This window comes from Agelaius phoeniceus, chromosome 29 (genome assembly GCF_051311805.1).
Source record: "Agelaius phoeniceus isolate bAgePho1 chromosome 29, bAgePho1.hap1, whole genome shotgun sequence".
Lineage (NCBI taxonomy): Eukaryota > Metazoa > Chordata > Aves > Passeriformes > Icteridae > Agelaius > Agelaius phoeniceus.
The window spans coordinates 1375343-1515421 of NC_135293.1; the positions used below are offsets into that span (position 1 = coordinate 1375343).

Consider the following 140079-nt stretch of genomic DNA (forward strand, 5'->3'; position numbering starts at 1 on the left):
CGCCCGGCGGCGCGGGGGCGCGCGCGCTCGCCGCTCCCCCATTGGCGCAGCGCGGCCGCAGCGCCCCCGCCCCGCTCTGTGCGGCTCCTCACGTCCTCACCGCCCCGCCCCGCGCCCGACGGGCACCTCGCGCCGCCAATCAGCGCCCGTCCGGCGCCCGCCTCGCCCAATAGCCGCTGGGGCCGGGCCGCCGGCAGCAGAAGGCGGCGTGCGACTGGCGGAAAGCGCCTGAGTGACGGGAGCGCTCCCCGCTGCCCCGCCCGTCGGTGGGCGGACCGTCGCTCCGCGCCGCCGGCCAATCAACACCCGCGCTCGCCTTGTTATTCGGCGATCGGGCTCGCCACTGGCTGGACTCGCCGTCCGTCCCCGGCGGCGCGGCCAATGGGCGCGAGGGCGGTGCCGCGCGCGGCCAATGGACGCGGCGGGGAGGCGGGCGCAGGTGGTGGCCGCGGGGCGCTGCGCTCGCCTGGGCGCCCCCCCTTCGCTGCGCCCCCCGCGCCGCCGAGGGCCCCGCGCGCAGGTACGGCCGGACCGCGCCCCCGCCCCGACACCGGCACCGCCACCGGCCCCGGCCCGAGCGGGCCCGCACCCCGCCACCCCGCGCTGCGCCCCCCGCCGCGCCGGGCCCGCCGCCGCTCCCGGCCCCGGCCCCGTCCCCGCCGCTCCTCCCGGCGCGGCCCCGGCGCTGCCGCTCCCTTCCGGGCCCGCGGCCCCCGCGCGGCCTCCCCCGCAGGCCGGCCTGGACGGGCCCGCACCGGCCCCGCCGCGCTTTGTGTGGGTGGCACCCCCGGGAAGCGGCGGCCCCGGGGGTCCCGGTGCCCCGAGCCGGGGCTGTCCGCGGGGATTCACCGCTCGCGGGGTTCGGGCGCACACGGGGATCAGTGGCGACCCCGGGGCTCGGCTCGGGGCCGGGGGCTGGGGGCGAGCAGGAGCTGCCGCTGGCTCCGTGATTCGGTGCTGGGAAAACCGGGGGCAGGAAGGTGACAGCGGCCGGGGCTGGGCTGTTCTATCGGTGCTTCCCTCCTCCGACACTGTCAGAGTCTGGGCCCAGCCGAGGCGCTTCTCTCCCGTTTCTGTGAATTCCTCTGTGAATTCCTCGTGCGTGTGCGCGGTGTGAGCCCGGCACAGCCCCGCTGTCCCCGGGCCGGGGGAGCGGGCACAGCCCCGGACCCTCGGGAGCTGCGGGGTTTGTGTGCCCGGGCTCTGGGGACTGCCCCGGCCCCAGCCGCTCCTGAGTGCGGCAGCAGAGAGGATGGAGGGGATGGGATGGAGGGGGAACCCTTCAGGAAACCCTTCCTTGGGCTCTGCAGAGGGGACAGGAGCTCGGGAGGGCTGGAGCGGTGCCAGGGCTTGGCATGGAGCTCAGGGGAAGGTGCTGGGCACTGCCCAAGGTGCTGGGCACTGCCCGGTTCCCCAGGGAATGGTCCCGGCCCCGTCAGGATGCCCAGGGTGGGATTGTTGGGGGTCTGTGCAGGCCCGGGGGCTGCACTGGATTCTCCTGCGGGTCCCTCCCGGTTCGGGACGTTCTGGGGTTCGCCCAAAGGTGTTCTTGGCTTTCCTGAGGCTCGTGGTTTTGAAGGTGTTGAGGAGCCAGGGGTGTTGCAGAGAGGCAGCTTTGGAGCCCTGTGTACTGAAGAATGAAGGCACCAGGGAGGGTCCATTTCATCCCCGCTCCCTCTGCGTTGGGATGGAGCTGCTGCAGGGGCTGGGCTGCTGCTCTGCCCTGGGACACTGGATCTGTGCTCTGTAACTCGTTTGTGAAAGCAGGACCCTCCCAAAACTAAATTTCCTTTAACCAAAAAGAGTGAATTTTAAGGAGCTCTGTCCGTCTGAAACCTGATAGTATTTCACCCACAACATTGCTTATTTCCTGGGAACTTTTGCTTTTTTCTCGTCACTTTCCTTCTCCCGTTTCACTGAAATTCACGGAGTCAGGGAAACCTCAAGCCTAGAATCTCAAACTTACAGTTACATTTTAGCAATTACATCAAGTAACTGTTGGAGCACCCAGTAATTGCTCTGTGACAGCAAGTTCCCAGTTCTTGGGCTTCCCTGTAACAAGAGAAGGAAGTTGGGGCGGGCTGACCAACTCCTGCAGTGCCAGAAGGATCCTGAAGGAATCCTGAAGGAATCCACGGCTGTTCCTGCCTCATGAGAGGCAGGAGTTCCTCCCATGCAAAAGAGAAAAGGAGATGTAGGTGGATATAAAGTGATTCCTTGTTCCAGAGCTGATGTTCATGGATGAAACATTCACTGGAGCATCTTTTGACAGGAAAATTCTGTCTAACCCTCCGTGGTGGATTGTTCTTTTTATGCTGATTGGAAAGAGATAATTGCCTTGACTGGCCCAGTGGGACCAGAATATATATATATATATATATATATAAAATATATATATATATGGTCCTATATATAAACTTGATGTATGAAATATGTTATATATTAATATATATACAAAAGGACATAAAATATATTTTTATATATAAAAATATATAGAAGGAGTCAGTTTTGTCAGTAAGTCAGAGCACTTTGGTGTCACATTCCAAGTTTGGCTTTAGGATGAACGTGGGCCTTTATAAATAAAAATAAATGGAGATTTCGCCAGCTTTTGATGGGAAGTCAAGAGAAAAATTCACTTTCAGGGAGAATCCCACCTGTTTGCTGTAGATAATCCTGGTTGTTGGTCATGGGGAGTGCTCACCCATTCCCCTGAGCTGTGGGGACACTGCTGCTCTCACTGGGAGCTGTTCTCAACTCCTGTCAAGCACCAGGGAAAGATTCAGCAGCTAAAGTGGGAGTTCCACAGCTCTGCAGGTGGTTTAGATCACCCAAAACACAGACAGCTCCTGAAAAACTCGGAGCTATTTCCATATAAAAGGTTGTAAGAAATTTGATGTGAGTTGGGAGAACCAGTTTGGCCAGCCCTGCTGGAAGGGCTCTGTGGGGATTTCACATTTATGCAGGGTTATGTTTTATTTCCTCCTGGGATGTCCAGCAAACCGTGTCAGCATCAGGAGGCTCTGATTCGCCTCGCAAGTTTAAATCTCATTTTTAGAGCGGGCAATCCACCTGAGAGCAGAAATGATCGTGGTGAGCTGCAGCAGCCTGGGAGCAAGGGAGGGAGAGCTCTTGGCAGTCAGGAGAAACTTGGGTGCTCCTCACTGAGTTCTGGGCTGTCAGGAGGGCTCGGGACTGGTGGATTCCCCTTCCTGACTCACCCAGGCTCAGGCTCTGCTGCGGGGAAGGGTTTGCAGAGCCTGCGCTGCCCCGCGTTCCTTCACTGGAGCATCTGTTAATAGCGAAGATGGATGACAGCTCCATGTGTCACACAAGTGAGGGATTTGCTTAATGGCTTTGGATGCCACTGGGATCCTCCGGGGCCGCACGGGGCGCTGCTGGAAGGAATTATTTGTCATCTGGTGAGGAATTCGAGGGGGTTTGTCCGTTTGCAGTAGCAGCTGAAACCCTGGATGCTGCAGAATGTTGGCAGAAATCCTGTGATTTCCCACAGGCTGGGGGATATTAATGGCTTATCACTGTGGGATATGAGAAAGGTTTCTCCCTTTCCCCTGTTCTTCACTAAACTGATTGTTGCTTAATAAGATTTTCTCTTTTTAACCTTTGTTTTGGACCAAATATGTTCTGTCTTGTCACATCTTAGGGGTAGAGCCGTTTGCTACCATGGCTTAATTAAGGTGCTTATTTTCATTTATATTTTCATTTATATTTTCATTTATATTTTCATTTATATTTTCATTTATATGTTCATATTCACTCTCCTTTATAAATGAGGCTGCTCCTCAGTCGTGCTCTCACTGGATTACACAGGAGAACACTTTTGTGTTCTGCCCTTCCTTGGTCTGGGTGTGCCTCACTCCTGGCAGAAGTGACCTGAAGCTTCGTTATTTTTGTGTTTTATAAGGCTCATGAACAAGCCACAGTTCCCAGATCCCCAGAGAATACAGGATTGCCCTTTTGTTCCTAAATCTCTTAGAAATCCTGCTTTTGAATATGACCCACAAGTGAATGTTGGAGGTTGGTGGGGGACTGAGGTGATTTCTGAGGTTTTCTGATATTCCTTCACAATTTTGGACACAGCCCAGGGCAATGGAGAGGCCTTTGGTGAGGTTTTGGTGCAGATAAGAACTTTTTATGGAGTTTCCCATATTTGATCTCAGTTCTGTTGGCAGAACAAGCAGCACAGCTTTGCCTGGGTGGGGTGGGTCAAGTTTGGAGCTGCAGCTTCCAGAGAGACCTGGATAAAACAGAGCTGGGATGGATCCAAATTGTCTCATTTCACCTCAAAGCTCTGGGGTTAATTTAGGCTTTAAATTGTCACTCCTGGAGCTGCAGGTTTGGCTGAAAGGTGTGAAATGGATGCGAGCTGGGAGAAGCCTGGGGGGGAATGAGGTACCTGGGGGTACCTGGGGGTACCTGGGCAGGTGAGCCAGGAAAGGGCTGGGGTTCCTGGGGGTTACCTGGGGGTTCCTGTCCAGGTGAGCTGGGGAGGGGTTGGGGGTACCTGGGGTTCCTGGGGGTTACCTGGGCAGGTGTTCTGCAGGGCCATGCTGGGCTGGGGTTCCTGGGGGTACCTGGGGTACCTGTCCAGGTGAGCTGGGGTTCTGCAGGGCCATGCTGGACTGAGGTTCCTGGGGGTACCTGGGGGTTCATGGGGGTTCCTGTCCAGGCTCGCTGGGGTTCTGCAGGGCTGTGCCAGGCTGGGGTTCCTGGGGGTACCTGGGGATACCTGGGGGTTCCTGTCCAGGTGAGCTGGGGATCTGCAGGGCTGTGCTGGGCTGGGGTACCTGGGTGTACCTGGGGGTATCTGGGGGTACCTGTCCAGGTGAGCTGGGGATCTGCAGGGCTGTGCTGCAGGCTGAGGTTCCTGGGGGTATCTGGGGGTACCTGTCCAGGTGAGCTGGGGTTCTGCAGGGCCATGCTGGGCTGGGGTTCCTGGGGGTATCTGGGGGTACCTGGGGTTCCTGGGGGTACCTGGGGTTCCTGGGGGTATCTGGGTGTACCTGGGGTACCTGTCCAGGCTCGCTGGGGATCTGCAGGGCCATGCTGGGCTGGGGTTCCTGGGGATACCTGGGGTTCCCTGGGGTTCCTGTCCAGGCTCGCTGCAGTCCCGCAGGGCTGAGCCAGGCTCGCTGCTCCTCTGCCCGAGCTCGGGAGCATTCCCGGCATGTGCCGGCAGCTGGAAGTGGGTCAGTGTGTCACACCCAGCCCGGGCATTGCCTCGGGCACAAAACCAGCCCAGGGCTTCCTTTTGTATGGGCAGGGTGGTTAAAAACGCCTCTGACAGCCCCGTTTGTTGAGGGCTTTTGTTATAAAAATCTAAAGGAGCTTAGAGAAGTCAAGCAAGTTGCTGAGAACCCCAGGCTTTCTGTTCTGGAAGGAAAACTGGGAATTAGTCCCCACTAAGGTGTTTTCTGATGCAGGAATCACCTTTTGGGCAAAGCTCTGCAGTGATTGGGGTTCCTGCTTGCTTTGCAAGGTTCTGGTGTCCTTTCCTGTAGGAATAAAGACTGTGAGGAGCTGCCTCATTTATAAAGGAGAGTGATTGACCCTATGAAAATATAAATGAAAATAAGTACCTTAATTAAGCCACGGCAGCAAATGGCTCTACCCCTAAGTTGTGACAAATAATCGAGGCTCCTGCTTGCCTTGCAAGGTTTCTGATGTCCTTTCCTGTAGGAATAAAGACTGTGGGATAATTTATTTTAACATTTGCAGTGCCGCTGCCTTGGATTGAGGTGCCGTGGGTTAAAACTTGGAATTCCTGTTCAGATTCCACGGCTCAGTCCATGTCAAGTGCCTTTTATAACACTCGTTTAAGTTGTTTTTGAAAGACCCCTGGAGCCTCGAAGTGGAGATAATAAATGCAGCAGAGATAACTGGTGCCATGCAGCAAACTGAGCCTCCTGCAGGCCTTGGGGAGGCTGGGCCTCAGTCAGTTCACAATCAGCTTTGTGAACTGATTTGTGTGGTTTTAGGGTGAGTTTATCTCGTCTGTTCGGTCAAACTTTTGAGGTTTTGAGGTTCTGATCTGGATTTAGTCAGAAATAACCATTACATGTTATTGTTATTTATTATTGCCTCAGGCAGTAATAAACTGCTTTAAAGTCATCCCCATTTATTGCTCTTAAATGCAACCACTTTTTTTTTTCCCCTTTTAAATACAGTTTGTGACTAAATAATTTTGTTGTTAGAAAAGTGTGTGAGTAACTGTGCACTTCTACAGCAAAGAGGGTGTTTTGGGGGAAAATTTTATTTTCCCTTAATGAGCTACATATGCTGCTTGATTTCAAGTACAGGAGGATCTGGAATTGTGGAGGAGTCTCGTGGAGTGTAAAATTTGATAGAAAATAACTCTCAATTTGTCAAATCCCAAGCACTGTAGATCTTCATCCCTGTGCTGGGTGGGAATGTTGTTTCTGTTCCTCTTTCCCAAATATTTCCTCTGTTGTGTTTACTTAGCCTTTATGGAGGATATACAAGACTCAAAGCAATTTGAATGTTAAAAATGTGATGAATTGAATCTATAAATATTTCTGGGGGAAAGGTGTTTAAATCCTTGCTGTAATTGCACAGTTGTTTAAAACCGGGCCGTGCAACAGCAAACTTCAGACTTAAAAATTTACATTTTGTTTGTCTAAGTGCTGGAATCTGATTCTTGGGAATAGAGAGGAAGGAGATCATCAGTGGGGCAGCAGCAGGAACTGCTCAGAAATCCCAGCCCTTCTCCTGGAGGAAGGATTCCCAGCCTGTCAGTCCTGTAGCAAGCTCAGTCCTTGATCTCAGCTGGGTGTCTTGGACTTTTTCTGTGCTGTACAAAGGTTTCAGCCAACAGGTGCAGCATTTCAGTCACAAAAGTGCCTTGGTTCACATCAGTTTTGGAAGGGAAGCGTCTCATGTGAAAGTCATTGAAATTAAAGCTCAATTCTTTGTGTGCACCGAGATCGTCCCTCTGGAGACAAGTTTTTGTGCTTCCTCACAATGGTTGAAAATTAGAAGGTTTTCATAATATTCCAGGTTGTTACTCTCTCACAAAGAAACAGAATGGATCCAGCTGAGACAAATACCTTCACTCTTCTTTTCGGGAGCTGATGGGGGCTCTGAGTGCAGAATCCTCCTCCTCAGTATTGAGAGAAGGGTTTGTTCCCCCCTGGCCCTCACCTGCAGCCCTGCTGGGGCTGGGAGGGGCCCTCAGTGCTCTCAGAACAGTCAGATCCCTCTCTGGAACCTTCCAGGGATGCTGGCAGCTCGTTAGGGCGCTGCTTAATTGGGGCCATCTCCTGAAAATGCCGGATGAAGCTGCAGCCCCTGTCCTGCTGTGTGTCCTGGGTGATCCCAGGAGCTGGGACAGAGCTGGCCACGGCTCCTGGGATGGAGGTGGCCACGAGTCCAGGTCCTGGCAGTGCTTTCCCAGAACAATTCCATGTGGGAAGCGCTTGGGACAGAAATTCTCCCCTCCCCAAGTTTTCCCTGGGCCTGGGTGTTCCCAGCTCCTTGGGGCTGCTGGGGGAAGCTCCCACATCTCACTGAGCTCATGGAGCTGATTCCCCCCCTCTTCCCATGAGCTCTCTGGCCATTTTATTGCAATAGTTTAATTAGTTTGATTAGCTAAATGTACATTATCTGGGGCAGGTGTTGAAGTGTTCTGTAGATGGGACTGCACATGGAAAAATCTTGTGTTTTGCTGTCTCTGAACTAAAGAATTCCAGAGTGCCAGGTGATGCTGCTTGTATTGAGGCAGTAGACCTTTTAATTAATTAATTAAGCTTTGCAGGAAGTAGTTTTATCCTTTGATTAATTGATTAAGCTTTGCATGCGGTAGTTTTTGTTCTCCCTTCCTTACAGGAGCACGTATTTTCACTCTTTGCTCCGGGTTTATTGCCTAAAAAATTGGAATTTTGTGAGAGAATCTTGAGGGAAGGACGGGATAAAGCCTGGCTTTGGCTGTTTGTTTTGCCCTGGCTGTGGGTAAAGCTGCAGATCCTGGGCAGCCTCTCTGGAGCAGATGGTGCTGGCAGGGCTCCTGCTCAGGGTGGAATTCACTCCTGAGCCAGCTCCTGCCGGGGCTCCCCGCTCCCCTCGGCCCCTGCCTTTTCCAGACCCTGCCCAAAAATAACCCCAGTGTTCCCAGAAGGTTGTGGCAGGCTGTGGGGTGGTTTCTGCCCCTGTCCCATCCCCTGCAGCCCTTTCCTCCAGCTCAGCCCCCTTTTCCTGGGGGATTTGAGCAAACCTCTGGCAGATGGGTCCCCAGCTCCCCTGGCTCATCCCAGGGATTTCCTCCTTGTACTCCTGCAAGACATTTGTGCAGGAAAGCCTCCCCCTGGGCACGGATCAATCTGCTGCTTCTCCTGCAGTGCTGACCCTGGAACAGCGGGTTTTGTTCTCAAAAGGCAATTTTTGTTCCTTCTTTGGCAAGGTTGGGAATCTCCTTGGGCAGGGCCACCCTGAAGATGGAGGGGCTGCTTAAATGGCCCTTTTGTTTCCAAGCTGCAACAATTCCTGTTGGAGATGAGAAGTGAAGTATCTTGGGGTGAACAGGGTGAAATGGTGTTTTTCTCCCTCAATTTGTTTTGCTCTGGGATTTCCTGCAATACTGGGATTCATAATTTGATTTTATTCTGGGCTGGGTTCTGCATCTCTGGCTCCTGGCTTGGGAAGGGCTTTTCTGCCTGTGAGAAGCTGTGATTTTATGCATAAAATTCTTTTAAAGACTCCTTGGGGAAGGACATAAGACTTGCAGATCCTTGTTTTGAGACAAATTTGCATAAAAGTTACTGTGTAAAACTCTAATGTTTTCTGGCTTCTAAAATTTCACTCAAAACTGTTCAAGTGCCTTCGAAATAAAAAGTTTTACCCAATTAAAATGAAACCTTGGTGCTCTGGGTGTGGAGTCTGCCCACTTTAGCTGGTTTTAATTCCAGGGGCTGGGAGCACTGGCTCTCTCTGGGGCGAGTTCTGTGCCACACTCACCCATTCAAACACAGAGCTGGGAGAACTCCCTGCTTCATTTGGTGTTTTCCTAACACTGTGAGTACTTCCAGGAGCATCTGCAATGCTCCTTGGCTGCTTTGAAATCAGTTTAAACACACTTTAAATGCTTTTTTTCCACGTTAAAGCCTGGCAGGAGCTGTTTCCCTGCAGTTCATCCTCCACAGCCCAGCACTGCCATCTCGTGAGTGCTCAGGGTGTGGAGCTGCTGCAGCTCCTCCTCATGGAGAACTCCTTCCTGGGCATATTTGCAGCTGAAATGCCACTAAAACCTCTTATTTCCCTTACGGATTTCCTGCATAACCTTAAAAAAGTCCATTTTAAAAATCGGGATTTCACCCTGAACGGTTTGAGAGTTTGTTTTGGGTGTTTTGGAATTGTGTGTCTGTATTTCTTGTAAGACTTGCCTGACACTTTGTTCTGTTTATGTACGTTGCAAAGACAAAGTGTAATGAAAATACATTAAAAAAAAAGAAACCCCTTAATTTTATAATTTTTAGTGTAGTTTAGCACATGAAAAAAAACCCCAAATTTGGGAAAGCTGTTGGGTTGAACCTAAACAGAAAACGGTGAAGCATTTTGTTGGAACACTTGTGGGGTGGCAGGTTGTGCACAGTGCCAAAGCTGAAGGTGGTGAGGAGTTGTTATTTTTGTGGCACCATCCTCATGAGGCACCACTTTCTGTGCTGAACTGGGGGCAGATGTGGTTTATATTTAGCCCCTGGCCGAGCTCTCGGGTGATCCTGGTGTCAGGAGCTCCTGACTAAGTGGATTTTTGGTTGGGAGCTCCTCATGTCCGTGTCAGAGGGTCGTTCTTCCAAATCCCCCCTTGCGGGAGTCAAGGGAGGAAATGAAAAATCTCTGCAGGCTTTCTGTGGAGCTCCTTAGAGCTGGGAGTTAAAAACCAAAGGTTTAACCAGTGTCCCCTTTCCTCCCTGTGTGTCCCCTGTGCAGGACTGGAGCTATGGGGTCGGAAAACCCCAGCCCGCAGAACCCTGGCTGTAAGATCATGACCTTCCGGCCCTCGCTGGAGGAGTTCCGCGACTTCGGGAGGTTCATCGCCTTCATGGAGTCCCAGGGAGCCCACAGGGCAGGGCTGGCCAAGGTGAGGGTGGGTGAGGGCAGGGCTAGGCAAGGTGAGGGTGGGCAAGGTGAGGATGGGCAAGGTGAGGAGCTGGGCAAGGTGAGGGTGGGCAAGGTGAGGGTGGGCAAGGTGAGGGTGGGCAAGATGAGGGGATGGGCAAGGTGAGGGCTGGGCAAGGTGAGGGGATGGGCAAGGTGAGGGTGGGCAAGGTGAGGGCTGGGTGAGGGCAGGGCTGGGCAAGGTGAGGGGATGGGCAAGGTGAGGAGCTGGGCAAGGTGAGGGGATGGGCAAGGTGAGGGCTGGGCAAGGTGAGGGTGGGCAAGGTGAGGGTTGGCAAGGTGAGGAGCTGGGCAAGGTGAGGGGATGGGCAAGGTGAGGGCTGGGCAAGGTGAGGGTGGGCAAGGTGAGGGTTGGCAAGGTGAGGATGGGCAAGGTGAGGGGATGGCCAAGGTGAGGGGCTGGGCAAAGTGAGGATGGGCAAGGTGAGGGGCTGAGGGCTGGGCAAGGTGAGGGGATGGCTGGGGCAGGGATGGGCAAGGTGAGGAGCTGGGCAAGGTGAGGGAATGGCCAAGGTGAGGGTGGGCAAGGTGAGGGTGGGCAAGGTGAGGGGATGGCCAAGGTGAGGAGCTGGCAAGGTGAGGGTGGGCAAGGTGAGGGGATGGCCGGGGCAGGGCTGGGCAAGGTGAGCGCTGGCCAAGGTGAGGGGCAAGGTGAGGCAGGGCTGGGCAAGGTGAGGGGCAAGGTGAGGCAGGGCTGGGCAAGGTGAGCGCTGGCCAAGGTGAGGGGCTGGCTGACCTGAAATACTCATATTAATCCTACAAGTAAAGTAATTTCTTTACAATATCTGGAAGTCACCAACAAGCTCTATTAAAATAATCTCCCTAGCAAAGTCCTGGAAGGTAATTGCTTGTACACTTGAGTGGACAAGGAAACATTCCACAGAGAGCTCTTCATCAATAGCCAGCTCTCTTTAGAGCAGCAATAAACCCAGTAATTGACCTGTGTTTTAGAAGAAATAAGAATTATTTCATGCCTAACAGCTTTATTTCTCCACTGTGCTTTATTAAGGCCAGCTAAACACCACTCCTAACAAGTCCTTGTCAGAGCAAATGATCTCATCAGCCTGTGCTGACATGGCCCAAGTGCTGACAAGCCCCCAAACCCAGGGCTGCAGTGTCTGTGACAGTTCCATGTTTCTGTCCCTGCAGTGTCTGTGACAGTTCCATGGTTTTGTTTTCTGCAGTGTCTGTGACAGTTCCATGGTTTTGTCCCTGCAGTGTCTGTGACAGTTCCATGGTTTTGTTTTCTGCAGTGTCTGTGACAGTTCCATGTTTCTGTTCCCTGCAGTGTCTGTGACAGTTCCATGGTTTTGTCCCTGCAGTGTCTGTGACAGTTCCATGTTTCTGTCCCTGTGCAGGTGATACCCACAGCTGCAGTGTCTGTGACAGTTCCATGTTTCTGTTCCTGCAGTGTCTGTGACAGTTCCATGTTTCTGTCCCTGCAGTGTCTGTGACAGTTCCATGGTTTTGTTCTGCAGTGTCTGTGACAGTTCCATGGTTTTGTTCCCTGCAGTGTCTGTGACAGTTCCATGGTTTTGTCCCTGCAGTGTCTGTGACAGCTCCATGTTTCTGTCCATGGGCAGGTGATACCCACAGCTGCAGTGTCTGTGACAGTTCCATGTTTCTGTCCCTGCAGTGTCTGTGACAGTTCCATGTTTCTGTCCCTGCAGTGTCTGTGACAGTTCCATGTTTCTGTTCCCTGCAGTGTCTGTGACAGTTCCATGGTTTTGTCCCTGCAGTGTCTGTGACAGTTCCATGTTTCTGTCCCCATTGCAGGTGATACCCACAGCTGCAGTGTCTGTGACAGTTCCATGTTTCTGTCCCTGCAGTGTCTGTGACAGTTCCATGGTTTTGTTTTCTGCAGTGTCTGTGACAGTTCCATGGTTTTGTTCTGCAGTGTCTGTGACAGTTCCATGGTTTTGTTCTGCAGTGTCTGTGACAGCTCCATGTTTTTGTCCCTGCAGTGTCTGTGACAGTTCCATGGTTTTATTCCCTGCAGTGTCTGTGACAGTTCCATGTTTCTGTCCCTGCAGTGTCTGTGACAGTTCCATGTTTCTGTTCCCTGCAGTGTCTGTGACAGTTCCATGGTTTTGTCCCTGCAGTGTCTGTGACAGTTCCATGTTTCTGTCCATGGGCAGGTGATACCCACAGCTGCAGTGTCTGTGACAGTTCCATGTTTCTGTCCCTGCAGTGTCTGTGACAGTTCCATGTTTCTGTCCCCATTGCAGGTGATCCCCCCCAAGGAGTGGAAGCCCCGGCGCACCTACGATGACATTGATGACATGGTGATCCCAGCTCCCATCCAGCAGGTGGTCACGGGCCAGTCAGGGCTCTTCACCCAGTACAACATCCAGAAGAAGCCCATGACCGTGGGCGAGTACCGGCGCCTGGCCAACAGCGAGAAGTGCGTGCCTGCAAGGGCTCCACATGGGCGTGGGGCAGCTCCTGGGAAGGTTTCCTTTCCCTAAACTGGCTGATGAGAAAGTGCAGCCGTGTTAAATGTGGAGCATTTGGGGGGAAACTGCTTTTGTTGAGTCTCAAACCAGTTTGTGACTTGCTGGGTTTTGGTGTATCTCGGAGCTGAGAGTTGGTGTAGAGGGATTGTTCAGGGTCAGCATTTGGCTGAGGATCTTTCTGAAAAGAATGGCTTGGGACCAAAAAAGGATCCCTTGGCTCTTCTGGAAAAGGTGTTCCATGGCTGGGGTAGAAATCCAAATACTTTGGGGTGCTTGGGCTGAGACTGGTGACAGGAGTGTCTTCCACAGTGCCTGGGGACTCTGCAGGGCACTTCAGTCAGCTGGGATGTGCCAGCTGCAGTCTCATCCTGGTTCCAGAGTCTGGAGTTCTCCAGAGTTCTGGAGGACCCTGGGCTTTAATCAGGACTGAGATGATGCAGTCATGGCTTTAAGCTGAAGGAGGGTGGATTGAGATGGGATATTGGGCAGGAATTGTTCCCTGGCAGGGTGGGCAGGCACAGGGTGCCCAGAGCAGCTGGGGCTGCCCCTGGATCCTGGCAGTGCCCAAGGCCAGGTTGGACATTGGAGCTTGGAGCACCTGGGACAGTGGAAGATGTCCCTGCCCATGGCAAGGGTGGTTCTGGGTGGGATTTAAGGTCCCTTCCAAGCCAAACCATTCCAGGATAATCAGCTTTGGAGTTTCCCTGAGGTGGGATAACCTCACCTCACGTTTCCATGGGATGGGGATGTGGTGCTGCACGTCCAGCCTGCCCCAGAGGGTTTGTGCAGAGGTGGGAAAGCAGCAATTCTGTGAATTAGAGGTGAAATACACCCTCAGAGCTGCTGTGCTGGCTGCCCTCAGGACTCCTCCATCCCTGTGTTCCCTGGCAGGTACTGCACCCCTCGGCACCAGGATTTTGAGGACCTGGAGCGCAAGTACTGGAAGAATCTCACCTTTGTGTCCCCCATCTATGGGGCTGACATCAGTGGCTCCCTCTATGATGCAGTAAGTGCAGTGCTTCTCCTTCATTTATCTCAGACACTGACCTCCTTATTGCACTTTTCTCATTGAGGAGCTGTAATTCAGAATTTCATTGATGTAGCCACCCTAAAAAAAACCCCAATACCTTTGTGTTTTTCCCCTCATTACAAAAGTGGGACTAAACTTCCCCTGAGATTCAGGATAATAGTCAGTGGAAGCTGTGAAAAGCTGACTTTTAGTAGAAAAATGAAGAAAAGTGTGATTTAAACAAATTCTTCTGGAGACTGGCAAAAAATTGTCTATACTTTGGGTTTTGTTTCTTTTTTAAAGGAATAAAATGGAGATTTCTGCTGAAGCTCCTTAGAAAGCCGGAGAAAAACAGCATTTTAAGGAAATGGTGCTACATCAAAAATATTTTTTGAGTCTTAACATAAATAATTTGCATTTGGATTTTAAATTATTTACATTTGGATTTTAAATTATTTGCATTTGGATCTTTTCCTTGTAGGCAGCTCCATTAGGATACAATGCACCTGCACACTGAATTATTTTACAATTCAAATTGTTTGAGCTTTTCCATGGTGAAATTTCATCCTCTGCTTCAAGTAATTCTGTAAACGATAAAGGTTTCTCTCTTCTTACTCTTTTTAGGCAGATAATTTAAATCTCTTCCTCTGTAGTTTTCTTTTGAGTGGGAAGTGGCTTTCTTTGGAGTGTTGTCTGATTGTGTGTGAGTGCATGAGTATCTTTTTATTATCAGTGTGGTTTAATATGGGATTAATTAGAATAAGCAGAGGTATCTGAGGTGCTCAGAGCCAAGCACATCTCAGGGGTGCAGGGGCTTTGGTGCTTGGCTGGGAGTGTCACATCCTTCCCCTGCTGCCATCAGGGTGGGGACACAACCAGGCACCAGCACAGCTGTTCTCAGGTGGTTTCCTGGTTTTACCTGAAGCTCTGGCCTGAGGCAGAAGGTTCTGCCCCTTTGGAAACACTGGGGTTTCTGCCCAGGGGAAGAACATCTGAGAGGAGTGTGTTTTACCCTGAGTGTTTGCTGCGTTCATTACCAGAACAGTTAATTGCTGCTGAGGTATTGCACAGTGCAAGAGCCTCTTCAGAGTGCTGGAGCACCAAAGAAACCTTCCTGGAGGCAGAGGGGCTTCAGTCAATGCAGGTGGCACCAGCAGCAGCCCCTGAGGCCCTGCAGGGAGCTGAGGGCTGTGCCTGCCCCTGCCATTCCCAGCACAAACCATTTCTGTTGGCTTCCAGGACGTGGATGAATGGAACATTGGCAACCTGAACACCCTCCTGGACATGGTGGAACACGAGTGTGGCATCATCATCGAGGGGGTGAACACTCCCTACCTCTACTTTGGCATGTGGAAGACAACTTTTGCTTGGCATACAGAGGACATGGATCTCTACAGCATCAACTACTTGCATTTTGGGGAGCCCAAATCCTGGTAAGTGAGGGCTCCTGGACACCACTAAAATATCCTTTCCCCAGCTCTACCAAATTCCATCAGGTTTACCTAATCTCTCAATTCCCATTTTTTCTCTCCTCTTCCCTCCTACTTTACATTTAAAAGCAATTTCACTTTCTTTCATGCTGGCTTGCTCAGAGGCCTAATTCCTGACTTTCAGCAGGATTAGGGAGACTTGTTGACATCACGATTAAAACCAGATTTCAACACTTGGGGATTTTTGCAAACTAATGCACAGGAGAGCAAATGGGGATGGGAGTGTGTGGATGCTTCAGAGGCACTGTAATAGTGAAGCACTGTTGTTCCTGCTCTGTGCTCTAGGCAGGAAACATCTGTTACTTTCAGATTTCCATTATTTAAATACATAAATATGTTCACAGCTCCAGGGACAAGTTAAGTGAAAAGGTTACTTTTCCATGGTCATTTTTTGGTGTGATGGTAAAACATTTTTCAACACTGTTGATGCATAGACTGCTTGGAAATAACTTCCCACAAAAGCAGTAGATAGTTAAGGATGAAATAAAGAATGTAGGAAGTCTGGAATAAGTTACCAAGAGCCAATGTGCTTCTTTTTAAAGCAATTTAAAAGTATAAGTGCAGAGACTCAGCAACCCAGGGGAGCTTTGCTGAAGATCTCAATGTGACTAATAAATATTGACATTTGCGTGCAAATGAGAGCAGAAATGTCACAGGGAGGCTGTGCTGTCACCGTGCCCTGGCAGTGGCAGCAGCATCCTCCCACCTCTCAGGGCTATGGCTCCCTGGGGGCTCTGGGTCTTGGTGCCTGTGGCACATAAAAGCCCCCAGGAGCCAGGAGGCTGTAAATGAATGGCTCCAGTGCTCTTTTCCAGGCCTGGGAAGGGTGCAGGGAGGGGCTGACTCTCTGGAACGTCAATGGGAGTTTTTAAAACCCTTCCAGCACATCATGAAGTCTGTTTCCCAACATTCCTGGCCCTTGGGCTCGCTCTCTGAGGCAGCTGCAGGAGGATTTTGCAGAATCTCTTGTGATACCTCTGTTAAGCAAGTGGAGCTCCAGAAATGTGGTTCTGGATTATGACTGGGATGTGACTGATCCCAGGGAAAGGTTCTTCCCCCAGAGGCTGCTGGGGCACTGCCCAGGGAATGGCCCCAGCCCCAAGGCTGCCAGAGCTCCAGGAGTGTCTGGGCACTGCTCTGGGACAGGCTGGGATTGTTGGGGTGTCTGTGCAGGGCCAGGGGTTGGACACATGAGCCTGTGGGTTTCAGCTCAGAATATGATTCCGTTTGGATCCTGTCAGTTCTTCCTCCAGAATCCCTTAATTCCAACCCATTTTCCTGGTGCCATCTCCAGCAGATGGTGCCACAGCCCATGGGAAGCTCCTGGTCCCCTTTGGCCATGGAGCTCAGGGCCACCAGCAGTGTCCCAGCAGGAGCTCAGGGCCACCAGCAGTGTCCCAGCAGGACTGGGCTGCTCCAGCAGGGGTGGCAGCAGCTGGCCTGAGCTTTGGGCTGGGTTGTTCCATCCTTTCTCCAGCCATCCTGTGTTTGGGAGAGTCACTCCTCCTCTGCAGCTGCCCCAACTGGGGAAGGTGAGGGTTTTGAGGACAAGGCCGTGTTTGGAGCAGAAGCTTTTCCCTCTCAGTGGAGTTTTCATGGGTAGGGGACAGTGTGTGACACAGGATGGGATGCATTGTGACAGGATGCCACTGCTGGTTTGGCAGGGCCTCCCTGCCCTTCCCTTGAGCATCAGGCAGGAGTTTGCCACTTCCCAAGCCACTCCTTGTCCTGCACCATGACAGCTCCTCTCAAGAGTTCTCCAGCTCTTCTCTGAACAAGCACTGGCTGCAGAGAGTAAATCTGAATCCCCTTGGAGCAGATCTGGAACTTTCCAGGTACCTGAGCTGTTCTGGGAGTGACTGCAGCTGTCCCAGAGCTCAGCTGGGGGAGCTCTTGGACTGCACTGCTGGAATTGCAGTGCTGCAGCCTGGCTTTGCTCAGGGATGGCTGAAATGTTCCTTCTGCTTTGCTGGCACCACCTCTGTGGAAATTTCCCAGCTTCCTTCATCCTTTTTATAGACTCCGTGGCTCTGACAGTGATCATCTTGGAAGCACCTCAGGGAATAGCAGGAGTGTGGAGAGTTACAGAGTCTACCAGTTTGGGGTTGAGCTCTAAAATAAGAGGCAGAGTTATTGTTTGGCTGTCAGGGATATTTATTCAGCGGAACCAAGGACTCTGTATATTGGTAGTATCTGCTTCAAAATTGCTCGTTAAAAACCATAACTCTTTCTTTGTGCCTCCCATAAATTATCTGGGGCTGTGGGAAGGGTGAGGAGCCACCAGCCCTGCTGCCTTCTGAAGGGAAGGGGAGGAAGGAGCTGCTTCCCTCACAACCCTCCTTTCCAGGGGGGTTTTCCCTGTGGAAATGCTGTTCCCAGGCACAGGCTCTGCTCCTCACCTTCCCACCCTGCTGCTGCTGCAGCTGGAAATGCAGTCTGACAGCTGGAGCAGGAGGTGTGGGCACTGACCCCCGGGGCTGGCAGCAGTTGTGTAACCTCGTGTGAAGCCCCTCAGGCAGGAGCTGCCACATCCAGCCTTTCACTTGCTTTTTTCTCAAATTACACTAAAATGTCCCTCTCGCATTAGGAATTTAATTGCCACCTTTTCATAGTCTCAAACTTTTGAAATGACTGAAATGTATTTAATTCTGCAGCCCCATATTAAACCTCTGGTGGTGGGAATTTTTGCTGTATCAATTATACATATTGTGTATAATTACCTCATACACTCCTGTGTGAGACCTAAAATTGAGCATATTGTCAAACGGTGCGAGCAGAAACTGATTTTATAATGACAGAAGCAACAAAGCTGAGTGCCAGGCCTCATTCTTCATGGTTATTACGGCATTTTATTGAGGAATGGATGTGGCTCAGCCTTTGCAATTCCAAAAGAATATTTTTAGACGCTGAGGTCTTCCACCAGCGCTTCCTTTTATCTCCATAAAGATGCACAGTCCCTACCTGGAGGCTTCCTGGCTGGGGAAGTGCTGCAGGAAACTTTGAATCTGAGTCTTGTGAATTTGCCTGATACACTTTGGGAGTGTAACATTTTATTTTGTCAGTACCACCTGATTGGGTGATACAGTTATTTTTTCCTGGATATTTTGTGGTCTTGTACAGTAACAGTATTTAATTTACCTTAATGGTGGGATGTTACACTCTCCCTTCTCCCAGAAACCACAGGTGTTAAACCAGACTGACACTGAGGAAGGTAATTGATTTTTATAAAATGTCCCTTTTCCCTTATCATGATGGATGTTTAATCCCCTTTAATTAAAACAGGGAGCCAGCTTTAGCTTTTAAGTTATATCATCTCCTCTCCAAAACACTCCCTCACTGGAAGTGGATCATGCCTAATCTGTTTGACTTTGATATCACAAAGTACACTTTATGCCAGAACAGCAGTTTGTGTGGAATTAAGGACAAATTACCAAAGGAACTTTAAAATAATATGATTAGTTGGAAGCGCTGGTCACAGATACAATTACATTCCAGAAACACTTCTGGAATTCTGTCTTGTGAAAGGACTGCAAACCTGAGAGTCCATGCAGTTACCCCTAACCTTTGTTGGTTGAAATATTTTAGAATTTCTGCTTTCTTCCCTCCAGGTACCCAGTGAGGCTCCCTGCATGGGGCAAATCCAGTCAAGGAGGGCAAATCCTCCCTGTGGCTGCCCCTGGATCCCTGGCAGTGCCCAAGGCCAGGCTGGATGGGGCAGCCTGGGGCAGTGGGAGGTGTCCCTGCCATGGCAGGGGTGGCACTGGGTGGGATTGAAGGTCCCTTCCAAGCCAAACCAGCCCGGGGCTCCATGGCTCTCTTGTCACATCTACAGTTTAATTCATTTGTCGTCAGGGCCAGCTCACCTTTCCACAGGCCTGTGAGGGGAGGTTCCAGCCAGGACTGGCTGTTCCCTGGGGAGGGATTCTCAAAGGAGCCCTCTCTGGCCTTGGCTGAGAGCCCCTCTGAGCTTCTCAGCATCTCCCTGGGTTTATTGCTCACTCTGGTCTGCAAGAGCTGCAGCTTTCTTTGCTGAACTCTCGTCCTGTCCTCCCCTCACAGGACAGGAAATGTTCATCCCTGGAAAACCGCCTTGGAAAATGACCTGAAGCAGTCATGGAGCTTACCTGTTCCTTTGCAGGGTGCTGCCCCTCACCTGTCACCATCCCTGTGCTGCTGGGCTCTGCCCCTGCTCTGCCATCCCCCAGGTGTTCCACGGGCTCGGGGTGACCCCATTGCAGGCAGCTGCTGTCATGTTTGGCACAGAGCTCTGCGCCTGCAGGGCCAGCCATGGTCCCTCCATCATTTCTTGCCTCCCCTCAGGGGGCTCTGCCCAGGCTGCTGGGATCCCTGCAGGGTCAGGTGTCACTGCCAGTGCTGCTTGTTGGGGTCTCTTGCACCCTGGAGATGCTGAGATTCCTTAGGCTGCGTTAGCTGGACTCACAGCTGGGATTCACAGCTGATGCTCCACACGAGGATTTTTATTTTTCTGAGTTTTGCTTTTCCTGTTTCTTGGTGTTAGGCTGCAGAATCTTCTCCTGAATTCCCTTTCTTCCCTCAATCCCCAAGTCTGCATCATCTTCCATGGGAAGTGTGTGAGATGTCCTTGCTCCTAAAAGTGTTCCAGGCCTGGCAGCAGAGGTTTGGAGGCTTTTTGGGTGGAGTGGGGAGAAAGGAGAAGCAGGCAAGGCCATTTGGCTGTGATGGCAGCTCCTCACAGCTCCCAGATTTCCTTCCTGCCTCTGCTGTCCCATGTAATCTGTTTTACAGCTCTGCTGTTTTGGATGGAGAAAGAGCAGAATTTATGGTGATGGTTGATTTATAGATTAACTGCAACACCATTTGCTCTCAGGCAGATTTGGCAGAGCAAGACCCTTTTCTGTTGATAAAAGGCAGAGAGAAAAGAACAGGGATATTCATTAAAAGGGATAAAAGGAAAGTGAGATAAAGTATGGCCAGGCAGAACAGCTTTTCACTCTCCTGACTTTTCTAAAATGAAGGTGAAATCTGCTTTGCTTTCTGCCCCAAGAATCCGTGTGCATGTGGGTTTGCTGGAGATGCATGGGAGGAGGGAGGTGTTGGGATGCAGAGCTGTATCCCCCTGTAATTCCCTGATAACTGGGAGCAGGGAGTCATTAATCCAGCCCTGCAAGCTGCAGTCATTAGTTAATCAACACAAAGCACTCCCAGCCCTCTCCCCAGCCCTTCCTCCTGGAGGTGGTGCTGTGGGAGAAGGGTGAGGGGGACAGTGCTCGCTGCTGGTTTGCTTTCAGAATCCACGGGGTCACCACGTTGTGCAGGACCTGAATGAGCTCTGCCTTGGATTATCTTCCCAATCAGGTGCTGCTGCTGGAATAGTGGAGATTTCTCTTTTTAATAGACTCAAGTTTTTGTGGTCTTTCATTAGGCTGTTGTAGACAGATTATTAAAAGGTCATTTTTGTGCTGCAGAGGAGGCACAGGATTTGGGGAGTTAGGACTCAAGTATTGCCTTTCTTCATTCACCCTCATCTAACTGAGAGAAAATGCCAGAAAATGAAGGTCAAACCAGGCTGGGGGATTGATGGAATCAGCTGTGGGACTTGTGTGAGGAGGCACAGATGGATTGATCTCAGCCTCAGCACCCCTTTCTCTCAGCTCCCTGCTGTTTGTGCTTCCCCTCCAGAGCATCTTTGGTTTTTATTTTCACCCAAACCCCCTGCAAAAGGCATGGAATTATTCTGTGCTTTGCTGCCATTTCACTTTTCAGTCCGTGCATTTTATGTCCATCTGTACTGAGCCTGTTCTGTTGGTTGAAATTAGAAATCTTTGAGGCTGAGGTTCATCTGTGGTACCTGGCCCAGCAGAGAGGAGACCCTTCCCACCTGTGCTCCCTCCTGGCACTTTGCAGGATGATGTTAGCAGGAGGAGGTGCTGATCTGGGGTCCCAGCAGCATCCTGAGGTGGTCCCTGCTGTGGCTGCAGCCCAGGAGCCCCAGCTGGACTGAGAGAAGCAGCTCTTTGATCCAGGAGGGCTCCAACCATTCCTGCCTTCTGAAAGTGTCTGCTCCGAGCTCAGGCCTGCTTTGAAATGAAGATCTATGGAAGTCTGACAGGATCACAGATTGGTTTAATAACAGAGGCTTTTGAGCAGAGCACTGGGGCTGGAGGGGAGGGAGATGTGCTTCCATGCTCCATCTCACTCCTTCAGCCTGATCTGCCTCCCCGTGGGACAATGAGCTTGCAGATTCCAGCTTGGCACAGAGCTGGGAGCAGGGCTTGGGAGGGCTGGGAGGGAGCAGGAGTGCTGCTGCAGAGCTTTGTCTTTATTCACATTTTGTTAACACATTGGCAGAAATCAGCGGGGATTTTTTTTTTTTTTTTCCTTTACTCAGCGGGGAAAATTGTCGAGGGGTGATGCCAAGTGCAGCACAAGTGAGGTTTAAAATAAGAGGAGCCTGTAGTAATGACAGCACTTAAATAGCACTCGGTGCTGTCTGAGAGCTGAGCACTCGTTAACCCCTTAATGTTCCAAGGAATAAATGTGCTGGGTTTGCATCCACTTCATTTCCAGCTGCCCAATCAGCCGCACAAAGGGGATCAAACAGGAGAAATAAAGGAAACTTTCCAAACTGTGTCAGTGATCTTTATCAAATCTCAGCTACAACACTTGTGGCTTTGATGCTGACAAGAACACAGCTCTCACTTCAAAGCAGTTGTAGCTGGGAACGGTGCAGTTTGATGGATGAGGAGCATTAAACCTTTGGAATGCTGGATTTTTTTCTCCTCAGAAAAGAAAAGAGTGTGTGTGTGTGTGTGTGTGTGTAGAGGCATTGCACCTCTAGCACAAGGGGTTTCCTAATCTAAGAATATCTTTCATTACTCAGGAGCAAATTTCTTTTGTTCTGCTGGAGGCAATTATCCTGGTGTTTTTTCAGGAATTCGTGGTGCTGGGCCCGGTGAGGGAGGCAGCTCACACAGGTCACTTGGTACAAGGCACAGATAGCTCTGATCTCCCCTGGTTGCCTTTTTTCTCCTTGTTCCTGGAGCTGAAATGAGCTATTATTTCAGAATACAGGCTCTTTGAAGCATAATCTTTGCTTTTCTTTCTGTTTGTATGGTATGCACTACAAAAACAACCAGTAATTAATAATCTGATTGCCAGTTTAGGGAAATAAATCTGATGTGAACAGGTTCTTCCAAACAAATAATGGGGAATGGCAAGGGGATGAATATTGTAGTCATTCATCTCTGTTGAATTGTGTACTAATTATCTTCTTGGCTAAACTGAATGAGTAAATGACTTCATAATGTTTTTCCCCAAACACCTTTTCTTAGTAAAATGGCTCCTTCATGCTGCTCATTCACTGCAGGCAGAGAGGCAGGCCCTGGGTTATTTTTACATGTGGAGGGAGAGACTCCAATGTGCTCTGCAATTTTGTGCTTTGTGCCTGGCACTTGTGCTGTGGAGCTGACTGGACTGGGGCACTGAGAGTCTTTCCAAGAGCAGATGGTTGTTCACATTAAATTCTCTGCTTTAAAAAAAAAAAAAATGTATTTGAAAATTGCATTTGGAGTTCTGGAAAAATCTCCTCTTTGTGTTCCTTGAGTCGGGGGTGAGTGAATCACACTGGAAGTAGCCCATTGTGCTAATCTTGGAGCTCAGTTGTACCTCTTGAAAATTCATATTGCTTTAAAATCTGCATTTTAAAAAGCTCCTGTCTAATGTCACTTCTTGAAACTAATGGCTCTTTAATCCTATTTCTAGCTCAAGGCAGCTCTAAGGGTTGGAGAGTCTTTCAGAAGTACATGATTGGCACAAGTTAGGCTTGGCTCTAATCTTCCAGTGCTCAATCTCCAGGGATTTGATCCCAGCTTCAGAGTAACCTGAGATATTCTGCCCATCCTCACTGGAAAACAAATGGAGACTTTGCAGTTACAACTTCAGTTTCTCTGGGGAAGGAGGAAGTTTTTCATCCTGCTGTTCTGTTGGCAGCAAAATCGCTGCCATTTCTTCCCATTGTGGGTCATGAGCAAGTTCTGTGTGTGGGAAGGGACTGTCTGCAGTGAAATGGGCCCTGTGGGTGAGGGCTGGGAGTGTTTGGTGGTGCCCAGGCCCTTCCTGAGCAGGTTTGCCCTGATTTTCTCCCTGTGCTGCTTGCCCAAGGGTTGCATTGAGCAGCTGTGGGAGGCAGGTGGGTTTGGTGTGTTTTGGAGTTGGGATTTGGTCCTGTTTACTCCTAATTATGGCTTTTGGAGTTGATGCTCCCCAGCCTGTGTGTTTATCTCTCACTCTGGGTGTATTTCAATAAAAATGTCATTATTTGAAATCATTGACACTGCTAGTTAAAGACACTGAATTCCATCATCCATTGTGCTGTGGAATGATCCATTCAAGATAAAACTGCAGGCACTTGATAAAGGCTCTGTCCTAGGAGCAGGGAGCTCTCTGGTCCCTCTGTGATCCTATCTGCAGGCAGGGTTTGCATTGCTGATGGCAGGAGCCACAGCAGAAGGGGGCACAGAAGGAGGCCAGGGATTCTCCTTTCCTAACCAGGATCTTGAGAAGGGAAATGGGAGATTTCCAGCCCATTCAGCGCGGGCCAACCTCAGATTTGATGTGAGGGGAAGAGGAAAGGGAGTTGATTTCAATATTTTAACAAATTGTTGGGAGAGAGGGGTGAAGGGAGGTTAATTTTGGAGGAGGGTAAAGGTGAGGAAAAGAGAGGTGACCGTGGAAGGGAGGTGACAATGCTACCAACAAAGGAACAACCTGTTCTTCTTGAAATACCTTTTTTTTCTTTTCTCATACAGGCAAACCAGCTTAAAAATAGTGTTGCACAGCAGGATCCCTGTGGGTCCCTTCCAGCTCAGGATATTCTGGGAGATTCTAGCATGGAAACCCCCACTTCTACCCTGAGCTTTGCTCTGACACAGTGAGGAGATGTCGTTTAATGTTTTACCTTGTAGAAAAATGAGGCCTCAGGAGCAGGATCTGAACTTTGCAGGGAGGGACCACCCTGTGCTAATGCTGGTTCTTAATGCTTCTGTTGGGTGATAAATATTCCTGATAGACCAAGGGGTTTCCTTTGGAGGCTTTGCTGCTGTTGTGGGGGCTAAAGATGTTGGAAGTCAGGGTTCAGATTCTGTGTTTATGGGCACCCTTTGCCTTACAGGGGCTGAAATAGCAGCTTTTCATTCTGCCTGTCGTGGCTGAGAGCAGGTTGGCATTTGAATCTTGAAGGGTCAGTGTTCTTGGCACAATTAAATCTGCTTTGAAGACAGATAACTCACCCCAGCTTGACACATTGGCCTGGACATTTTAAATGTGCTGCTCCTGTTGTGTTTGTGTTCCTTATTCCATAATTATGGTGTGTTAAACTGTGTGGGGCCTGCTTGGGCAGACCTTGTGCAGACACTGTGAAATTGAGTTTCTTACCTTCTCCCAGGAATGGCACTGGAGTGACATTTCCAGAGTCTTGTGTTCAAACCTCCCCCTGCCCATGGAGCCCAGGCTCCCAGAGAGTGGGGTGTGGGATTTGGTGAACTAATAATCACTGTTTAATTGCTCTGTGTTGGTGCAAGAGAGTGTAAATGAGGTGTGGAACAAGGTGGAACTGGCCAAAGCTCTGGGGGTGACAGCTGGAGTGGGAAAAGGTCTTGGAAGCTTTGGGCGAAGGGACAGGATGGTCTGGTCCTCTGCCAAAGGTAGGGATGGCTTCAGGTGAGAAAAATTCCTCTCAAACAAGGAGAAAACAGCTGTGAGCCTTTGCTATGGATGGAGTTTTAGGGTTTTGGCCACTGGAAGCCAAAACTGAGCTTGGCTCCCTTTGAGGAAGCAGCAGGCAGGGGAGAACCTGGGACTGGGAGGTCCCTGAGCAGCACCTGGTGCTGGAAGCTGCCCAAGTGAATTCCCTGTTTCATCATTCCTTGGTGGCCCCAAAGGCATCCCTGTATCCCAGGATGGCCTGAATGCTCCTTTTTACTGACACACTTGTTTAATTCTTAATTCACAAGACATTTGCTTATTTATTCTCATTGTTCCTGATAATAATTCTAAACCATTAGAGGGGAAAATTGTATTCAGAAATGCTGTTTCACACTTTATTTGTTTGATGATTTAGAGCGATAGAAAATAGCACATTTGCTGGCTTTTATAGTCTGATAATTATCCACATCCATCAAGCCCCATTCCAAGGGAATAAACAAAACACCAAGAAAATTACTCTATTAATGATATCCTATGATGGCAAATAGGACAGACCTCTCTTTAGTGTTAAGGAGAGGAGAACTGTCCAGTTCAACTCACGTTGGGAAGGAATTCCTCTCTGGGAGGGTGGGCAGGCCCTGGCACAGGGTGCCCAGAGCAGCTGGGGCTGCCCCTGGATCCCTGGAATGCCCAAGGCCAGGCTGGACAGGGCTGGGAGCACCTGGGACAGTGGGAGGTGTCCCTGCCATGGCAGGGGTGGAAATGGATATTTAAGATATCTTCCAAGCCAAACCATTTTGGGATTCCGTATTACCAAAAGCAAGCCACCACTCCAGGAAGATCTTTTTCTGACTCATTTATAGCTTTGGGGCAAAACCTTTTGGACTTGTGATTCTGACTCAAGGACTCAGAAAATTGCGTGGAAGTGGAGTTCAGAAAAGCTGGATTTCGGTTTCATGAAATAAGTTTGGGAGCTGAGTGTCTTTCCCAGAGAACAGCAAGTTCTAGATGTGTACAAGTGGTACTTGATCCACTTCAGGGATTTTCTGTTGTTTTGGTGGAAAGTAGAAAAAGGTAATTTAAAAGGCTCAGTATATTACTTTCAGGTTGTTGACTTGGGGGTAAGATGACATTTGAGTCACAGAACTATAACTTTTTTTATCTCAAGCTGCTTTTTCTTTCCCCATTGTGTAAATCTCCTGTTCCCTGGCAGAGCAGCAGCACATTTTTCCTGCTGCAATCCCCAAAGTGCTGAGTGGCAGGGTTTTGGGTGAAGCCTGGCCCTTTGTCTTGGTCACTCTGGGCAAGGCTGGCCCTTGGAATCGGGCTGGATTTGTGATTTATCTCCAGCCACTGCTGCTTTGGCCATCAGTGCCCCTTGTGCTGGGGACAGCTGAGCCAGAGGGGCACATCCAGCCCAGTGTTCCCAGCACTGGGGGCTCCTGAAGTCGTGCCTGAAGAAAAGGAAATGATTGGATGTTTTTTACCTGTGGCTTGCCTGTGGAATTGAGGCTTTGCAGCTGAGCTGAGCTGTGGGGATGGTGGCAAACTGAGAGGCACAGGAGTGCTGGCTCTCACAGAGAGCAGGGGGCATCAGTGGCACCCAGAGCCAGCCCTGCCGGGTGCTCGTGGCTCAGGGACTGCACCCCTTGGGTTGCAGCAGTTTTTAATCTTTCCATTGTTGTTCTGCCTTGGAATCAATCATTTTGTGTGTAGATGCAGCTCAATCTGTGCCATACGTGCAGGAGCCTTCTGTTTCTCTTTCTGGTTTTAAATAGCAGCCCAAATTCTGTCTTTATTGCCTATCTTTATGTAAATCAGTCAGATTTGTGAGCATAACTTAAAGCAGAATTTGACCTAATTTTAATTCTCTTCTGCAGTTAATATTTTGAATTCCTAAGAATAAAGGCAGAGGGATGTGTAGGCTCTGCTTCCTAAAGACTGGCCCAAAGAAAAAAGTTAATTTCTAAAATCGGAGTCAGCTATTACCATTCTGTGCTGGGGTATTTTGATTTGTATATTATTACATATAGTTCTTTTTTGTAAGCTGGAAATTCCTCCTCTCTGGCTGGTTTCTGTCCAAGCAAGTCTTTTTTCTTTGTCTCTCCATGGGCTGTTCTCTGAAGCCTTGCTTGGCTTTTTGCAGGCTGCAGTTTCAGATAACACAATAACCATGTTCCAATGTATTAAACTTTTAACATCCTCAAGATTCAATTAATCTTATCTTTACAACTCCCAATTACAGGCACTAATTAAGTGAAGGTTGCATTGTAGACTGGGGATATTACATTAATCATCAGCAGCCTTGTAGCCATAAATTAGTTCTTTCCCAATCCTTCAGCATTTTTCCCAGAAGGAATGGAATGTCTCATTTCCCTGTTTTAAGGGACATTAATCCCACAAAGGAGCTTTGGATCGGGATTAGTTTTATCACATTTATGTAAGTGATGAATGGTCTTTGTAAAATAAAAGCCACAAGCTTTGTCCCAGACAAATGAAATTGAATTGTTTGATAATTATGCAATTTAAGGCACTGTCAAACTTTGGTCAGGGAATGTTGGGAGTCCATTGCTGCATTTATTATTTTACAAGATTAGGTGCTGCATCGTGTTTTACCTTAAATTTTTTCCAAGCCATCAGTTCAAATCAGCTTAGTGCCTAAACCCTGCAGGGCCCCGTGTGGAATTTGTGTGCTGCCATCCCCCTGCCAGCCCAGCCCAGGTGTGTTTGAGTTCCTGGCACAGGTTGGGCCTTGAGCTGCTTCTCCCAGTCGTGGTTTTACACTGGAAAATGCAGAATTTGTCTGGCTGAAACCCCCCCAAATTCAGGTGCATTCTGAGCCCCCAGCCCAGGAGGGGCAGTGCTGGGCACCTGTTGCTGAGCCCCCTCCTGCAATTTCCTGATCCCAGTGAGGGGTAATGAGAAGGATGGGTTTGACATCTTTATTGGAAATAGCAAAAATAATGCATTTTTTATTATTCACTTTGAAGAGAAGTTATAGCTGGCAATAAATGCCATTCCCACAAATGTAAATTCTCAGAATTCTCTGTCACAAAAAGCAGGGAGAGCCATATTTAATTTGCTGCAGAATGCAACCAACGATTTACAAATTTCCATTGGCAATATTATTGTGTGTCATCATGTTAAACACATTGAAATGTGTCCTGGCATTCAGCTCCCTTCTTATAACCTGAAGACATAAATCTTTGTCACCTGGGCTTTGCTCCTGAGAATGTTGTGAACCTCAAAGCACTAAGAGAACCAAGAGCTTTTGGGAAGAAAAAGCCATTTGAAACTTCCCTGGTGTTTGTACGTGCTGGGCACACCCAGCCCTGTGGCTGGGACCTGAGGGACAGTTGATTGTTTTTCCAGAATTACATTCAATTATTTGCACTCTTGAAAAAATTCCAGTCAAATTCTTTTGCACTTTACTGACCCAAAATCTAAGAATGCTGGCTTTAGGAAGTGTAGAAGTTGTTCCCTACACCCTTTAATGATGTTTTCATCAGCAGACCCTGCATTTTCAGGGTCACCTCATCAAGAAAATTATTGAATACTTGAATTCCATTATTTCCCATCAGACAGTAAAATCCAGCAGGGACATAAGGATTGAGCCATGACTGCTTGAGCTGAAGAATATTCACTTTTTTGAATAAAATGAAAGCTATTTGCACAGAAAAAGGCTTATTCTTTTCCAAAGCACACAGACCCTCCTTCACACCTTTTCAGCCCATCTGTTTCTTGCTTATTAATATTTAGCACAGTTTTATTTTGCAGATATTTTTCCCATGGAGAACACACCTGCTGTTCCCTGCACTCAGTTATTCCTGGGGTTTCCAGTGCTGCATCATCACTTTGTCTTCTCCATTTTCCTTTTACCTTACCTGATGCTGTTTGAGAAGGTGCCAGGAAAACACACATTTCATGTAACATGTCTGAGGACTTTTATTAAATGCTGTTTTTTCCATTTTTCCATGGATTGTGTGTTACCGATGCCTTTCAGACACACAGAATTTTGGTTTGATTGCAGCCATTGTGTGCTGTGCTCAGGGTTATTGCCCCACTTGTTCCTAGCCTTGTCCTCTCCCTGTTTTTACATGAAAAATGCCTTGGTTCCATCACATATAATGATATTTTGGTTTCTGTTCTCCCAGGTATGCCATTCCCCCGGAGCACGGCAAGAGGCTGGAACGCCTGGCAAAAGGTGAGCCTGGCTTTGGGCTGGGCTCAGCAAGGACTGGCACTGACTGGACCTGCTGGGGACTTCAGGGGCTGCTTGAGGAACCTGCTGAGCTGGGGGAGCAGCTTCAGAGCCAGAGAACTTGACAGGGAATTTTAATTTTCCTTCAGCTCTTCCCTCCAAGCCTCGGTCTCCTGGCATGGCCTGACCTGACTTGAGCTAAACTAAACTCAACTAAACTAAACTAAACCAAACCTGACCTGAACTAAAATTCCTTAAAAACCTTTGGATTTTGAGGCATTAAGACCAAACCCTCCCATGTCTGGGCAGTGGGTTTAATCCACAAGGGTTTGGGTTGGAAAGGACTCCAAAAATCCTTTCACTGCACCTTCCACTGGACCAGGAATGCTCCCAGGGATGGGGCAGCCACAGCCTGTTCCAGAGCCTCACCACACCACAATAGACATTTTCTGGCTGATACTGAACCTAAATTTCCCTTCTTCCAGTTTGTAGCCATTGCTCCTTCACCCTATAAACACATTTTGCATTTGGTTGTTTTATTTTAGCCTCATCTTCCTTTATTTTTCAGTGCCATAGAGTTCCTATTAAAAAGGAAGAAAAAATGAAAGCGAGGGGAAAAGAAAAGGAAAATGGGAGTGGAGGGGAGGGAGAGTTACTTTGAGCTGTGGCAAACTCCCACCTCTCAAGCTTCAGGGAAGATGTCTGGCTGCAGAAGTGGATATGTTTTAATTTGTTGGTGTTGTTTCTATTTTTGTTCACTTGCAAATGTTCAAGGAGCTGCCCAGCTAAAAAAAAGCTGCTGGCTCAGAATAATTAACTCCAAATTTCTGTGGTTCATCTCCAGTGAGGGAAGTGGGGTGGTTTTAATGTGGTGGTGAAGGCAGGAGCAGGCAGGGAAATCTGGAAGGTTCTACTCTGATGCAAAAGAAAAGTTCTAATGCTGATTTCCCAGAAAACAGACAAATTCCTGTACTGCTTTTTCCTGCTGAGCACACTCCAGGGTGTCCAGGGGAGCAGCTGATTGTGTGGGGTAAATGCAGAATAACTGGGGATGAGTGTCCTGGGGCTTGGTGCTGTTCTCCTGGGCACTGAGCTCCCTGATCCCTAAATACAAATAACACTGGAAATGGCTGCTCAGAAATGTTGCATTTCAAAGCTACAGCTCAGTCATTTGCCAGGTTTTAATAGATGAAAAAAGTAATTTTTATAAGAAGTCAATCAATCAGATGACTTGTGTTCTGCAGACTCTGAAATACCACTCCAAGTCTGACAGGAGCAATAATAAGTTTCTTGCTGTTTGTAACTAATTTTTACGGATGATCAATTTTGAGGCATGGAGATGGTTTGTGCTGTAAAACCAGGAGCAAATTATCAATGATCTGGTCTTTATTTTAGTTTCCTGTCTCTACAAGATGGGTGGGTGATGATTTAACTCTGCCAAGAGCCAAAATTGCTGCCTGGCCATTCTCCTGTCCTGTGCATCAGTGGGGAGAAGTTTACTATGGAGAAATGAGTGTGCAATTAATATGGAAAATGAATAGCTGAGCTGTAAATGGGCTCACTGGGAGAGCCATGGAGCCCATGGAGAGAATGTTAATGTGTTGCCATGTTATTGGTGCTAATCACTTAAAATGTGCTTCTTTATTAGTGGCTTTAATGAGAGCCACTTAAACTGTGCATTAAAAAGAGGAACTGCAGAGAGGGACGACAGACTGGGTAGCAGACAGTCATAATTTGAATTGAAATGCTTTTAGTACAAAAATATAAGTAAACCTGGAATCCAGTAATCCTTTTGACTTTCTGAAACCCCTTCCATTATGTCTCATCAATTAGTTTTGGTTCCAGAGCTTGGGTTATTTGTTTTCCTAAACTGTGATGGGTTTGAGTTCCTACAAGCACAATTTGTTATGGAATCAGCCACTTGGAGGGAAGGACATAGTGAGGAAAATTGGGTTACATTGGCTGAGCTGCCATTGAGGGGTTTGGGCAGTGTTTACTAATTAATTATTTGTGATTAGTGGCAGAATTTATAACTCAGTAGCAGAATTTAAGGCTTGGGGGTGTTGAGGTGCTGACTGGGCCAGGTCCTGGTGCCTCTGCCACTTGTTGGTGACCACTGTGAACGTGTCCCTCGTGCCACTGCCTGGCATGGAGCCCTTTAGATATCATTTTCTCCCTTTAGATAGTGATATGTAGGGCAGGTTGATGTGGAATCCAGCAGGCTGTGTTGTTTTCCCAAGGACAGCCCTGTAGTGATGCTCCTCCTTTGAATGTCTCCACAGGATTCTTCCCAGGAAGCTCTCAGGGATGTGATGCTTTCCTCCGTCACAAGATGACCCTCATTTCTCCCTCCATCCTGAAGAAATATGGGATTCCCTTTGACAGGGTAGGTCCTGCAGGCTGGCCCTGCACAGCTCCTCTCTCCTGAGGAGTCCACCCAGGGAATTGGCTTTATTTCCAAGGGCATTGCTGTGCTGAGGGCAGCCTGGGGTTCAAACCAGCTCTGCTGCAAAAAGGAGAGTTTGGGTTTTGGCTGAGACACTGAGGAGAGGAAAAGCTGTCACTGAACAAACTCTGGCAGTTAGGGAGCCTCTCATATAGAGAGGGGCGAGCTGATAAGGATGGTCTGGCTCATCAAGGGGCAGCAAAACCCCCAGTGGTGATTCAGAAACACTTTTTGATTTTCTTGTGGATCCAGTGTGATCCAAAGTGGAGCTGGCTGTGCTGGTTCCCTGTTGTGTAAGTGTTCATGCTGCTCTAAGCCTGGAAGGATCCCTGCAGCTCTTAAGCCCTGATTTGAAAAGCAGGGTCATGTTTATTTGGTATGATCGTTTTAATGTGCTTATTCTTAAAGTCTTGTGGCAAGAAGTAAATCTCCTCAGCCAGGGATGGTTACAGGGATTTGTATCTGTGCAGAATCACTCAAACTGCTGCTGCTGCTGCTGCTGGCTGCTCCCAGCACACGGAGCCAGAGCTGCCTGTGGACGGGGGAAGTGTCACAGAGGCCTGCTCCAAACTCCTCTCATGGAATCATGGAGTGGGAAGGGACCTTAAATCCCAAACATGGGCAGGGACACCTTCCACTGTCCCAAGCTCCAAGCCCTGTCCTGAAACACTGGAGGCTGTTATTCACAAACAGGGAACAAGTGCCATTTTTCCTGAGGAACAGAGATAGGATCCCTGCATCCAAATCCTTGGCAGATTTCAATGAAGTTGAAATAGGCAGCATTTATAAATCTCTATAATGCTGTTCTGGAAAAAAAAAAAGAAACAGATCAATACTAGGGCTTTTTAATAATTAAAAATGTGTATTTCTGTAATCTCCTATTGATTTCTCCATTTATTCCTCAAGAGCTTGCAGAAGTCAGTAAATTTGGGGCTTTCTTCATGAGTGGCAGTTTGTGCTGGCTTTCCTTCAATAGTTATTACTTTTCTGCATGGCCTATCCATCATCTGGAGTGTTTTCTAATTTATTGTGGGATAATGTTGACAGCAGTGCCATGGATGATGTGGGCTTGAAATGGAGACATCAGGATGTGCATTCACTGACAGGAACATCATCTGTCCATCTCCTGGAGCCAGCAGAGTGGCACTGCTGGGGTTTGTGGAGGGGATGGATGCAGGCTGGACTTCAGCACCTCCTCCTCCTCCTGAAATCCTGCAGGAGCTTCTTGTGTATCACAGCAGCTTTTATTCCCTCTTTCTTGAATTATTCTTCTAATGTTAATGACATCTGCAAGTTCAGATGTCGGCCCAGCCGAGGGGGGAGCGTTTGAACTCCTGTGTGTTTCCATTTTGCATTTGGCCCCATCCTTGTGTTTGGAAGTGCACTCCCCTGGGGTCTCTGTGGGCTCAGAGCTGCTGGGGTGTGGGCTGTGGCTGTGGGAAGGAATCCAAGCAGAATTCTTGGCCTGTGACAGCTGTGAGAGCTCTGTCAGCACTGCTGGTTGGAAGGACAGGGAAGGTCAAGCTCTGCCTCTTCCATGCCCCGTGGAGGGGAGGTGCTGCACTGATCTTTTGGAATGTTGCAGCCTGAATGTTCCTTTGTAACTGGAGCCTGCAGGTGTAAATAGTTCAGGTCATGTAACCCCTTCCATCCACTGTTCTGAGTTTTTCCCTTAAGAGAAATCCTTGAGTATTCCTGCAGTTCACCAGGCTCAGCCAGGAGCTGCCTGCCAACCCTCCAGTGGGAAGAGATTTCATCTGTGGGGCTTTTTAATGGGTCTCTGTTCTCAAACTGCTGCATTAAGTGACCCTGTGGGGTGTCTCCTCCTTTTTCCTTTGTTTTGCAGATCACCCAGGAAGCTGGGGAGTTCATGATCACATTTCCCTACGGGTACCATGCTGGCTTCAACCACGGCTTCAACTGCGCCGAGTCCACCAACTTTGCCACCCTGCGCTGGATCGACTACGGCAAGATGGCAACACAGGTGGGCAGCTGGCAGGGACAGCTGGGGCAGTGCTGGCACACACAGCCATGCCACCTGCTTGTCCTCATTCCCGAGGAGAGCACAGAAAGTGCCTCTGCTTTGGGATGGGCTCTCTCACTGTCCCACGCCGCTGGTTTTGCCTCTCGATAATTTGTTTTCTCAGAACTCACAGAATTCACAGAACTCACAGAACTCACAGAAATCACAGAACTCACAGAACTCACAGAACTCACAGAATTCACAGAATTCATAGAATCACTGGGTTGGAAGAGACCCTAAAGATCATTGAGTCCAACCCAGCCCCAACACCTCAACTAAACCCTGGCACCCAGTGCCACATCCAGGCTTTGTTAAACACACCCAGGGATGGTCACTCCACCACCTCAGGAAAACCATTCCAGAACTTTATCACCCTTCCTGTAAAACACTTTTTCCCAATATCCAACCTATTTGGTTTTCCCAATATCCAACCTGTATTTCCCTTGGTGCAGCTCAAGTCTGTGTGCTCTGGTTCTGTCAGTTCCTGGAGAAAGAGCCCAGCCCCAGCTGAGCACAGGCACCTTTCAGGGAGCTGTAGAGAGTGATAAGCTCACCCCTGAGTCTCCTTTTCTCCAGGCTGAGCACCCCCAGCTCCATTTTATTCTAAGGGTGTAGGAATGGCTTTCTCAAGTGCTGCATTCAGGTTCTTAACAGGTTGTTTTGGGACTGGTAAAGTGGAATTAGTTTTCTGGTGCATCCAAGCTGTGTTTCACAGTGAATAAGGTGACTGATGTAACTGAGCACAACTCATTAGGTACACACTGGAGGGGAAGGAATAAGCTGGAAATACTTTTAAGCTTTAATAACACTATGGTAATAACACTGAAAATACCTGAATTCCTTTAATCTGTGCACTCAGTTAAGTTTGGAGGGTTATGATTGTGTGGTTATTTCTCATTAGGGCAGGTTCCTGGTGTACTTTGGTTTGTGACAGCTCTCCTGGTTTGAAATCTGCAGAATAACTGACCAGCAAAGCTCATTCAGTAGAATCTGGGAAGTTTTGCCATGGGCAGGAACACCTTCCACTATCCCAGGTTGCTCCAAGCCCTGTCCATCCTGGCCTTGGACACTTCCAGGGATGGGTCAGACATTTGGATTTGTTCTGGAGTTAAAGGGATGGTAAGAAAACCCTTAAACTGTAAGAGACCTCAAATCAGTGGCAGGTGTCTGAAACTCAAAAATAGCCAAGCAGTCTTGGTTTAAAAATGTAAAAAATGATGTTTGTCTGCTGTGACCTTGTAAAGCAGGTTTCTGTGTAGTGAGTGGTCATGGTATTACACCCCAGAAAATGGGGTTTATCATGGAAATTCAGACAGACCCTTAACTACAACAGAGCCAGCAGGCACCACTCGAATATTAAAAGCAATTTTGGGTTCAGCCATGTGTTCACAAACAAGTGACATTTGGGAAGTGCAGTTTTAGATGGAGCCTCCATGCTTACATTGTTAGGCAGCGTAGCGTGAAATTACTGAACAAGCAGCAGCAGGGCAGGAGCAGATCTGGGGACACAAAGTGGAAGTGTGGAAGGAGATGCCCGATTTATTCCCCCTGCACTCCGTGGCACTTGTCTGTTCTGAGCTTCCTGCTTCATACTGCTCCAAAGCAGGGTTAATTAACCTGGGGTGCCAGGCTGGGGGTGCCAGCTGAGGGGGGACTCTGTTACACTGTGGGGGCAAAGCTTTGCTGAAATCTCATTTGAGGTGAAGCAGGGAGTGATCAGCTGAGGGTGTGCACTGGGAGCTGCCTGCACCTCTGTGGGCAGAGAATTCCTGGAGAGGAGGAAATTCCTCCCTGGGGGGGTGGGCAGGCCCTGGCACAGGTACCCAGAGCAGCTGGGGCTGCCCCTGCATCCCTGGCAGTGCCCAGGGCCAGGTTGGACACTCCAGGACAGTGGAAGGAGTCTCTGCCATGGCAGGAGTGGGATGAGATGGGATTTTAATGGATGAGAGGGATTTATCCCTCCCTACCTACCCCATTCCTGAGTATATGTGATTTTTAGTTAACTACTGCAGCTTTCCTCTATTTCAGAAATGGCTTCATTGATTTCTATGCTCCCAGGCACAATTAGATTGTCCTTGCTCACATGCAGACAGGTTTGGGGTTTTTTCCTTACCATGTACTCATTTAAAGAAGATCTTGGGAAGTCTGAGCTGGGCAAAGCTTTACAGGCCCCTGCTGTTCCTGCAGTGACCCAGGTGGTGATTCCCTCCTTTCCTTGGGCTGCCAGCACAGCTCTCTTGTCCTGCCTGCCTTCAGGAGAATGGGGACAAGGCCAGGTTCATAATTAGCCAGTTGTAATGTTCTCCTGGACATTATCCTGGGGAGGAGATTTGGGTTGTGCTCTGCTGAGAGCTGTGTGGCAGTGGTGCAGTGCAGGGGAGGAAGGTAATGGTTCACCTCGGAGAGCAGAGCTGTGCTAATTGCCTGCCAGATGGGTGCAATGTTCTGCATCCCACAGAGAACCTGTAAAAAATACAGAATAACCAGCCTGGAGTGTAAAGATCAGCTGCTGAGACACTGGTCCTGCTCTAATTGTAGAACAAGTGTCAGGATTAGAAAAAAAAAATAAAATAGCAATGGCTGCAGAGTAGTGTGGGAAACTAACAGTGGGTAAATCCACTTGTGTCTGTAAATGAGTAACCAGGAGGGGCAGATCCTTAGAAATTCCAGTGGAATTTGGTTTGGTGAATAGCAAGTGAATAATCTGAGCTGTCCTGTTTGGTTCAAAGCTTTTTGAGAATGTGGAGTCTTTCTCTCTGTGGGTTTTTAGTTAGAACAGGTGCTTTTGCCCCTTGGGTCTGATTTTCTGATCCTCCTGCTAATTGCTCCTCCAGCCCCAGTGCTGAGAGTGGTTTGTGACAGACAAATTGCACAAATTGTCCTTTGTGATGTGCAGAAATCCTCAGGACTGGTTCTCTGTGCTCTCAGCCAGTGTCAGGTCCAGAGGAAGGGTCTGGATCCTTCACAGCCTTGAGGGTGCCCCAGTGGGAGGTGGGTGTCCCCATCCAGCTGGACAGGGAAATAACAGATTTGAGCTGTTGTGCTGATGGAAATGTCTCCATCTGGCCTGGAGGAGCCTGGTGCTGCAGCTGAGTCCTCACAGCCAAGGTGACTCTGAGGCCAAGCTCAGCTTTCCTCCTGCACCTGATCCTGGGGTAAAGCTGAGCACCAGATCCTTGTTTAGGGATGGGAGAGATCTGCAGTGATCCTGGGGTAAAGCTGAGCCCAGATCCTTGTTCAGGAATGGAGAAACCCCCAGTGATCCTGGGGTAAAGCTGAGCCCAGATCCTTGTTCAGGGATGGGAGAGATCTGCAGTGATCCTGGGGTAAGGCTGAGCCCAGATCCTTGTTCAGGGATGGGAGAGACCTGCAGTGATCCTGGGGTAAAGCTGAGCAGCAGATCCTTGTTCAGAAATGGAGAGATCTGCAGTGATCCTGGGGTAAAGCTGAGCCCAGATCCTTGTTCAGAGATGGGAGAGACCTGCAGTGATCCTGAGCAAAAGCTGAGCCCAGATCCTTGTTTGGGGATGGAGAAACCCCCAGTGATCCTGGGGTAAAGCTGAGCCCAGATCCTTGTTTGGGGATGGGAGAGACCTGCAGTGATCCTGGGCAAAAGCTGAGCCTAAATTCTTGTTCAGAAATGGAGAGACCCCCAGTGATCCTGGGCAAAAGCTGAGCAGCAGATCCTTGTTCAGGGATGGAGAGACCCCCAGTGATCCTGGGGTAAAGCTGAGCCCAGATCCTTGTTCAGGGATGGGAGAGATCTGCAGTGATCCTGGGGTAAAGCTGAGCCCAGATCCTTGTTCAGGGATGGGAGAGATCTGCAGTGATCCTGGGGTAAAGCTGGGCACCAGATCCTTGTTCAGGGATGGGAGAGATCTGCAGTGATCCTGGGGTAAAGCTGAGCCTAAATTCTTGTTCAAAAATGGAGAAATCTGCAGTGATCCTGGGCAAAAGCTGAGCCTAAATTCTTGTTCAAAAATGGAGAGATCTGCAGTGATCCTGGGCAAAAGCTGAGCCTAAATTCTTGTTCAGAAATGGAGAGACCTGCAGTGATCCTGGGATTAAAGCTGAGCCCAGATCCTTGTTCAGGAATGGAGAGACCCCCAGTGATCCTGGGGTAAAGCTGAGCCTAAATTCTTGTTCAGAAATGGAGAGACCCTCAGTGATCCTGGGCTAAAGCTGAGCCCAGATCCTTGTTCAGAGATGGGAGAGACCCCCAGTGATCCTGGGCAAAAGCTGAGCCCAGATCCTTGTTCAGGAATGGAGAGACCCTCAGTGATCCTGGGATTAAAGCTGAGCCCAGATCCTTGTTCAGGGATGGAGAGACCCCCAGTGGTCCTGGGGCTGCCAGGGCTGCTCCCATGTCCCAGGGCTCCTCCCAGGGGTCTCCTGTGGATTCATCCCATTCCAGACCCCCAGAGCTGTGGCAGGGAATGCTCCTGGCAGCTGCAGTCCTGTTTGGTGTCACTGTCACAGTGCAGCAAAAGGAGACAGGGGAAGGGAGTTCAGAGGGGTTCTCACAGCCTTGGAGATCCTGGCACAATGTTTCAGAGTCAGCTGTAATCCAAATATTTGCTTTGGACTTCAGCATTCCTGGTTCAGCTGAGGAGGGATGGGTTTATTTGTGTATACTACAGTTAATGTTTGCCTGCATAGGCAGAGCTTAGGAATTAGGGAGAAATATTTCCCTTTGTTCTCTGTACTTGGAGTTCCTCAGCCATTTGTCTTCCATTTGTCATATTTTTTTTTTTCTGTTTAGTTGTTGAAAAAAGCTGCTGAGTGAAAGGCAGGAAATTATAATTTTCATTCCTTACCATCTTTTTTATGAAATTTCTTTTTATTTTGCACCACGAGCCTGCAGTTCCTGCCTGGCTTTTTGTTTCTGAAAACCCTTGGATGGCACCACCAGAGGATTTTAACAGCTGTGTCTTTGCCCAAACAACCTTTTTAAAGCAGGGGCTTCAGGAAAGTGCCCTCCCTGCAGTCACAGTGGCCTGTGAGCCTCCTGCTATTCACAGACCCTTTCAGAGTTTTAGCAGAAATTCAAATCCCACCTCAGCTTTTCTATTTCTTTGGCAAACTGGACTGAAAATAAATGGATGGGAGTGCAACAATCCCTGCACTCTCCTTTCAATTAAGTGCAGCCACTCCTGGAGAAGGTCTGGGTTCCTGCTGGCTGCCACTTTCACACCTTCCTTTATCTCCTGTTTACTCCAGAAAAACTGCTGGAATTCTCTCTCTCAACATAAAATAGGGTCAGGCTGCCCCTCCTGCCCAGGTCCTGCATTTTGGGCTTGAAATAAACAGCTCTCACTTCATCCCAGGATCCTTTACATGGCTTGTTGCTTCTAAACCTTCAGCTCATTTCTTTTTTCTGTACTGTATATGTAATATAGAAATAATCTCAAATTTACACTTGGAATATCTGTGATTTAATGTTGTCTAGCATATCATTTTCCAGCTGAAATTGAAGCTTTCTTCTTACTATTCACATTTTGGTAGATATTTTTTTTTCCCTTCAATATGTCTGTATTTCCCAAGAAAATAAAACTTGTGAGGTTTTTGCAGAAGCCTGTTTGGTAATACTGCAAAATTGGTCCCAAAATAAGGCAAATCAGAGCTGTATTTTTGCATTACTTTGTGTCTATGCTTCAACTGAGTCTAATTAGACCTTTTAAGCTTAGAACACATAAAAAATCTATTATGAAATAGCATTTCCATAGTTTATTTTTGTCAGACGTTCAAAATTGCTCTTTTACTCTAATTAGACCTTTTAAGCTTAGAATACATTAAAGAAATCTATTATGGAATAACATTTCCATGGTTTATTTCCATCAGACAGATTCAAAATTGCTCTTGAACAAATTCTTCCACCTTTCTTCATACTTATTTTCTTGTATTATTTGTAAACACCCCTAATGCTCTTGATTCTGTGCAAGAAAAAGGAACTTTTACAGCTTTTTTTTTTATGCTGAGGTGGAAAGGGGATGGTTATTTTTTTGGAAACTGTCTGGAAGCTTTGTTTTATCAACACTTTTCCAAGCTCCTCTCCTGCAGTTCTGGCTGGGAGGTTCTGGGCACGATTTTTGTTAATGAAAAACCAAAGTGGGGTTCTGTGAGCAGAATCAATCCTGGATTTGCTGGGATTTCCAGGATTCCAGTGCTGGGGGTGCTGCTGGGTGGGGTGACTGAATGGCCCTGGGGGGCTCAGTGCCACCAGCTCCTTCTGGGTCTTGGCATGGGTTATTTATTGATTTATTTTATTTTTTATCCCAGCTCTGGGATAACGTTTTTTTTATTTATTATTTTATATTTTTAATATGATATTTTTTATTTTATTGATTTATTTTATTTTTTATCCCAGCTCTAGGAAAATGTTTTTTTAAATTTATTATTTATTATTTTATATTTTTAATATGAGAATATTTTTTTATTTTATTGATTTATTTTATTTTTTATCCCAGCTCTAGGAAAATGTTTTTTTTAATTTATTATTTATTATTTTATATTTTTAATATGAGAATATTTTTTATTTTATTGATTTATTTTTTTTTATCCCAGTTTTGGGATAGTGTTTTTTATTTATTTATTATTTATTATTTTATATTTTTAATATAAGAATTTTTTATTTTATTGATTTATTTTATTTTTTATCCCAGCTCTGGGATAGTGTTTTTTTTTTAATTTATTATTTATTATTTTATATTTTTAATATGAGAATATTTTTTTATTTTATTGATTTATTTTATTTTTTATCCCAGCTCATTGATTTATTTTATTTTTTATCCCAGCTCTGGTATAATGTTTTTTTTTATTTATTATTTATTATTTTATATTTTTAATATAATAATATTTTTTTATTTTATTGATTTATTTTATTTTTTATCCCAGCTCTGGGATAGTGGTTTTTTAAATTTATTATTTATTATTTTATATTTTTAATATGAGAATATTTTTTATTTTATTGATTTATTTTATTTTTTATCCCAGCTCATTGATTTATTTTATTTTTTATCCCAGCTCTGGGATAATGTTTTTTAAAAATTTATTATTTATTATTTCATATTTTTAACATGAGAATTTTTTTTTATTTTATTGATTTTTTTTTTATCCCAGTTTTGGGATAGTGTTTTTTATTTATTTATTATTTATTATTTTATATTTTTAATATAATAATATTTTTTATTTTATGGATTTTTTTTTTTATCCCAGCTCATTGATTTATTTCATTTTTTATCCCACCTCTGGGATAATGTTTTTTAAAAATTTATTATTTATTATTTTATATTTTTAATATAATAATATTTTTTTATTTTATTGATTTATTTTATTTTTTATCCCAGCTCTGGGATAATACTCCCAGAGCATTCCTGTGCCCCACAAATGCTGTGTCTGAGGGGAGGGGGTGGCTGTGCCCCCAGCCCCTCTCCTGCACCCCAGGGATGCTCAGGGAGCTGTGGGGCAGGCAGGGAAGCAAAGCAGGCAGGAATGGTGCCCTGCAGCCAGGACAGGGGGGAGTCCATGGCAATTTTTCCTAATGGTTTTGTTTGTGAGGCTCTGGAAAGGTTTCCAGTGGGTTTGCTAATGAGCTGGGTTGTTGTTGATACCGCTAATTACTCTGCAAACGGGGGGTCAGGGCTCATCTTCCTTCTCACCAGCTTCCAACCACCAGCATTAAACCCACAAACTGCACTTTGGGCTTTTCCTCCTCCTCCTCCTCCGAGCTGGATCCTCATTCACTCTCAGAATCGCTGCCATTCATCTTTCAGGAGCCCTCTTGGGCTGCCTCAGTACGAGGAGAAGGAACCTGGAGCCTCAGCCTGGGTTTTTTGGTGTCCTCTTGGATCCCAGCAGCTCACCTGTGATATGGGAACAAGCTGCATTGCTGCTTCTGGTGAAAGCCCTGGCTTCCTGGGGGCTTGTTTCTCCCAAAAGCTGAGATTTCTCCCAAAAGTTGAAATTCTGTGCTGGGAGTGCCCAGGGAGAAGCTGGGAGGTGTTGTCTGTGTTCCTCTGCTGCCTTTTCCCAGAACCACCCCTCCTTCCCAGGAAGTTGCTTTTAGGCTCCATTTATATTGAAAAGCAGGTAGAAAAGCTTTAAGCAAAGATCTTGGTCTGGCATTTCAAAGCTGAAAGAGCTTCAATTTCGAGCATGTTGGGTTTTGTGATGGATGAATTTCCATTTAGGGAAAGTGGGAGGCTCAGCTGAGTCTTACCAACTGCTTTCATCTGAATATGAAGGGTTTTCTCCGTGAAAACCAGTGGTGCCACTTAAAAGATGTCATTTTGGTGACTATTTCTGCATAAGGAAAAGGATTATTTTCCATTAACCTTTCCTATGTGGTGGAACTGCTGAGGTTCAGTTCAGTGTTAATAGTTGGGAATTGAAGGAAATATCCTCCCAAAAACTGTTGCTGAAGGTTGAAGTTGAATGAGTCTGCACTTTTCCATAAATCGTTTGATTTTATGACTTCAAGGAGACAGTCATTTTATTTGACTGTTATTTTATAGAGACTTATTTGTGTTTTTATGTTTAAAAATATTGCAAATAAGATAATGGCTGTACATTCCATAGCCACAAATTCCCCCCTATCAGTCTTGGAGTTAGAATTGATGGGGCAGGGCTCCTGGTGTGGTCACATGTTTTACCACAGGCTCCAAATTACAGTTGCAGATAATAAAATAATGAGGAAAGGAAGAATGTTGAGGTTTTAGGCTGGAAAAAGGTTTAATTGTGCATTTCCTTACAGTATTTTTCCATGTGCTTATAGTTAATAAAGCCATTAACTTATGGAAAAGGAGAGGTGAGGCTGGGAAAAGCCTTCAGAGGGTGGAAAAAGTGAAGTTCCTGCAGATTTGGTGAATATGGAAACTCCTCTCTTGTTGCTCTTTTGGGTCTCAGCTCCCCTGTAACCAAGGGCACAGAACTGACCCTAAAGCTGTTGATTTTTGTTTGGTTTTTTCCACTCCCATTTTCAGGACTTGCAGAGGGTCCTTGGAGATGCCAGTTGTGAATATTCTGTTGTTTTTGTGAATATTCTGTTGTTCATTCCTCTGTTTGATCTGCGGCTCTGCCAGCCCTGCCGCTCCCAGGGCTGAGGGATGGAGGGGAGAGGGGAAGGTGCTGGGTGGGATCTCAGAGTTCCTGGAATTTCTCACCTGCCATTTGGACCAAATGTTTGTGCTGCCCTTCAGTCCTGTGCTTTGGGTGATCACATCACCCCAAAATCCTTCTCAGGGCTGTTGATCCATAGGAATTCTGTGAATTCCCAGACTGGAGCTTTGTGGTTCAGTTTTGTCTCATGTAAAGGAAATGAGGTTTCAGATCTCTCCTCAGTGCTGGTGTTTTAGTGTAGACATGTTAGGGTTTTTTTTTCTTTTTTGTTTGGTTTCTTTTTCTATAAAGTTTAATAATAGTGGAATAGAAAAGTGTTAGAATTGGAGGGAATTTGGGAGGATATATTCAGCAGAAATTGGGATGGGGAGGGACAGAGATGGGCGTGTAGGCATAATGTCTTTTAGGAAATACATGTGTTTATGGCCACAGTGAAACACTTTGAATGAAATACAGCTCTATGTGTGTGGAAGGGGGGAAGGCAGGGTGTGGGACTGAAACAACCTTGCTGCTTTTGTGCTGCTGGAATGGAGCAGAGCAGGGAATCGATGGCAAAAGCCATTCCTCACCCTTCTGTAGCCTCACCCTCCTCCTGGCCTCCCCCATTCTCCCTCTCCAGCTCTCTCACACACACAGAACATTCCCTTTCCCAGCTGTGTTGGAAGCATCAGCAGGATCCCAGTGCTGTCTGAGGGGAGGCTATGGAACAATGTCCTGGCCATGCTGGGGATGTGGCTGTGACACAACTGCAGCAGCTGAGGAAACAGCGCTGCACGCTCCAGAAGGAGCCCCAGAGGAGGAGGGCTTTGTAAATTATTCATGCTGGCTGCTGTGAAAGCAATGGAATTAAATTAAAATTGAAATATAAACATCCATCATGGTAGATTTGTGGACAAAAAGGAGCTTGGCTGCTGGGGGGTGTGGAGGCCACAGTGCCAGGGCTGAGTCCAGCCCAGCAGCGTCCCCAGAGCTCAGCCTGGGCTTCTCCAGCACTGCCCAGGGGCTGGGGGAGCCTCTGGGGCTGCTGGGGGCTGGAAACTGCTCTGCAGACCCTGGCCCTGAGTGCCTTGGGCTGTGCTGGCAGATTTGAAGGTGTGGGGGTGTCTGTGCTGCACCCCTTGGGTCCAGCTCAGCATCGCCTAAGGCAGAGCTCCCCTTTGAAGCCATTTTTCAGCCTCTGAGGAGGTTAATCCCCAGAGCTGGGCTGGGGATGCTCTTTTGTGTTCCTCTTTTAGCTCTGCACAGGTGCTTTTAAACTTTCTGAAGGAAAATCTGCTCAATCCCTCAGGCCAGCACTGGTGGAGGTGCTGTGGGAAGCTCCTGCCTGGGCTGGGGTTGGAAGCTTGGGTGCCATCTGTGTTCCTGCCATGCTGTGGCCAAATTGCATTTCCAGCCTCTCTGGCCTCAGCTGTTTTTCATTAAATGGAGTTTTCCTGAAAGTGCCTGTCCATAAATGCTCCTTCCCACTCAGCACACTGGGGTTACCAGCACTGCCCCAGCCCCTGCACAGTGAGAAACAGGAGCTGGAGGATGTGGGATGGTGGAGAACTGTGCAGAAGAAATCTTCTCTCTCCCTCTCTCAGTGAATTCTCAACTATGGCCATAAATATTTAGTGCTGGTGGTGAAGAGGGAAGGGAGAAAGGGGAGAAGCAGGTTTAATTTCAGACACTTCTGCCAAAAGCATGGATAGAATGGTATTGAAAAGATATGAAGGAAAGGTGGAAAAAACCCCAAACCAATCCTGCAAAGTGGCTCCAATTACCTCAGCCCCAGCTTGGAGTTGAAAAGCAATTTAGTGCAAGCAAAGCTTTGCACCTTAGAGCAGAACCCCCAGGAGAGCTGTGGCTGCAGCCCCCAGAGGCACCTGGGGGTTCCTGGGTCCTTTTCCATCCTCTGCCTTCTTCTGATGGAGTTTCTAAAGGCTGAGTCTTTGAGACTGACATCAGTGCCCAGGGTGAGAATCCCTTTGCTGCACTCAATCTGTTGATCCATCACAGCAAAGGGATTCATCCAAGGAAAACCACCTGTGAGTCCTCTCTGTGCAATGGCAGGGGTGTAACTCCAGGTTAGTTTTAATGAGCATATGCCAGCTGAAATGAATAAAGCACATTTTCTCCCACTTAATGCTTTGGATGCAGGTTATAGTTACTGCAGGGTTTTTATTTCTTCCCTTTTGTGCAGGATTGCTGTGCCATGTCAGGATGTATCATTATGAGGTTTAACTGCCCTGTGCTCTAGGTCAGGCTTTGGTTCCTGTAAGGCTTTTCTGAGTTATGAAGTTGGTACCAATAATATCTTTTCAGCCTGGAAAACTCTGCCAGAGAGAGGCTGATGGAGGGAAATGGGCTCGAGGGCAGGCTCTGACCTGGGCTGCACCAGACACAGTGATTGTGTCCAATGCCTGCAGCACAGAACTCGAGCACTGCCACTCCCAGGAGGCTTTGGCTTGTTGGGGGGCTTAAAAGGGAGAACAAAATCCTTGGGAAAGAGTTTTCCACTAGCCTTGGAGGGTGCTGGAGTGGCAGCTGGTGTTCCAGGAGCAGGCAGCGTGGGGAGAGCTGGTTTTCCTCTGGCAAATGCCATTTCCTGTCACCGTGTGGGCTCTCTTGCAGTGCACGTGCCGCAAGGACATGGTGAAGATCTCCATGGACGTGTTTGTCAGGGTGCTGCAGCCAGAACGCTACGAGCTCTGGAAGCAGGGCAAGGACAGTGCAGTGCTGGACCACATGAAGCCCACGGCCCTGAGCAGCCCCGAGCTGGACGCCTGGAACGAGACCAAGGCAGAGCTGAAGGCAAAGCTGCTCCGCAGGTAAGGCCAGAGAGGGGCTGAGCCCTGCCTGGAGTTCAAGTGCTCCGCTTGTAAATGCTGCACTTCTCCACTGGAGATGGTTCAAACTCTTTTATTTTCTGCCTTTGTTCTTTTCATACAGTTCCTCGTGCCGTTTGTCTGGGGGAATGTGTCCCTCGTGGTGCTGTTTCCTTCCCATGTTATAAAAGCACATGCTTTTCAAAGTGGGACACTTTGTGCTTCCTCACATCTCATCTCTTATCCTGGAAGACAAAAAAAAAAATCTATAGTGAACATTTAGAGCTTCACTGATCAGAAAGCAGGAGTTTAAAAAAGCCCATCGGTTGCAAAGGGGATTTTATGCATGCCTTTCTGTGCTTCCTTTGATCTTTGTATTAATTTTCTACAAGTCTGTGATTTTTGTGTGTTACAGCATGCTTGAATTGAAAATTTGGCATGCTAACCTTTTCCTGTTGGAATCTTGCTTTATAGGATAGGAGATGAGGAAGAGGACAACAAACACCGGTATGTGACTTCCCTCAGCAACATCAACCCCTTCATTCTTTTTCCTGGCAATTCCTTAAATAACAGCCCTGGGACTCTTTTCCTCATTTTGTGAAAGCCCCCAGGAAATCTTCAAGCCTTGAGGCTCCTCAGGTTTCATCTTGGTTTGGATTTCTGTGATCTCCATCACTGGAGAACCTCAACTGCCTCATGGCTCCTGTGGTTCTCCCTCTTGGGCTGCTCTCCTGGGCTGGCAGGGGTGTGTGCTGTACCTGGGGGTGGGGTAAGGCAAATCCTCACTGGTGGAAGTGCTGCTGCTGTTTTGAGACTGTTCAGGTTCCTGATGTAGCTGGTGTGCACCCTGGAAGGTACTGTATGAACACCAAGGATTATTTTCCCTCCCTGAGCCTATTACCCAGCAGAGAAGCCTCTGTCTCAGCCTGAGCCTATTGCAAAAGATCCAGGTGCTTTTTTTGCTTATCAGTTCAGCGTTTCCTGGATTATTGCAGCATTATCCTGAAGCAGTTTTGAAGCTGTTCAATACTCCTTAGCTGTACTTTCTCCTGTGCTTATGTCTTTCCAAGACATGGTTTTACTTGAAGCCTGACTTTTCTCAGCAGGATGGAGGGATGGGATTCACCTCTGCCCAAACCTTCACAGTTGTAGCTACTTAATTTAAGTCACTTTGTGGTCTGTTCTTCAAAGAGTACAAACGGTGCTTTTTTGTCAGTCCTCTTGGAAAAATGGAGCTTTTAAACTCTGCAGAGAGGTGTTATTTCTTCTCTAAGGTCAGTCAGACTTGGTTACCTTAAAAAACCCAACTTTGTTTACTTTATGGCTTCAGCAAGAGACTGTTTTAGTCCAGTTCCCATTTCATTTCTGGTGTGTGAATTTGTCAGACACAGAACAGCTTCACTTCTGGAAGTGCTCAGCCTTCAGCCTGCAGTTCTGGAAGCACTTTCTTTAAATGCTGAGCTTTCTGCCTCTCTCCCCCACAACCCCTGAGTGAGAAGAGCACTGCAAAACAGATCTTTTTTTTTCCTCTCCTGTGAGTACAAAGCTCTGTGCTGTAATTTTTGCCTGGCACTTCCACACACCACAGGAGTAAAACACACTTTGCTAAAACCAGCCTGCAACGCTCGACTCAACTCCTCCTTCGGCTACAGAACATTCCAGCTGCAGTGGCAAAGTCTTACAGCTTTATCTTCACCTCCCACCCTGCCCTCCCCTCCCAGGGAAGGTGGTGTGTTCGTTCTTGCAGTATGGCTGAAGAGCAGAGCTGGTCCCCCTGGGCTCAGCCCCTGTTCCTGCTGGTGGCTGTCCTGCAGGTGTGAAGGCACCAGCTCCTCTTGGAGGGCCACCATCTGCTCAGAGTCTGGCAATTAGAGGTCCCCGTGCATATGGATCAACTTGCTTTTCTATTCATCATTCAGCTCAGGTTGAAGTTTTTTTCTCCCTTCTTTGTCAGTTTAAAGGCTGATTAAGGGCTCTTAAGTCTGTTGTGCTCCAAATGTAATTAGCAGCTGAGTTTTCTGGGCTCTGAGGATCAGGAGCTGCTTTTTAGCTTTTCTAGACTTTGGGACTGATGAGTAAAGTGTGTTTTAGTCTTTGTCACACGATGATGGATGTGAGGCCATAAGGAAAATGCAGCTTTCAACCAAAGAAGAAGTGCCTACATGCTGAAAATGGGGAAAAATCACAAGTTTCTGAATCAGTCCTTTTGGAAGAGGAAAGCTTGTTAGATTTAAACCTGAAATTCAAGTAGCAATTCTGCAGATTTTGTAAAGCCCTGTGCTGGGGCTGGCTGGGATGGAGTGACTGGGGTTTGGGGCTCTGAAGTTTTGGCTGTTGCTTGCACAGTGTCAAGGCTTTATCCTGTCCCCCTCTGGCCCAGAGGGACCCTGGGGGTGGGTGGGAGCTGGGGAGGGGACCCAGCTGGCCCTGAGTGGCCAAGGGGAAATTCTGTGCCATAAAATGTTATGGGGAGCAATAAAAACTGGGGGAGAGGAGGAAGGAGGGCTTTGGCTTCTCAGGTGCCTTTTTTGGGGACTGGCTGGGCATTGCTCTGCCTGGGGAGGTGGTGAGTGGATTTCCTGGGCTTCTTTCCTCCTTAATTCTTTTATTCACCTACTAAACTGCATTTGTCTTGACTTTCAAGTTTCTGGCTCTTGTTCTTCCAGTTTTCCCTCCCTGTCCCTCTTGAGCAGTGGGGAGTGTCTGTCAGGGTACAGTTCCCAGCCCAAAAATCTTGTCCTGGCTTCTGAATTTCCATTTTTCTTTGCATTGTGGCTCATTGTGTAATCTTTGCCTTAGTGGCATTGGCTTTAAAAAGAATGAACAGCATTGCTGTTGCCTCGTTAGTATTTGTCTGTTCTTATTAACATGCATATTTTTTAGTTAGATTTCTTCAAGAACTTGGACCTTCTGAATTTACTGCTGAAAAATCATAGACTGCCTATTGATTGTGCTGTGAGCATTCATTATAGTGTGTTTTTGGGAACTGGCAGTGCTGGGTAATGTCTCAGAGCTGGAAGATGATGTTTTGCAGACTTCCAGCAGTTTGCCAAAGGGAGGCACGGACAGAATGAAAAGAAATAATGGAATGGAGGCAGAGGATGAAAGAGAGATTTAAACAAGTTTTCATCTGTATTTTGAAATACAAGCAAAATAGATTGAAAACACAATTAAAATCACTTTAACTGCAGCTTGTGAGCTTACATTAGTAATGGTAGGAAAAAGCTCTTCAGGAAACCCAGACAATTAATGGCTGCTGTGAATGGATCTTAAATGTTGTGTTATGCAAGGTTCATCTGCTCCTTTTCAGATATCTCTTTTGCCCTGTAGCTATTTTAGCTACCTTGTGTTTTCTCTCCAAAGAAGATCCTTTTGTTTTTTATTCAGCTTTTTAAGTCAGTGCTGGTTTGCTATTTTGAAGGCTGTTCTTTTATGTCAAATCACACTTCTGTACTTTCAGGTCTCACAGAAAAAGGAGTCAACCCAGAAGACACAAAACAGAGGATCAGAAGTCTCTTGGGGATGTCATGGCTATTGAAACTGCCTTGGAAGATGTGAAAGTAAAAGAGGAGCTGAAAAGAGGGCCAGATCTGGAGGAAGAGGAGAGAAGCAAAGGGATGGAGGGAGAAGGTGAGGCCAGAGCAGTGAGGGGCTGGGGTGAGCTCTGAAACACCTCTGTGAATAACTTGTCTGCTGCTGTTGATTTCTGTTGAAATATCAGCAGAGTTTTCCCCAATATTAAAAACTCACTGAAATATGTCATCACTCACAGCAGCAATTGATTTTTCCCTCCCTTTAAGGATTCAATCCAAATAGCTTTTTTGGCAGGGCTTGAAAATTCTATAGGCTCAAACTATTACAGGATTGTAAAAAATATATATTATGTGAGGAATATTTTAAATTATTTCATAGAGAAACAAATAGATGTAGTTTTATGTCCTGCTCTGAAAAAGAATGATTTGTGCAGTGCCTTGTGCAATTCATCTTTCCTCTTCCCCTCCCTTGTTGCCATTTTTCAGAGGCTGAATCCAGAGAGCTCAGTTTGGGTGGGATCCCCAGCTGCTGCACGAGTCCCACTTGGGTTTCTTCAAGTTTAGCTGGGGCAGGGAAGCTTTGCAGCTTCCTCTGCATGAAATATAAAACCTTTGCTGAAAATAAAACCAGGCCACGACAACTCCCAGTCCTTTGGGATTCCTTCTGCACATCCAGTCCCCTTTGTGCAGGGGGCTCTTTCTGTGCTACCCTGTTCTTGGCTGTGTAGAAAAGGTTGGAGTTCTTGCTGGGAAAAAGCTGCTTTTCCCCCCCTGATGTGTGGAGAAGTGGTTTTTATGTCTGTGACACACTCACTCCCTCTTCGAGGCTTCTCCAGCACTGCTTACAGGGAGTTAATTTACATCTATTGTATATATCCATTATTTGTTTAGCATTTGGAGAAACTGATGCTGCAAACTGTTTAGAGAGCCTCAATAAGGATCATAAAGGAAATCTGTGGAAGCTCTGGGAAGAGGATTGAGGGCTTTGTTCAGTCTCTCAGCTAGACAGTGTATTTTCTCTTTTCATGGGAAATAAGGAGTTGGAAAACCATTGTTGCACAGTGCAGATACTTAATTTCTATTGCCCTAAGCTTGGGAGCATCAGCAGTGTGTTAAATTGTCTGCTCTTAGCTCTTGTACAAGTTTAACACTTGATGCTTGTAATAAATGGCCCAAAAATGCTGATTTTTCTTCAGAGACGAGAGATAAGTGACAAGGACAGATCTGAGATCATTAGAATGGCCAAGGAATAATAAAAACTCTGTTCTAGCTGAATGGCTTCCAAATCATACACTTCCACTACTTCTGAAGAGCTCTGTGACTGTTGGCTCAGGAGGGAGAAGCTGATTTTCAGCACCATTGCAGAAGTGCCACTGGAGCAAACTCCAGCTTGGTGTGGCTGCTTGCAAATGTTCAGCTTTCCCACTGCAATACAGCAATTAAATCCCAATGGCTTCTCTAGTTTTCCACATCCTGCTGTCTGCATTGCCTCTCACCAGTGTCTTAGGGTTTCATCTTGAAGAAGAAAACAGCATCTGTTTGGATGGCCCTGCTTGTGGTAACGCTGCTCCCACCCCCTCCTGCACTTCCTTTCTTTATTGCCCTGGTTTTAATTTGACTTCATTTTCTATTACACCAGAAGACATGACCTTGAGAAGGAGAAAGAATGAGATTTCAAAGCAGTCATGGTTCCAAAGTAGGTCTGGTGCTTTGTGTTGGTTATTTTGACAAGCTGAGTATTTATAACTCGAGGTTTTCAGGATTTCTGACCCAGATCCCTTATGGTGTTTACTTTTGGTTTTTATGACTCAGCTTTATATTCATAATTTATTATGTTGCTATTAATATATTTAGAATTTTAGCAGGTTGTCTTGGGACGTTAGGAAGGAGAGTGTTGAGGCTTTGCCCTTGTCTGGGGGTGCTGAGGAACAGAAATCCCCCTGTGAGGCAGCAGGGGAACTGCAAACCTGGGTGCCACCTCCAGGCCTGGGGGCTCCAAACCTCCCTGGCAGCTCCTTCCAGCCCTCCCCAGCCTTTCCAGGGAGGAATTCCTGCAGGTGTCCAGCCTGACCCTCCCCTGGTGCAGTGTGAGGCTGTTCCCTCTTGTCCTGGTGTCCCCTGGGAGCAGAGCCTGTTGTGCCCTGGCTGTCCCCTCCTGTCAGGAGCTGTGCAGAGCCACAAGATCCCCCTGAGCCTCCTTTCCTCCAGGCTGAGCCCCTTCCCAGCTCCCTCAGCTGCTCCCCAGTTTCCTGAGCTCTGTTGAGGATTCAGATTGTCCCTGTGCAGGCAGCATTGCCACTCATGTTCCTTGTGTCACCTTGTGTCACCTGCAGTTCCTCATGTCCCACCCACAGCTGCCATCCTGCAGTGCAAGGACAGGAAAGACATTCCTCTCTGAACCTGCCTGTGCATGTGTGCCTTCAGATCCTTTTCCTTCCTGGAAGTGCTCAGGATAGCCAGATAGGCTCTTGGAATTTTTCCTCCCTTTTTCCTGGCTTCTGATTCCATAGATTCACTTGCAAGCTGGTTTGTTCATCTTAATGCAAAAACTTTCAAGCACAGTTCTCAGTGCCAGCTGCTGTCAAATTACCCTTTAGAAGTCAATAAAGCTGGTGAATGGCATTTGTGGTGCTGTTGGGGAGAGAATTCTTGGAGTGTATAGAGAGTAAATATGATCTGGTTTTGTGCAACTGGGGAGAAATCCAATTTGCCTTTCATTCAATATGTTTGTTTCTCTAAGGAAATTCAATATTCCTTTCTCTGTGATAGAACAAACCAGTTTATCTGAGGGACTGCCTACATGAGTACAACTATAATTATTTGAGCTGGACTTGTTCCCATTTTTATAAGTTAGTGTAAATTGTAAATAAAGTGATCAGACTTCTGTGGAATGCTGGGGTTAAGGCGATCCCTAGGGGATTTCAGCAGGGATTTTGGCACTTTTTCCTGTTGTGGGATTATTCACCCTTCTTCATGCAGAAACCTCTATTGTGTGATGGTTATTCTGGTTTTCCATTCATGGGTTGGGCTGGTCAGGTTTGGTGTAGCCTGAAGTGGAGGGGTCTGGATGGGTTGGGGTTGGTGAAATTTCTTCCCTGGGGTGAGCAGGCTGTCCCTGATCATCCCAACCTGGAGACTCCCCCTCAGTGGAGAGCAGGAATTTTAATCCCTGCTGTAAAATGGGAGTGTGTGAATCCCTTCACAGGGAAGAGAGGTGGGGAAGACTTTTACAGGGCAATTCTGCCTCTGGTGACAATGCTGAGATGTTTATCTGCTCAAGAAGTGTTGTCACATCCATGAGGGCTGTGCAGATAAACTGAGTGACAGTGAGCTGGGAGAAACAAGGACATGGGTGTGAGTAAAGGATATCTCAGGATCCAGCTGAGCTCCGTGCTGCACCTGATTTATGCTTTAAAAGCGTTTTTTAAAAGAGCTTGATAGCAGAAATCTTTGGGTAATAATGATTCAGGTATCTTGTTTTCAGTTCTTCATTTCCTGGGGCTGTTGGGTGCATTGACACGCAGTAATACCCAGATAAGAGCTGTGCTTGCAAACACAGGGAGCAGCAAACTACTGATATAGAATGGGGGTCTCCAAACTCTTTTGATTGCACCTCCTTATCAGCAAAAAAAAAAAGAATCTAAGCACACCTCCTGATGTATGTCTTTATTTATGTACACATTTATTCAAATATAGCACAGGAATACACATGTACACGTGTATTTCTATGCTAATGTGAATATACAGAAAAACAGAGATTAGAAAAGGAAGGCATAAAGATAAAAAATACTCTTTAAAATATTTATTTTATTAATGGTACAAAAATATTTCATTCCTGCACCCCGGTGGATGGTTTTGTGCCTCTGACTTTGGAGGACAAAAAACCTGAAGCACAGAGTCATGGCTAATGTGACATATTACAGGGTTTTTGGCACACTGTCCAGTTTCCTAGGGATTTAGATATTTTCCCTCTAGGAAACGTTGCTTTTAGCAGCCTTTGTGTTCCAGTCAGGAATTTAATAGTCCATAGAAATGACACAAGTATTTTCTTTCTGAAGTGGCTTCTCTAGGTCATTGCTGAGGCACAGCTGGGTGCATGCAGCTTTCAGAGCACCCGTTGGAAAGCAGCAATTCCATGGTGGAATGTGCTAGCCCAGAGTGGAGCTATGAGAAGGGAAAGCAGCAATTCCATGGTGGAATGTGCTAGCCCAGAGTGGAGCTATGAGAAGGGAAAGCAGCAATTCCATGGTGGAATGTGCTAGCCCAGAGTGGAGCTATGAGAAGGGAAAGCAGCAATTCCATGGTGGAATGTGCTAGCCCAGCACAGAGCTCTGGGAAGGGAAAGCAGTAATTTCATGGTGGAATGTGCTAGCCCAGAGTGGAGCTCTGGGAAGGGAAAGCAGTAATTCCATGATGGAACGTGCTGAATTCCGTGACGGAGCTCTGGGAAGGAGAGAAAGCAGTAATTCCATGGTGGAACTTGCTAGCCCAGAGTGGAGCTCTGAGGAGGGAAAGAAATGCTGAATTCCATGATGGAACATGCTAGCCCAGCACAGGGCTCTGGGAAGGGAGGGCAGTGCTGCATTCCCAGAATTTGGGGGCTCAGTGTCGCCTTTCTCTCCACAGGGGAGTGCAAGGCCAAGGCGCGGCCCCCGAAGGCCAAGGGCGAGCGCAAGAAGAAGCAGCTGTTCCCCCCTCAGCCCCCGGGGCCTGTCCCAGGGCCCGTCCCGGCCCCCCAGCCGCCCCCCGAGGCCGGGCCGGGCCCAGCACGGCCCCCAGGACCCTCCCCAGCCCCGGGCCCGGAGCAGGCCCGGCCCGCGGCCCCCCTGAACGTGGTGCAGCCCTCGGAGGTGCCGGCCGAGGAGGACGACTTCAGGCCGCGGCCCATCATCCCCATGCTGTACGTGGTGCCCCGCAGCAAGAAGGTGGTGTTTGACAAGGAGCACATGTCCTGCCAGCAGGCCTTCGAGCAGTTTGCCACGCAGAAGGGGCTGGGCTGGCGCCAGCAGGGCCCCGGCAAGGAGCAGGACGGCGCCGAGGCCGAGCGCGCCGAGCTCGCCGCCGAGGTCAGTTCTTGTGGCAGGGAGGAATGATCAGTCTGACTCCATGGATTCACTTGCAAGCTGGTTTGTTCATCTTAATGAGCAAAAACTTTCAAGCACAGATCTCAGTGCCAGCTGCTGTCAAATTACCCTTTAGAAGTCAATAAAGCTGGTGAATGGCATTTGAGGTGCTGTTTGGGGAGAGAATTCTTGAAGTGTATATTCATGTTCTTGAAGGCTGATTTATTATTTTATGATACTATATTATAGTAAAGAATACTATACTAAAGAATACAGAAAGGATACTTACACAATGCTGACAAGATAATAATGAAAACTTGTGACTCCTTCCAGAGCCCCGACACAGCTTGGCCATGATTGCCCAATAAGTCAAAACAATTCACATGAAACCACTGAAACAATCACCTGTTGGTAAACAATGTCCAATGACATTCCAAAGCAGCAAAACACAGGAGAAGCAATGAGATAATTATTGTTTTCCTTTTTCTCTGAGGCTTCTCAGCTTCCCAGGAGAGAAATCCTGGGTGAAAGGATTTTTCCAGAAAATGTGACTGTGACAGTCAGTGGCTCGCAGGCTGCGGTGGCCGGTGTGAGGACAGCCCCAAGGCCAGGCTGGGTGCAAGCACCACCTGGTCTAGGGGTCTACAGCCCCGTGGCAGGGTTGGAACTGGATGGTCTTTTGTGTCCCTGCCAACCCAAACCAGTCTGGGACTCCATGAGTCATGATTTCCGTGGAGTTCCCAACTGTGTATGTGGTTGAGCAGACTTTTCACAAGCTGATGGAATTGGCAGCTTGCAGATGTTCTGAGGCTGTCCTGATTTGAAGAAAACTCTGTAGTTTACCCAACTTCTTAAGAGTTGGTGTTGGCTTTTATCTGCTCCAGGAATTGGCTCGGAAGGCTTCAGTGGTTCAGCCAAAAGGCAGAGAAAAGTTTTCCGTGTGAATCCGAGAACTCTCTTTGACAGGGGCTCTGACTCTCTTGTCCTGTTCCCTCCTTTGGGGTGCCCATCCAGCTTGTTGTGCTTCCTTCCAGGCTGCTTCTGCCTTCTCCAAGATGAAGATGGAGATCAAGAAGAGCCGTCGGCACCCTCTGGGCAAGCCCCCGACGCGCTCGCCGCTGTCCGTGGTCAAGCAGGAGACCTCGAGTGACGAGGGTGAGTGAGCAGCCCCAGGGACCTGGGCAGGTCCTGTCTGAGCCAGGGAATTGCTGCAGCCTCTTGACAAAACTGGGTGGCCTGAAACTCTGTGTTACATGTAGCTGGTAGGAAATGCAGCGTGTTCCCGTTTTGATAACCCAGCTGGAAACAAAACTCCTCCGTGGGAGGTGTCACTTCTCACCTCCCACCCTTTTTTCACTCAAGAAAAATATTTTGCTGGCTGCAGAATGAGGCAGCATTTTGGGCAAAGGGAAAAAAAGAGTTTGCAGAAAATAATAACTTAAAAGGCAAAGCTCTGTCTTGGATATTGCAGTGGATTGAGAGCTAGTCCTTGGAGGCAGTGGAGGTCAGATCTGCTCCCATGTGTGTGAAGAAAACCAATTCTAACCTTTTGCTTGTCTCCTAATTCACATCAGTGTTGGGGTCCAGCTTTCCTTGGCAGATGCAGGAATAAGAATTAAAATGTTTTTCAGTGTTTAACTGATTCTTCTTTCCCCACATTCCAGTCTCCAACAGTGTGGACCAAGGGGAAAGAAAAGATTCTTACCTCTCACACTGTTTTGTGGTGTATTCCCCACTTTGAGGCCTTTTCCACATTACTCAGAATATGGACAATGCCCCAGGAAGGAGCTTTTGTGTGCTGGTCAGTGGGTGTAGCTGGCAGTCTCTGCTCACAGCTCCTCATTCCAAAGGACATTATCTTTCCCATTCACCCTCCTTCAGGAGTGCAGCCATTGATTTTAGAGCCTTTTCCTGCCTTTCCCTCCTGCAGGAAAGACTTCTCCTGAGCTCACAGAGCTCCTTTCCTCACCAAGGAGGATGCATTTGATGCCTTCCAAGTGTGTAACATGGAGTTAAGTGTGCAGAGGCAGCTGAGACTTGTTATCTTGTTTTGGTGTGAGACCTTGGAACCAGCTCAGAGCTGGAGGATCCTCATTAGGCAGATTCTTCTCACTACTTTGACTTGTTGGATGCTGTTTGGGGACTTGGCTGGTGGAGCAGGAGCAGCTCTTGTGGAAGCTGGCATTTCTTGGGGAGTGATTTCCAGCTCTGCTGGGCAAAATCTGATCAAACAGATTCTTCCCTCCCCAGCAGGGAATAGAGGCAGCTCTCTGCACCCCAGGCTTTTCCAGGGAATGATGTGCAGGATGAGCTGCAGGCTGCAGCAGGAACAGTGAGCATGTAAATTAAGGCAATGCACATTTTACACAAAGATTCAGCCCAGACAAGTTGTTTGCAATGTGGGAGCCATCCTGAATGCCTTGTGTCCCCCTGGATCCATCCTAGGAGGAGCCAAGGTGACAGCACACGACAGCCATTCCCTTTCTTCTCTCCATCTGTCACTCTGGATTAGGCTGCTGCTCTCACTGATTTCACTGGTGTCATAAATCCTGCTCTGTCACCTGATGTGCCTCGACTGAAATTTGAAGAAATGTGGGTTTTGATTCATGTCTTGTAAATAAACACTTTTTAGAGGGTAACCCTCATATGAAATGTGACAGAGCCACACACCCAGCACTCATCATCTCAAAAAAGGGATTAATAAAACACAATAAAATTTCCACATTGTCTGACAAATATGTTATGGGCAACATTTAAAATCTGAGATGTAAACTCAGCCATTAACATTTTACTCCAAATTCCTTTTATCCTTTCTGGTAACCCAAGAGTCAGAAAATCTTCAAAGGGAGGGAGAACTGAGGAGGAGACTTAGACTTGTAGAGCAGAACATAAACTGCTTATTTCCAGTAATTAACAGTGAAGCAGTGAACAATTTGGTTTAATGTGCTGAGCTCTGGGGATAATGTTCTTCCAAGATGGTTTTGAGTTCCCTGTTCTTTTGGAAACTTTGCAGATTGGTGATGCAGGGAGTGATTTACACTCAGCCTTGTGTGGAAAATGTCTTTAACACTTAGAGTGACTCAAAGCTCCTTCATTAGGAAGGGTAAAGAACTCAGACCCCCAGACTGCCACAGATGGATTCGGCAGTGGTTTAATCATGAAATGCCAAGGACCTTTGAAAGGTTTATAAAATAAAGAATTAGCAAACTAATTAGCAGGAGCAGTTGCTGGCAGAGCTGTGGCAGAGCTCTGGGTGGTGGGGAGTGCAGTGGGAGGTGCAGTGCTGTGGGAATGGCTGTGCAGAGCACTGAGCCCAGGCACCCCCAGGCAGGGTTGGTGAGTGCAGGGCAGCTCTGGGATGCACCTGGGGAGAGCTGGGCCAGCCTGGAGTGGGAACTGGGAGCTGGGAACTGGGAACTGGGAGCTGGGAACTGGGAACTGGGAGCTGGGAGTTGGGAACTGGGAACTGGGAGCTGAGAACTGGGAACTGGGAACTGGGAACTGGGAGTTGGGAACTGAGAACTGGGAGCTGAGAACTGGGAACTGGGAGCTGGGAACTGGGAACTGGGAGCTGAGAACTGGGAGCTGGGAGCTGGGAACTGGGAACTGGGAGCTGGGAACTGGGAACTGGGAGCTGAGAACTGGGAACTGGGAACTGGGAACTGGGAGCTGAGAACTGGGAGCTGGGAACTGGGAGCTGGGAACTGGGAACTGGGAGCTGGCCTGGCCCAGCAGCACCAGTTCCATCCCCAGAGCACACAGCTCCCTGCTGGAGACAGGAAAGGGGCATTTCCTTGCACTGGCATCATGTGTTTGGAACTTAAGAAAGTTCAAATGAAATCTTCATGAAAAGGATGGTGGAGGTTTCCCAGCTGGGAAGGGGAGGGAGTTGCAAAGGCAGTAAATGGCAGTAAATCTCCATTCTCTCCTTCCTCGTGGCCAGTTCCTTCAGGTCACTGCTGCCCCTGTCTTGTGTCCTGTCCATTTAAGGAAGTGTTTGGGGCATAGGCATATGGGAGGCCATGGAGGAGTTGAATGTTTTTGTTTATTGCACTTCTTGTGTTGTTGAGACCTGAGCTGTTTAACTCACCCTTGCTCCTTTTGCCTCTTCTCACCATAAACTCTTTTGTCTTTACTTACTGCTCATTGTTTTGGGATTTCTCTTTTTCCTTTTCATTCTAGAAATGTTTCCATTTTCTGGAGAGGAAGATATGAGTGATCCAGAGGCTTTGAAATCTTTACTTTCCTTCCAGTGGAAGAACAAAGCACTTAATTTCCCAGCTGAAAGGAAGTTCAATGCAGCTGCTGCCCTGAGTGAGCCATACTGTGCTGTCTGCACCCTCTTCTACCCCTATAACCAGGTAATTCCTCATCACTGAGTCAGGGAATCATTAAGGTTGGAAATGGATCTAGGATCAAGTCCAGCTGTTAATCCCCCACCACTGTGCTCACCCTAAAGCCACGTCCCCCCCTCTGTATCCATGGGTTTTGTATCCATGGTTTTTTTGGGATGGTGACCCCAGTTCTCTGGGCAGCCTGTGCCATTGCCTGACCACACCTTCCATGAAGAGATTTCCCCATATATCTCACCTAAACCTCTGCCACTGCTCAGATGGCTGAGTTAGGATGCAGACATTTCTGATACAGACAAACCCACACAAATTTGCACACCAAAGAAATGTGTTTGGATTTGGCAGTGGCTGGAGCCTTTTTTTGTTATCTTTCCTGGCTTCTCTGCCTTGCTCAGTGTTCATTTTGAAATCACACTGAAAGAGCTTTGCAAACACTGTTCCATGCAGAGAAAAGTCACACCAGGCTCCTGATTCCATACGGGCCCGAGTTGCTGAATTTATGCAAACAAGCCACAAAATAAAAATTTACTGAGTAAGCACATCCATCACCTTTTTTTGGAAACTACCAATATGCTTTGGGAGATGTTATAAGCAGAAAGGCAAAATTCATCAGATGAATTAGTTATTTGTGCAGTTGTGCATTGATTTGTTCTCACATAGAGCCAAATCTGGCTTTGTGTGTCCACCAGGAATTCGTGCCTTAGATACTTGTAGCTGTGTTGGAAGCTTTTCCTGAGGAAAGCAGAACCCACCTCCCCTTTCAATAAAATCTCTTGATTTATTATACAGACTGAAAAGAAAATATCTGTTCTGATTGCTGGCTGTTGTGAGGAAAGCTGGGTGCAGCTGAGCTGGTTTTATCCATTGCTATTAACTCTGTCAGCTACCAGAAACCTTGAAATGTCCTTCAGGAGAACTTCTTGCAGGAAAAGTAGGGAAGGATGCCAAGGGGATGGGAGAGAGGGAGGGAAAGCCTTGCTTTTAGTAATATTTTCCTTTTTATTTTTCCTTGGTGTTTTCAGCTGCAATTTAGGAATTTAGATTTTTGCAGAAGAAAACCAGGAGAAGCTGCTCGTTATTCTAATGCTTCTTTGAGCTTCCACAACAAATTACAGATCCCAGTTGATGCCTGAGGGGGACAAGCAAGGGGGGAATCAGGATTTTAGGCTGCTTGTTGGCTGTTTGGTGTCAGGTGTTGGTGACCTCTGTGCAAGGGGAGTGCTCAGAGTGGACAGTGAGCACCATGGCCAGGAAGAGGAGGTTCCAGTGATGGGCTTTTCTCTGCAGTCCTCACAGGTGGAGAAGGAAGCTGCCCCGAGCTCCACAGGGGAGCCATCCTCATTTGTGCACCTTTCCAAGTGTGGGCAGAAGACCAAGCCCCTGATCCCAGAGATGTGCTTTACCTCAAGTGGAGAAAACACCGAGCCCCTTCCTTCAAACTCCTACATTGGAGAGGATGGAACCAGTCCCTTGATATCCTGTGCCAAATGCTGCCTGCAGGTTCATGCCAGTGAGTGTTTCACCTTCCCCAAAGCCTTTGGCTCCCCAGAAACCAGGAGTTTGTGTTGCTGTATTTGAGTTCCTTCTTGTCAGGTTTGTATCCTGTCACTTCCATTTTTATCTTTCTTGGTACAAGGATATCAGGAATCCCAGAAAGGTTTGGGTTGGAAGGAGCTTAAAGCTCATCCAGTTCCCATCCCCTGCCATGGGCAGGGAACCTTTCTCTCAAAGCACATCTGTGTATTCAAGTCCATCTTGGCAGCCACTGATCTTAAAAATACACACCAATATTCTTTTTACTGCTTATTTTGTTGGTTGATTCTTCTCTGTCTCAGAGAAAAGATTCTTTCTTTTGATACCTTTCATTTTTTGTAATAAAGCAGAACTCAAAGGCTTTATTGCACTCTTTTCTCTCACATATTTTGTTCCAATATTGTTCTGCTGGGGGAGGCTATATTGTTCCTGCATGCAGCAGAGATTATGGAGTAGTTTGAGATATATTTTATTAGTGTCTGTGATAGTGTTTGTAGTAATGGCACTTGATTACAAAAGGGAACATATGTCTGTTTGCTTCCCTGATAGTTATGTCTAAAAGAAGATCTGATTAATCCTGGTGGAGTGTACCTTCAGTGGAGATTGTACAGCATCCAGTTAACATTTGTGACGAATTACTGTTCAGCTGTTTGATCTTGACAGATGGGGAATCTTATTTGACTTGCATCAGCTGGAATTACTTTTGTTGTTCCAATTTTAGAGCCTGCAGGTCCCCGTGCAGCTCAGCAGGGCTGGGGAACTGGAAGCAACTTTGGTTTCTGTGCTGAATCCCTGATTATGGTCATTTCTGGCTAATCAGGCCATGGGATTCAGAGTGGGTGTGAGGAGGAAGATTTCATCCTGCCTTCACCATTCAGTGCTCCTGCATCTTGTCCATCCTTAGGCCTGCAATAGTCCAGTCTATCAGAATGGTTTCTGTGGCCAAATTCTATTTAAGGACAGAGGGCTGTGGGCAAGATGATGTTAATCTGCAGGCTCAGACCTGAGATCCATCTGTTTCTAGAGAAGCTCAGCTTTATATTTTGGCTGTACTCTCCCCTTGAGGGTAGGACAGGACAGGTGTTAAATCTGATGGAAGCTCCAGTGCCTGGTTGTTTCCTTGTGCTCTGTGACATCCCTTTGACTTTGCTGCAGAGAATCCATTTGCTTTTATTGCAGGATTGCAGTGGTGAGGTGTATTTTGGCTGGCTGTAAAAGCAGCTGGCAGCCTGTGTGTTCTTGGGAAGTGCCCTCTCAAACTGTGCTGGGTTCCAGCAGCCAGGCCCTGTGGAGAGGGGAAGGTTTGGGAAGGTTTCTGGGCTTTTGAGGCACTGACAAAAGCTATAAAAAGAGCATATTTTTCTTGGATTATCCCTATGGGACAACCTGGGGCTCAGTAAATGGGACTGTTCTGCCCTCACAGAATCACTGAGGCTGGAAAAGTCCTTTAAGGCCATCAAGGCCAAACGTCAGCCCAGCAGCACCACCCTGCCTGCCAGCAGCCATGTCCCCAGGTGCCACATCCATGGATGTTTTTAACCCTTCCAGAGATGGTGATTCCACCTCTGCCCTGGGCAGGCTGTTCCAACCCTTTCCATGAAGATATTTTTCCTAATTTTCAATCTAAACCTCCCTTGGTGCAGCTTGAGGCTGTGCTCAGGGTCTGGCTCTCCCTCAGCTCAGTTTTGGACTGAACACCCCTGTCCCTGTTCTAGGCCTGGGTGGAATTTGCTGCCCTGATTTGCCATATGATGAAAAGAGACCTCAGATGTGGAGAGCAGCTGCAGATCCATAGTATTGACTTTTTTTGACATGCTGTTTATCTGGTTAAGTGGATGATATTTATAAATCAGGCTGTGGTGGCAATCCCAGTGCTTTCTGAATGTCTTCTTTTAAGTTTAATTCAGTAATTTGAGACTGTTGTTCCCAGCTGAAATTTTCTGTTCAGTTTGTTAGGATAGGTGAAGGCTGGATGAGATTTTGTTAGGAGGGATAGAGCCTGGGTGGAATGAGCTGTGTGTTAGTTGAGATGTTTATCTTCAATTTTCTACTCACTTTACAAGCTTGCAGGAATCACAAATCTACTTTTCCAAAACTGTACTTGTGTCTTTTCCCCATTGTTTTTGGTGACAAACCTCAGTGCCTTTTATAGAATTTTAAGGACTTTTTTTTGTTCTTATTTCCCTGTCTTTATAATGGGCATAATACCACTGTACTATTTTGGTGGTGTTGTAGGAGGATTTGGTGTTTGCATGTTACAGTAATTGATGCTCTGTAAAATGAGATGGTTTTCACACTTCCTATAACCATAAATTAAATACTGGTAACCATGTGGAATGCAGGTATTTAATTTCCTTACAGTATTATTTGCCTTGTCCTTCCTCATAACACCACTCAGCAAAAGTAACTGCTTCAAAGTTCAACTGCTTCAACTGCTTCAACCTTGCTAAAATTCATGGGTGTTTCCATGTGTGAGTGCACTCCAGCAGTGGTGGCATCACCTTGGAGCCCAGTTCCTGCCTAAAGAAACAAAATCTTACTATTGTAGTCCTTAGAAAAGTGAAAAACAAACGTGAGGGTTACCTGTGTGGGGGGGTTTGGTTTGTTCTTTTCAGACCTGCTGGTCCCAATTCCTATTTTGTTGGAATACAGTTCCTCGAACGCTCTCAGAGTTGCTTCTGAACTGAAAAGTCATGGAGTGGAACTGAGAAGTGAAACTGAGTGGAACAGAGGCGTTGTGGAAGGGCTGCTCTGACAGGCTGTGGCTCTGTTTGTTGCAGGCTGTTACGGGATACGCCCGGAGCTGGTGAACGAGGGCTGGTCCTGCTCGCGATGCTCGGCCGGCGCCTGGGCAGCGGTAAGGACTGGCACAGCACCCTGGCACTGCTGGCATCACCCTCCCACTGCTCCACACTCATGGCTGGGGCAGGATTCACATTGCCCTGGACATCCCAGGTGGGAGATGGGCACTGCTAAGGACTGGCACAGCACCCTGGCACTGCTGGCATCACCCACTGCTCCACACACATGGCTGGGGGAGAATTCACATTGCCTTTGACATCCCAGGTGGGAGATGGGCAGTGCTAAGGACTGGCACAGCACCCTGGCATCACCCACTGCTCCAAACACACATGGCTGGGGGAGGATTCACATTGCCTTTGACGTCCCAGGTGGGAGATGGGCACTGCTAAGGACTGGCACAGCACCCTGGCACTGCTGGCATCACCCACCCACTGCTCCACACACACAGGGGGGGAGGATTCACATTGCCTTGGACATCCCAGGTGGGAGATGGGCAGTGCTAAGGACTGGCACAGCACCCTGGCACTGCTGGCATCACCCACCCACTGCTCCACACACACAGGGGGGAGGATTCACATTGCCTTTGACGTCCCAGGTGGGAGATGGGCAGTGCTAAGGACTGGCACAGCACCCTGGCATCACCCACCCACTGCTCCACACACACAGGGGGGAGAATTCACATTGCCTTTGACGTCCCAGGTGGGGTGTGGTCACTTTCTGGGGAGGATGAAGAGCCTGGCAGAGCTTTTGGGCCCGTTCTGAAGGAGTTGTGTTCCCGCAGGAATGTTGCCTGTGCAATCTCAGGGGAGGAGCTCTCCAGATGACCACTGATGGCCGGTGAGTGCTGGTTCTGAGGGTGTTTTCCTTCCATGCTGCACCTGATCTCCTTGTCTCGTGAATTTGGTCTTAATGCTCAGTGTAGCAGCAAATTTTGGGGTTCTGGAGGGAACTGCTCCTCGCTGACTTGGCAGGATGAGCCCGAGGGACTGTACTGCCCTACACTGCACCAGGCTACTTGACAGCAGAACTTCTGAACTCCTGCTGAATGTGGTTGTTGCTCAGAGAAAAGTCTTGTCAGAGAATGTTCAGCATTGTGCAGTATCAGGTGTAGGGGAAGGTTGATCTCTGTTGTTCCAGAGACATTTACTTTGTGCCACCCTGATTAACAGTCAATTGGGAGCATTGCCACGGCTGCCAACCCCTGGAAATGTGCCTCGGTGCTGAGGGAGGCAGGGAAATGTTAACTGCCCTCCTGAGCATTTCATTCAGATGGTGGCAGGCCCTGATTTGTGTCCTCACTCTGCTCCCCAGGTGGGTCCATGTGATCTGTGCCATCGCTGTCCCCGAGGCGCGTTTCCTCAATGTCATAGAGCGTCACCCTGTGGACATCAGCGCCATCCCCGAGCAGAGGTGGAAACTGGTGGGTGCCTTTTCCTGGGGACAGTGGTTGGGAACAGGAGCCAAAGGGAAAAGCTGTAACTAGACAGGAAATCATTGTGTGGGTTCGTCAAGCAGCTGAGATTGGAGGCGATCTCGCTCTCATTTCCAAACAAAAGCTGCATTTGTGTCTGCTGAGCCCTGTCAGTGCTTTGACACAAAACCAGCTCTGATTTCCAGATGTGCCTTTACTCTCTAGGAGTGTGCTGTACCCTGGGCAGAGCCTGGGACTCCTTCCCACCTGCAATCAGGTGTAAAGTGCCTAAAAGCTCCATTTACTCCAAGTGCTGCACAGCAGGAGTGCAGAGGGACATGGTGACAAGAGAGAAGCTGAATTGTTCATCTCTAATTCACCTTTCCTTGCAACATTTCTTTCTTTCTATCAAGAAACCTCTTGTAGAAATGAATAAACATTTCTGTGACCCCGACTGCAAGGCAAGACTGCAAGGATTTTAATACCAGCCCAGCTCCAAGTTGTTATTTAGCTGTGTGGCCTCATCCGAGGGATTAGTAATGGACGATTCATTAGCTCAGAGCAATTTATCTTAATGTTAGTTAATGCTCCATCACTATAGTGTGTTATTGCAAAATAAATTGTGCTTTTGCTGCTTTTTTTGGTACAGAAGTCAGCTGGGTGACACAGTGTGGGATGGGGAAGGTGCTGGAGCAGTGATAGATGGGTTAGTGCTGATGGATTCGTTAACAGAGCTGCTACTTAGTGCAGCCAGCCCGGGTGAGAGATTAGGAGGAACCTATCCCTGCTTCCAGAGTTATTTCTCTGTTGTGCAAATGGGTTTTGTACACAAATGTGAATGTAAAAAGCATCCATTATTCAGCAGGAGTGATGGGGCAGCGCAGTGCCAGGGTGATAAATCTTGCAGCCGTGGCTCTTTATGGATCAGCTGACACTTCCAACGTGCATCCTCTTCATTACCAGCACTTGTAACGCTGAACTTAAAATCCTTTTACACAACACTCACTTGTATTGCTTAATGGAGCCTCACAAGGAAACATGACTTAATTCTTTAACCCTTCCTTGGCTGCCTGGCAGTGCTGCAGAGCCAGGGCAGTGTCTGTGTGTGTCTGGCTCTGCTGCTTTGCTCTGCTCCAAAGCAGAGCCTGTGCCTGCCAGAGCCTCTGCACGGACCCACTGCACTCATTTCTCCTTCATTCCTCAATTAAAACTGCAAAGTTTCATAGAATCCCAGAATATCTTGAGTTGGGAGGGTCCCCAAAGGCCATCAGTCCAGTTCCTGGCCCTGCACAGACACCCCAACAATCCACCCTGAGAGAGTTGTCCAAATGCTGCTGGAGCTCTGGAAAGAAATTTTGTTTGATTTCTTCTGTTGTATTCGATTTGCACCTTGTGGTTTCTTCCTTTCTCAGGGAACCTGGAGAATTTTTACATGAAGTGCCTTGATTTACACAGGCCAGTGTTGGAATTTACAGGCACATATTCCTTATGCTGCTGTTAGTCAGAGCCTGGCTTGCAGCTCAAATGTCAAAGCCTGGCTTTAAGCCCTTCACTGGGAAAGTTTTAGAGTTTTCAATTAGGTAAGGATTAAACAATTAATTTGGATGGCAGAATACAGAGGCAGTGGTGCTGTGGGGTGTGAGGTACAAAGGGAGTGTAAATTGGACAAGATTGTGTGCAGAGACTCATGAGCCATGGTGGGCAGGTTTAGGATTCTTCATGGGAATTTCCAGGTGATTCCTGGAGCATGTGGGGAGTCACTGGAGGAGCTGGGGGCTGAGAGCTTTGGAGGTGAGCAGCTGCAGTTAGGAAGATAAACTGAGGGAGACTGAAAGGTGATGGCATTGGAGCTCCTGACTTTGGCAATGATGGACGTGGTGCAGTACTTGATAAAATTGGAAAGATGACCTTTGTGGCTGGAAAAGCTGGAACAGGAGAGAAGGAATGATGTGAAGGGTGAGGATAGTTGATGTAAATAGATGAGGGTAGTGGAGGAGAGAGGGGGCAGGGGTTATCCATGGTTATAATTTGATTTTTTAATATGTTTGTATTGTTTTAAGTTCCTGTGATGAGGGCTGAGGTGCCAAGGAGTGGCAGTGATCTGGTGAAAGGTATAACCTGTTCTCTAAGCATGGACCAAGCACAGACTTTTCAGTCCATTTGTGGGTATGGCACCATTTTCAGAACTGCAGTTTCCTGCTCCCAGATTGATGGCACATTACAGGCCTGTGCACGTAAATTATTTATGACGTGGAAATTTGGAATAATTAGCTGTCATTCCTCAGTGGAGTAAATGAATTGCAGTGTTCATCATGCAGCAGACAGCCCATTTCTTACTCTCAGCAGTGACCTGACTCTGGTGTGCATTTATTCTGAAGATTTCTCTTCTGTGCTTTGGACTCTTTTCCCTCCCACAGAAAATGCTTTTAAATCTCCTTGTGCAGCTTTCCCACAGCACTTGGCACTGGTGTTTCTGTCCATCCCATCTCCCACACTTCCAGATCTGCATTTTCATACGATCCCAGACTGGTTTGGGTTGGAAGGGGCCTTAAATCCCACCCAGAGCCACCCCTGCCATGGTCAGGGACCCTTTCCAGTGTCCCAGGCTGCTGCCAGCCCTGTCCAGCCTGGCCTTGGGCACTGCCAGGGATGTGGGCACCCTGTGCCAGTGTTTTACCACCCTCACAGCCAAGAACTGTCACTTGCTCCATCACTCCTTACACATCAAGCTCACTGTCACTCACATTTATCTGTTGATCATATTTGCTCTGAACATCCCTTTGCTGCAGCTCTTGTGCCTGTCACAGGGAGTTTGTGTGGGCACTGGGTGTGTGCTAATCCTGGCTTGGCAGATCCCTGTTGGCATCAGGAGGGGCAGATTCCTCCTGCCCTGGCAGGGTTAATGCTCCCTGAGCCCCCTGTGTGTCAGCAGCTGTCCCTGCTGCTGGGACAGGGGGATATGGACAGGTTAATAATGGCACCAGTGCCATTGACTCCCCTCAGTCCTGCTGTGCACTTTCCTGCTGCTTATCAGCTCTGGAACATGGTTTGCAGAGTGATAAAGGCTCAGCTTATTAAAGGCTAAACCCACGTTCTGGCAGCACTCAGGCTCTGGCTTTGAATTTCCTGGCTTTTGTTCGTTTGTGTAAAAAGGCCAAATTAATCTTTGGTGTAAACAAACTGCCTTCAGTTAATTCATGGGACTTATTTCATAGAAATGTGGGGCAGAGCCCAGGCAGGGAGGGGGTGTTGCACAGGAATAAGGAAGAACAAATCTTCTGTTCTTTGGCATCTTTTGCTTTCAAGGAAGAGAATTGTTCCTGGAGAAGGAATCCCAGAATCCCAGAATGATTCCAGTTGGATGGGACCTCGAAGGCTTTGGAGTTCCACCCCCTGCCATGATCAGGGACACCTTTTGTTCATTTTAATCATGAAGGGCACATTTGTCTCCTATGTTTGGTATTAATTTTGCCCTGATTTGCCTTGTGCCAGCCTCAGATAAGGTAAAGAAGCTGCCCCACCCCTGGAAGTGTCCAAGGCCAGTGCATGGACTGGATGATTGGGATGAGCTTTAGGGTCCTTCAGCCCAAACCACTCTGGGATTTGCTGATCAGGGACAGATTCCTGGAAACATTAAAAACTGAGTGGTGTTTCCAAGTGGATCCCTGGGAACATTATGCAAGAATCCATTCTTTAGACTGGGATTCCCAAAATCTCCTTTTCTGTATTTCTGAGGGGCTGGAAACAAGAAATGGTGCTGTTATAGGGAGTGAGGAAATTTGTCTTGTTCCCACTACAGCTCCTGCTCACTGTCAGTGCCATCAGGCTCAGGATTTTTAGCTTTGAGAAAATGTAATTTCTTTTTAAAGCAGTCCCACATCTTACATCGATTTACCTCATAACTGGATCTGCTTTGCAGAAAATGAGTGTGAAAATGTCTCTGAGATTTCAGACCTTTTCCCTGATAATTCTGTTTTTTTTTCCCTACAATGTTTTTATTTCTTTTGTTTGCAAAACTGACTGAATTATCTACAGTGGCTCATCTGACATGGATGCCAATAAAATATTTATGGTTGATGTGCTTATGCATCTAAAATAAACACACAGTATTTTTGTTCCATTATATGATTTTATATTCCATGAGATCTGATCAATACAATGTCCCATTAAATATAATCGAGCAAATTGCCACCCAGTTACTGTGCTCTGTTCCTTCAGAAAAATGGAAATGTTATTTTCCAGCAGTGCACCTGTGAGCATCCAGCTGCTGTTGGAGTTAATGAAGTGAAGGTGCACTGTTTGTGTGAGGAGGATGAGGGTGCAGCAGTTCTCTGGTGCCACTGGTGGGTGTTTGCCCAGTCCAGTCTGTCTGTGCCCAGTGTGGCTCTGCAGGGCTGTGGGAGTGGTGAGGCAGGGAATGACAGTGGCTGCTGGACATTGCCTTGGAGGGATCCTGAGTGGGTGACACAGACAGTCCTGGCACAGAGCATCACTGTGGCACTGCTGCCAGGGGCTCTGTGCCCTGTGCCACTCCTGTGGGGGCTGTGGGGTCTCTGCAGGGCTCCAGGCTCTGCTCCTGGAGAGATCTGAGCTCTGGCTGTGCTCCCTTGCAGAGGTGTGACCCCAGCTGTGTTCCCTTGCAGAGGTGATTCCAGCTGTGCTCCCTTACAGAGGTGATTCCAGCTGTGCTCCCTTGCAGAGGTGATTCCAGCTGTGTTCCCTTGCAGAGGTGACCCCAGCTGTGTTCCCTTGCAGAGCTGGCTGTGACCCCAGCTGTGTTCCCTTGCAGAGGTGACTCCAGCTGTGTCCCCTTGCAGAGCTGGGTGTGATTACAGCTGTGTTCCCTTGCAGAGCTGGGTGTGATTCCAGCTGTGTTCCCCTGCAGAGGTGACCCCAGCTGTGTTCCCTTGCAGAGGGGTGACCCCAGCTGTGCTCCCTTACAGAGGTGATTACAGCTGTGTTCCCTTGCAGAGGTGACCCCAGCTGTGCTCCCTTGCAGAGGTGATTCCAGCTGTGTTCCCTTGCAGAGGTGACCCCAGCTGTGTCCCCTTGCAGAGCTGGCTGTGACCCCAGCTGTGTTCCCTTGCAGAGGTGTGTGTACTGCAGGAAGAGGATGAAGAAGGTGTCTGGGGCCTGTGTGCAGTGCTCCTACGAGCACTGCTCCACGTCCTTCCACGTGACGTGCGCGCACGCGGCCGGCGTGCCCATGGAGCCCGACGACTGGCCCTACGTGGTGTCCATCACCTGCTTCAAGCACAAAGCAGCAAACCAGAACGTAGGTTTTGGGCTGGGGGATTTGGGGTTTTGTTGGTTTTTTTGGTTTCTGGGGTTTTTTAAAAATAGTTTCTCCCCCACCTGTATTGGCTCCAAGTGTTTTGTGTTTTTAATGCAGAAGGATTGTCCAGGAAGCCGTTGTTGGGGATGGCTTTCATCTGCAAGAGGGCTGGTTTGGATGGGGTATTGAGAAGTATTCCTGGCTGTGAAGAGGGTAGAACAGTGGCACAGAGAGCTGGGGCTGCCCCTGCATCCCTGGCAGTGCCCAAGGCCAGGCTGGATGGGGCTTGGAGCAGCCTGGGAGTGTGGGAGGTGTCCCTGCCATGGCAGGGGTGGCACTGGGTGGGACTGAAGGTCCCTTCCAACCCATACCATTCTGTGATTCCATGGAATTTTGGACCCAGCTTTTGGAGCTGTGTCTGGCAGCTGTTCCTGTGTCCCTGCAGGTCCCGTTCCGCAGGGAGGTGGCCCTGGGGCAGACAGTGATCACCAAGAACAGGAATGGGCTCTACTATCGCTGCAGGGTCATCGGCACCAGCACCCAGACCTTCTACGAGGTCAACTTCGACGACGGCTCCTACAGCGACAACGTCTACCCCGAGAGCATCATTGTAAGGCACTGCTGGGACACTGCTGTGGCACAGGCACCACAGACTGAGCTGTGCCTTGGGCTGGAACAGCAAAGCAAAGCTTAACTTTTTCATTTTAATTTTTAAGTTGCTGCTCACCTAGAAAAATCTCATCCCGCTCTTCGTGACAGATCTTGTTTCTGACATTATCTCATTTATTTTTTGGTTGCTTTACAAAGATGTGATCTTGCTGAATGCAGATGACTTCACAGAAAGCAGTGTTTGTTCTAAATTTCATCCTATTTGTTTTGTGGTTGAATAATCTTATTTTTCAACTGACAAGTGTGATTCATGGGGGAAGCAGATTGTTCGTAAGCACTTCTGGTTCAAAACAGGGAATTCACTTAATAGAGGGAATGTCTAGAAGAGGCTGATTTGTCAGCTCATGCATTGCCTTCCTGATTGTGCCACTGATTCACTGAGTTGCCCTGCTTGTTTTTGAGATACAGGAGATGTGATGCTGTGGGATTTGTAATGAGAAATGTCCATGAACTGGGTGCTGGCAGCAGAAGGAGCTGCCAGAGTCAATTGCTGCTCTCTCAGGCTGGTTTTGTTTGAGATGCCCACAATTAATCACAAGTGCAGAAATACATCCCATTGCTCATTACCATGTGATTTTAGCACACCTCTGGCCCCTGAGCTCTGCTGGAGCTGTGTCTCTGACCCCTCTCTCTCTGTCCTCAGAGCAGGGACTGCATCCAGATGGGGCCCCCTCCGGAGGGGGAGCTGGTGCAGCTGCAGTGGACGGACGGGATCATCTACAAGGCCAAGTTCATTGCAGCCCAGATCAGTCAGATTTACCAGGTGAGTGCCAGAGGCATCCCTGGGCTCTGCTCCAGGATGGGAGAGCTTGAGCCTGCACCAGAGATGGGCTGCAGGAGCTGGGCAGAGCAGGAGGAGGATTTGGGAGCAGATGATTTATTCCCTCTGAGTTTGTCCAGCCTGAACTTGACACCCCTATTAAACTGTGCTCTGTGTCCTTCTGCTTTATGCAGAAAAGTGTATTAAAGTCTTGGGCAAAGGAAATAAGAATCCCTTAAAAACTTTTAATAGTTTTAACATTTTGCTGTGCACGTTTCCATGAATAAACATCCCTGGAACATCTGATGCATAATTCATGATATAATCAGTGCTTAGCAGAAAGGGTTTCATGGGAGGGGTTTTTTGTACCTGGCTGACTATTTCTGCTGGTTGAAATACAAATGTACTTTAGTAGCTGGAGTTGTTTCCTTGTGACCTGTAAAAATGCTTTGTTTAAGATGAAAGAAATTCTTATTACCATATTGGCCTGAATAGAGGGCTGCTTTTATCATAAGTGAAAAGCTGCTTTTTTCAGGGTATGAATCAAAAATCAGCAGAAATGTGAGGTGCTGGGCCAGCTGCAGTACAGATATTTTGGGATCCATGGAGCACTGAATGAATCCACTTGGATAAGACAGAGGTGCCTGAACAGCACTGAAAGCAGCACTTTTTGGGCTCAGCATCCTCCCCATGGTTTGGGAGTGCTCATTCCACAGAGACACCCACGGGAGCTGGCCCCTGATGCTTCCTGGGTGTGCCTGGGGGGCCCAGCTGTGCCACAGGCTGGGACTGGGCTGTTCAAACGTGGCTCTGAGTTCACCTTCTGCCCCCCTGCAGGTGGAGTTTGAAGATGGCTCTCAGCTGATGGTGAAGCGTGGGGATATTTATACCTTGGAGGAAGAGCTTCCCAAGAGAGTCAAGTCTCGCCTGGTGGGTACCAAAATAGCAAACAAGAAACCAGCTGCAGCTTGCAGAACCCCTTCACATTTTCTTCATGTATTTTTTAGACATTAGGTGAATGCAGCCTCCAGTTTCTGTGGCTGTAAAATTGCTTTTCATTCCCAAAATACACAGAGTGGAAGGAATCCTGGCCACGGATGCTTGAGAATCACAGAAATGATTTCCCCTTGCATGTGTTCAGCTCAGAGTTTTATTTTCTCTGGTTAAAAGATTATGTTCAGATCATTTTACACCATATGAATTCAGTTATATGGAGTCATCCTGTCCAAGGGTGAGGTGAGCTGGGCTGCAGCTCAGGGCTTTCTGGAGAACTGATTATCTCCCTGGGACCAAACCCCCTTTTCTCACCAAACTGGAGATTTAGAGTGTGGCTCTTACCTATAAATCTTTTAATCTACAAGATCAGGCTGTCTTTGAGTGCATACAGTGGAATTACTGAGCCTAGGAAAGATGAGGGCTTTATTTCTTAGCTTTTCTTTTTATATTCCAGACTTGCTGGGTGTTTTCAGACCCTTTAAAGCCATTCCATTTAACCAGGTGATGGGGCTGGGGAGTGCCCAGGTTGTTCCCAGCCCAGGGGGACCGTGGGTCTCTCCCTGTGCTCCTGCTGTGCCCCTAATGGCTGTTTTGTGTCTCCTGCAGTCCCTCAGCACCGGGGCCCCTCAGGAAGATGTGTTCTCGGGAGATGAAGTGAGAGCAGCCAAGCGTCCCCGGCTGGGGAATCCCAGGAATCCTGAGGAATATGGACAAACCCCAGACTACCTGGCCTTTATGGAGAGCCTGTTGCAGACACAGTACCAGCCTGGGACTCAGAGCAACATGTTTTAACCAGGATTCATCCAAAATATTCAATTAACCCTTTTTGAGTTAGTGGAAAAACAAATAGGAAACTGTGGAATGGAAGACCAGCCCTGTGCAATAGCCTGCTGTGAATTTCTTTCATCTCCTCTTGGTTTGGACTGCAGGAAATCCCTGTCTGGCTGCTACCTCGACCTTGCCAGGAGTTGCTGACCAAGAGCTGGGGAGCTTGGAAACCCTTCAGCTTTTCACATGGAGACTTTGGAAGAGTTTCTACAGATGGAGCTTTGTGACTGGTTCTTTTTTTATGAGGAAAGGGTTAAAATTTAACAAAAGGACTTTTTCAAATCTGTCAAACTTTTGTCTTTCAAGGTGCTATTACATTGACTACTGAAGCAGCCTTTGGAATCGTGTTTTCTGTACATAGACGTCACCTTTGTGAAGTTTTCTATGAATGAGCATTATTAAAAAAAAAAAAGCAAGCAAAAATAGGAAAATGAAAGTTTCCACAAAACATTTTTCTAGATTATGGCTTTAAAACAGAAAATAAATTAAATCCTCCCCCCTCACCCCCAAATGAATTGTGACTGATGTTACAGCGGGGAGAGGGAGAGCAAGAGCAGATGTCCTGGAATGTTCTGGGTTCTTCTTTTGTAAAGAAACACTATCTTTGTAAGCTGGGGAAGGTGGGGCAGCAATGTTCCCCTGGGCTGTTCCTGCCATTGGCTCTCTGCACGCCCTGGGATGGGCCCTGGCATCGCTGCCACGTCCCCAGGGAGGGGCTTAGGGAAGACGTGACCAGGTTTGGGTCATTCCTCTCACCTTCCTTCCCCATCTTTGCCATCACAGTTGCTTTCTAGTTCAGGATCAGCATGGCTTTGAGTTCCAGTGTGCCACCCTGGTTTGGCAAGTGTTCTGTTGCTGCTTGTGTTAGCTCCCCACGAGCCAGAGGCTCCCCGGCAGCGCTTCTCCCTCAGCACTTCTCCTTTCTCTTTCCTTTGTCTCTTTATTTTTTAATTTTAATTTTTTTTGTTTTTGTTTTTTGAGTTGTGCTCCTTACAGTGTGAGAATCATTCCATGACAGAAGCTTGGGAGGTGTTTGTATGTTTTTCTTTTATCCTATTAAAGAAGAAATTCCTCAAACATCTGATTGTCGTGACATCCTTTCCTTAAGCCAAGACTGAGCCTGTGAGTTCCTCCTGGGGAAGAGGAGTGCAAGCCCTGCCTTGACTGGACTCAGCTCACTGAGGATTGAAGGAGCATTAAAGGCAGAGCCCAGCCCTGAAGTGTTGAGGGGGCAGCTCCCACCTGGACGTTTGGAAATGCCCTGGGCTGAAGAGCTGCTGTGGAGCAGTGCTTGGCAAAGAGCCTGCTCCAAACCCTGCTGGAGCCACTGGAAAATCTTCCCCTCTCTTTGGAGGAGCTCAGTCAGTTCAGAGGAGAGAAGGAGGCAGTGCTGGTCCCGAGCTGGAGGGGCCATGGCAGAGCTGGGAAGGTTCAGGTGCAGGGGGGAGAGCAGAGCAGAGGGCACCCAGACCCTCCCCTCTCCCCACAGCCCAGCCTGGAATGCTGCCCTGCAATCTCTTCCACTTAATTCCCTGAAATTACTGGATGGAGAGAGACAATATTCTTGTTTTTATTATTATTTTTAAGCCCCTTTGCAAGGTGGTTGTCGTTCTGGGGAGAGGCTGTTAAGCAAAGCTCTGGCTGGATCTTTAAGGGAATAAGTGGGAAGGATTTGTGGGCTAGCAGATGGTAGATTAGCATCTTAAGAGACTCCATGGGTATTAAACTGTCCTAGTGAAAGAGTGGAGATAGAATAAAGCGATTTAATTCCTTTTTTACTTTGGTTTTGTTCTCCCTGGAGGATTGGAGGTCCCATCCTTTCCCCTGCCTCTGCTACGGGTCCTTTTCCTGTGCCTGGCTGCGCCTGCGTGGTTGTGAGACCCTGCAAACAGGGCTCTGCTTTTGGGTTCTTTTATTTCTGAGTTTCTGACGTTTTCAGTGGATGTCTCCACGAATAAAACCAAACTGAGACTAATAAAAGTTTAAAAATTGGCAAGGTTCTCCCGAGCCTGGGTTGTTCCTCCCACAGAGCTGTCTCCTGTCGGTTGAAATGTGATTAAATAGAAAACTTGCTGTATAAAAGACTAAGAATGTTGCCAGGCCACGAGAGAAATATTTAAAACAATTGAAAGAGAAATTTAACCAGCAGAGGAATTTTTTTGGAGGTGGGAGGGAAGGGTGGGATGGGATGAGTGGTTGTGAGCGACGGGGAATTTCCTCTGCATGCTGGAGTCCTGCAGTAGCTGTATCCATGTGTAGTACCTTTCCCAAATGCTATTTATATTGTAAAAACACAAGTGTGTTCCCTCACCCCATATTCAGATGCTGAGTTATGTTGAAACATGAACCTGGAACTGTCGAATGCCCTTCCTTGGTGCAAGGATTTTCTCTCTTTTTGTTGGTTTTTAAAATCCCTCATTTTGGTTTAGGAATGACTTGTGCAGATTCAGGGTAGTGGCCACACTGATGGCCCCTGGGCATCAGCCTGTTGAAAAGGAAATAGGAAATGCACATTCCTACCCCTTCCTCCAGTGAAATATATTTGTGTCTGATTATGTGCTATAAAAATAATGATTTTTTTTTTCCTTTCTCCCCCTAGATTAAGGCTGTGATGTATTTTTTGCCTATTTTTTTTTTCTCTGCCTCTAGGTTCAAAATGAATTAAAAGCTGTTGAGCATTTCAGAATGACACTTTTTGGGGGGTTGAAGTCTCTTCATTTCTAAGTTTGAAGTCTTGTGCAGCAGGAGGTCGCTGAACCTCCTCAAACAGCATCTTCCTGAAACTCCATTTAAACACCTTTAATTTCCCCTCCAGAGCTTTCAGGTCATCTCTTGTTCCCAAGGATGACTGTGCTGGCACAGGCACACAAAAAAAGGCAGTTTTGGCACAATCCTGAGACTCAAATGAGCTGGAGCTGTTGACACAGAATTATTTGGCAGCTTTGGTAGCAGAAGAAGAGAAGTCCTTGGGTTACTTGCTCACCAATAGAAAATCAGTGGGAGTTATTTATTCTGCTTGAAAGCAGCAAAACAATTAAATTTTTGGTTTCCAGCAGGGGAAATGTAAAGGTCGCTGTGCAAATGCTGTTTGGAATTGCACAGTGACCACAGTTTAACCACTTTTCCTGTGGAACAAACAGGATTTTGGCTCTGCTTCAGCACAGTTCACTTTGGCTCAACCTCTCCAGCCCAGCCTTGCCATTTCAGATGCCAGCTGCTGATATCCCCTAGCAAACGAGCCAGCCTGTCCCTGAAACAGGAGTGATCCCCTCCCCTGTGCCCCAGATCAGCGTTTAAAAATAAAGAAATGGCCAGATCCTCTGCTCATCTGCTTCATTTAACAGAGCCATCGCTGGAAAATGCAGCAAATTGTCTTTGATCAGGAGGGAATGGTCAGTGCCCCTGGTCCAGGCCAAGATGCTGCTGCAGGGATTCATCTGCCTGGCCCAAGAGATGGATTGGAGCTGATTCGGGTGCAGGAGGGTCCCTGGGCAGTTTTCTCTTTGGAGAAGGGCCCAAGAGATGGATTGGAGCTGATTCAGGTCCAGGAGGGTCCCAGTTTTCTCTTTGGAGAAGGGCTCTGTGCAGGTGTGATTTGCTCCTGGCTCTGCTTTGGAGCTGAGGTTTCCTTCCCTTTGTCACCTGAACAGCTCAGAGCCTCTTGGAGCTGTGGTGTGCCTGGATGATCTGGGATTCAGCTGAAACATGGAATTAACACTGCAATCCAGGAGCTTTGTGGCCTGGCTTGGGTGATTAGTGTGAGATTTTTGTCAGCACAAAGTGAAAAATCTGCCTGAGCACCACAGTGTGAGATCCCTCGGCTCAGGGATGGGTCTGGGCTCCAGGAGCAATTTATCATCACAATTTTCACTAATTCAGCTTAGAGACAATTGGCTGCTTGTTAAACACTGCAATTTCTCTCACTTCTGTGATACTCCCAAACCAAGGGCTTGGTCCATTTTGTCCACATGCATTTCCTTGCAGTTTTTCTCAGAAGTGAGAGATGTCCTCGGGATTTTTCTGGCTGCAGGTGTTTGTGCTCAGTCCTGAGGTTCTCCCAAGAGTTTCTCCTGAAATCCTGGGGCTCAGTCTGGGTGTGAGGGCAGAGGGAGCTCGGCTGGGAGCTGCTGTGGCACAGGGGTGGCACAGGGGTGACACAGGGGTGACACAGGGGTGGCACAGGGGTGACAACACCTCTGGCACCACACCTGGGCCCTGCCAGCCTGGGAACAGGGATCAGCCCGTCCTGGGAGCTGCCGTGTCCTGCTGCAGCTTCCCAGCACTGATGGACCTTTCCCTTTTCCCTCTTCTCTTTTCCCTTTTCCCTGTTCTCTTTTCCCTTTTCCATTTTCCCTTTCCCCTTTTCCCTTTTTCCCTTTTCCCCCTTTTCCCTGTTCCCTTTTTCCCCTTTTCCCTGTTCCCTGTTCCATTTTCCTTGTTTCCTTTTTCCTTTCCCCTTTTCCATGTTCCCGTTTTCCTTTCCCCCTTTCCATTTTCCCTTTTCCCTGTTCCCTTTCCCCTTTTCCCTTTCTCCTTTTCCCTTTCCCTGTCCCCTTTTCCCTTCTCCCTTTCCCCTTTTCCCTTTCCCCTTTTCCCTTTCCCCTTTTCCCTTTCCCCTTTTCCCTTTCTCCTTTTCCCTTTTCCCTTTTCCATTTCCCTTTCCCCTTTTCCCTTTCTCCTTTTCCCTTCCCCTTTTCCCTTTCCCCTCCTCCCTTTCTCCTTTTCCCTTTTCCCTTTTCCCTTTTCCCTTTCCCTTTTCCCTTTCCCATTTTCCCTTTCCCTTTTTCCCTTTTCCTTGTTCCTTTCCCTGCAGTGCACCCTCTCTGTGCCACCCTTCCCAGCTCCATGGTTATAATCTGGTTTTCTCCTTCCATCCTCCTCCTTATTTTGATGTCAGTGCTCAGTGGGGGAAGTTTTCCCTTTTGTACAACTTTGCTTTCAATGTAACAGCTCTGCTTTCCTGCAGAAAAATTGCAAATAGGCTCTCCCAGCTGCTTTGTTCCTACTCCCTGCTCCTTTCTTTCCTCAGGATTTGTGTTGGGAGAGGAGGAAGAAAATTCCTTCCACGAGCAGGCTGCCAGTTCAAGGAGCTCCTGGTGTTTCCCTTGGGGCTCCCTCCAGTCCAGAGCAAGGAAAACAAATTCAAACCAAGCTGGTGGAACCCACCAGAATATTTCACATTAATTTTGGTGATTTATTAAGTCCAGAGTAGATCGGGGAAATTTATGGCATTGTGTTTTTGTGTTGTGCATAATTTGGGGTAAGATTAATTCCTGTGTGATAAAGGAATAAAAAACCACAGTGAAGTCAGGCTTGTGCCCTGGAAATGGTTTCCAGGCTCTGCTAGAACACAGTGAAACAAGATAATGGGAAAAATAATGGGAAATGTGGTTTGCTGTGTAATCACTGGCCTCTGGAGATTTTATTTTGGTGACTCAGCAGACACAGAAATGAAATCTTGAGGCATTTGGCCACTGCCAAGGTCGTGGCTGTTGCTCTTACAGCAGGATTTGAAGTTTCACAATAAATTTGGGGCAAAAAGAAAGAGAATTCCAAGGTGTTCCTGGCACCCTTGGCACTGAGAGCTGCCCTGGAGCTTCTCTGGGAGGGATGCTCAGCTCCATCCCTGCTCTGCTCCATCCTTCTCTGCTCCATCCCTGCTCTGCTCCATCCCTGCTCTGCTCCATCCTGCTGTGCTCCATCCCTGCTCTGCTCCATCCTGCTCTGCTCCATCCTTCTCTGCTCTGTCCTGCTCTGCTCCATCTTGTTCTGCTCCATCTTATTCTGTTCCATCCTTCTCTGCTCCATCCCTGCTCTGCTCCATCCTTCTCTGCTCTGTCCTGCTCTGCTCCATCCTATTCTGCTCCATTTTGCTCTGCTCCATCCCTGCTCTGTTCCATCCTGCTCTGCTCCATTTTGCTCTGTTCCATCCTGCTCTGCTCCCTCTTGCTCTGCTCCATCCGTGCTCTGCTCTATCCTGCTCTGTTCCATTTTGCTCTGCTCCATCCTGCTGTGCTCCATCCCTGCTTTGTTCCATCCTGCTCTGTTCCATCCTATTCTGCTCCATCCTGCTCTGTTCCATCTTGCTCTGTTCCATTTTGCTCTGCTCCATCTTATTCTGTTCCATCCTGCTCTGCTCCATCCTTCTCTGCTCCCTCCTGCTCTGTTCCATCTTGCTCTGCTCCATTTTGCTCTGCTCCATCTTGTTCTGTTCCATCCTATTCTACTCCATTTTGCTCTGCTCCATCCTATTCTGTTCCATCCTATTCTGTTCCATCCTGCTCTGCTCCATTTTGCTCTGTTCCATCTTATTCTGTTCCATCCCTGCTCTGCTCCATCTTATTCTGCTCCATCCTTCTCTGTTCCATCCCTGCTCTGTTCCATCCCTGCTTTTCTCCATCCTGCTCTGCTCCATTTTGCTTTGTTCCATTTTGCTCTGTTCCATCCTGCCCTGCTCCATCCCTGCTCTGTTCCATCCTTCTCTGCTCTGTCCTGCTCTGCTCCATCCTGCTCTGCTCCATCCTCTTCTGTTCCATCCTGCTCTGCTCCATCCCTGCTCTGCTCCATCCCTGCTCTGCTCCATCCTGCTCTGCTCTGCTCCATTTTTCTCTGTTCCATCCTGCCCTGCTCCATCCTATTCTGCTCCATTTTGCTCTGCTCCATCTTTTTCTGCTCCCTCCTGCTCTGCTCCCTCCTGCTCTGTTCCATCCCTCCCTGGGCAGGTGGGAGGGGGAACCAGCCCAGGGCTCCAGCAGGGACCCCCCAGCTCTGCCCCCTTCCCTGCGAGGAGCAGCCAAAAGCTGAGATCTGATAACAGAGCCTGCTTGGAGCAGCTGTCTGCTGACAAGTATAATAAACTGTATTAATGGTGTCATTATTATTCCCTAATTAAAAGCTAATAACTAAGAGTTAATTGCCTTTAAAAGATGAAGCAGTGCCATGGCAGGGATTTATCTCTGTTTTTCTTTGCTCGCCTGGCTGTGCTGATATTTTCAGGCTAATTAATTGAATCAAATCTTACTGAAAACTAATAATCTCCCTGTGTCGATTCAGCCAATTGAATTAAAAGGTATTTGCTGTGTGCTGGGCTCAAACAACCCCCTCAGATATTTATAAATATTTCTCTGTGTGTGTGTGTGTTGTCACCTGGGGTCACAGGGTCAGCAGGACACAGTGGGAAAAGCTTCAGGAGGGGAGAAGTTTCTGCTCATGTTCAGAGCAGGGACATTTTTGATTTTGGGGTGCAGGTGCAGCTACAGAACCACGTGAGAAACCCCCCAAAAAGTGACCCCTCTGCAGCTCCCGTGGTGCCAGCTGAAGGGAACCAAATGTTCTCTTTGGAAGTTCACTTTATCGCTGCTCATCTTCAGTGCAGAGAAAATTTTATTAAAGTTCCCCAAAGAGCAAATTGTAAATTCATTAGGGCCCGTTTTGGACTGCACCTTCTCTCATTTTGGGTAAAAAGGAGATTAGAAGTCATCTGGGCTCCGTGATAATTAAAAAGAAGATGCTCAAACATAATTCTTAATTAAACAGCAATGAGATAAGAACTTGTGTAGTCTGCTTTTGGTGTGTTGGAAAGATGCAGAGGTTCCCATTGTAATTATGTGATTTATGATCTTCCACACAAAGATGTAATTAGTTTTTTCTCCCCCCTTTTTAAAATTTAAACATTATTTAGATAAAAAATTGTGCAGCAATTTGAATCTGCTTTTCCTGAAGGAATAGTAATTTGGTTTGATTTATCTTTAGGTTTCAACCTAAAAAATTTATTTGGAGCTAAAAGGGGATACCCTAAAATCAGACCCCTCCTGCAAGTCCAAGAGCTCTGAGGGCACCTCCAGCATCTCCTCCCCAGCCTCTGAAAATATCCCATGGGCCAAACCTGCAGGGCCCACGGTGGGTTTATTATTTTATTTTATTTTATTTTATTTTATTTTATTTTATTTTATTTTATTTTATTTTATTTTATTTTATATTTTATTTTTATTATTTTATTATTTTATTTTATTTTATTTTATTTTAATTAATTTAATTTAATTTAATTTTGTTTTATTTATTTTTAAAATTTTTTTTGTAGTTTTCATTGCATTTCTGGCTGTGTGACCTTGGCTGAGGGAAAGGTTTGCACCTCTCCCTGCTCTGCTCTGGAGGGGTGGAGGTGGATGTGGTTATCCCACATTTTGGACAGCCCCATCCCTCTCCTGAGCCTCAGCAGGAGAATTCCAGGATGGTTTGGGTTGGAAAGAACCTAAAACTCATCTCACGGACAGACACCTGGAGCCCCATCAGTCTGAGCCTTAGCAGGGTGATTGCTGTCCTAAAAAATATAAAAAAAATATAAAATACATCTGTGGATTAATAGGTGTATAAATATAAAAATACAAATATACTAAAATACTAAATATAAAGTTACATCTATGGATTAATAGGTGTATTAATATAAAAATACAAATATACTAAAATACTAAATATAAAATTACATCTATGTATGAATAGGTGTATAAATATAAAAATACAAATATACTAAAAATATGAGATATAAAAATAAAAATCCATGGCATCCCCAGGCTGCCATTCTGCCGGTTCTTGCCCTGGGAAGTTTTTGGCTCTCCCAGGCCTGGCATGGGAGTGGGTCCTGACTCACTGGTGCTCAGCAATTTCCTGAACCTCACCTTCCACAGCTCAGGCACAGCGTTGTACATTTAAATAGAAGAGATTTTTTCTTTTTTTTTAATCATTTGGACACAATTTTTCTTTCCCTGGGGGGTTTCTTATCCTCAGTAAGCCCGGGCTAAAGCCCTTGTGTAACCCCTTAATCTGGGGCTGCCATCTGCACCCTGTGTGCCCGCTGTGGGCACAGGGCCAGCCCTGGCTCCTGAACCCCAATTTCTGCCCCCATGGCTGGGAGGAGCTGGGATTTGGGGTTTGGGGAGGTAAAGGCACAGTGGGGTTGGGATTTGGGGCTTTGATTGCAGAGGGATCCCGTGGGGGTCAGCAGGCAATGGGAAAACCTGGGGGGTTAAAGGGTGGATGCATCAAATGGATGGACAGAGTGTGGTTATCAAACTTTATCACACTTTATCACACTTTATCACACTTTATCACACTCTATCACACTTATCACACTTATCACACTTTATCACACAGCAGGGTCACTGCTGCTCTGCTTCAGCCACTGGGCACTCCATCCTGCCAGGGATTGGCACAGGGACAGGGACAGGGACAGGGATTGGGGCAGGGACAGGGACAGGGACAGGGACAGGGACAGGGACAGGGACAGGGACAGGGACACCTCCCACTGTCCCGGGATGCTCCATATCCCATCCAGCCCGGCCTTGGGCACTGCCAGGGATGCAGGGATGCTCTGGGCACCTGTGCCAGGCCCTGCCCACCCTCCCAGCCAGGAATTGTCACAATTGTGGGGCTGCTGCAGTGACTGAACTCTCGGTTTCCTCCCTGGGAAATGTGGGAGCAGGCTCCCTGTACCCCCTTCCCAGAGGATGAACTTGGAGCAATAGTCAGACAATTTTCTCAGCACCTCTGAGGGTATTTACTTTTTCCATTTCAGTTCTACATCTGTTCACTTGCCGACTTGGAATTTGCAACCATCTTATTTAGGAGAAGGAATTGATTTCTCGCTCTGTTACTGCTGCTCTTGCTATAATTAAAGCATATTGCAACGTGAGGAATTTCTCCTGGCCTGGGAACTGCTTTGCCACTTGGGTAATTCTGTAAACCAAGAAAAGCTTTTCCTTTTCCTCTGGAATGTAAATTACAGCTACAGCTGCTTTAAAGCCTTTGTTCTGCTGCAGGGGGCTGGGGGCTCTTGGTTCAGGGCTGTGCAGGGGCCTGGGGGCTTTTGCAAATCAATCCCTCAGGGATTTGGCATCCAGGCTGCTGCAAACTCCAGCTCAGGCACAGACTGGCCCTGCCCAGGGTGTGAATGGGAGCTGGAGCAGCCCTGGGATGGGCTTTGCTGCTCTGAGCTTTGTGGGCAGCACTGGGATGGGGCTGGGGCAGGGCTGGGGCTGGCACAGAATTGATCAAAGTGGGAGCAGGATCCCCTCAGGGATGGGATCAGCGCTGGCTCTGGGTCCTGCCAGGATGGTCCTGCTTGGAGCCAGCACTGAGCCATGCCCTGCACATCCCAGCAGGAAAAGCTGAGCTGCAGGGATGGGTTTGGCTCTGCTCTCAGGCTCCTTCTCATCTCTCATAAAATAAAAGGGGGCTCTGAGATCCCTGGTGAAACCTGTCCATGCCTTAACCCTGCTCCTGTGTGGGGAACTGGGTCTGTGTGGCTCTGCAGCCCCTGCCCTGTGAAATATTCCCTGCAATGATTTCCTCCTTCCCTCCCTGCTCACACCTCTGATAAAATCTCTGTCAAAGCTGCCTTTGGAGCTTGTGTGACAGAGAGAGGGAAAAATCCCTGGGATCAATAAGGAACAATAACCCTGCCTCCCTCCCTGCTGCAAAGGGGCATTAATGAGCCATCACTTCGAGTTTAATTAAAACCAAAGTCAGCCCCGTGCCAGGTCTGGCACAGCAAAGCCAGAGAGACTGAGCTCAGAGCAGGAATTCCTCTTTCATTTGCCCTTTGCACCTGGGATGGGGACCAGGGTGCAATCCCAGAGCCTGGAATAATTGCTGTTTTCATTTATTTTATCATTTTTTTACCTTTTATTAATCCCTCCATCACGCTGCCGCATTCAAAAACTGCAGCTGGGATGTGATTCCAGCAGCTGCTCCTGGGGCTGCTCCCTGGGAGCCTCAATCCTGGTGGGCACTGCCAGGGTCCCAGGGAATGGCCCCGAGGCTGCCAGAGCTCCAGGAGCTCTCAGGGATGCCCAGGCTGGGATTGCTGGGGTCTGTGCAGGGACAGGGGCTGCTCTGATGATCCCTTCCAATTCAAGATATTCCATGATCCTGTGAAAAGATTTCATCCAGTATTTGCCTCCCTAACTGGCTTCCTGTGGAGTTGGTTGGGAATTTTTGAAAGATTCCCTTAGCTCCCAGCTGCTGTTCCAATTCTCTCTGCCACTCACCTTCCTGTGCTCCTTGTGGAATTTATTTCAGTTCCGTGAGGGGTTTGCATTTCAGCCTGGGGGATGGAATGCCAGCTCAGAAAAGGATGGGAGCAGAATGAGAGCCTGGAGAGCAGTGCTGGGGATGGTTATTGGCACAGAGAGACAGGAATGGCAGAGCTGGGAGCACAGGGGGAGGCTGAGAAACAGAGCTCAGAAGAAGAATCAGTTTTTCCTTCCTACTCTTCAGTGATAACATGAAGAGAGCAACAGGAATCCCTCCCTGATGAGAGAGGCTGAGGTGCCTGTCCTGTGGCTCACGGCCAAGCTCTGGGGCCACTTGTGCTACAAATTCCCTTTGAGTCCAGACCATGAAGGCAAAACTCCTTGCTGTTCCCAGACTGCCTGGAGGGCCACGAGCTCTGGGTGTAAACCAGGAGATTCCTGGCTTTTATTCCTGTCCCTTTTTTCCTGTGCCATTGGGTTTGATGTGTGCTTGGCTCCCTCCCCTCCATCTCTCACATTTTGGAGGTGGTGCCATTCCCTGGGCTCTCAGCTCACCTGATGCTGATCGTGGCTCTCTTATTTAATTTTTAATTAATTTTTTGTTCATTTCTTTAAGCTGGAGTCAAGCTGCTGCTGCTGGTGTCAGTGTAGGGAAGGAGAGGGGGAGCTATGGAAGGGAGGGAAGGATCCCAGCTCAACTCTTCCATCAGTGCCACCCCTGCCATGGCAGGGAAACCTTCCCAAATCTCCCCAGATGAGCAATTTCCTTCTCTGCAGCCACGTTTGGCTTTTACAGGTGCCTGTTTTCAGCAGGATGGGTTTGGGAGGCTCTCCCACACACACAGGGCTGCAGCACGTTCAGACAATCTTCCTTTAATACAAAGTCAATATATCTACATACACCGTGGTATGAAAACCACTTACTGTTTCAGTTTGAAATAACAGTGTGAAAGCAACAGCACTTTGCTCTCATACAAAGAAAAAAACCTCCCCCCTCCCCCCAACTTGTCCAGTAAGATTTTGCTGCAACATACTTAGAAATTTTGGGCAACTTTCACACAAATAAGTAAAATCTCGAAGAAGCCTTTCAGTCGGTTCTGGTTTTGTTTTGTTTTTTTTTTTTTTTCTTTTTCGTTTTTTCAGTTAAAGACAGGAAATGGGTTGTGTGGGGGGCTCTGGGCAGCACTTGATGGCCATGATTACCCCTTCTAGAAAAATAAAAAAAAACAAAAGGAGAGGGCAGAGGTGAGCAGAGTTTGGGGCAGGGTGGCTTTTCTCAGATATTCTGAGCTCTGTGTGCAGCTGCAGGAAAACTCCTGGAGCCACAGCCAGCACAGAGAGAGGCCAGGCTGGGTCTGCAACACACCTGGGATGGTGAAACACCTGATGGGTGTCAAAGCTCCAAATTCACACCTCTGTCTCCAGTCAGCAAAAGCCACTGGTGGTGTTGAATGTCCCAGTTCAGCCCTGGCCCTGCATGGCCATGGCTGGAGAGGAATTGGCACCACCACCAGCCCTGCACCTGCTGCTCCCCCCCTTCCAGGGACCTGGGATATGTCTGTGATTGAAAACAAGAGAACCCAGAAAAAAAAAATAAAATTACTAATAAAAAAAAAAAAAAAAATCCAGAAAGGACATTTTGTTCTTACATGAGCAAGTTAAACCTTTTAAATGGTAGAAAAGCAATATGTAGAAGTAGCAATTTGCACTGCATTTTTATATATCACAGCCATTACACGTAACATTTCTACAGTGAAAAAATAGACTGTCTTTGAACATAATATGAACAAATAAGCAAATTTTTTCTTTTAAATTCATTGACTGATATTCTTTGTCTTTAAAAAAAAAAAAAAGGAAAAAATACACTATTTAAAAAAAAGGTAATGTCACTTGTTACAGTTACATCGATACTTTAAAGAAAGCCACTCACAGTATTTGCCATTGGATGCACCTTCCTGGATCTTTCCCAGTTCTTTTACAGCTGGGGCATGTTGGGGACAGTGGGAGATGTGCAAGGAGTGCCTGGTGCTGGGCCAGTCCTGAGAGGAGCTCCCGAGAGCTGCTGAGTTCAGAGGCGTTGAGGGGCTGGCACCAGGTACCAGCTGGATTTGGGCAATCAATTGCTGCAGGTGCTTGTGGGGCTCCTGGCAGGGAGATGCTGCTGGCAGGAGCAGGGGGCAGCAGTGGGCTGTGGGTGTGCAAAGAGCCTGGGGAAGGGGCTGCCTGCTTCCCACCCTGCTCCAAGGGAAGCCTGATGTGCTGGGAGGGGGCCCAGGCCCAGCAGCCAGAGACCCCAGCCCAAGCAAGGGAGGGGTTACCCCCCACAGCCAGCTCTGGGGGTTGTGACTCGCTCTTTTATCCTTTTAAATACCCTAAAAAATAAATTTTGGAATTAGAAGAAATGAGGAATGTTCCAAGTATTCAAAATGTGAGCTATAAAACCTCTGGCGTGGCAGGGGCATCCCGTGGATGTTTGCAAGGTGCCTGCAAGCCCAGAATCATCCCAATGCTGATACTGAGGTTATTAAGACTCCAGCTAGAAGAACTCCTGACCCTAAGTCTGCCTAAGTGTTGAGATTTAGCTCCTTTTCTTTCACAGAACACCTTCAATTCTGCAAGTGACTTCCTTTAAAGACTGCCAACTACATTAGTAAATAAACTGAACTCTAATGATGTAACCAAAGTCGGTTTTTCCTTCCCTTCTCCAGCAGAAACGGTTCCCAAGGTGTGTTGTAGCTTTTGGATCAGTTTCCCCATGTCCATCCATCCATCCATCCTCCCCAGGGAACACCTCCTGAGGTTCCAGAGCAGGTGTGAGCAGCCCTCCTGGGCTGCCCCTGCGAGGGCCAGGTCACAAGGTGGAGATGCCCAAGGGGTGTTCCTTCCAATCCTCCCCCCTGCTCCCGATGCACTGTCCAGATGAAAAGGTTCTTCTTCTGAGTCAGTTTTGTAAGTTCAAGCGCTCCTCCTGGGTCAGAAGAGGCCTTCCAGGACTGAAGTGGTTGGTAGAGTCTGCACAACGATGGCTTTTTATGTTGCATAGTGATCAAAACTTCCCAGATATTCCAGAGCTGCCTGGTAACAGAACTGGTATTCATCCTGCCAACAGCAAAGAGAAGCAGCCTCAGAGGTTGGGAATGGCTCCTCAGGATCCCTGTCCTGCTTTCCACACAGCACAAAGCTGAGCAGGAACCTCTGTGATTCTCAAAGAGCTGAAAACTCCTGGGGGAGGGAAGTTCCAGCTCTCCCTTTATGCCTGTGCCTCTCAGATATTGAACATCCCCCTCTCCTGTCAGCTCCACAGCCAGATTCTTGTGCTTGGCTAAGAATAGAGCCTCCAGACTGGCATGGAATCTTTAAGGGAATTTCTAACAATAGGAATCTATATTTATTTTAAAATTCATTTTGTACTTCTTAGGTGAAGTCAGCAGTACAGCCTGGGCTTGCTGAGTGACCTCAGGTGAGGGTTTGGTAATGGTCAGAAAGGCCAGGCTGGACAGGGCTTGGAGCAGCCAGTGAAGGGAGTGAAAAGAGAGGGGCTGGAGGCTCCTCCCAACCCAACCCAACCCATTTCATGATCCCTGGGACAGGTGGGACCCCCCCTCACCTCTGTTTGCACCATTGCAGGTCGTTGTGTTCGCAGCATCTTCACTGTCTGGAAAATATCTACAACCCCCTCGTAGCGCATCCGCTCCAGGACGATGCTCAGGGTGATGAACACTCCGGTCCTGCCCACGCCAGCACTGCAGGAAAGGGAGGAAATCATCAGAGAACTGTGTGCTGCAATGTCCAAATGTTCCTGTCAATGCTGCTTGGGGTGGGGCTGCGCCCTGTGAATGTGTTGGAAGTGGAGAGCCTGGGTCAGTCCTCCAGGAGAGACACCCAGAAATAACCCAAGTGCCACAGTGTGACCCAAAAAATGTTTGGGTAGGGAAACATTTTCCTTTGAGGAAGGGAAATTTAAGAAGTTAAGAGCTTTAGGTAGTGGTAAACAGCGTTCAGTGGGAAAATGATTCATAATATGTAATATTGGGCTTTTGAAAATGAGTAATTCTAATAAGAATGGATCATCCTGTCCTGCCTGTGGGTAAGGAGGTACAATTCTTGCTAGCAGCAAACAGGCTAGCAGTGCTGGAGGTGTAAATTGGGCTGAGACTGGTAAAAAATACTTCTAATTCTGCAGGTCAAATGTTGTAGATATTCTATAGATATGCTATATGTCACACTGTGGCTCCCATCTCCTTCAGAGACATTTCATCTCTCTAAATATAAAGAGTCAAAAGCCTTGAGAGCAGTGCCAGGGCTGAAGGGAGATGAGTTTGGCTGGCAGAGGCAAATGTTTGGCACCAACACCCGCAAGAAATCTCCCTGCAAGGATGGGGTGGAAATGGAGGATATCTGGATTTCAATTCCTTCTGCTCTCCCACATCCCATCTGGGTGAGGTGTGTGCAGGTGCCTACCTGCAGTGGACAGAGATGGGGCCATCCTGGCCAAACTGCTCCTTGGTCTTGTGCACCTGCCCAATGAAGTCGATGAAACCTTCTCCTGATTTTGGCACACCTTGTTCTGGCCAGTCAGTGAACTGGAACTGACGGACAGTTCGTGACTGACCATCCTGGGGGACAAAACAGGAATAGTTCAACACCTGTGTTTGTGACAACACACACAAAAGGCAAAAAAAAAAACCCTATTTTTGCTGTTAGTTTGTTAAAGGGCATGAAAAGTTGTGGCAGCTCAGTGTTGTAGTCAAGTGCACACGTATTTATTACCCAGCCCCATCATGATGAAGCTGCTTGTGTTGCAGCTGACATTCCTGGAGTCAGGCTGTCAGCACAGATCCATATCCTGGCAGGTGCTGAAAGCTCTGACCACTGCAGACAGCACAGATGGAGTCTTCAGCAAAGGAACGTTCAAGGTGAGGTGTTGGCCCCTCTAATCAATCTTCACAAAGAATTGCCACAGTGTCAGAATTACAGCTGACAGGAAGATAAATCTTGTTCTATGAGGACTGATGAGGCATCCTCCTCCTCAACCTTGCAAATTGAATTATCAGGTTCTGGAATACTTTGGCAACCTCAAAGGCTGTGCTGTGAGAGGGAGGGTTATGTTTGCTACAGAAATTTGAGAAAGTATTGAAATGTTCCTTCAGATGAGAAACCTGACATTGAATCGAAGATTATTGGAGTGAATTTGTCCCTTTGAACATGACTGACAGTGGCTCCTCTCCAAGCCATAGAAGTGCTCATTTTCTGAAGGGTGCAGAAAAACCTTTGCAAGATTTTTATCAGCTTTTGTGGGCAAATGCTTTCTGCTTTCACCTCAAATAAGCTGCAGCTAAACCCCAAAGCCAGGCACCTCTCTAACAAAGCAAGTGAGAGAGGTTTGAAACTACTTTCAATTTGTAAGAACAAATATTCCAGTCCAATCTGTGTATGTGTGCTCTGTTCCTCTTGGGCACATGGACTCCAAACCTCCCTGGGCAGCCCCTTCCACTACCTGACCACACCTTCCATGAAGAAATTCCTGCTGATGTCCAACCTGAACCTCCCCTGGCACAGCCTGAGGCTGTTTCATCTTGTCCTGTGAGCAGAGCACCTTGTTCTGTGCAGGGGCTGGACTCGATGATCCTTGTGGGTCCCTTCCTACCAGGACATCCCATGAGCTCTCCTCCACTGATAACCCCAGAGAAAGTGTGGCCACCTCAGCCAAGCCCACCAAACCCTTCTGCCAGCCCCTTTCCACCCAGTTTGAACTGCCCCACGCCAGCACCTACCCTGGCATCTGTGACCTTGAACTCCCTCAGGATGTACTGGGGCATGTTGTACTCAGCCATGGGGTCCACCACGAAGTACTGGTACCGTGCTGAGCGCTCTGCAGGCCAGTACTGATGGCACTTCTCCTGCCAGGGCAAACAGGTCCTGTTAGCCCCTGTCCCTTGCTGCAGGATCCCCTGCCCTGCCCTCCAGGATCCCTCCCAGCCCCACTTACCCGCCCCATCTCACGCAGCTTGGTCAGCATCACCACGATGGTGGAGTTGTTTTCCCAGAGCATCCTCCAGAAGTCCTCGGTGGTCTCTGCCAGCGGCCCCTGCGTGGCTATGTAGGCTCTCTGCTGCCTGGGGAGCCCAAAGCAAGGAGGGGTCAGGGGGGTGAGCACTGCATGGGCAGCAGCTTTGGGGAATGCAGGGAAAGGCTGGAGAGTGGGAGAGCACATGGAAGTGCTGGGGAAGGACTAGAACTGCACGGGGTGTAAAGGGGTTGGGATGTCTTTGGTGCCAGTGGTCAAAAAAAAAAAAAAAAAAAGAGCCAATGGTGAAGTTCTCCTTAAATATCACTTCCAAGGGGTAAATCCAACCTCCAGGCTGGATTAATCCCAGTGCCACAGTCATGGCCAGCACTGCTGGTCCTGGACAGGAGGAAAACCTGCACATGCAGTTGCTTTGGTTCCTCCAAACCCACCCATGGAGGGCTGCAGCTCCCAGGGCTGGAGTTTCCTGCGGGGATTGCAATGCCCCCAAATCACAGAGGTAACAAAAAACCCAATCCATACTTAGAAACCTCCCAACAGCCAAATCCACCCTGGGCTGACCCTCTGTGCTCAGGACCTGCAGCTGAGAAGGGGCTGCGCTGCTTTAGAGGATCATTTAATAAAAATGTAATAATTTAATAATTTAGCCATCACAGAGGCAATTTAAGACCACCACAGGGGAAAATCTCCTCAGCAGGCTGGATTTGGGTGTGGGGTGGAATTTAGCCCTGGCTCCTGTGATGGGGCAGGTGATGGGGCAGGTGATGGGCAGCAGAGGTGATGGCCAGCAGGGGCTGCCCGTGCAGGTGATGGGGCAGGTGATGGGCAGTACAGGGGATGGGGCAGGTGATGGGCAGCAGAGGGAATGTTAGGATGATGCAGGTGATGGGCAGCAGAGGTGATGGGGCAGGTGATGGGCAGCAGAGGTGATGGGGCAGGTGATGGGCAGCAGAGGTGATGGGCAGTACAGGGGATGGGGCAGGTGATGGGCAGCAGAGGTGATGGGCAGCACAGATGATGGCCGTGCAGGTGATGGGGCAGGTGATGGCCAGCAGGGGCTGCCCGTGCAGGTGATGGGGCAGGTGATGGGCAGTACAGGGGATGGGGCAGATGATGGGCAGCAGAAGTGATGGGCAGCACAGATGATGGCCGTGCAGGTGATGGGGCAGGTGATGGGCAGTACAGGGGATGGTGCAGGTGATGGCCAGCAGAGGTGATGGCCGTGCAGGTGATGGGGCAGGTGATGGGCAGCAGAGGTGATGGGCAGCACAGATGATGGCCGTGCAGGTGATGGGGCAGGTGATGGCCAGCAGGGGCTGCCCGTGCAGAGGCAGCCGGGGCTCGGGGCTCGGGGCTCGGGGCGGGGCGGGGCCGTACCTGTAGCCATCGATGAAGCTGGCGTTGATGTAGTCGGAGCCCTCGACGCCGCGGATGGGCTGCAGGCACACCCGCGTGGTCTCGTAGGGCATGATGTTCACCAGGCGGTTCTTGAACTTGTTGCAGGGCAGGTTGGCGCTGATGAAGCGCGAGGTGTGGGCCTTGGAGTTGGCCAGGCGCTGCAGGCAGGGGACACCGAGCTGGAGGCTGCTCCTGACCCCCTGCCAGCCCCTTAACCTGTCCTACCCCTCTGGGTGCCCTCCTGGGGTTTGTTTTTGGGGCTGGGGCACAGAGACCATGGCCTTTCCCTTAGCAAAACTTTCAGAAAACAGCACTACTACTAACAAAGTTAAAAACCTCTCCAATTTAAGAGGGAGCAAATCCATTCTGGATCTGGAGTGAGCAGGGAAGCAGCCTGCGGTGCCAGGCAGGCTTTTCCAGGGAACTGCATACCCAGCAATGTAAGTACCTCCCACATGGAAGCAGCAAGGTGCCACCAGCCTGCCGAAGGCTCCCTGCGACCACCAAGCCCTGGGCAGGCCCAGCCTCACCTTGAACTCCAGCTCCATGCCCGTGACGTGCTCCCTGGCCTCGATCTGTGCCAGTTTCTGGATGTAGCTGTAGAGGTTCCGAGCCGGGACCTCGGTGTTGCCGCAGGCCACGGCCTCCAGCAAGGCATCGTGGATGAAGCTGTACTGGTCCTCTGTCTGCACCATGTAGTTGCGCTGGGACCTCATGAGGGTGACGTGCCCGTAGATGTCCACGGTCTTCTCGTGCTTGATCCTCTCCAGCATGGCGTCGATCACGATGAAGCAGCCGGTGCGCCCCACGCCCGCGCTGGGGACAGGGCACAGGATTGGCCTTCACTGGGCAGTGCCTGCCGCCCCTGCACGCTGCTCTGTGTCCCCTGCACGCTGCTCTGTGTCCCCTGCACGCTGCTCTGTCCCCTCTCTACACTGTCCTGTCCCCCCTGCACACCCCTCCATCCCCTCTCCACACTCCTCTGTCCTGTCCCCTCTCCACATTGCTCCATTCCCCCCTCCACACTGCTCCATTCCCCCTCCAAACCCCTCTCTCCCCTCTCCACACTGCTCCATTCTCCTCTCCAAACCCCTCTCTCCCCTCTCCACACTGCTCCATTCCCCCTCCAAACCCCTCTCTCCCCTCTCCACACTGCTCCATTCCCCTCTCCAAACCCCTCTCTCCCCTCTCCACACTGCTCCATTCCCCTCTCCAAACCCCTCTCTCCCCTCTCCACACTGCTCCATTCCCCCTCCACACCTCTCTGTCCCCTCTCCACACTGCTCCATTCCCCCTCCACACCTTTCTGTCCCCTCTCCACACTGCTCTGTCCTGTCCCCTCTCCACACTGCTCCATTCCCCCTCCACACCTCTCTGTCCTGTCCCCCCTCCACTGTGACACCCCGGGCCAGGCACAGCTGTAGCAGCCCCCCCTGAGGGCTGGCAGGATCTAAAAACCCCTGTTTAATCTCTCAGATCTCTGCAGCTGAAAAAGCACCGATGTTGTAAAGAGTAACATGCGTCACCTCTCTCCCTCAATGTTTTTGTGCATCAGGTAACATCAGACCTGTGTGTAATGGCATTTGTGCCTCAGCAGGGCTCTGTGCTCTCTTGTGCCACTGCTAATAAAGGGTTTCCTTTTACCATTCCAGTGCTGTCCCTTTTTTCCTCGAGCCCCCTTGATCTCTGTTAATTAGACTGCCTAACACCTGAACCAAGCAGGTGACTGGAGCTTTGGCAAGAATTTAGCAGCTGATCTGGGAGCTGGTTGTGAGCTGACAGCTCTTTATTCATTTTCTGAGGTGCACAATAATTGCCATCTGCAAGGGTAGTGATAAGTTGCCCACTCACAAAGACTGTTTAAATGGCATCCTCCAGCAGAGGCAGGATTAGCTTCCCCAGCAGCCTGCACAATTCAGATCTTCCCCCAGTGCCCAGGAACCTGCAGGCTCCTCCACACCCTCCTGAGGAACACAGGGATTTATCTGCATTGAGGCCTCAAGGATTCCTCACTGGGTTGTAAATTGAATTAGGGAATGTTACCTGCCTTCAGCCTGGCATTATCAGGAAGGCTGCAGCACTCAGAAACCCTCTGTCAATCACTGTCAGCCCTGCCTTGGGCAGCTGAGGCAGCTCTGCCTCCCAAACACCTCCAACACCCTCTGAGGTCACACCTGATCCTCTCCTCCTTTCTAACTGTGGCCACAGACAGCCCCACCACACAGAACCAGACCCTGGTACAGCACCAGGCATTTCCTTTTGCTTAACAAGACCATCAAATCCCAGAATGGTTTGGTTGCAAAGGGACCCTAAAGCTCATCCAGTCCCACCCCCTGCCATGGCCAGGGACACTTTCCACTAGAGCAGGTTACCCCAAGCCCTGTCCAGCCTGGCCTGGAGCACTTGATCCAAGTGATTTGGCCCAAATAGTAATCCAGTGGTCTTAGGAGCCACTCATCTTGGTGCAAGTCCAAGTGAAAGTAATGGACCTCTCACTAGTCCTGAACACATTCATACTCTTAACCCTAGTAACCCTCTCCACCCCCATCCTATTCCCTCTTCTATCCAACAACCTCAGAAACACTCCTAGCACAATCACAAACACAGTCAAAACTTCCTTCTTCATCAGCCTCATCCCAATAACAATCTACATCCACTCCGGAACAGAAAGCCTCACCTCCTTCTGGGAGTGAAAGTTCATTCTAAACTTCAAAATCCCCATCATCCTGTTCCCCATCATCCTGTTCCTCATCATCTCAGGAAACGCTGAGCTCAATGGAATGCCCAGGTTCCCTTCTCATCTGCTGCCTGGGGATGCACCTGTGGCCCAGAGCTGTCCCTGTCCCCAGGTAAAGCCACCCCCTCCCTCGCAGTGGCCCCGTGCCAGGGGAGGGCAGCAGTACCTGCAGTGCACCACGATGGGCCCGGCGTCCGGGGGGTTGCAGGTTTTGACCCGTCTGAGGAAGGCCAGGAAGGGCGTGGGGTACTCGGGCACGCCGTGGTCGGGCCAGGCCGTGAACTGGAACTGCCGCACCTCGCGCTTCTCGCTGGAGCCGTTCTGCAGCACAGCATGGCACAGGGTCAGGGACAGCAGCACAGCATGGCACAGGGTCAGGACAGCAGCACAGCATGGCACGGGGTCAGGGACAGCAGTACAGCATGGCACAGGGTCAGGGACAGGGACAGCAGCACAGCACAGGGTCAGGACAGCAGCACAGCATGGCACGGGGTCAGGGACAGCAGCACAGCATGGCACGGGGTCAGGGACAGCAGCACAGCATGGCACAGCGTCAGGACAGCAGCACAGCATGGCACAGGGTCAGGGACAGCAGCACAGGCACAGCACGGGGTCAGGGACAGCAGCACAGCATGGCACAGGGTCAGGGACAGCAGCACAGCATGGCACGGGGTCAGGGACAGCAGCACAGCACAACACAGGGTCAGGACAGCAGCACAGCACAACACAGGGTCAGGGACAGCAAAACCAAACTGCCTGGGCTGGGTGTGCACTGAGCACAGCACAGGCACAGGGTCAGGGACAGCAAAACCAAAGTGCCTGGGCTGGGAGTGCCCTGAGCCACAGCCCTGGCTGTGCTCCCCCACTGCATACAGGGAAGGGTGGGAGGTGCTTCAGAAGGACTCCGCTTATTAATAATGTCTGTAATGCTTGTCGTTATTTTAATTTTATTAAAGTCGAATCATGGGATGGTTTGAGGGGGATGTTAAAGCTCATCCAGTGCCACCCCGTGAATGGCCCTTATTTGTTGATAATGTACAGATGTAAGCTTGCCTTGTAGAGGGAGGACCCTGGTTACTCATTCTCCTACTTAAATATAGGTTGTTAATGGGGAGGGAGTTATAAAGTTCTGATATTTTTGTAGTGTAGAGCTTTAACGCACTCTTTGTTGATGGGCCCACAGTATAATTGGGGAATCAACATTTATCCACTCATAGAGATTGTATTCTTTTTTAAAGGAGCTATACTCCTTTGAAATAGCCCTTAAATCACTTCATTAAGGGCTATTTTTGTGGGTTCGTGGGTTTTCCTTGGACAAGAATTAAGAGCGAACTTAGATTCGTTTCACAGGCAGCCAGCTATCACCCAGCTCGGTAGGGAATAATGGCACATTCACTGGATGGTGAAGGGGACATTAAAGCTCATCCAGTGCCACCCCTCCCATGCAGAGGGTGTGCCTCCCTCCTTGTTAGGAGGGAAATCCAGAGCTCTTGGGGGTGGGAATGAAGGTTTGGAACTGCCATGAGCCAAAGTGGGTGACATCAAAGATTTATTGATCTTTTGGAATGTTGCAGCCTGAGACCCCTTTGTAACTGGAGCCTGCAGGTGTAAATAGTTCAGGTTATGTGACCCCTTCCCCTCCACTGTTCTGAGTTTTTCCCCTAAGAGAAACCCTTGAGTATTCCTGCAGTTCACCAGGAGTGTTCCAGCCCCTCTCCAGGGAGAAGAGGAGCAGGAGGCAGCTCACCTTGTGCAGGGAGAAGGTCCTGACGCAGAAGGTGGCCAGCTCAATGGTGTCCAGCAAGGTCACCTGGATCATTCCGTAGGTGTCTGTGCCTCGGCCTGGCCAGTACTGGTCACACTTTATCTGCAAGGCAGGAGGGATGGCTCAGTGCTGGGCAAACCCTTCACTGGGAGGGGATGCTCATTTCCAAACCGCCCTGGTACAGGGGAAGCTGGTGGCAAAGGCAAGGGAGGTGCAAGGAGTGTCTCTGCACAGCACCAGGACAGGGACAAACCCATCAGAAAAAGCTCCTACTGACTAAGCACAGACTTTGATGCTACACCAATCCCACAGACAACAGACTGGAATGATCCTGAAGATTAGAGGGAATGTACTGGGGCTTGTTAAACAAGAGAAGTGAATGTGAAACTTGCCACATGATTAACTCCAAGACAGACATGCAGTGGGATCCAGCAGCCCCTTCTCCTGGAGTTGCCAAGGAGGCTGCAGCTTTCCAGGGTGAATGGTTTGTTTTTTTGAAAGCAATGAATCACTGAACTTTCAGGGTGCTGGCAGAGCAGGCAGAAATCCCCCCCTGGCTGCACATCAAAGGGATTTGCTGTTCCCTCGACTCTCCCCTCCAATCCCCCTGGATTATGACTAACCAGTCATCCCTCTCATGCATCTTACCCGTGATTTCTCCTCCAGCTTAGTCATCATGACAATGGTGGCTGAGCGCTGCTCCCACACCATCCTCCAGAAGTCCCCAAAGGTCTCTGGCAGGGGCCCCTGGGTGGCAATGTAGGCGTTCTGCTTCCGGTACCCGTCGATGTAGTTGGCATTGATGTAATCACTGCCCACAATTCCTGTGTCAAATCAGCAAAAATCAGGCATCTGCAAGGACTTCACACAGCTGGAAGCACGAGGAGATTTTTGCAGGGTTGCTGTTAGAGAGAAGCTCACTGCAGAAACATCAGAGCCTTGGTGGGTTAGGATGACCCAAGCTCCTGGCAAGGCTTTCTAAGCTCAAGCTCCTGTACTGCAGAGAGACAGTAACTCCTTGCAAAAGGTATTAAAGAGACCAAATATCAGGCCTTGAAACTGTGGTGTTTTTACTCATGTGTTCAACAGAAGCAAAGTCCTGGAGCAGGGCTCCTGCTGCATCAGTGTCCATAGGACAAACCCGAGTCCTTGTCCCAGCCTGCCCCGAGCCCAGGCAGCAAATGCACCTGGTCAATGACTGTGTGGCCCATAGTCTAATGCCAGGCATTGAGCTACAGCTGGACAGAGTAAAGAATAAAGCCAGGCTTGATTTAGCCAATGAAGGCTTTGAAATTACAGGCTTTGACTTGCTGTAAATTGCCCGCTGTCATTTTTAAGAGTGTTTTTTTTCCCTACTCGCATGAGTTACAGGCTATTGAGCTCCAGCTGCTCGCCTGGGTCCCTGCTTGAGGGTTTGGGATGAGCAGGAGGCACTGCCAGAGTGAAGAGGTTGATTGGGACATGGCAGGAGAAAGCTGCTCTGAAGTTAAAACGCCCCTGGCAGGCGGCGCTGCCCAGGTTCAGCTCCAGAGCCGGCGCCTGGCACGGAGCACTCGGGGCTGCTTTGGCTGCTCCCGAGCACAGCGAGTGCCTGGCAAGGCTGGCAGGATCTGCAAACCCATGATTAACTCGGTGCAGAGCCCTTCACTCCTGTCTGCAGGGGAGCCAAGGCTGGGAGCAGCACCAGCGGGGATTGGGCTGCAGCAATGGGGGCTGCTCCTGGCCAGGGGTGAGCCCAGAGCAACCTCCCTGTCCTCAAGGGCACTCGGGAACTTCAGCTGCTGGGAAATGGCTTTTGATGAAATTTCTGCAGGGTTCCCTACCCTTGCTGCTTCCCAGCCTGAAATTTCAGGAGGGAGAGAAGGTGGCTGCCATGGCAGGAGCATGTTTAAGGCTGAGCTTCCAGAATTAATCTCCTCTGCAGCCCCCTAGGGTCCACTCTGTCATTTGAAATGGTGGCGTGAGCTCCTGCAAGGTTTCACTGTGTGACAGCCTCAGCTTCAGAGAAGTCACAGAATTAAAGCCACTGCTTCTTCCTGACCAAGCAGGCAGTCTGCATCCTCGACAAATCCAGATTTCAAACAAAGAAAAAGCAACAAAACTATAATTCCTCCAGCTCCTTTCATCTTCCAGCCCTGAACATAAAATAGAGCCTGGTAGGAAGGAGCACAGGAGCCAAGACATGTCAGAACCTCTCACATGCTTGAAAATTCAACCTTGGCCCATCATCCTTGCACTGTTGGTCCCTCACAGAGCCCTGGGCAGAGCTGGAACTGCTGCCTGCATCCAGCCCCAGATCCAAGACCAGCCCAAGTGTCCTTCACTCCCTCGCTTGTGCTCTTCTCCCCTCCCTTGAATGACAAAGCAACTTTTTAAAGCCTCTGCTTTCCTTGGCTCATACAATATTAATCTCGGAATTAAACCAAGGCAGAACACAGTCAGCTTCACAAGGAGAAACATTTAAAGCCCTCTAATAGCAGACCAGAGCAATCCAGATTTGTGCAGGTTTTTGGCAAATCACCCTGCTCCGCTGCTGCCTCAGCTCTCCCCCTTCCCCGTGCCCCTCAGAGCTACCGTGGCACAGGGAGATTATTTTAGCAATTCCCTGGTCTCAAAGGCTTTGGAATTAACCTCTCCATTCACCAGGCAGTTACCAGGACATCCCACATCCTCTCTGCTCTGATGATCAGCTCTTGGCAACGCAAGACTGGCCTCGAAGGCTTTATCCACCCGGCACAGCCACATCCTGAGCCCATGAAACTCCAGCATTATCTTGGCAGCAGCAACCCAAGCAGGTGCCCTGTTCAACTCCATCTCAAGCCCCTCTTATCCTGGCGTGCACTGGAGCAGCTCTGTCAAGAGCCACGAGTTGTGAAATTTAATGTAAATTTTCTGACTGCACCATTGCTCACATAAGCAGCTCAGGAAACAATTTATGACCTGCCAGGCCTGCTCTAACCCCTTCTTATCCCCAGCCTTTTAGGGGCCAGGGCTGCAGCAGGGGCCTCATATCAAGTGATCTTTGTGCCTCTACAACTCAGTGGCCACATCTCTGCTGCTCCTGCTGCCTCTCACATTTGTACAACCAGCCCTGGGCTTGCTTCCACTCCTCCCTGAGCAGCCCTGCTCTGTGTTCCCACCACCCTGCTCTGCTCCCTCTAAAGCACTATGTGGTCTGAATGCTTCCTGTTAGTCAGAGATGCATCAAACAGGCATCTCCAAGCAAAGGGAAGGCAGTTTCTTGATAAACCAGCCCTTGATATGAGGGATTGCAGCTCCAGGGGAATATGTCAGTCACCAGAATTTAACAAATGCCTGGTTTACAGAGGTATCTCCTGCTTGCCAAACTCCCAGGGAGACGTAAAGAGAAGAATATAAATAGAGATGAGAGAAGAGCGTGTGTTCCCTGCAGGAATGCACCCAGCCCTGCCTGGAGCAGGGGGTGCTCCCTGCCTACCTTCGATGGGCAGCAGGATGACCCGGGAGTGGTCGTAGGCGATCACGTTGGCGTAGCGGTTCTTGGGCTTGTTCACCTCCAGGTTGGAGTGCTCCCAGGTGAACTGCTGGCCAGGGTCGATGGACTGCAGGGATTGGGAGAGGAAATGGGAGAGCCAGTGAGGAGAAAAGCAGCAAATGCAGTTCTGAGCTCTTGCTCCACGTGGCTCTGCAGGTCGCACTGAGGAGCACAGCAATCACAATTTGCCAGAACCCAGCTTTGCTGTGGGAAAGCCCCAGCCCCTTGGTCCCATCTCCCTTGGCCCCAGGTGGAATATCTGAGGTCATTCCCCCTCTGGACTCAGCACCAAAGGTTTCCAGTGCAAATGGGGAGGAAGCCCCACAGGAACCTGGCAGGGACAAGAGTGCATCCCCCAGCACAAAACAGGGGTAGGGACCCCAGCCCTAGGACACTCAATCAACATGGATTTTTCCTAGAAGGGATGAAGGAATAAACAATGAAATGCACTGGAGAGAAAAATCCCCTCTGCCTGTCCTAGTGATTTATGCCAGGTTTGGTGGTCGGGTTTTTTTCCCTCTCTAAAGTCCAGCTGTCCCAGATATGGAAATTAGGTTAATTACGTTTACCTCTAAATCCTCAGCCAGAGAATTAAATAAAACAAGGGCTTAATTCCTTCATCATTTTGCAGAGCCCTTGGGGTTTGCCTCAATTGGAGGCTTGGCAGGAACGTGCAGAGCTGTGTTTGCTGCTGCTTGCTCTCCCTCTGACTGCCACCCTTTGGGGACGGGGTCCCAGATCCCAGACCCACCCCTCTGAGCCAGCCCCTGCTACCCTCCCTGGCTGTGCCCAACCCCCGGGCACAGCTGCTACAAAACCATCCACAAAACAGAGCTCAGAGCTCGCTCTGGCTGTGGAGAATTCCTAACTAATGGGTATTTATACTATTGTAATGTGTCTGTTTGCTCTCCATCCCTCTAATCATGCCTCGCCTTCACTTCATTAGCGATGTTTGTTCAGCTCTGGCTCTCCCTCTGGAGGAGGCTGGGCTGGCTCAGAGCCAGGGCACTCGGGATGTGGCATTATGCAGATCAGCCTCTGGAATCTGGATGGAGCACAGAACGAGCTGCTGCTGCCCCTGAGACCCAGCGTGGGAGGAGAGACCCAGGCAGAGCAGAATGGGCCTTCTCCAAGGCCTGACCCTGCTCCAGGTGCCCGGGGATCAGGGAGTCAGGGCAGGGAGAAGCATCCCTTGGTTTGGAAAACATCCCCAGGCTCCCTGCCTGCAAACAGACACGGGCAGTCCAGACTCACCATTAGCCTAAAAATGCCAGGGCATTTGATGTCTTTCAGCAACAAAACCAGGAGCAGAGAGAGGCTTTTTACACGGGCATGGAATGATAGCACAAGGGGCTTTAAACTGACAGAGGTTTTAGGTTGGGTATTAGGAGAAATTCCTGCCTGTGAGGTGGGGAGGCCCTGAGCAGCTGTGGCTGCCCTTGGATCCCTGGCAGTGCCCAAGGCCAGGCTGGACAGGGCTTGGGGCACCCTGGGACAGTGGAAGGTCCCTGCTGATGGCAGGGGTGGCCCTGGATGGGCTTTTAGGTGCTTCCAACCCAGACCAGTCTGGGATTGGTCATTACCTTTTCCCTGTCACTACCAGGATAGGGAAAACGTGCCTAAACCCCTCAGAAAAGACAAGCAAGCACAAATCATCCTGTTTTCCCATCTTTAGCTCCATGGCTGCTGATGGCATCAGCTGTGGAGCACTCCCTGCTCATCTCACCCAAGCTCAGCTGTAAAAATTGGGTGTCACAGTCCTTCACTCGGTCTCCTGTGTCCAGCAGCAAGTCATGGGCACCCCAAGGGCAGCTCCATCCCTTCCAGGACTGCATCCCTTCTCTGAGGGAGCTCAGCCTCTGCTGAGCCAACAGGAGCAGCTCATGGACCAACCTCTTTCTTTTTATGAGCTAGAATTGAACCCAGCAAAGCTCTCAGCAAGTACTTAATTTTCAATACATAAATAGCTTTTAAATTTCAGCTAACCAGGTCTTTAAAATGAAGCTGTTCATTTGGATGAAGGCCTGTCTGAATTCCCTAATTCCTGGCTCTGCAAACCCATGCACAGCACTCACTCTTGCTCATACCTCATACTCTTGGGATAATTTCAGGTTATCATTAGCTTTGAGATGCTCTGTGTGTTCAGCCAGCTCGGAAACGGGGATGGGTGGGTGGCTGAGCATACCTAAAAGACAAGACAGCAGGAAAAGGATCTCATTTAATAATGACTAAAATTCACAACCGTTGCGCATTTTATAAGAAAGAAGGAACAAGAAAAGAAAATAAATTACAATGTAAGATCTGCAATGAAAGTAGGGAGGTTAGAAGAGAAGAATTCAGGGCTCGAAATTGTGTCCTTGGAAGTAAAAAAATAAAAATCAAGGAAATTAAAAAAAAATAAAACCACAGTAAAATGAGAGTGTTCCCGTGATGGCCCCATTTTCAATGTGGAAATCAGAGCAAAACAAAAAGGAAAATCCGAAGAGCAGATGCGTGTTAGCGATTCCAAAGTGGACTTGGAATGAGCAAACGCTGCCAGAGGAACCCACGCAGCAAATGGCACAGCACCCGCCAGGATCAGGAACCAGCTCCAACAGAAAGGGAGGCAGGGGCAGATCCAGCCAACCATGGAGATGTGGGCAGGAGATGGGAATATGCAGATGGGGGGAAGCAGGGGAGGCTTTTCAGGAACTGGACTTGATGATCTTGAAGGTCTTTTCCGACCTCAGGGATTCTCTGGGTTGCTTTTTGCGCAGCGCCGCCTCTGGAAGTTCTCGGTCTGCTCATGGGCACTGAGCTCTGACCTCCAGCATTCCCAGAGAGCAGCCAGGCCTGGAAGCACCCAGCAGGCTCCTGCTCCCACTCCTGGCTGCTGGGGGATGTTCCCTCTGCAGCACAGCCCTCCCTGCCACTGCTGTGGGCTGGGCTGTACAGCCCCATCCAGCTGGGATGGACGGGCAGCAGATCCTGCTCAGGCACGGGGATTGGGCCTGATGCTCCTGAGATGGTTCAGCTGCTGCCCCTGCAATGCCCCCAGCACTTGGGTGTGCTGCTGTTGAGGCAGCCAGAGCTGCCAGGGAACTCACTGGGGCCATACTGGGAGGTCCCACTGGGTCGGACTGGTCCAACTGGGGCACATCTCAGCCATGGCTGACTCAGTTCTCAGCCTGGGATTTGCACATCCTGCTCTGAAAGGGGCAGCTGGAGCTCTGGGAAGAGCAGAGACCCTTCCCTGCCCACAGTCCCTCAAAGGCTTTGCTGCAAACCCACAGGAAAGGAAAAGCTCTCCGTGCTTTGCTCATCTGCATCAGATTATGTTTTTCCAAAGGCTTCCCATGCTGTCTGCCAGCCTCCCCAGAGGCCTGGAGAGCAGCATTGTGAGAAGCCCTGGGCAGTGCCCCCGATGAGAAGGACAGGAGTGGAGAAGAGATGGAAGCCAGGGAGAATTTCGAGCCCCGTGGGTGTTGGTGGGTGACAAAGCAGCGGCGTGGCAGCAGCATGGTCAGATACTCTGAAAACTCAGCACAGAGATGGCAAAGCAAGCATGACATCCTCAGTTTTACAGTGACTTGGGAGAGGTGCTGCTTCCCCCAGGCCTGGGCACGGGGTGAGTCTGCCAAATCTGGACAGGTTTCTCCTAAGCTCACCACACATCTATTTTCAGCACGAGGAAATAGGGCTGAAAATAGATGAAGAGGGGAAATAGACCAAAAAAAGCTCACAAAAATAACCCTGAACTATCCTGGGGGCTGTGCTGGCTCCATCCCAGCCTGCTGGGATCAGGGCAGGAAACCTCTCTTGGCTCATGGAGGAAAAACTCCCATTTAGTCTCTTGTTGTCCTGTCCCATCACACCTGGAGGAGGTTATTTCTCCACCTGCATGGAGGGGGGCTGCCATCCACCCCAGCACCAGCTGCAGGCTGGGCTGGTGGGAGGAGCTGCTCCTCTCTCAGTGTGGGATGGGGAGGCCACCCTGGCTGGGATGTTCCACATCAGACCAAACCAGTTTAACACCACCAACACTCCATGGATGTGTATGTTAAAAGGAGAAAATAAACAATCTGAAACCCCAGTTGTAACAAGGAAGAAAAACCCCAGATCCTCCTTGGCTCAGAAGTCATGGAGCAACATGAGCAAGAAGCTCTGAGCCTGTGGGCTGCATGGGAAAGGCCAACTGTGCCAATCTGGAATGAGGACTCACCTTGCCCTTGAAGGAATTTCACAGATTTCCTTCATAAAACCCCAGGAAAAGCCCAGAGTGTGACCCCAGCAGCTCTGCCCTTTGCTGGGATCATCCTGCTCCCCCTCCAGCCCTCCCTGCTCAGAGCCTGGCTGGGAGCACGTGGCAACTCGCCTTGTTCTGCTGCTGCTAAGGACAGAAACTCCTCATGGGATTGTTTCCCAGGGCTCTTTGGAATAAAAGAACCTCTGAAGCAATAAACACTGCCCTGGTCTAAATGCCAAGTGCACGGGGTTTGCAGTAGGATCCTGAGTTTGCCATGGGATGAGGCAGGAGTGGCACTGCCTCAGCTCTTCTCTCCTTTAATGCAGGAACTCATCTGGGGTGTGAGGGGCTGAGTTCAGCCAGGAAAATACCCACATCCCCTCTGTTACAATGAGAGGACAATGGTGACATATTCCATACCAAAGAGACCAATATTTGGGTGTAGCTACCCAGGGAGATTTCCCAGCCCTTGCATCTCCCAGCACAAGCAGCATCTGTGACTCTTCACATTTGTCAGCTGAAACCTCACATCCTTCCCTGCCCAGTATTAAAAAAAAAAAAATCCAAGCCCACACCACCCAGCAAGGCTGGGATCTTGGCTCCTAATGGGATGAAATCTTTTCGAGCCAGTCTCATCTAACATTTCAATCACTTGAATCTCTCTAATCTTATCACAAAAGACTTGATTCTCTGTGCACCAGCCAAGACATCACCCTGACATCTGCCAGAGCCCATTATCCTGCAAAGTCACCGTGGCTGGAGGAACTCCTGTGAAATCTGGGGTGGCCTCTGCTCCCTGTGCTGCTGGAACAGCTCAGTGCCAAGGAGCAGGCACCTGCCACAGCTGGGAAATCACTTTTTTCCCCCCATGAATGAAAAGGTGCCTGCATGGCTCTTTCAGAGGGGGATCAGCAGCTGCAGCTCCAGTTTCCCTTTCCCTGCATTGCAAACACCAAAGCACAACCCCCCCCCCAGTGACACCAGGGCACAAAAAACAGGGGACACTGAGGACACTGAGCCAAGCAGCAGCCACGGAACATCTGCCACAGGGGGAAAGGCAGCCCTGGATCCTCCTGGGACAGCGAGGGCTGGACGAGACCCCAGCTGCTCCCCGTGTCCTCCAAAGGGCTCTGAGGGGAAACTGTAAAACTGGAAGCACAGTTCAGACACACAGATGGCACAGAAAAGGGATGAGATGGGCAAACACCGCAGGAACACGGAGAAAAATCAAAAAATAGTAACAGGAACGGAACAAGAATTGGAAAGGAAAGTGATAGAAGAGGAAAATAATAATGGGAGGGGGGAAAATGAAACCAACAGGAACAAAAACACACAGGAACTAACTTTCCAAGTCAAACTCAGGGTCACTGAGAGGGCTGCTCAGACCAGAATCTGCAGAAAACAGTAAAAAATAAATAAATAAAAGATACACTTTTGTAAAAATTTCATGCTAATTAAAAAAAAAACCAAAAAACAAAAACCAACATAAATCTAAAGAGGAAAAGAAAGGTATTTTTGTGCTGATTAGGACAGGATATCTAAGGTGTGCTATGCTGTCCCCTCTCTGAGCTGCACATTCCCATTCCCATGTCCCTCCTCTGTTCCACTGCTGGGGACACAATGGAGATTCTGCCTGGGGTCTGGAGAAGAACCTACAGGCCCCTTCTGAACCACAATTTATTGAATTTAAATGCCTTTAACTCAGAGAGCACCTGTGGATTCTTCCCCTGCAAACTGCACCACAACCACCAACACATTCCAAGCTCATTTTTCCATCCATTCCCATTTTCACCCAACGTTTCCAAAATTCTGTGGGAGGCAGGTGACCAACTCCCCCAAATCCTTTAAAACCTTTTAGTGTTTAACAAATGATAGAGCAGAGTAACACCAGGTAGGTCAACTCTGGCCAGAGAGACTTGGAAAGGAAAGCATCTCCTAAAGGCAGACTGGACACAGGCAGTGTCTTTTGGGATCTGCAGAGCCTTAATGCAGGTCTTGATGTCTCAGGTACCCTTTATAAACCTCCCAGAGCCAGAATTCAGAGGTACAGGATGTCCAAAGCAGTGGGGTCAACACAAGACTGACTCCATCCATCCCATTACCTGCTGACTCTGCTGTCCTGTGGCACACAGAGAAACCCCCAGTGAGGGAAACCCATGAACCAGCACTTCCAGCTGCCTCTTGGCACCAAGCTGGAAGGCCACAGCTTTTTACTTTTATCTCAGCACAGTCTTTTCATCTGAGGCAGTGCAGCTCCTTCTCTTGGGTCTCTCCCACCTCCCTCCACCTGGAGCAGCCACAGGATGCTCCCAAAGGAAGCACCAGACAAGGGCAAAAAACCCAAACCAAGCCAGACAAAGTGCTGAGCTGCAGCTGGGAGCACTCAGAAGGTCTCCAACACCTGCAGACTCTGCTGCAAGAGCTGCTCTAAGAGCTGATTTAGGGACCTACCTGTGCTGGACCTGCAGTGAACCTGCTGCCATCCCTCAGCTCAGCACTGCTCCTGAGCCTGGGCTGATCCCCACAGTGCTTCCTATCTCATTTTGATAAGAGCCCCTCAGCTCAGCCCTGCTCTCTGTCCCTCCTGCCAGCCCCACTCTAAGGAAACTGGACAATGCTAAGGACAGGACTGGGATGGGAAGGGGAAACAGGAGCTACAGAAACATTACCAACGAGCACACAGCAAAGAAAAAAAAAATACAAACAAACTGAAAACAACAGCCAGCCCCCAAAAAGCACAATAAATTCCCTTCCAAAGCCTTGAGCACCAGGAACTTGGAGGCAGAGGTGTGGCCAGGCACTGGGTCAGCATGGCCACGTGTCCATCTGGGTGAGGACTCGCCAGGGGTGCTGCAGAGGTGCCATGCAGGCAGCTGGGACATGCATGGACATGGGGACACGTGTGTGCAGGAGGGAGGTGCCCAGAGCTCAGCACTGTGGCACAGGCTGGCCCAGCCCTGGCAGTGCCCAGGGCCAGGCTGGACAAAGCTGGGAGCAGCCTGGGGTGGAACTGAGTGGCCTTGAAGGTGCTCCCAAAGCCCAACCAGCCTGGGGTTCCATCACAGCATCTGCACCAAGTGAGGAGAAGCTGCCTCACCTGCACCAACCAGCTCCTTTCCCCTTGCACAGCCCCTGGCTCCCAGCAGCAGTGGTTTGGCAGCAGAAACACCAGCTCCAGGTGTGGCTGGAGCACTGGGTGCTGGGCAGGCTGCCACACTGCATCTCTCCACCCAGGAGCTCCCAGCTGGGGCGCAGGGCAGCACTGGCACAGCCACTGCACTCGGAGCTCAGCCCAGAAGGCACCAATTTCTCTGGAAATCCAGGAAAACCCTTCTTCTGCCTTGCCAGCACCGGGCACAGCCTGTGCAAGGTCCTTGAGGATGCCAGCAAAGGTGGCTCTCAGCATCCCCACTGAGCACAGACAGGGCTGGGGCTCCCTCACTGTGCCCTAGGGCAGCTCTGGCTCTCCAGGCAGTGCCCAAAGGCAGCTCTGGCTCTCCTGGCTGTGCCCAAGGGCAGCTCTGGCTCTCCAGGCAGTGCCCAAGGGCAGCTCTGGCTCTCCTGGCTGTGCCCTAAGGCAGCTCTGGCTCTCCAGGCTGTGCCCAAGGGCAACTCTGGCTCTCCAGGCTGTGCCCAAGGGCAGCTCTGGCTCTCCAGGCTGTGCTCTAAGGCAGCTCTGGCTCTCCAGGCTGTGCTCTAAGGCAGCTCTGGCTCTCCTGGCTGTGCTCTAAGGCAGCTCTGGCTCTCCTGGCTGTGCCCTAAGGCAGCTCTGGCTCTCCTGGCTGTGCCCAAGGGCAGCTCTGGCTCTCCAGGCTGTGCCCAAAGGCAGCTCTGGCTCTCCAGGCTGTGCCCAAAGGCAGCTCTGGCTCTCCAGGCTGTGCCCAAAGGCAGCTCTGGCTCTCCAGGCTGTGCCCAAGGGCAGCTCTGGCTCTCCAGGCAGTGCCCAAAGGCAGCTCTGGCTCTCCAGGCTGTGCCCTAGGGCAGCTCTGGCTCTCCTGGCAATGCCCAAGGGCAGCTCTGGCTCTCCAGGCTGTGCCCAAAGGCAGCTCTGGCTCTCCCTGGCTGTGCCCAAAGGCAGCTCTGGCTCTCCAGGCAATGCCCAAGGGCAGCTCTGGCTCTCCAGGCTGTGCCCAAGGGCAGCTCTGGCTCTCCAGGCAGTGCCCAAGGGCAGCTCTGGCTCTCCAGGCTGTGCCCTAGGGCAGCTCTGGCTCTCCTGGCTGTGCCCAAGGGCAGCTCTGGCTCTCCTGGCTGTGCCTCAGCAGCTGCAGGCAGGCAGGGAGGGCTCAGGGAAGGGCCAGGTGCCCTCTCCTGCCTCCCCAGCAGGACAGGCTGGTCAGCAGCAGGTTACCTGGAGTCTGGAAGTTGATTCTCCTCATCTCCACGGGGTCCTTGGGGTGGTGGGGGGCAATCTCAGCGTTGTTCAAGAGGCACTTGGTCCGTGGCTCTGAATCTTTCCGTTTGCTTCGCAACAAAGCCAAAAAAAGAAACAAAAGAGACCAGAAAGAAAAAGCAGCTTAGCTTCTGGGCCTTGTGGTCTCAGCTATTTCTCAGCTACTCATGTTCAGGCACGAGCAAAGCTCCCACAGAAAAGCAAAGGTGCAGCCAAGGGTGTAAAGTACATAAAACATCAGAAAAGGGATGAGGTTTGGAAGGCTTGCCAATGCTATGTTTTAGGGGTTGACAATGGCCTGGGAGCCCCTCAGCAGCTTTCAGGTAAGTCTGGAAATTCCCCCCCTTCTCCCAGCAGCAGCACAAACTGGCAGCCAGGAGCAGCTGAGGTGCTGTGAACTCATACCTCACCCTCCCTGCTCAGAGCAGCCCCCACTGAACTCTGCAGAGCAAAAAATGTTCCAATCTGGCCAAGCCATTTCCAGCCTGAGAGCACCAGAGCCAGCAGAATCGTTTGGAAAAGTACAGAATCTCCTGGCCATGACCTTGGGTTTTGAGCTCTGATATTGCTGTTGGCTTGTTCAGGAGCTCTCAGAGCTGCCCTGCTGCAGGCAGAGAAGTCAGAGCAGCAGTTTTCAATCTTCTGTGAACTGCAGAACCCTAAAAATGTGGGTTCAACAAACAGTGTAGACACATCCTCTCCCAGCACAGCTGTGCCTGCTGAGATCCACCTCTCCTTGCCAGGCACCAGAGCCTGCTCCAACCCGCCAGCTGAGCTGCACATGGAAGTGCTTCCTAATATATTTCCCTCCAAATGGCTTAGGTTAGCTTAGGCAGCTGAAAAAGTCTTTGCTGACCTGGCTCATTCTCCTTGAAGAGAATTTAGAAGCAAAGCCCAGTGCTGACCTAAAGATGTGATAACTCCTAGCAGAGAAGCAGTGATGAGCTGCTGCTGGGAGCTGAAGCTCTCCAGAGGGCAGAGAATTTGGCCCCAAACCCCGAGGTGGGAAAGGTGGTCCCAGCCCTTCCAGCAAGGGGCTGTGGAGCTGCTCACCTCTCCTGTTCAAGCCTCCAATCATCTGCCTGCAGCAGCAATGGCAATCACTTAGGCAGACAGGAGGTTATTCAGGACATTTTTAGCTGTCTCTTGATGTCATTAATAGCCAGAAGAAGTGGTCTGAGCCCTGCCAGCTCTGCATGGGGCAGCATTTTGGAATGACACCACTTTGCAGTTTGGGTTTATTTTTGCTGCAGTTCTGAAACTGCTGTTAACAGTTCATGGACTGAACCCATCAGTTACTTTCAGTGAAAGCTCTTCCAGACTTGGAAATGCTTGGGAAAAAGCCTCATTTCTGCAGTCATAAACAGACTCTGTCAGAAGCCCTTGGCTGAGGGGACAGAGCAGCTTCTGCCACAGGACAAGGCCAGCCCAGCTGTGAGAATCCTGCTTGCACTGTGCCACTGGCTCAGGGACAGCCCGTGTGGAGCAGCCAGACAGGCAGAAACCCACTTTCACCTCTGACTGCCACACAAATGAGAGCTTCTCTGCTCCATTAACCCAGCACTTTATGAGCCATTTACTGTCACTGCTGCTCAACCTGAGAAAGGGCCGTTTCATTTAGGAATGGACAAACAGGAGAAAGCTGGGCTTGCTTTGCTTTTTCTGCCCCAATTCAAACATGGTCCCAGCTAGTCTGACATGGGGTTTCTGTGAGGACAGATCTAGAGGTGGGAACTGCACCAACAAAGCCCCAACACCACACAGCAAACACTGCTTAACACACAGCAAGCAAGAACCCGAATAAATGGCAAATCTGGTGCTCTTACCTGTCTGGTTTGCTGTCCAGGAAAGCAGTAAGTGGAGAGAAGACAAGAAAAATGCTCAGGTTAGAAAGGACTTGCAGAGCTAGGGGGAAGCATTTGCTCAGCTCTAACCCTGGCAGCAGAGGCGGGAGCAGCAAAGACCACCCAGCCACAGGGACACCAAGCAGGAGCCCTGAGCCCTGGCCCAGAGCAGCCTCCCATGCTGGGGTGCAGAGGGCACCCTCCTGTGCATGAGGGAACACACAGGTCAGAGATGGAGCAGGGCTGGGAGAGCAGGGCTGAGCAGAGCCACCTCTGCTGGCCATTGCCACCTTTACTGACTTTGCTCAGCCCCTGCTGCCCCCTTCCCTTGCCCTGTGTGTGCTCAGGGACCCCCATGAGCTGCTCAGAAAGCCAAGGGAAAGGGAGACAAAAAGGGGTTTTCCCTTCTCTCTCCTGAAGAATCACACCCTGCTCCTGTCTCCCAGCTCCAGCAGAAAACCAGGCTGAGAGCAGTGGAGGTCTCTGCTGCCCCCCAGCTCAGGGGTGCCTCCCCAGTGCCCACAGGGAGCAGCAAGGCTGGGTCCTGACACACTCACTGCCCAAGGGAGTGTCTGTGGGACAAGCACAGCTTTCCTGGGAGGGCCATGGGGCACCATCTGCGGCAGCAAATCCCTGCTAATCCCTCCTGTGCTGGGCAGACTCTCCCATCCCAGCATTTGTGCCTCAGGGAAGGATTTCCCCTCAGGAGCAGGACAGAAATCCCCTTTAGGTCCCTGGGGACACTCAGAACCATCTGAGGTGTGAGCAGCTCTTACTTTTTGTAGAGCAGGATGGCGATGACGATGCAGATGATGAAGACCACGGCCAGGACGGGCCCAATGACCCAGATGAGCCCCTCCTCACCATCAATGATGGGCTGGGGGTCAGGGTTGTCCAGCTGGATGGGGTCAGAGAAGGGACTGGCAGCATAGGTCTGCAAGACAGGGAACAGGGTGGAACACAGCTCAGAGGTGGGATGGGACTGAAGAGAGCCAAGCACAGGATATTCCACAGGAGGAATTGCTGGAGAGGATGTGAGCTCTCTGCAGCACAACCCAAGTGCTGCCAGGGAAAATGCCCTCTTCAGCCCAGAGAAAATGCCCTGTTCCTGGGCATCCACATGAGGGGTATCTTCCAATGCTCCAGTGAGACAGAGCACAGAGGGATCACACTCACGTGAGGCTGCAGCCTGCCCTGTGTCTGTCATTCCTGCTGCTTCTGTTCCAGCACAGCCCTGAGCCCTCACCCCTGCCACAAACACACAGACACTTTCCCCAAGCTCTCACGTAACCATCTGGATTTTGACAGTCAGAGGGGATTACAGAGCAAGAGGGAAGGGATTAAAACAAGAATTAACGCTTGGTCTGGTGACTGAAAAAAAACCAACCCTGACAAATAAATACAAAGTAGTGAAACACTGTGTGTGTCCTCTGCTGCCTCTGCACCGAGCTGGGTTCTTGAGGAGGATCAGAGGCACATCCAAACCCTTCAGAGTCCTGACAAAGGATGAATTCCCATCCTACACAGGAACTAACAGCACAGAGAACTGGCACAGCTTTGGGAGAGCAGCCAGGGACAGGACAAGAACAGGGGCTCTGGCTCCTTGAACTCCATCAGCTCTGAGCAGGCTGGAATGCTGCTCCACACTGAGGAGCTGCTGTGGATCCAGGCCACTGGGAGTGAGTCTGCAGCACCTTGTTCTAAAGCAGAAATTACCTCAAGCTGCAGTAATCCGATTGAGAAACCCATTCAGGAGCATGTCAGCCTAATCCTTTAATATCAAATACACAAGTAAATATTTACAGGGGAAAAAAACCTCTGAAAACCCTTAATTTCCAATAGCTCTCTGCTACAATTCCACAGGGGGATTTAAAAACAACAAAGTATTAGGCTGTTTCCTATTGTGTGTGAGGGAGGAGGCAGGTAAATATTAAAATAGTTGTTTTCTAAAGCCAAGTACAGCCCCAGTGAAAACAGCAGAGATGCTGAATTGGTAGAGAGGACTTGTAGTTTTCCATAAAAAAATGGAAACCTCTGTGCTTGAAGAGGAACTTAGCAATGCCCAGAGTGTGACATGCTCTAGGAGCAGGATGTCTGGGGCCATTGCTCTGAGGAGTTAAAGAACAGCCTTTAAAGGAAACTACTGTTTGAAAAGGGGTTTGACCCAGGGCTCTCTGAACTCTTGTGCTGTCCTGAGGGGACAGCTCACTGTTCCCCCCCATTCTGGACTCCAGTCTGGAGCCAAGTGTGCAAGGTCTGCCCACAACAACTGGGACAATCACAGCTCCTCTTGTCCTTGGTGCTTGGAAGACACAAATGCAGGCACAAGCACAAGCAGCTCATCGAGCACAAGAGCCACAGCTGGAAAGAAAACCCCTCCAGGATGCCAGGAGGGCAGCAGGGCTGGGGCAGGGAGCAGAAGGGCCGGGGGAAGCAGGCGGCACTTACGGCCTCGGGTTCCTGCAGCACGGCCAGGATGAAGAGCACGTATTTCTGGCCTGGCTCCAGGGCTCTGTTCTCAAAGTTGTCGTAGTGTTTCATGTCCCCCAGGATGAAGTGGGAGGGCAGGGAGCGGAAGCGGGCGGCGATGTAGGGCCGGGGGAAGTCCAGCTGCCGCGAGTGCCGCAGGCTCCGGCGCCGCAGCCGCGCGATGTCCTGCACCAGCTGCGGGGGCACAGAGCACCTGAGAGCCTGCACGGGAGCAGCAGGGAGAGCCAAAGCCCCCTCCCAGCCTGGCTGCTCCCTGGCTGCCCTGATGAGGAGCACAGATACCCCAAACCCTCCTCCCAGCCTGGCTGCTCCCTGGCTGCCCTGATGAGGAGCACAGGTATTCCCAGCCTGGCTGCCCTGAATGAGGAGCACAGGTACCCCAAACCCCCTCCCAGCCTGGCTGCCCTGAATGAGGAGCACAGATACCCCAAACCCCCCTCCCAGCCTGGCTGCTCCCTGGCTGCCCTGATGAGGAGCACAGGTACCCCAAACCCCCTCCCAGCCTGGCTGCACTGAGTGAGGAGCACAGGTACTCCCAGCCTGGCTGCCCTGAATGAGGAGCACAGGTACCCCAAACCCTCCTCCCAGCCTGGCTGCCCTGAATGAGGAGCACAGGTACCCCAAATCCCCCTCCCAGCCTGCCTGCCCTGATGAGGAGCACAGGTACCTCAATCCTCCCTCCCAGCCTGGCTGCCCTGAGTGAGGAGCACAGGTACCCCAAACCCCCCTCCCAGCCTGGCTGCTCCCTGGCTGCCCTGATGAGGAGCACAGATACCCCAAACCCTCCTCCCAGCCTGGCTGCCCTGATGAGGAGCACAGGTACCCCAAATCCCCCTCACAGCCTGGCTGCCCTGAATGAGGAGCACAGGTACCCCAAACCCTCCTCCCAGCCTGGCTGCCCTGATGAGGAGCACAGGTACCCCAAACCCCCCTCCCAGCCTGGCTGCACTGATGAGGAGCACAGGTACCCCAAACCCCCCTCCCAGCCCTCAGGTCCCCATCCCATTCCCGCTGTTCTCTCTCCCCCCTGAGCTGAGTCCAGCTTCAGCCACACTCACCTCCTCCAGGTCCATCTCCTCAGGGCTGCCCAGGGGGTTGAGGAACTGTCCCCCCCGGGACTTCCTCAGAGGCACCACCACAATGTAGAAAGCTCTAAATGTTGGGAATGACAAGAAAAAACGGAAGGAATTAGCCATGGAAGAAGGGAGAGCACACACACTGATGTGAGTTTGCCCAAACTGCCCCACTGGCTGGAGCCCCTTATTCTGCATTCAGCACAGCTGTTGTTCCTGGAAAGAGCTGGACTCAGTGGCAGCCCCACATCTCCTTGTGCACTCCCTGCACACTTCTTTGGCTTTCCCTGCTAGTTGTGGAAGTGCCTCCAAAAGGCAACAGTCAGGAAGGCTGGAAATGCAGGAATCACCCTCCTGCTATTGCCCCTGGGGCTCTGTGGTGCTCTCCAGCCATCAGGGCTGACCCCCAAAACACAAACTCAGCCCTCCACCCCTTGCAGTTAAACAGAAACCTACTGGACAGGCACAGAGCTCTTCACATCGGGGAGAATCACCACCACGTTGCCATCAGCATCAGGCTTGTGGGTCACCTCTGGCTTCTTGGACAACATGTCAGCAGCAGTCCAGGCTGCAACGTTCTGCTGCAGCCCCCCCATGCTGTTGCCCTGGTTCATCAGCACGAAGTTGTAGAAGGTGCGGGGCCTCAGGTGTGTGATGAGTTTCTTGGTGGTCCGGCCGTCCACGTCGACGTGCAGCCCGTTGTACTGGATCTGTGGGAGAGGAGGAGGTTCTTCCCTGAGCAAGGCTGGTGCTGCTCCAGCTCCTTCCTCCCCATCCCTTCCATGTGCAGGGAACACAGAGCACCCAGCCCTGCAGAGCTGGGGCACACACGGGGGGAAAAAACTCCTGCCCTCCACTTGCCTTGTATGGGGTAGGAGAGTTGTAATTCTCAGGGAACTCCCAGCTCAAAAGGACAGATGTCTTTGTCACCATCTTCACCTTGAAGTTTTTGGGTAAAACTGCAGAGAAAAAAGTGAGGAGGAAGGGGAGAAAGGAGAAGAAAAGGCAGCAGAGGGAAGGAAGAGCAGGAAAGAGAAGGAAGAGAATGTCAAGTGCTGGAAGAGGGCCCTGCCAGGCTGGGTCTGGCTGCGGCTGCAGGAACTGAAGGGATTGCTCCCTCCTCCACTGTGCTTGAGTTTTGCCAAGGTCCATCTCCCAGTGCTCCCTGTCCCCATGCCTAACCCCAGCAGGGCACGTGGCTTTGCCCCCACACTCTGGGCCTGGGTGGCTGCTGCAGGAACGAGGTGCTGCCTGGCTGAGCATGCTCAGGTGAAGAAAAACCCATCCCAGGTCATGGCTTGAGGGTTTGGTTTTTTTTCTTTTTTTTTTTTTTTTTAGTTTTTGCTCTTTTCTTTTGGCTGCTTGCAAAAGCTGAAGAAAATGCTCTTCCCACCTGTACAGCGACTGGCCCCCCCCTTCAGGTGCCAGTGACAGGAGGTGTCCGGACTTAACTTAGAAGAAAGCGGTAAAAGGGACTTACCTGGCCCAAGGCAGAGAGGAGCGGAGGGACTGAGTGTGACACCAGAGTGCTTTGCATTTACTCACGAGCCTGGCTGAGCCCGGCCTGACCTCTCCAGCTCTCTTGCCTCACCAGCCCCGGATACAAGGGGAGAGAGGGAGGAGAAACCGGTGAGTCCTACCTTGGTCCAGCTGGAACGTCCGATACTGGACGGTCGGGCTGTAGGGCCCGGGGCCTTTACTGGTGTGAGCACGGATTTTAACGTCATAGGCGGTGTTGGGTTTGAGGCCGTTGAGGGTGTACGAGTTCTCTGGGGAGGGGGGCAGCTCTTTTTCCAGCAGGTTCCCGGGAGAACCGGCTTCCCGGTAGGCCACGGTGTATTTGACGATGGCGCCGTTCCTCTCGGCCAGCACGGGGGGCAGCCAGCCGAACTGCACCGACATGGATGTGACATTGCTGGCCTCCAGGATCTGGGGGTACCCCTTGGGGATGTCCTCGGGGGTGCTGAGTTCCTGCACGGCTTCCTCCCCGAAGCCAGCCCGGCTTTTCACGGCCAGCTTGAAGACGTAGGTGGCGCCCTTGTGGATGCTGGTGGCGATGTACTTATCCTCCAGAGCTGAGAACTCCAGCGTGGCCAGGGGGGCCACGTCCTTGCGGCCAAACTGCAGCCGGTAGCCCAGCACCTGGCCCTCGGCGCCCAGCGGGGGCTCCCACTTCACCAGCAGAGTGTTCTCCTCTGTCTGGTGCACAGACAGGATGGGCTTTCCTGGGACTGGGAGAGAAGAGAGACACAGGAGCTGCAGGGACTCTTCAGCTGCAGCAATGTTCCAGCTGGGCTCCACGGAACCCCAAACTGCTGCCACCCTGCACAGCTGGATGGGCCCTAAACAGTTTGGGAAATGAGGAGCACTGCCAACATGTCAGCTGTGAGCTGCTGACACATTCCTGAATTTACTTTCTTCCCTTTGTTCAGGATGGAAAGATGTACACACAGCTCCTCCCCATCCCTGGACCACTCATCCTCCACCACTGGGAAGAACAGACTCAGGGGTCAGACTCCCAGCCTCCTGTCCCAGCTGCTTCCCAGGGCAGGGAAAAACAAACCTGGAGTCTCCAAAGTCCCAACCTCCCTCCCTCTCTCCATTACACAGCCCAACTCATGCAGAAAGAGCCTGGAACAGATTGGCCCAGGCTGGGGAGTCCAGAGCAGCTGAGGGTGAAGCAATGAAGGATGGAAGGAAGTCTGGGCAGCCCCAGGTCCTGAGCAGCAGGCACGGGGCCAGCTCACACGGCTGGCAGGCAGCTCATCGCCCACTTGGGTACAGAAGGAAGCACAGGCAGAGGAGCCAGAGCCCAAAATGTGTGTGAGGCAGAGGGCAGGGAGAGCTGCTGCTCGCTCTGAGCTGCTCCTCTCCTCTGGAGGAAGGGAACTCACAGTGCTGGTGCATTTTCAGTGAGCTCCCCCACGTCTGGGGGTTCTGGGGAGCTCAGCAGTGCCATGTCTCTGCCTAATGAGCCCTGGCACTGGCTGACTGCTAAGCAAGCCCACAGCCACAGTTAAATGACACGTGCAGGCCCAGAGATCCCCGAAGCCAGAGAAAGCAGAGCATTAATTCCAGCAGCTCACGCGTCATTGACACTCAGCTCCACTATTAGAGATCTAATTTCCTTCTCTCCGCCTTGGTATTATTCCTCCTGGTTGGACAGGAGGAGAGAAAATGGAGCTGGGAGATGTCCCACAGCAGGAGCCTGCCCAAGGGGTGAGGGCTGGAACGCTGGAAGGAGGGAGCAGGGCAGGGTTTGAAAGGGTCACACTGGGGAACTCTGCCTGCTGCCTCCACTGACACCTCCTTGGGGATGAGGGGCTGTCTCTGAAACAAATGCTGCATTCCTTCCAAAGTGCCAAAGAATGGCAGGGAGAGCCAGCCTCCTCCCCTGGGAATGCCTAAGGAACACATTAAAGAGAAAAAGAGTGCCATTACCTTTATGTTTCAGTTTTTATCACAAACGTTACTGTAATCAGCTGAGCTTGAAAGTATTACATCTGCACAACAAATATTGTTTGGAATAAAGGTGAGAAGAAAGTTCAGAGACGGGGAAGTGTTTTATTTTGCAATTGGTTTGGACAGTAAAGGAGAAAATTAGATGTATTATTGTATTTAAATTCAGCCCCCAGCCCTGAATGATAAAGAAAGAAATCTCTCCTCTCAAAAGGTGTATTGACTCAATACTGCGAAGAAGGTAAGAATGTTACAGAGCCATTTGAAAGATTTTTTTTTTAAATAGCTATTTCAAGTCAGGGGAAATTGAGTTTTGGGTAATAGCTGCTGTGCTGGAGAAAACATCCCTCTGTGACTGATCACCTGCACTGCAAATCCTAATGGAAGAGATGAGGGAGGGTGACAAGGGAGAGTGACAAGGGAGCCAGGCAGAGAGAAAGGCTCCAGGAGAGGAAAACAGAAAGGGTGGAGAGCCTCAGGAAGAAGGAAAGCAGAGAAGCAGGGAGTTAGGGAAGAGAAACATGGGCAGAACTGCAGGGGAAGGAGAAGAGGGTGAGTGAACAAAAAGGCTTTGGCTGGTACGTGCAGGCAGAGCCCAGATCCCAGAAACAGGAGCCAGGAAAGGTCAATACTGTCAGAGTTTCTCCCTCCAGCAGTTCTGAACACAGGGGATGTACACCAGACATGGCAGCAGAAGAGAAGAGTGGGCAGGACAAGCACCACTGTCTGCCTGCTGCTCCTCAGGTCTTTGCAAGTCACCACCCTGAGAGCAGAGCTGTGCTGTCCCCAGTGTACCTGCGTGGGCCACCTGGCAAAGCTGCAGCCTCTCCAGTCACTTTCCTTCTGATGCACTGGAATTTGCAGCCCAAGACACTACAAGAGACAAATTATCCTCTGTTCTGTTTCTGGGTGTGCCTGGGCTTTCTGAAGCACTGGACAGAAAACTGTGACATTTGGTGAGGGCTGCATGTGAGGAATGAAGGAAGGTGTTTCTGCCTCCCTACATCTAATTTTGCCTTTGGGGCAGTCTGGCTCTTGCTGCAAGTCTGTCCTTTCAGAAGGGGGTGGGATGAAAGAAGCTGAGTGTGGAGAAGCCCCTGGCTTTAGGGAAGGGGTGAATCACACTGGCTGAGGAAAAGGCTCTCACCTGCACCCTTGGTGGTGACCACTTTGGGTTTGCTGCGGGCACCATCTCCCTTCATGGTGTAGGCGGCCACGGTGATGGAATAGGCAGTCTCGGGCTGGAGCCCAGCAATGATCATTTCCTGTTTGCCAGATGCCAAAGGGAAATCATGTCAATATTCAGACCCACACCCAAGAGCAGCTCTCTCCTCCTGGCAGGAGGCTCAGCCCTTTTCCAGCATGCAGGAACACCAAATCCAAGGGCACGAGACACTCTGGGGCTTCTGTGGGAAGTGGCAGAGGGGGAGAGCCCCATTCCCCTGGAGAGCCACTCACAGCTCTGCAAACACAGCCTGGCTCTGCAGGGCCCTGTGCAAGGCAGCCTCCTCCAGATCTGCCTCTCACACATTCCCTGTCTTCACACAAACCACTTCAGCATCCAAATGCTGTCGCTCCCTTCAAAGCTTTGCTCTCCACTGTGCGGCCTCAGAGGAGGCTCAGAGGTTTCAGGGAGATTACGGTTTTTTTTTTCACCATTACCCCTCTCTTCTCTCCTCAAGAGATATTTTTAATGCTTTCATAATATTAAAGGGATTGCTTGAATGCAAAGTGCAAGACGACACATTCTGCTCACGCTAAAGCTCCCTGCTAAATCCCACCCCCTCCTTCCCATCCTCTATCAGCCTCCCCACACCTGGCTCCCAGGAGCTTTTGTTGGAACACTGGCCTCAAGAACAGCCCTTCCCCAGGAGGGATGCAGCCTTTCAAAGGGCTGTGTTGGAAAAGGAACACCCGTGCTAAATCAAACAGGATGACAGCACATGCAGCAGGGTTTTCCCCAAGGCCCCAGAAAGGAGGGAGATGGGAATGTTGTGCATGTTTTATGGCTTTCCACTCTCCTCACCCCTTCGTGCATTCAATATTAAATCTCAGGGCAGCACTTGGGAAGAATTTGTTAGTCCTGGAAATAACTATTTCCCCTGATGGTGAGCTGGGAGTGGAACAGCAGAACTTTGGAACAGTGGGATTTTGATCAGTGACTTTGAGGCCGTCAGCTGCAGGGACAGGTCTGGCTTCTGGAAGTCAAGAAAATTGTTCTGCTCTCACACCTGCCACTGAGCTTTATGAAGATTTTAGGAAAGGGGCTTTGCCTCCCTGAGGCTCATTCTCCATCCTTCAAAGGGAGGCCCCTCACTTGTGCAGGGCACTTGGCAATGCCCAGGAGACACAGACACCACCAGTTTAGTTGTGTGTTATCTCAGAACCTTGCCATTCCAAGAAGAAAATGCTTTCTCCTCCTTCTTGGTAGCTGGAGGATTTTGGAAAACATTTATCATTTTAGCAGAAATAGCAAATGCCTAACAGCCAAGCTGATTTGAAGGTACTTCAAAAGGAAAAGCACCAATAATGATTCAGTGCTTTGCATCAATGAGTTTCTAAAAATCTTGGCCCTTTGAGAGTACAAAGCATTTGTTCATGCCGTGGTAGCTCAGGACTCATGGATTCTGTGCTCCCAGTGCTTCCCAGGCTATCTTTTCCAGACACAGAGGTTACAAAGCAGCCCATCTGAGCTCCCTGGTCTGGTGGAAGGCGTCCCTGCTCCTGGCTGGGAGTAGAACAAGATGGCCTTTAAGGTCCCTTCCAATCCAAACTATTTTAGGATTCTCATCTGTTCAAAGCAGTCCCAAATTCAATATGCCATCTGCTTCCCCGTGGAGGAGCAGCAGACCCATCTTTCCTTCAGAGCCAAAGGGAAAACCCTGTGGGATTGCTGCGTGCTGACAAACGACACGATCACAGAGGGGCACGGAGCAGTGACAGGGAGGGGACAATGCATGGGAACACCAAAAACAGGCTCTAAAACAGGCACACTTGCACTGCAAAAAACAAAAACAAAAAGGAAAAGGAAAATATAAATATTACACCACAACAGGAAGTGGGAGAAGGGAAGAGGCAGAACCAGCATGGGAGGGTTTTGATGTTTTTACTTACGTATTCAGCAGTGTCATCCGTTTCCCACTGGGCAGAGAACAAGAGAGGTTTGGCACGTGAGAATACAAGAGGGGAAAGAAGGGAAAGACAGAGACACAGCATGAGGAAGGAGTCCCTGAGCAAGCAGCCACACAAGGTCAGAAGTTACCAGGCAAGCATGAGGGAAGAAGTAGAGTGGGAGAAATTAGTAGATTCCACTGTGGCCTTGGCCTGAATTAACAGACTTCCCAGACACAGCAAGGATGAATGGATGGATGGATATTTATCTATCTCAGTGCTGGGACAGCAGCTCATACTCTTCCACAGCAACATTGTCTGAGAGCACAAACGAGACACAGAGGTGCGGCAGAGACAGAGGTGTGGCAGCGACACAGCCACATCTTGTCCCACGTCCCCTTTTGGCCCTTCTGCAGAGTCACACTGCCCAGAACAGCCACATCCCCCCTTCCCCAGCCTCCTGAGGCTCGCCCAGGCTCGCCCTTACCTGGGCATCAGCCAGCATGATGTCCTTGATGTGGGGCAGCCCCCTGGCCTCGCCGTTCTCCATGCGCACGTAGTGCACCTGGTAGCCGCGGATCTGGCCGTGCTGCCGGCTGGGCACCGGCGAGCGCCAGAACACCTGGATGGCCGAGGAGTTGAGCACCTCCACCTCCACCTTCCGTGGTGGAGCGCTGGGCACTGCAGGGAGGGAGGCAAGCCAGGGGGCTCTGGTCATTGGGGGTCGGAATTCCAAAGTCTCTTTTCCCAGCCCGGCACTCGAAGGAGTCAGAGCTCTTCAGTTCTCGGTCTCAAGGTTGTTTATTGTTCTTTATTGATAAAATTTTTTCTCCTGTCCTTCTGAGGTCAGTTCAGCAAGACAGCCCAGGACAGTCTGCCTGCCCCTGGGGTGGTGTTATGTCTTTATACTAAATAATATGTATACAATGTTTGCAATTACTTTCCAATACCTATCACCTATGTTAGACAGTGAGCTTCTACTCTAAACCAATCTAAAAGTGCCAACATCATAGCAGAAGATGGAGGCAAGAAGAAGAAGGAGAAAGGCTGGACACACCCAGATCCCTCCATCTTGCCCTCTGGACCTTCATTCTAGAAACCCCAAAATCTACTTTTCCACCCCCTGATAAATTCACTATCGTTCTACTTAATTTTTTGTGGCTTGCTGATCTTCATCTAAGGTTGGTAACTTGCTCCATGGGTCATAATCAAACCCACAGGGGCATTCTGGGCTCTGTGCCAGGTCTCTGAGCCCCCTGGGCTCTTGGCTGCTCAGGACAGCCAGAGGGATGTCCTGGGTGCTGACAACTGAGGGTCTGCTGGGAGCCCGTCCCTGCTCCTCTGGGCTGTGCACACACTGGATTTGAGCTCTGGGAGGAGACCTGAGCACCTGAGCTCACCTGGCACTGCCCTCCCAGTTCTGGGGGATTGTGAAGTTCTGTGGGACCTGATCTGCACAACCTGGACACGGGGATGGTGTCACTCTTCAGAGCCATCAGAGGGCTGAGTGGCATAAAGCACACGTCTTTACTTCAGACAGCTCCTTTTATACATTGCTCTGATCCAGGTAGACCTGATTGGTCATCTAATCAATACATTTCACCTGACTGGCTAATTAACAAGAGCCCATTTATAAACAATCTTATGAGAATAACAAGAAAACAGGTATTAGGAAAACAACACCTGCAGGTTGTTTTTAATAATAAGCTATCATTGTTTATCTCCAGCTCCCTAAATTCTCCCAATATTATTTGAGGTTCTACCCTCACATTGAGGGGGCTCCTCTCCCTTCATACACCCATTCATGCTTTTCCCTGGTTTTATTTTACTGTAGAAATACCAGGAAAAGTCAGGTCTCTCAGCGGGGTCACTGACCTGTTGTCACTCAAGGTTTTTGAAACTTTAACAGATTCCTCCTTTCTATGACTGACAAAAGCTCTGACCTAAGGAGGAGGTAGTAACAAGGAATGTGTGGGAAGAACTCTTTAATACTTTAAAACATGTGCTCCCAGGCACAGGGTGGGATTCTTGGGGCTGTCCCATGCAGGACCAGGAGCTCGACTTGGCTGATCCTCGTGGGTCCCTTCCAACTCAGGATATACAATGATTCAAGTTCTGGCAGCAAAGGTTTTCCTCAGAGCAAAGGTTTTTAGTGCCTTGGCTGCTCCTGGCTCAGTGAGAGCATCTTTGCAGGGGGAGTGGTGCAGTCAAGACTCAGAGATATTAAGACCAATCCAGGGGAGGGGAACCCTACAGACCCCATAAATGCAGGGGAAGAGAACCCTACAGACCCCAGTGCTCAGATAGCACCAGAGGATGGTGCAGTCAAGACTTGGAGATATTAAGACCCTGTAAATCCAGGAGAGGGGAACCCTACAAACCCCATAAATGCAGGGGAGGAGAACCCTACAGACTCCATAAATGCAGGGGAGGAGAACCCTACAGACCCCACAAATGCAGGAGAGGGGAACCCTACAGACCCCATAAATGCAGGGGAGGGGAACCCTACAGACCCCATAAATCCAGGGGAGGAGAACCCTACAGACCCCATAAATCCAGGAGAGGAGAACCCTACAGACCCCATAAATCCAGGAGAGGAGAACCCTACAGACTCTGTAAATCCAGGGGAGGAGAACCCTACAGATCCCATAAATGCAGGGGAGGGGAACCCTACAGACCCCAGATAGCGCCAGAGGATGCCAGATGATGGGGTGGTGGCACCAGGTGATGGGGTGATGGCACCAGGTGATGGGGTGATGGCACCAGAGGATGCCAGGTGACGGCACCAGAAGATGCCGCACAACCCAGATCTTGGATCCCACTCCAGCTCTGGCCTGGCACCACTCAAGAGCCACGGGAAGGGCCTGGCTGTGAGATTGCTGATGGGAACAACCCCCTGCAGGGACAGGAACCCTCCCCAGCAGAACCCAAACCCTTCTCACTCACCATCTTCATCCGTGCGCACGATGACCGGCGAGCTCTCCGGGCCCGGCCCCACCTCCGTGTGAGCCACCACGGTGACGCGGTACTCGGTCCACTTCTCCAGGGACTCCAGCAGGATCTGACTGGTGGTTGGGGGGATATCATTCACCTCCTTTAGCTCCGTGTCCTCCGAGTCCAGCGCTCGATAGTGGACGCTGTAGCCGGCCAGGACGCCGTTCTGGCTCTCGGCCGGCGGCGGCCGCCAACTTACCAGAATGGCGGTGGAGCGGGTGCTGACACATTTTACATCTTGAGGGGGGGCAGACGGTTCTAGGAGGGGGGGAAAATTCAGGAGCAGGGAAAAAAGGGAAAGAAGGGGAGGGAGAAAAAAAAAACAAACAAAAGATGGGAAAGATAAAAGAAAAAAAAAAAGGAAAATGATAACAAAAAAATCTAAAATAAAACGTACGAAAGTTTGGTTTAGGAAGATAAAATTAAAAGAGAAGAGAGCTTTTTGTTGTTGTCTTTTTTTTTTTTTTTCTGAAATGAAGAGGGTTTTTTTTAAAAAAAAAAAAAAAAAAGCCAACAGAAATTAAATGGGGCATCAAAACTGAAATGGTGTAAAGCAAAGGACTAAACCAGCAAGCGGGCCAGCCAAGAGGGTCCTGCTGCTTCCACTAAGCTGGCACCAGCTACACACCCAGCTGCACCCTATAAAAACCCTCTCCTTTGGCTCCCTGTTTTACAGCAGCCTGGCAAATCCTGCTCTGGCTGGGAAAACACTTTCCAACCTCAGTCTCTGGGATCTTGAATTTCTTTGAAGGGATCTGTGAAAATTAAGTAAGAAAAGCAAATCTTTTGCCAGGAGGCTTAAATTTAAGAGTCTGTACCTCCAGATGGAAGTGATTAGCTGTCCCCAGACTGGAGGAGGCCAAATCCCACAGCAGGAATGCCCAGGACACTGCCAAGCCATGGTGTTTAGAGAGGAGGTTTTTGAGAAAGCACTTGCAGAAGGAGGGAGGCAGTGGGTTTGGTGAGGTATTTGTGTATCCAGGGGATTTTCCAAAGCAGCACAGGTCTAATTCCCACTGCACTCTCTGCCTGAACTACACCAGGGCGTTTCTGGGAGAAAACCTTGGGAACTGTGGCCCTACCCAGGCACCTTCTCAGGGTGGCAGCAGGAGGGTGACCAGGAGGTGGGGAAGGTAGAACCCACAGCTCTCCCTTAAAGCTCCTCTGGTTCCATCCCCTGCCCTGGGCAGGAGCAGCTGCCACCATCCAGGGGGCTCCTTCCTGGCCCTGAACACCTCCAGGAGCTGGCCCACACTTCTGCCTGTCACTAAGGACAACTGATCAGCACAGGGAAGCAGAGTGTGATCCATTCTCAGGGCAAATCAATAACTCCAATATCACCCAGCTGCAATAAAGAGCTTTTAAGTCTCTGCAGACAGGGCAGGAAACTGGGGTTGACTCACAAGCTCCCCAAGTATCACCTGCAAGAAGCAGTAGGTCAGTGCTGGTCACTGCTTCTCATTCCTCTGATGCTTTTTAATCAACAAAAAGCTCTTTTAGTGAGGAATGATTGTTTTCAAGCCTCTAACTCCCATCCTTGAGTCCAACCCAGATGTTTAGGCCCAGTTTGCCTCGAGGACTCTGCTAAATCCAGTCACACCAAGCCCAGCTGGCACTGGAGTGAGAGCCACACACTTTGCAGGAGACAGAGGGAAGTGGCTTTTCAAAAAGGGCAGAGATAATCCCTCCACTTCTCTCTGAGCACCCTGCCCAGTAGGACATTTTGGGTGTTTTCCTTCTATTTTTATGCACTATTGCTGTCTTTAACCTGGCAGAATGGCCCCCTTCTCCCCAGCACTCCCAGTGAGGAGGCTGACAAGCCCTGGCCATGGCTGGCCACGCAAAACAACACAAAAGATGTCAAATGAACCAAACCGAAAGGAACAAACTGGGAAATAAAACATAAATCAAGCCAATAATTTGAAACAAAAAGAAAAACAAAACAAAACAAAACACCAGAAAGGAAATCATAATAATAAAATAATACTGATATAAAAAGTGACTCCTTCCAGAACATTCCCAGTCTGTTTACCTACCTTCCACGCTTCAACTGCTAACTTATAAGACTTTCTTACAAGAGAACAAGAGGAACTGAGCTACGAGGCCAGACCAAGCTCCTGGTGGGTTTCTGCACATGACTGGCTTTTAAAATGTCACTCTGCTCATGATGATCCCCCCAAGTCCTCCCCCACCAGCAGAACCCCAGCTACTATTGCAGAAATGGCAATTTTGGACCCCAATCTGTTCTCTTTTGCTAAACTGTCAGCACAGAGAGCAGGAGAGCACGTTCCCAGATCTCCTTCCCTCTGGCTCTCTCCATCTGCTGTGATTGCTGCACCTCTCCAGGACAGAGGTGCACTGCTCATCCCATGTCCCAGAACCAGCTCAAGGATGGTTTCAAGGTATGGAGGGACAGACTCAGCCCTCTCCCATTGCTGCCACGGTGCCATTCCCTTCTTTTTTTGGTCTTCATCAGAGGCTGGGCATATTAAAAATCCACCTTTCCTGCTTAGTGCCAGCCAAAGCCACCACAGCTGAGAAACCCACTGCAGAGAGGGTCTGACCTGACCTACCCTTCATCCTGCACCTCATTCTGAAAGCCCCAGAAGCAGAGCTCAGCTCCAGCTGGCACTGGGCTCACTGTCTGCGCTGCCACGCTCGCTCACTCACCCTCTACGCTCCAGCACAGGGACCTACTGAGAGGCCCTGGGGTGAGGCCTCCTTTGGGGATGGTTTTGCACTTTCTCTGGTCAAAAAGGCACGGTTGGGGGTGGGTGATGGGGGAGAAGGCCCAGGTGCTGCCCGGCCCCCTCCCCGTCGGAGGAGAACAGCCAGGGGTGCTGGCTGGCCACGCTGGACACGCCTCTGGGAGCTCATGGCCCTGTTCCCTTCACAATCCAGCCCAACCTGTGTGACCCTGGGGACGCTGGGGACAGCGCCAGGAGCCCAGTGCCACCAACCCCGCTGGGGCTGCGAGCTCAGCTCTGCAACCAGCCCCTCCCTGGGCTCAGCCAGGAGCCCCCAGGCAGCAGAGCTCTGCCTTGGCCTGCTGGCCGGTTCCACCAGCCTTTTGGGACCCCTCCCCACCCTCCCAGGGCTCCAGGACATCTGGGAGTGTCTGCAGAGCCACCGGTGGTGAGCCTGCAGCCACAGGGTGGACTGTATTTGTGAATCTGCTTGAGACCAGCCAGTACTCACCTGAGCTGCACCTTTTACATGCTTTAAAGTTGACTGTCCAAGCCACAAGAATGACCCTTACTGACCTTGCACAATATCATGTTTTTTAACCCTTTAGGTACCACAGACTTTGGGTATTTCATTCACTTCGTGTTCTGTGAGGAGGGGGACAGGAGGGAGAGCGGAGCTACGTGGGGGGGGAAATCCTTCCTTGGGCAGGAACAGAGGGTGAGAAAGCCCCATTGTTCCTCTACACCTGCACGTGCAGCCTCACAGCACCCACCCTGCCACCCCTGCCTGCTGAGCACGCTTTGCCCTCTGGAATTTCCCACTGGGAGAGTTGCCAGGGAGCCTGGGAAGGTCATGGCTAACCAGAAAGGGCAAACCAGCTTCTCCCAGCCACGAGAGCCTGTCCGTTTTACAAGCTATGTCTCTGGTACTTGAAGAGTTAAAACCCAGCTACTTCAAGAAGAAAAAGATACTTTACCTTTAGTTTAATGGATTTTACTTGGGTTATGATGCTCAGGAGGAGCCACCCTGGCAGGGAGGTGCAGGGAGGGGCTGCCACATGCGGGTGGGTGCTGGGAGGGGACAGCAGGAGCAGAGGGGAGAGCAGGGAGAGGCTCTGTCACTCCAAGGACAAGATGCCATCGTGGGGTGACATGGCCCAGCCAGGGACAGGGACAGCAGGGAGCCGGCTCATCGGGTGCAGGGCATGCAGGCAGGCAAGCAGAGAGCAGAGAGAGAAGAAAGAAGAGGCATGGAGCAGGCCAAGGAGGAGCTGAACGGAAAAGGAGCTGAGGAGGGAAGACACAAAAGCCTGTCCCGAGCCAGAAGGTCTGTGAGCCGAAGGATGTCACCCGGAGCAGGGAGAATTGACTCGTTCCTCCAACAGCCAGCCAGGAAAAAATGTTTCACCGTGTTACAGGACACTGACAGCTCCCAGCTGATGTTCTTAAGAGCATTAAATTAATGAGACTCTCCCTATGAAAGCTGAGCTACAGAGAGAGAAACCCGTCCGTGTTCTGGGCAGATGCCAAGTTAGAAAAAGCCCCAAAGCCTTCCCTTTTCCCAGATCCCCTTTTCCTCACCCTTAAGGGACAAATTTTCACTGAGGCCTACTGCCAGCAGCTCCCACACCCCTCTTCCAGCTTGTTTTATTGAACCAGAAAGCACAAATCCCAGACCATCTTTGCCTCCCATCCCCACAGGTCTCAAGGAGAGAAACCCCTTGGAAAACAGAAGCAGAGTGTAAGATTAACACTTATTTTTCAGGTCCTTTCAGTTCATTTCCCCCACCCCACAGAGATGCTCCCTCTGACAGTACCACACTGGGATCAGAACCAGCAGATGTGCAGCAGAGTCAGGAAAGGATTTTCCTATGAAACGTAGAGAGAGTATGGAGAAAAAGAAAAGAAAGAAAAAAGGGGGAAAACATTTGAAGGAAAGAAAAACCAAAAAATCTTTGAATGGAGTGGAGGCCTGAGAAAGCCCCAGTAAGGAATTCTGTCTATGCAGAAACAGACTCCCCTTTCTTCCCACTCCTCAGGGGACAGAAAGAGAAGGAGACAGGGAAAGGGAGAGACAGCAGGATGTGACAATTAAAAAGCCCAGCCGACAGCCTGCTGCTCCCCCTTGTTAGGGACTCTGAGGGATGGGAGCAGGGCTCTCCCTCCTCACACTGGTGACCAGAGCCACTTCTGAGTTAGTTCTGCTCCCGGCTACTCCAAACTGCAGCGGAGTGATTTAGTAGAGATGAGAGGAGACAGAAAACACAAAGAACAGCTGCCACAGCCACTCATGCAGTGAAAAAACACCTCATTTAAAAGCAAAGATCTGTGAAAAGCCCAGGTTGAAATATTGCCATCCAGGGTTATTGTCCCCAGGGCAACAGCGAAGGGAGACAATCCATTAAACTAAAACCAGCACGTTTTGAGTTGCATACACTCCATCCTGGTGTCATCAGCATCCCCCTCCCAGCCTCCACAGGGCTCCTCTCTCCCGCTCTGCTGGAGCCCAAACGGGGCCATTCCCAGAGCTCCAGGCCCTCCTCCCCTTGGCTGTGGAGGTGCTCATGGACAAGAGCATGGGGACTGCTTCCCCGAAGGCTGGGGAAGGCTGGGCCTGTGAACAATCACCTTCCCTGCTCCTCTCCCTCCCTCTTCCCCAGCGTCTCCCCTTCGTGGCAGCACTGGGCCTGTGTGGGACGGCCTGGCTGTGGCTGCCATCCCTGCCATCCCCTGAGCATGCTCAGCACCATGGCCAGCGTGGCCACCACCAGAGGACGGTGCTGCCCAACCCCGGCACCCCAGAGCCCAGCTCTGCTCCTGGCTCACGTCTCAGCTAGCTGGAGCGGCGAGGGGAGAGGGGAGCAGCTCCCAAAGGTGTCCCCCCTCCCTGGAGTGAAACGGAGCCCCCAGCTCTGTCCCCCTGTGCCCACCATCTCTGGCTCCCTGACCGTGGTCCCCTCAGAGAAGGGTGGGAAAGGAGAGACACCTACTAGACTGCAAGGTGCGCTCTCGGACCTCCGGGGTGAAGGCCCCCAGCCCCAGGGCCGAGCGGGCGGCCAGCCGGAAGACATACTCAGTGTTGGGCTTCAGGCCTTCCACCGTGAACGAGGTCGTGGGCTCGAAGTTCTTCAGCACCTGGGGATGGGCGAGGGGGGAAGAGAAAAATAAACCCAAACAACAGGCAGCAGAGGTGAGGCCTGCCCAGAGACACTGCCCTGCTCCCCTCGCTCCACGGCGGGGCCGGGGAGCTCCTCGGCCCCAACCCTGCCGCACTTTGGGCTCACCTCCTTGCTGTGGTCTCCCTCCTTGTAGAGGAGCTCGTACTTCACTATGATCTCCTGGCGTGGGGGGCTCCACGACAGCACAATGCTCGTCTCGGTCTTGGCTTCTGCTCGGAAGTTCATCGGCTGCCCGGGAACTGGCACAGAGAGGGAGCCGATGGGGCAGAGGAGGCAAGGTGAGAAACAGGAGAAACCACATTAACTTGGCTGACTAGGAGGCTCTTGCCCTGTTTTCTTCAAAGCCTGTGTGGGAAGAGCACGTCAGCAGCAAAATGCCACACTGCAGCGTGGGCAGGTCCTGCCTCTAAAGCTGTGGAGCTACAACCCACTGCAGGACTCCAGTGTGAGCAGAGCTGCTGGAGATGGAAGAATCCCAGTGGATCATATGCCTCTTTCTCAGCAATGCAGAATACAACCTTTCCCATCAATCCCAGTATCACAAGATTCTGGAAGTAGGAAGCCCATGAGCAGCCCATTGAGGACACAGGGTTTCCTCCCATAGCCCAAGCCAAAAATGTGCTGGGTGACAGCCTGTGGTAAAACACCTTGTGTTTGCAGCTCAACACATAAGGCTCATTCCCCACTTATCTCTGACAAAGTAGTTCCTGGGTATTTTAGGGAGAGTTAAAGTGTCACCACTACCTGGGCAGTTTTACATCTGTTAAAGACATTTAGAATCATGGAATGATTTGGGTTGGAAGAGACCATAAAGCTCATCCAGTTCCCTGAGCAGGGACACCTTCCACTATCCCAGGTTGCTGCAAGCCCTGTCCAACCTGGCCTTGGACGCTTCCAGGGATCATGGGGCAGCCACATCTTCTCTGGCCAACCTGTGCCAGGTCCTCCCCACCCTCCAAGTAAATAACATCTCATCTAAACCTCCAAATCCAACCAACAGCTCTCCCTCCCACAGCCCAGCTCAGCCACACAGGTGCTCACCTCCTTGCTGTGTCTTAACCTGGATGGGGTCGGACAGGGGCCCGTCCCCCACGGAGGTGAAGGCCAGCACTCTCACGGTGTAGGTCTCATCCTCCAGGAGGCTGCCCACGGTGGTCAGCAGGCTGTCATCCACGTTGTGCTTCTGCCAGTTGCTGACAGGCTGCTCGGGCTCCATGGTGTAATAGACCCGGTAGCCTCGGATCTGCCCGTTGGGCTCCACCGGTTCCTCCCACTGGATGATCATGGTGGTGCTGCTCAGCATGCGGCCCTGCACGTTGCGGGGGGCACTGGCAGGGGCCTGCTCCCCCGTGCGGGTGACCACTGACTCACTGGGGGGGCCCTGCCCGATGCTGTTCACTGCAGAGACCCAGATCTCGTACTCGGAGTTGGGGCTGAGCCCCCCGATGCTGTAGCGCGTGGTGGTGATGTCCTCCTTGATCTGGTAGGGTCCATCCTGGCTCTTGGACTTGTACTCAATGACATAGTAGGACACGGGGTCTGGGTTGCCAGAGTCCCAGGTGATGGTGATACTTGTTGCTGTTGTCTCTGTCACCACTGGCGTCCCAGGAGCCTTGGGAAGTGCTGAGAATCAGGAAGAACAGGCATTTAAAAAAAACCACAGATGCTGAAATGGCACCTAATTGGTCTGGTTAGGGCTGCAGGAGCCGGAGGCACAGCACCAATCCCAGCAGCTCAGGGAAGTGCTGCTGGAACATGAGGAACCTAGTTATCCACTCTATTATCCTCCTTAAACTGCTCCATCAAAGGCAAAGTGTTCAGCTAAACATCTGGAATCATTAGCAAGGCTTCAGCTGCACATCCACCCTCCCGGGGCAGGGAGGGAGAGCAGCTCCTCAGCTCCCTCCCAGCACGTGCTCACATCTCTCTGCTGAGCCTCCACGGGCAAGGAATGACCCAGGGCAGGCTCTGCTCTCCAGAACAAATCTCCAGAAATGCTGGGAGGGCTTCCCCTCAAGGCACAAACTGTGTTAATCCCCATCTCCCCTCTCCCTCAGCCAGGGAGTCCCCCCTGAGCCTGCTGGGACTGATAGGTGTTCTCACTTCACCTGTTCTCAAGCTTCATGTGCAGTCCTCACTGCACACTTCAGACCCTTTTCAAGCCTCCTTTGCAACTTCTTCTTATCATGGAATCCCAGAATGTTTTGGGTTGAAAGGGGCCTTAAAGCCCATCCAGTGAAACCCCTGCCATGGGCAGGGACACCTTCCACTGGCCCAGGTGGCTCCAAGCCCTTTCCAACCTGGCCCTGAAGCCTGACTTCTCTAGGCCTGGTCACAGTAAAGCTCAAACTTCTCCTTTCACCTTCTGCCCGGGAGAGCTCACACACAGGAACAGTGCAGGGAACAGGATCCAAACAAAATTACAAAAGACAGAAGGTACCAGCCGGGTGAGATTCCCATGTGAAGAGATGGGAGAGTTGGAAGCAGAAGCAATCTGCCCTACACATCAGCTTTTTAGATTGAGGGAGTAAGACAGGGAAAAAAAAAGAAAGGAAGGAAATACTGAGGAAAATGAAGAGCACCTGAGTCCAGCCCCAGGCATCCTTCTGCTGGCATGAGAACCTCACTGCCTGTGCAGCAGCTCAGAACGGGTGCCATGCCAAGATTCTCTAGCCCCTACTCATTCCTCCTGTCAGACCTTCCTCAGACAGATCACTGATACAACAGGATTGTTCTTCCTCATCCCTCCCTTTCTCCCAAGTGTTTCTCCTCTCCCCCACCCTTGGATCCTTTCCCACCCCGCCTCTCCCAGATCCCTCATGGGCAACACCAGCACTTGGAGCAGACAGCAGCTCACACAGAGCTCTACACTCACCCAACCTCAGGGGTTCCTGCTTGGGTTTAATACTCCCCTGCTGAGGACAGAATAGATTGAAGATGGCACCCGTGCTCCTCCTGGGAATCACTAGCTGGAAGCTGGGCTTATTCCCCATCTTGCTGAGGCAACAACGGCCACTAAGATGCTGGAACTAAGCTCTACTGCAAGGGTGCACATGCCAGAGATCCTCAGGGCCTTGGCTGAATCTCAGGCCTTGGAACAGGATGGCATGCAGGCTCCAAGCCATCCAAGGCTCCTTGCACAGTGCCCAGCCAGCCTCATTTGTCAGGACAGACACAGCATGCGGGGATTTGAGCCACAGTTTTCTTCATAACAAGCAGCTCAGGTGTCCTAAAGCCAGGGAAGGTCTCCAACCACCAGCTTCCCCTCCACTGTGGGTTTCCCTGCGTGGGGGATCCCCGAGGACATGCACAGATCCCAGCATGGGGCACTCATGCTGCACAGGTCTGCCCTGCTGCTCGTGCTCACAGAGCTCCATGTGTACAACAGGAAAGGACAGGGACTGACACCCCTGCAGCCAGGTGCCCACGATACAGCCATGGTGTCCCTGCTCATGCACACACATCCCAGTTGGACATGCAGAACTGTCCCTATCCATGCACACACATCCCATTTGTGCACCAGGACATGCAGAACTGTGTCCCTATCCGTGGACACACATCCCATTCATGCAGGACACCTGGCCATGCAGAACTGTCCCTGTCCATGCACACACATCCCATTTGTGCACCAGGACATGCAGAACTGTGTCCCTGTCCATGCACACATATCCCATTTGTGCAGGAGCACCTGGCCATGCAGAACTGTGTCCCTATCCATGCACACACATCCCATTTGTGCACCAGGACATGCAGGACTGTCCCTATCCATGGACACATATCCCACCTGTGCAGGAGCACCAGGACATGCAGAACTGTCCCTATCCATGCACACACACACCCCCCATTCATGCAGGACTGTCCCTGTCCATGCACACACAAACCCCACTTGTGCAGGACACCTGGCCATGCAGGACTGTCCCTGTCCATGCACACACACCCCCTATTTGTGCAGGACACCTGGCCATGCAGGACCGTGTCCCCTGTGCAGGTCAGGCAGTCACAGGCTCTCCCCATGCAGACACACAGTGACACAGGCACAAACCTTGGCACATTCCCACTCTGCCACAGGCCCCAGCAAGGCTCCCATGCACGAGCAGGACACGTGCCCAGGCATCCCCTGCGCTCATGCTCGGACACTCGGCTCTGGCCGTGCCCACTCCCACACGTGCACTCAGGGCCCTGCTCCCCACTCCCTTACATTTCACCGTGATCTGGGCCACGGCTTCTATGACTCCCAGGCTGGACATGGCCACGCAGGTGTAGTTGGCAGAGTCCTTGACGTCCGTGAGCTCCAGGACGTTCCTGCCCACGGGCATGTCATCCTCGGGCGTCAGATCCTCTGCTCCCTGCATCCACTTCACGTAGGGCATGGGGGACCCCACGGCCACGCAGGTGATGTTGACGTTGCCCCCGGGCATGATTTCATGGCTGACAGGGAGGATGGAGAAGCGAGGGGCCACACGGCGAACTGTGGACGAGACGCACAGAGGTAACAAAAAAAAAAAAAACAAAAACGGAAAAGCAAAACCAAAAGAAACGAACGAACAGAAAAACGAAGAGGGAAAAAAAAAAATCAAAAAAAAAAAAGGAAAAGGAAAGGAAAGAAAAGAAAGGAGAAAAAGAAAAAAGAGTAAAAGATAATTTAAATATAGATGGGGTTTGTCACAGTTTATTTTCTTCCTTCATAAAAACAAAACAAAAAGCCAAAGAAATTAAAAAATCAAACCGAAAACCAAAAAAATAAACTCCAAATAAATTCGTACTTCACAAACAATATATAGAATATAGACATAAAAGCGATATTTCATAGCAACAGGGTTCCATTGATCAAGATTAGACCCATCACAGCACAGATAAATACACAAAAATTTATTAGCAATTTCTCATCTTTACTGGCAAGAGCTGGCATGGCGAGAGCCCAAACTTCTCCTCCGTGGCCTCTGGGGCCCCCAGCTCCCCGCTCCACACCCCGGGAACCTGCTCCTCCCTCTCTCTCCCCGTGGGGCCTGGCTCCTGACCCCCTTCTCCTGAGGAGCAGCCCCTCCACCAGCACCCGGCGTGGTCCAGGTGCCCCCTCCAGAGAGGGGCCCTCTCCCACCTGGGGCTGCTGCGGACGTGGGGTGGGGGGCCAGGAGAAGGTTGGGATGGAGATGGAAACTTCTCAGCGTTTTGCCTTGTTGGACCCAGAGAATTCAACAAAGAGAGAAGTACGGCATCCCCAGGTTCCAGGCGCTCCACTTGAGAAGTGAAAGGCAAAAGGATAAACGAGGGAGGAGAGGGAGTCCCCGGAGCGGGACAGAATTTGGTTGGTGTCTGCGTGTGAGAAGCGTCCAGGGGAACACAGCCCCCCTGGAGCGAGAGAGAGTGTGGAAAAGATGAGAAACTCTAATGAAATTTTTGTGGTTTTCGGGTATAGAAACCCTAACGAAGCCTCTTTAAGATCTGACACGGTTCCATCGATAGATGCAGCTCTCAGAGTCACAAACATCATGCAAAATAGGTAAAAAAGAGAGAGAGAGAAAGAGAGAAAGAGAGAGGAAAATGCAGAGAAATATAATTTCTGGGCGGTAGCAAATGCCCACATGGATACTGGATAGAAAGTGAGCAACAGAGAAAGGAAGGAAGACCAGGAGAAGGAGAACAAGAGGGGAAGGGAGAAAGAAGAGAGAGAGAGAGGGAGGGGAGGGGGAAACCCACTTTAATGCTGCATACTTTTTCTAGCTGATGTGACTCAATGTGGTGGCTCACATTGTCACATCTCAGCCCTGGCGGAATAATAAATAGAATAGAATTAATAAGAAAAACAAGGTAATGAAACTTTTAACGTTGAGAAAACAGTGACATGTTCTGTGCATCTCCTTAGCAGAGAGGTGGATGCAGCTTCCAGACCTTACACAGGAAGAACATGGACGCAAAGGGGAGGCTGTGGTTTCCTTGGCTCCATTTTCTGAGCTGCCTGGGCTGGCTGGAGGGATGCTGGGTGCCCTTCCTCAGGGGGGAAAGCAGGGGAATGGACAAAGGAGAGCGTGTGTGGATCAGAGAGGGCCTAGGGAAGGGGCTGAGGGCAGGGTCTCCTCTCATAAGAAAGACAAAAGGATACAGGAGCTGGGGAAAATGCAGGAACTGCAGCAGCTGGAGGGGAGCAGGGGTGCAGGATTCCTCCAGCTCCAGGGACAGCCATGCAGGAACTGCCACAGGCAGGGTGGGCAAGGGGCAGGAGGGTCTGGGGGGCTGAGAACTCCCTGCTCCTGCTGTCTGTTCCAAGGTAACCTCTGCACAACCTCTCCAAAGCTTGGCGGCTCTGCCTCATGCCAAAGCAAAGCAAAGCAAAGCAAAGGACAGCAGGGCTGAGCCTGCCATTGTCCCTCCCAGTGCCTTCAGATGTCCCCTGGAACTGTCTTGGGGCTTGCTAGTGTTTATCTTCCAGCTTTGTGGATCTTTTCCAAGGGGAAGGGCACTGCCAGGAGAGGCTGTTTGCCATTTAGTGGGGCTTTGGCAAACAAAAGCCAACTGCAGCCCCTGCAAGGTGACAAGGGACATTGTCACAGCAAGGTCTGCTCTCCCCACTGGGCTGTCAGACCCTTCTCTGTGAGAACCAGTAGCCAGGAACCAGCACTGGGAGGCAAGGAAGGGAAGACTTCCAGACTGGTGGCATGAGGAGCTTGGAGGGGGCAAAGGGGAATTCCTGCATGCAGGGATCTGCAGAGAGAACAGGGGCCATGCCCTCTGCTGGGAGAAGGACGGGGATGTGCAGGGAGGGGCTGCAAGCTCACCTGGCCACTGACACTAGGAGATGATTTTCTACCTGCAGGAAGGTGTAGGGAGGTGTTTGTTCCACCTCAGGCACCAGCACTGGCTCAGAGGATCAGGCAAAGCTGCTCCTTGCTCCCTCCTGCCACTAGGGAGAACACTCAGCCCTAGCCACGAGGGTGCATCCCTGTTTCCCACTCCATCCTGCTTCCCACTGCTCCCAGAAGTTCCACACTTCAGAAAATGGAGCCAGGTGGAAACCACACCTGTCACAGTCTGAGACAAGATGGAGAGAACTCGGAAAGAAACAAGTGGGGTCAACATGCAGACAGATCTTGGGGTGGGGATGACTTTTCTGAGGGGGGGGCTGGTGGGTGACCTTCTGGAGAGGGGAGGCAAGGTGGGAAAGGTGAGGAGGAATGGGGAGACACGTCCGGACAGGATCCGGGCAGCAAACAGCATCAACAGCAACAAACAACGGCAGGTGGGATGCAAACACTGAGTTGTCATGGGAACAGAACAAGACAATTAATCCAAACCGAAGCTAATCACAAAGAAATGAAACCCAACCGAAAAAGAAAGGGAAAAAAATAAACTAAAAATAAACAAGAAAAGAAAAAGAAAGAACAAACCAGAATTTAATAACTGAAAAGCATCATCTGATGTAGGGCGGAGTGCTGAGAATCGGAGTCTGAAGGGAACCCACTGTTCCTGCCTGTGGTTTTGGGCAGGGAAGGAGAAATCCACTCACAAAACACAAGCTCAAGGGCTGCACAGAGCACGTTCCCAAAAAGCTGCAGAGCAGCCCTGCCCTCCTCCTGACAGCTCCCAGGGTGCAGGTCAGCCCTGGGCTCTCAGGGATCCTTACTTTGGGCTGGTTTACTTGCATTTGTCCCCCTCCAAGGGAAGCACCCAGCACCTCTGGGTGCCAGCCCTCAGAACCAGCCCTTCCACAAGGAGGGAGAATTTGGATTAGGGCTGATACGAGCCCAAAACAGGCAGCAGCACTTCCTTGGTGCATCCTGGTTTAAAAAAAACTAGACTCTCCTGTGTGCACAGATATACCAACATCCACACACTGACCTAGGATGGGAAAAGAACTCCAGTTAAACGTTGGGGACCTCAGAGAGTCCCCTGGATACAGCCCTGTGATGGCTCAGGGCTGTGACAACCACAATAAGGCACAGGGTTCATCTCTGGCTACCCAGAGCCATCAGGCTGCTGCTTATTTTAATTGCTGAAACATTTGCATTTGGCTGGAGACAGGGAATTTGTCAAGCTGAGAATCTCCGGGTCAGCCTTTAGGTCAAGGCCCAGGAGGAGGAGAGCCGTGGTGGAAAGGAAGCTGGAGATGGAATCAAGACCAATTTCAGCTCTGGGTCCAGCTCCACAGCAGCTGAAGGAGGGGGAATTTCACAAGGAAAAAAATCAGGTGAAGAGATCCCTTCCATTTTGCTATCGAGCACTTTCAAAGGATCGGGAAGAACAGAACCGCCCTCTCTGGGAAGGAAACATTGGGATGGGGCAGTCAGGGCTCTGCTTTATAAACACTTGCCTAATGACACTTTTCCCAGTTTCTGGTGCAAGAAGGACCTTCCCTGAGTTCCAGGGGTGTTTGGTTTCCAGGCCAGCTCTGGCAGACCCCGCATGCGTACACGGATGTGCATGCTCCATGTGCAACAGCTCCCGACAGACACACACAGGCAGGCACACACAAACAGACATTGTCCATGGCCAAAAAACTCTCAGGAGCTTTTTTTTCAAACAAGGATACAGCTTGTTACGCATAGAACCAGATTCCAGGACTGGAGCTGGATGTTTGGGATGCAATTAAATTATTTCAGTGCAGAGAAGCCATTTCAGAGGCACAGGAAAATTTTGTAAGTGCAGTTAGTTATGAGTCTGTTTAATTGTTGGATAAGCATTTCACACTGCAAATCTGCACCCCAACTTGTGCTCTTCTTTAGAAACAGAACAGATCCATAACTTTTCACACCCTTGGGAAGCCAATTGGTTTTGTTGCTGCTCACGGAGGCAGAGGTTGGCCCAGTTTGTGTTCTGTGAGTGGCATTTTTGGCTGTTTTGGTCCCAATCAGCACGGCTCAGGTTCCCCACCACCACTCAGGGTCCACAAGGTGAGAGGTGTTTTTGCAAGATTTACAGACCTGATTGGAAGAGACACTGGGAGGTCCAGGGTTGACTTTTGCAACACCAGAATCCATCCTTAAAATGTGTTCCCATGATGCTGCTAATGAGAGAGACCTGAGGACCAACCAGTTTGTGCTGAGGAACCCCACCAGCTGCTCTTTTAAAGCCCCTTCCAGATTCCCTCAGAGAGAAAAAATGTTGGGAGGAGGAGCGAGGTGGGGAAAGGAGAATGTCCTGGACAAGAACCTGTCACTTCAAACCCCGATTCACATTAAACCAACTCAAAGAGAAATGCATCTTATACCTTAAAGAAGAAACCAATCGAAAAAAGGAAACGAAAGAAAGTGAAGTGACTGGTTGAAAGCACCAAACAAAACCAAATGGTATTAAACATTTTGACACTCAGCAAGCTGCTGCTCCAAATGAGGTGAGAAGGCGGACATTATTGGCCATTTTGGGGAGACAGGAGTCATTCCGTCTTGCTCCAAAATGAGGAGGGGTAGGGGAAAGGGTGCCAAAATAATGTGCAGCCTCTACATTATTAGTGAAGCTTAGATTACACCTGTCCTCCCCTCCCAAATGTGGTCTGTCCCTGCCCCTGCGTGTCCGTGCAGCCGCCTCTGCCTCTCCCTGTCCCAATTCCAGGCTCATTCCCCTGGGGTGAGACCTTTTGGGCTTTGGATTTCCGACCTCTGCCCCTCCACAGGACGAGAAGCTTCCCTCCTCCTGCCCATCTCCTTCCTCATTTCCTTCACAGCAAAGAAAATAAATACGTAAATAGGTAGATAAATAAAGAATGAGACCAAGGCTTGGATTTGGTCTGGAGGAAATCCATTACCTTCCCAATAATTGTTACTTTTCACTTAAAAAAAACCACATTAGCTGAGCAACAGGCTGGCTGAACATCTCTGGTCTTTTGCAATTCTTTTTTTTTTCCTGTTGTTTTTTTTTACAGGATTGAACAGAAAATAATCAGAATCCAATTGATTTTCACGCAGCTCTGTAATTTTAAACACAGACTTGACTGGTTTCGTTTTTGTTATTTTAATTTGACAAGGTGTAATCTAATTTTTTCCCCTAAAACAAAGAGAACAGCGATGCAAAAGGTGTAAGAGACACAGGCAGGCAGAGATTTCGAGATCAGTACAGCACAGTGTTCCTGCAAAGTGCCCTCTATAGAGAGATAGTCATGTATATACATAGATATATACACAGTTTGGATTTTTTTTGGATTGGTTTTTTTTTTGGGGGGTGGCTTTTTGTATCCATTTCCATTTCCTGATACCCTTGAGAAATCCTTCTGCAGAAACACAGTGAAGTTTTTGTTTGCTTTGTTTGGTTTGGAACTAGAATTTCAGAGCTGAGGACACCCCAAACACGGACAGGGCGCTCCCCCACCCACAGAAATGCTAAAATAACCCTTTAAAATCATCCCAGAACTCTCCATCCCTCAATTTTAGCACCTGGAAACTGGGCACTGCAGAGGCAGCTGTACAACCCAGTGGTGGTTCTGCCTCCCTCCTTCTCCATTTAAGAATTTATCAATCTACTCTAAAAAGGTATTAAAATTCCTACAGTTTAAAATACCAATGACTGCTTTGACCTTGTGGCTATTTGTTAAATCTCTAGTGCATGTGGAATTATTTCCTTCAACCTCTAAATGGGACTGAAAGGGAAAAGCTCACCAATGGTTCCACCTGGGACCAAACCAGCAGCTCTGGTCTGATGGCCAAATTACTCATGTGCCAAACTTAACCCAGGCTACAGGCTAAATTATTGCTTAAATTAGTCACATTTTAATCTATTTTGAAGCTTTATTTCCTGAGGTGCTCGGCACACTATCCCTGCCCTTTCTGTGGGTTTTATTTTAATTGATTTCCACTAGTTCAGCTCTTACATGTTTTGCCCTGGCTTGGTTTCATCTTTGGTCTCTCAATGAGCTGAGGTTTTCCAAAAAGCCTTGGGAATGTCCTCAGCAGGGCCTGGGCTGCAGAACCTGGCTCAGGGGTGACAAAGCTCATGCTGATGGTGACAAGCAGCAAAGGCAGGGCCTGAGCAGGCACTGGGCTGCTTTAAATGCCTGCTGAGCCATCCACAGCTCCCTGGGCTGGAAAAGAGCAGAGCCACAAGAAGCTGGAGCAGAGAGCAGGAAGGATTATCCCAACTGCTGCCTTTTGTACCTCCTGACAGGGCCCCACTGCGTGAAAAGGGGGAGAATTCTTCATTCTGCTAAATTCAACCACGACAAGGCAGCCTGTACCAGCAGCAGCAGCAGCTCTGCACACTCAGGGCATCTGAAACTCGGCCCCCACAGCTCATCCCTCCTTCCTCTGGGACATGGAGGAGCACAGGGACGTGAGGTCCTCACACGCAGGGCTCCACCCCAGCCAGCAGCTGGATTTTGGGATCAAACCAGAACAAGTGAGGTGGCTGCCTGCAGCTTCCCAAATTAAGAGGAGAACTGCAAAGTGCTCCATTTCCAGGGGGCAAAGCAGCTCTGGCCACAGGTCCTGGCTGAGGGGACATTTGCCCTCTCTGGGGTAATGGCTGAGCCCCCCATGTGGTCCCTAAATACAGACAGAAACACCACAGAGTGCTTTGGGCTGGAAGGGACCTCAAAGCCCACCCAGTGCCACCCCTGCCATGGCAGGGA

The 140079-nt window shown here is 49.8% G+C and overlaps 2 protein-coding genes across 3 annotated transcripts in view; one reads left to right on the plus strand and one right to left on the minus strand.

Moving 5' to 3' along the window:
- Positions 1–396: 396 nt before the first annotated feature.
- KDM4B (lysine demethylase 4B) lies at positions 397–75295 on the plus strand. 2 transcript variants are annotated; one of them, XM_054650067.2, is made up of 23 exons: positions 397–520; positions 9961–10111; positions 12378–12553; positions 13497–13611; positions 14854–15047; positions 28943–28992; positions 31272–31375; positions 33282–33419; positions 45189–45385; positions 45857–45889; positions 48843–49012; positions 53542–53981; positions 55013–55133; positions 58161–58339; positions 59618–59840; positions 62644–62720; positions 63447–63502; positions 63977–64085; positions 69166–69351; positions 69797–69961; positions 70664–70783; positions 71618–71710; positions 72383–75295. In XM_054650067.2, exons 2-23 carry the CDS (start codon positions 9971–9973, stop codon positions 72566–72568), a joined length of 3273 nt encoding a protein of 1090 aa, XP_054506042.1. In that variant the 5' UTR covers positions 397–520; positions 9961–9970; the 3' UTR covers positions 72569–75295. The 2 variants fall into 2 exon arrangements, with proteins under 2 accessions (XP_054506042.1, XP_054506043.1); XM_054650068.2 differs by lacking the exon at positions 45857–45889.
- Positions 75296–84491: 9196 nt separating this feature from the next.
- Positions 84492–140079, minus strand: part of PTPRS (protein tyrosine phosphatase receptor type S) — a 167552-nt gene continuing 111964 nt past the window's right edge. The window contains exons 7-34 of the mRNA XM_077191543.1: positions 132727–132996; positions 129570–130151; positions 128634–128767; positions 128340–128484; positions 122615–122920; positions 120156–120349; positions 119672–119698; positions 117705–117822; positions 114739–115329; positions 113960–114057; positions 113555–113808; positions 113084–113177; positions 111984–112199; positions 110312–110469; positions 109518–109529; positions 107650–107762; positions 101164–101261; positions 99020–99143; positions 96211–96386; positions 95545–95664; positions 93964–94118; positions 91591–91876; positions 91040–91218; positions 89624–89750; positions 89409–89534; positions 88096–88250; positions 87242–87377; positions 84492–86733 (exon numbers count right to left, since the gene is read on the minus strand). Of these exons, the coding sequence (XP_077047658.1) occupies positions 86665–86733; positions 87242–87377; positions 88096–88250; positions 89409–89534; positions 89624–89750; positions 91040–91218; positions 91591–91876; positions 93964–94118; positions 95545–95664; positions 96211–96386; positions 99020–99143; positions 101164–101261; positions 107650–107762; positions 109518–109529; positions 110312–110469; positions 111984–112199; positions 113084–113177; positions 113555–113808; positions 113960–114057; positions 114739–115329; positions 117705–117822; positions 119672–119698; positions 120156–120349; positions 122615–122920; positions 128340–128484; positions 128634–128767; positions 129570–130151; positions 132727–132996 (5063 nt within the window). The 3' untranslated portion in view covers positions 84492–86664. The remainder of the gene's footprint in view (positions 86734–87241; positions 87378–88095; positions 88251–89408; positions 89535–89623; positions 89751–91039; positions 91219–91590; positions 91877–93963; positions 94119–95544; positions 95665–96210; positions 96387–99019; positions 99144–101163; positions 101262–107649; positions 107763–109517; positions 109530–110311; positions 110470–111983; positions 112200–113083; positions 113178–113554; positions 113809–113959; positions 114058–114738; positions 115330–117704; positions 117823–119671; positions 119699–120155; positions 120350–122614; positions 122921–128339; positions 128485–128633; positions 128768–129569; positions 130152–132726; positions 132997–140079) is intronic.

What these genes read in the sequence shown, in the direction of transcription:
- KDM4B (XM_054650067.2), top strand. Translation starts at nt 9,971, where the DNA reads ATGGGGTCGGAAAACCCCAGCCCGCAGAACCCTGGCTGTAAGATCATG. An exon ending in GGAGACCTCGAGTGACGAGG is followed by an intron (nt 55,134 to 58,160) that starts GTGAGTGAGCAG and finishes TTTTCATTCTAG; the next exon opens with AAATGTTTCCATTTTCTGGA. An exon ending in CAGATGACCACTGATGGCCG is followed by an intron (nt 63,503 to 63,976) that starts GTGAGTGCTGGT and finishes TCTGCTCCCCAG; the next exon opens with GTGGGTCCATGTGATCTGTG.